This window comes from Dendrobates tinctorius, unplaced genomic scaffold, assembly GCF_039654945.1.
Source record: "Dendrobates tinctorius isolate UK_male_01 unplaced genomic scaffold, ASM3965494v1 ptg000071l, whole genome shotgun sequence".
Classification (NCBI taxonomy): Eukaryota; Metazoa; Chordata; class Amphibia; order Anura; family Dendrobatidae; genus Dendrobates; species Dendrobates tinctorius.
The window spans coordinates 559,434-691,568 of NW_027361739.1; the positions used below are offsets into that span (position 1 = coordinate 559,434).

The following is a 132,135-nucleotide window of genomic DNA, read 5'->3' on the forward strand; positions in this document are numbered from 1 at the left end:
CAGTATATTATCAGTTTTTATCATATGGAGAGAAAAAATAAAAACCTGATGAAGGTTTCATCAGCTTCTTCAAGCAAACTGCCAGTGAAAAAGGGGCAGCCCTAGGATGCCATCAGCGTGTGGTGGTGGATTTGCATTGATGAGTTTGATCCATGACTCAGAGCAAAATTGGACATGCCTGTCTGTAAAAAAAACAGCATATATGTGTGAAAAAAAGGAAATCTGAATGACACCTTATGCTCGGATACCAAATAGGGCATTTCTATTTTTTTTTTTTTTTTATTAATATGTTAAGTTAGTTTTCCTAAAACAGAAACCATAAAAATTAGGCCGAGGTCATACTTGCGAGAAACTCGCACGAGTCTCGCTACTGAATACCCGGCACTGCTGCCGGCACTCGGGACAGGAGCGCTCAGCTGCATAGAAACACACGCAGCCATACACTCCGGTCCCTTATATGCATCTTGGTACTGCAACTCCTTGCCACTCCTTCAAGAAGAATTAAAAAAAAAAGTTGCATCACCAGCTTTTTGTTTTAATTGCCTTCCACTACAGGGGTCTACAGAGACGTGGAAAGAAGCTTCTTTCATGGTTTGGGTACATAAATATGCTTAAAATGGATATATTACCCAGATTCTTGTATCTATCTCAGATTAGATCTACAGTATTTGTGCTCCAAGCATCGACTTCAAAACATTATAGAGAGCATATACTAAGATCATATGGAATAACAGCAAAGCCAGATTAGGTAAGGAGGTGCACACGTAGATTTTGGTCCTGCGGATTTGTAAAAATCCGCAGGTAAAATCTCAGGTCAAAAGACCTGTGGATTAGCCTGCGGTTTCACACCTCTATAATGGTGAAGGTGTGAAACCGCAGCGGAATCCACACAAAGAATTGACATGCTGCGGATCGTAACCCGCAGCATGTGCACAGCATTTTTGGTTTTACCATTGCAAACAATGGTACTGTACAACGCAGGCTGCGGCCCCGCAGGGACAGAAATGCTGCAGATCCGCACCGTGTGCACATAGCCTAAGTCTAAGAAAGTTGATGGGGCTGATGTACCTGATCTACAACTCTAACACAAAATTCCTGTCTGCCTTCTGGATTGTGACCCTAAGGCCAGGGTCACACCACAGATTTTCTCTCAGCCTAGAAAATTGTGCTGATTATACTAAATATACTCTGATTAGACTCTGATTAGAGTTTGATGATGATCAGAGTGTGATCTAATTTTCTCGGAGAACAAAAAAGATTAAAAAAAATTTTCCACCTTGTCTGTGAAAAATCGGATTGCGCTCGGACGTCATCTGAGTGCGGTCCGATGTTTTCCACGTACCTATAGACTTCAATGACTGAGTGCGATTCAAATATCTGTCCAAGGAAAATGAAAAACTGACATGCGCACGTCCTCTTTGAATAACATGGGAACAAGTGCCATGTGACAAAACGACAAATAGCACTCATCTGAATTTTATGGTCGTCTGCACGAGCCACATGGCGAATTTGGACGCTGCTACGTCGCAGCAACATGCAGGTGAATCGGGGTGCACTGTGCCTCCCTAAGATACCCCAACAATCAAGTTGCAAAAAAAAAAAAAAAAATGCAACTGGGTCTACTTTTTGTGCCCCAATTTGCATTATGCTGCAACGTAGCAGTGGCGCAACCCTGTGTCATGGCCAAAGTCACCGTGTAGCCCCAGCCTAAGGGTATGTGCATACGTTGCGGATTCTGCTGCGGATCCGCAGCGGATTTGGCACTGCAGATCCGCAGCAGTTTCTACTGCGTTGTACAGTACCCTTTTAGTCTATGCATAGTGAAAAACGCAATGCCCACAGTGAAGGATTTAAATCCGCAGCATGTCAATTCTTTGTGCGGATTCCGCAGCGGTTTGGCACCTGCTCGATGACAGGTGTCAAACCGCAGGGGAGAACCGCAGGTCTTTAGACCTGCGGTTTTCCCCTGCAGATTTATACAAATCTGCGCAGAAAATTCCGCAGCAGATTCCACAACGTGTGCACACACCCTAAGGCTGCTTTCACACTTTCGGCTTTTTTAATCCGGCACGATGCGGCGAAATTTGGAACAACCGGATCCGGCACTGGATCCGGTTTTCTCCCATAGAGTTGTATTGTCGCCACACCGTGCCGGATTGGTATGCGGCGCATCCGGTTTTTGCCGGATATGGCAGGAAGTAGCCGTCCGGCGTCTGCAAAAAACGTTCGCTACAACGTTTTTTGACAGCGCCGGACCGGTTTTTCTCACAGCGCATGCGCGAACACTGAGTCTTGCGCTGTTCTTTTAAATGTGGGCGCCACCGTATCCGGCCACACAGGTATCCGGTGTCTCCGGCACATGCCAGATCCGCCCCTACGGCTTTTTGCCGCACGGCGCCAGATTCAAAAAGCCGGATGTGTGAAAGCAGCTTTAGGCTACAGTCACATGTTCAGTATTTGGTCAGTATGTGTAAGCCAAAACCAGGAGAGGGTGATAAATACAGAAGTGGTGACATTTTTCTATTATACTTTTCCTCTGACCGTTCCACTCCCGGTTTTGGCTTACACATACGGAGGTAAAAAACTGACCAAATACTGAACATGTGACCATAGCCTAACTCCGGGAAACAGGTGCCAAACACATCACAGATTACATTACTCTATTTACTTCTGGGCTCAATGGCCTAGGTTAAGAAAGGCGTGTGGAGGCATTCCATTTTTACATTTATGGTGACAACGAGCCATGTCTGTGCTTCAGAACTAGGGTATCCCATAAATGATCGGGCTGCACGGCGACTTTGCGAAACTTGTTGCTTGATCCAAATTCGCTAGGTATCACTACTACATCTCAGCCCAATACAAGGGCATCACATTACAATCCTGAGGGGACTGCAGCAAGCAAGTCAGCAGAAGTCCTGCCAATTTGGATTTTTGTGACTTGCTTGTTACAGTCGCAATACCCTCCATGTCAGAACGTGACCCTTTCACTTGTATTGCGCAGCGATATAGTGAACTTTGGACATGTGACCGGTGTAATAGCCAAAATCATTGAGTAAAGTGCTGTGACATGTAGTCCTACTGCAAAAGGTAACTGAGGAATAGGATAGCCTGACATGAAGATGGTGTTGCAAAATAGGGGAGCACCTGCTAGCAGAATGGAATATGCTGGTTCAGGCTGCAGTGTCCGCATGAATACAATACAGCTGAGGTGTGCGTGACGATTGAATTGTAGGACTTGTGGACTGCATTACTGCCATGTAAGCTATACAGGTGAAATGGAGCTGCCAAGAACACAGTGTGATCAGATTCTTGCATCCTGTGACTTAATGCACAAAAATCAATCATTGGAACCTCAGAGCTCGTTCACACATCCGATTTTCACGGATAGCACTCGTACCTGTGGTGCCATTCACACGTATCTTAGCTTTTTTCCCCTTGGACAGAGAGGCCCACTTAAAAGAACACAGACATGTCTGATTTTTATCTGATCTGAGGGTGGGATCCAAATCAGGAAGGCAAGCCTTAGAAAATCTGCAGTGTATATAGACCGGCAAGATAGAATGTGAATGTATGCTGTGGATATCTTCACGGATACTCTGCAATTATTCCACAGCAGGTTTACGGCAAAGAGTCCTGTGTGCACACGCGCTTATAATTTACTAAAACCCTATGTTTCATTTTTGTTTATGCCTATGGTAGATTTTTTACAGTTACAACTCGCTTCTCTGTGTTCCTGAACTGAGAGAGGGAGGGGGATGTTTTGAGAGTGAGCAACTTTATGTCAAATAAATACATAAGTAAATAAATTGGTTACTCTGCTTCAAATAGAGTGAAGTGGAAAGGAAAACTAAATTAAGAAAATGAAACGGTAAAAATAATCTAAAATAGGTATAGGTATAGATGCCTAGATTAATTTGGCACATAGGGTTTTAGTATGCACCCTTATAAGTTCAGAGCACTCATGTGGTTAGCTATAGGATCAGACACAAAGTAACATTTTATCCATGAAAGGAGTGAATCATTGTATCTATCAGTGAGAGGCCATTATAGTTTCCCTACTAATACACGGATTAGAAGAAGCACTCCATGTCTGAGGGTTTTAGTCTTCATTAGAACAGAACTCCACAGCTATCTGTGCCATATGGTCAGGCACTCTCCTTCCACGGAACTCCTCCGTCAGTCGCCTGCATTGTGCTCACCTGTTACCATCTTTCCACCTATGCCAGGGTTGGCCCCATGCTGCCCCTCTTAACTCTCCTCTCTGTTTGCTTTCACTCACTGCCCATTTTGCTACTTCTTTTTCTTCCTTTCCAGCCCTCCCTCACTTCCTCCCCTTACCTCCCCCTCCTATTTCAATAGCTGCTGTCATACTATCCCACCCTCTCCTCTGTCTGCCCTCCCCTAGACCTCACCTTTCCACTCACTCGGTCTGCCTCTCCTTCCCTTTCCCCTCCCTGCATCCCTTACCTCTGAAGCCTCCCTTTTCTCCACCTCTCCCCTTTCTCCTCCTCTCACCTCTCCCACACACTCTTCCTGGTCTCTCTATGGATGGACAGGAGTTTGATCAGCAGCTTACACAGGGGAGACACAAAAGACTGCTTCCCCCTATTGGAAGTGACAGCAGCTGTCCAGAAGTGACCTCTCCTGAGACCCCTTACCTGCACTGATCCAGACATCATCCCTTCTTGCACCGAGACCTTTAATGAAGAAGACCCACATCTTGCACTGAGAAGACTTTTGAGGAGACATCCCACCTAGCTCTCTGTATTACTTGTGTGATCTCCCAAAACTTCCTTTCTCCAGAAATTCCTTAGAGAGCATTTTACTAGGGGATTTTTCTTCAGATTTCCAAGAAGCGTATAATCTCCTGAAGGAGACATCAGAGACATCTTCTACATCTCAGAGGCATTTTGCACTTGCGGATCACACACCTGGAATGACCCTACAATTTGGGTGTGACAGAGACAGCCTGTACTCCTGCAGGCAGGGTGCACCGGTGTCCTATATTGTGTAATTGTCTATTTGTGTTACTTTTGTATAGTTGTGCGCTGATTGTGTCACTTTTGGATATAGTTTTAAAACCTGCAATTGAATTGGGCAGAATTGCTTGTGGTGGCCCATCATGGCAGAACAAGAAGGCTTGCAGTATGGCAAAGCAGACTTTGTTCTAATGGACTCTGTCACGTTACCAGAATTTATGGACAATCTGAAACTCAGGTAAGTGCACCTGCATGCGCCCTTACTTCACATTCTGTGACCTGTCACTTTTAGTAATATGGGATTTAATATCGTATCAATCCCCTTATGGTCCCTTACCACCGTGGTTTACCAAGTCCAGTAGTGATGGGTCGTGTTGACCAAGACCACTGCAGCCAGTTCCTAACTTACCGGTGAATTTGGTGGTGCTGCTGCAAATCTTCAGAGACCAGAGGAGGACTAGGGAAGCATTATCATGGGCTTCTCAGGGGATGGAAGATAAGTATAAGGGATTGTTCACATGAGCGCATTAAATGTCCGTTTGCTGTCTGTATGCAAAACTGATATATGGACAACACACGGACTAGTGTAAATCAGTGTGGAAGTTCTCATGAACGTTCTAATGGATGGACCGATGGTCTACTTATAAAAAATTGCAACATGCACTACTTTGGTTCGTATTCCACATCAGAATCAACCATTATAAGTCAAAAAGTGCTCAAAAGACTAATCAACTACAGGTTGTCACTCATATGTCATGCGTTTTTCACGGATCCTTTAAGGTACGTTCCCATGATCCGGAACTAGCAGCGCTTTGTACACAGCGCATGTTCACTGCTTCCAAAGCGCTGCCTTCTATTGAACGCAGGTGAATCCGCATGTGATCACTGAACCGTGATACATTTCTATTGGTAAAATTTGTGTTATGGAGACTCGCATCTCCGCAAGAGAAATTGACAGGACCGCATGTCAGTGTCCGCGGGTGATCCGCAGGCGACTACGCACGCATAGTCACTATGCTGGCACGGCTGGCATAAGTAGGTAAAAAACAGACGTACGGAGAGCACACGGAGGTAAAAAACAGACATAGAAAGGCACACGGAGGTAAAAAAGTCATAGGATAGCACACAGAGGTACAAAACAGACATAAGATGTTACACAAATATAAAAACCGGACAAGCAAAACATAACATAGATGTAAAAATGTCACTTATTTCAGGACAAAAAATGGGTAATTTTACACACCCTTGTTTGAAACCGGCCTTACTTTTTTTTTCTACATCTCTTCAGCACTCGACGACCATCCAATATAAAATAAGGATGGCGTGCATCTGATAACATCACCTTGTTAATGGTTTCCAGATAGCAATTTTTCTTTATGCTACACAAAAAGAAAAATAAGGGATCACAATAAAAGTAGTAATAAAATTATAATGCACAGAGGATGATTGTTACTCTAGAGCCATCGCTAGGCACACCTATGTTTAGCAAACAAATCCACAACTATGCTACAGGTGCAATGCTATGCATCAATGACACCACCATAATGTAGATTTTTCACCTGTGTTGAGATAGCAGGCTCGGACTGGCCCACGGGGGAACAGGTGAATCTCTCGGTGGGCCCCGCACACACCTATATGAACACATGATTCACTATATACATATACAGGCAGCATCTAAACATTGAATTAACAGACTATCAAGTATATTATTGCCTAGAAGAATATTTGTGAATGAATGTAATGTAATATTTGCATGTAACCGAACAATGGGAACCCAGAGTCAATGTTACTGGTGGTCCTTTGGCATCCCAGTCTAAAGGGGGTTTTACACTAAGCGATATCGCTAGCAATATCGCTAAAACGTCACCGGTTTTGTGACGTTATAGCGATATTGCTAGCGATATTGCTATGTGTGATACTTACCAACGACCGGCTCCCCCGCTGTCCATCGCTGATCGCGCGAGAATGTCCGGCTCCATTTCTCGTCGTCAGCTTCCTGCTGGGGCTTCCTGCTGTGATGACGAGCGACGTGTGGAGGCGGGCGGGAGGACGCCAGGATCGCTGTGTGTGAAAGGTGAGTATCGTGCGCTGCGTCGCTGCTGCATCGCTGTGAGATCTTTCTGTGTGAAAGCTCACTAGCGATCATTTAGCGATGCACCAGCGATCCTGACCGGGTCGGATCGCTCGTCGGATCACTGGTGCATCGCTAAATGTAAAAGGGCCTTAAGGCTAGTTTCACATTAGCGTCTTTTTGCGCAGCGCATCGGGCGCATGAAAAACGCAAAACAGACGCGCGTTTTTTTAGCGTCATGCGTACGCTGATGCGTCAAAAAACGCAGCGTTGCTTGAGTTTTACATGCGTTTTTGCATGCGTTTGCGTTTTTTATGCACATGCGTTTTTAGGTGTGACATTTTTTCCATTGTCTAGAGAACATTCCAGACTTGTTTACCTCAAAAACGCATACACAAAAAAATGCAAGCGTGTGCAAGACCATGCGCACGCATGCGTTCCCATAGACTTCAATGTGTTTTTGCGCATTCCGTGTGCAAGCGTGCACATGCGCTTTTTTGACGAGCCAGGGCGGACCAAAAAATGCAGCATTTTGCGCCTGGCGCGAAAGACAAAAAAACGCATGCGCACGAAAACGCAAGTGTGCGCAAGACCATGCGCACGTCATGTTAAGCATAGGTGCGCATGCGCACTGCGCACCTATGTTTAACATGACGTGCGCACAAAAGCGCTAATGTGAAACCAGCCTAACACTGAGTAAGAGCATCACTGGACAGGCATCATCTTGGTAAATGTATAGATATTCTATTGAAATAACTATAAGTGATGATGTTTAGGCTGGGGCTACGTTGTGTGGGAGATTTATCAAAAGTTGTACAAAGTGGAGTAAGTGTCCATAGAAATCAATGGAAAATGGTAGATGGAAATAATTGCTGTGCCTACTTTTCCTTTGCGCAACTTTTGATAGATCTTCCTCCACCTCCTGTATCTTTGATGCTAGCCTCGATCCCAAGGCTTCAAAGCACCACTACTTCTGGAAAGAGACCACCATCCCCAACTATGCAGCTTCAGCCTTATCAATACTAATCAGGTTGGGCCAAAATCTGCGGCATAAATACACATTTACCATTTTTATTATGAGTGGCTTGGTCAAAATGTGGAGGTTGTGTATATATGGTTTGCTACTATATTCAGGGGCTCCTACTGACAGTCTGTTGTACAGATGTGACAGATGTTAGACAGTTGTTATTATGTAGAAGATATTTTTTTCCAGTGCATTGGATGTTGCCCAGGTTCAAATGGTTGATAACAGAGAGGAATTGCTTAAATAGTTGACATTTTTGCAACATAGTGAATTATTATTAACTCCCATCTTGACCTGATTGCTGCAGGATCTGCTGAGAGATGTTGTTTTGCTACAGTTGAAGAGCAGGCGAAAAATTGCCTACATTTTATATCAAGTTATGTTAACGTATTTTTTTTCAATAAATTCTGGATTTTTTTTATATTTCTATGTCATTAGCTGCTGTTTAGCCTTATCGTTGACTTGTCCTGTAGAAACCCCTCTTCAGTAGTCATCTTATTGTCACAGTATCTGCTTAGTAAAAATATAAACTGTATGTGATACATTTCCTTTGTGTGCTGTCATGCTGTCATCAGGCACCTCCCCGTTGCTCATCATGATACCACTTTTCCAGTTTTCCCTGCACATAGCTTAAGCCTGTTTTTGGCCTTTGTGAACTTTTCTAAAAATGTCCATTTGCCTTCAATAGCTTGTTCCTCCAGCAGCCATTCCGTCCGACCCACCCTGCCATACAAATGCATGCATGGGTTCTGAATGAGTATTGTAAGGCTGGCTGTGCACATGAAAGAGGTGTCAGATGAATATTCTTTTAGTAGACTAGATCTTCTGGTCCCCATGCACCTCAGCACTCGACTTGGCCAAACATTCGTGTGTGTTCAATGGGGAGAGAGGAGAAAGATGCCGTGAGCCACATCTAGCAGCTGATTCCCTCCACTGAGAGCAAAAGGATATGGCAGTGAAATTCCAATTCTCCAATCCTCTTTCCCACTATCTCCTTTTGGCCAGGGTCAGACATGCGAGAAACTCGGACGAGTCTGGCACGTCAATACTCGACACTGACTCAGGCACTCAGGACCGGAGCGTGCACGGCTGCGTAGAAATACATACAGCTGAACGCTCCGATCCGAGTGCCGATGGCAGTGCCGGGTATTGACGTGCGAGACTCGTCCGAGTTTCTCTCAAGTCTGACCCCGACCTTCGGGGGAAAATCGGGACGCCTCCATTTCATCAGATGATCGATCAATCCCACCAAAATTGATGAGTTCAGCCAATTTTCATCTAAAATGTATGGGGACATAAGTCTCTGCCAGGCAGCTACTTATCTTGCCTGAAATTCCCCCCTACCTATCCTTCTTTTCCTCAACATCATCTGTTGGGAAGAGTGTCAGAAGACCACCAGTACACGTAAGATAGTCAAATTTGGCTAACTTTTTTTTTTTTCCTTTAGGACTAGGTTCACACATATATGACCTCTCTACTGAGCGCTCATGGTCTGGCAAAGCTATTGTGCATGTCTGAAGAAGACGGACACTGTTGGGCTGGAGGCCAGGTGGGGTCCATAGTTAAAAGGATTTTCCTCTTTCAGATGATCTTGGTCTGTGGGTGCAGTTTGTCCCAGCGCTGGACCTGGAGATAGCTAGTAAAGCATGTTTGTGATGTGTAGGGGTTTTTTTTTAGACTTCACATGGTGACAACAATTATCTGAAAGGGGACAACTCCTTTTATGGTCAGGCTGCTATCGGGGTTTCCATTGGAATTCTGTTTGTCGGGGATTCAAATGCAAACTCCAAAGCAGCGCTCAATGGAGAGTGCTCGATATGTGCGATCCTAATGTGAAGGGGGTTCATAACCTGCAGCAGATTCTTAGGAGAGCACATATCATATGAGACGGACCTTAGATCAACCCACCCATGAAACTGGAATCTAATACAATGTATCTGCCCAATTAATTTTTTTTTTAATCCTTCTGCAAACACAAGCCGTGTCATATAAAGCTGCCCTTATCTGTTAGTCCTATGGTAACTTGGTAGGCAATGACCTTCTAAGGGGGGGGGGGGGTCTACTCAGTAGTCACATGTGAAGAGTGGCGGAGAAATTTTGGAAGATCGCGTGATCAACATATGCATCTATGTTACATCATGCACGCTATATACACTTCAAAAAAAAATCCAGAAAAATCACATTGTACGATTTTTACATAATTAATTTGCATTTTATTGCATGAAATGAGTATTTGATACAATAGAAAATCAGAACTTAATATTTGGTACAGAAACCTCTGCTTGCAATTACAGAGGTCAGATGTTTCCTGTAGTTCTTGACTAGGTTTGCACACAATGCAGCAGGGATTTTGGCCCACTCCTCCATACAGATCTTGTTCAAACCTTTCACATTTTGGGGCTGTCACTGGGCAACAGAGTTTCAGCTCCCTCCAAAGATTTTCTATTGGGTTCAGGTCTGGAGACTGGCTAGGCCACTGCAGGACCTTGAAATGCTTCTTACAGAGCCACTCCTTAGTTACCCTGGCTGTGTTTTTCATGTCATTGTTACAGTTAGGTCCATATATATTTGGACAGAGACAACATTTTTCTAATTTTGGTTCTAGACATTACCACAATGAATTTTAAACAAAACAATTCAGATGCAGTTGAAGTTCAGACTTTCAGCTTTCATTTGAGGGTATCCACATTAAAATTGGATGAAGGGTTTAGGAGTTTCAGCTCCTTAACATGTGCCACCCTGTTTTTAAAGGGACCAAAAGTAATTGGACAGATTAAATAATTGTAAATAAAATGTTCATTTCTAGTACTTGGTTGAAAACCCTTTGTTGGCAATGACTGCCTGAAGTCTTGAACTCATGGACATCACCAGACGCTGTGATTCCTCCTTTTTGATGCTCTGCCAGGCCTTCACTGCGGTGGTTTTCAGTTGCTGTTTGTGGGCCTTTCTGTCTGAAGTTTAGTCTTTAACAAGTGAAATGCATGCTCAATTGGGTTGAGATCAGGTGACTGACTTGGCCATTCAAGAATATTCCACTTCTTTGCTTTAATAAACTCCTGGGTTGCTTTGGCTTTATGTTTTGGGTCATTGTCCATCTGTAGTATGAAACGACGACCAATCAGTTTGGCTGGATCTTAGCACACAGTATGGCTCTGAATACCTCAGAATTCGGCTGCTTCTGTCCTGTGTCACATCATCAATAAACACTAGTGACCCAGTGCCACTGGCAGCCATGCATGCCCAAGCCATCACACTGCCTCCGCCGTGTTTTACAGATGATGTGGTATGCTTTGGATCATGAGCTGTACCACGCCTTTGCCATACTTTTCTCATTCCATCATTCTGGTAGAGGTTGATCTTGGTGTCCAAAGAATGTTCTTCCAGAACTGTGCTGGCTTTTCTAGATGTTTTTTTAGCAAAATCCAGTCTAGCCTTTTTATTCTTCATGCCCATGAGTGGCTTGCACCGTGCAGTGAACCCTCTGTATTTACTTTCATGCAGTCTTCTCTTTATGGTAGATTTGGATATTGATACGCCTACCTCCTGGAGAGTGTTGTTCACTTGGTTGGCTGTTGTGAAGGGGTTTCTCTTCACCATGGAGATTATTCTGCGATCATCCACCATTGTTGTCTTCCGTGGGCACCCAGGTCTTTTTGCATTGATGAGTTCACCAGTGCTTTCTTTCTTTCTCAGGATGTACCAAACTGTAGACTTTGCCACTCCTAATGTTGTAGCAATTTCTTGGATGGGTTTTTTCTGTTTTTGCAGCTTAAGGATGGCTTGTTTCACCTGCATGGACAGCTCCTTTGACCGCTTGTTTCCTTCACAGCAAAACCTTCCAAATGCAAGCACCACACCTCAAATCAACTCCAGGCCTTTTATCTGCTTAATTGAAAATTACATAACGAAGGGATTGCCCACACCTGTCCATGAAATAGCCTTGGAGTCAATTGTCCAATTACTTTTGGTCCCTTTAAAAACAGGGTGGCACATGTTAAGGAGCTGAAACTCCTAAACCCTTCATCCAATTTAAATGTGGATACCCTCAAATGAAAGCTGAAAGTCTGAACTTCAACTGAATCTGAATTGTTTTGTTTAAAATTCATTGTGGTAATGTCTAGAACCAAAATTAGAAAAATGTTGTCTCTGTCCAAATATATATGGACAGAGACAACATTTATATATGTATACATATATGTATTTTGGAAGACCCAGCAATGACCCATCTTCAATGCTGTTACTGAGGGAAGGAGGTTGCTGCTCAAAATCTTGCTATACATGACCCTATCCATCCTCCCTTCAACACGGTGCAGAAAAGCATCCACAAAGTATAATGTTTCCTCCACCATACTTAATGGTTGGGATGGTGTTCTTGTGGTTGTACTCATCTTTCTTCTTCCCCCAAACACAGCAACTGAAGTTGATCCCAAAAATTTCTATTTTGGTCTCATCTGACACATGACCTTCTCCCATGCTTCCTCTGGATCATCTGGATGGTCATTGGCGAACTTCAAACCGGCCAAGATATGTTCTGGTGTGAGCAGGGGGACCTTGTGTGCCCTGCAGTATTTTAATCCATGACGTTGTAGTGTAGTTACTAATAGTAATGTTTGAAACTGAATTCCCAGCACTCTTCAGGTCATTGACCTGGTCCTCCCGTGTAGTTCGAGGCTGATTCCTGAGCTTTCTCAGAATCATCCTTAACCCACGAGGCGAGATCTTGCATGGAGACCCGGACTAAAGAAGATTGACAGTCATCTTGTGCTTCTTCCATTGTCTAGTAATTGTGCCAACAGTTGTTGCCTTCTCACCAAGCTGTTGGTCTATTGTCCTGTAGCCCATCCCAGCCTTTGTTAGGCGTCGGGTTTCTGCCGCTGCACATCAGAAATCCCGAGCCTTGCACTCAGTGGTCTCCCATTCTCCTTCGGCAGCAGAGGAGCCAGCTCAGCAGACATGTCGTTCCCAGCGCTCTGCTCAGACCCTCACTGTGGGCATGCTTGCTGCTGCCACCTCTGGTCCACCTTTACCAATGCAGGCTGCCTAGCAGCGAGTCTCTCCAGGGACTAAGTCCTCTTTGCGGTCCACTGAGCATGCCTGTGGTGTGATCTCCCATTGGAGATCGAAGATCACGTGCTCTGGTCCTTCTCCAGCTAGGATTCGTCCATCCGAAAGGCCAGGAAGGTCCCGGAAGCACGCGGCTATAAAAGGTTCGCATGGCCGCTCGGCCATGCGCTAGTATAGACTGCATTAGCTGACTATCAAGAGTGTGTGTCGTATGCATGTATGAATGTCTCTGGTGAATGACTCATTAAGAACCCCTACCCTTGGTACGCATGTGTTGTGCAGCCAAGCCTGTTAAGCGCCCAGGCTTAGGTGTAGGTAGGTCAGAGTCAGTGACAGGCATTGGTCTCCATCAGTGGCTCGGCACGCCAAAGTGCACGTGCTCTACACACTGAAGTCAGCGTCCATACCGGCGTCCGCAGTTGCAATGCCGCACGCTCAGAAGGTCTAGAGGGACTCTGACCTCGTGTCCTTGGGGCAGGGTTCTGTGACCGCTTTCTGTGAGTTAAACAGGCTCCGGCATTTATGTTCAGCGGTAGTGCGGCTCTTTGAGTTAACAGAGTTGCTGCTGTTCACACTGGGTTACGTTAACCCACTTGTGACCTTCCCACACCGTTTAATACTTCCGCCTTTACTTAGCAGCAGTGTACCACCTCTGCACGGTGGACCCCGGGCTGCGAACGCACCTACTACTATTTTATAATTTGGTGCGTTCCGCCAGCCCTAACTGCCTTTGTGCAGGGGTACAACTTTGTCCCTGGTGTTCTTAGGCTGGTTTCACATTAGTGTATGGGGGCTCTGTGGAGGGCTGCGTACTTCCTCCCTGAAGCTCCGCCTACTTCCACACTTTTTCCGTTTAGGTCCGCCTACTTCTGCATGCATCTGGCGTACCTATCTTTAACATTAGGTACACAGGACATGAAGAAGTAGGCGGAGCTTCAGGGAGGAAGTACGCTGCCCTCCGCAGAGCCCCGGTACGCTAATGTGAACCTAGCCTTAGACAGCTCTTTGGTCTTGGCCATGGTAGAGAGGTTGGAGTGTGATTGATTATGTAGGCAGGTGTCTTTTATACAGGTTACGAGTTCAAACAGGTGCAAATAATACAGGTAATGAGTGCAGAGTAGGAGGGCTTCAAAAACTAACAGGTCTCTTAGAGACAGAATTCTTGCTGGTTGGTAGGTGATCAAATACGTATGACATGCAATAAAATGGAATTTAATAATTTAAAAATCATACAATGTGATTTTCTGGATTTTTTTTTTTTTTTTTTTTTTTAGATCCTGTCTCTCACAGTTGAAGTGTACCTACGATAAAAATGACAGACCTTTCCATTCTTTGTAGGTGGGAAAACTTGCAAAATCGGCCATGTATCAAATACTTATTTTCCCCACTGTATCAGAATTGGTGTGAGGCTGCTTTTCTTTTCTCCCTCGCTTCGTGTCACATGCTGTACTAATATGCCTCACACCTCGCTTTGACTCATGCAAATATCATTTTGTATTGCTGTTTGCTTTCCAATCCCACTATAATCCTTGTAAAGTGACTATTCTGCACATTTCACAGGAACTTTCCAAAGCAGATCCCAATATCTGAATGTTTGGTCTTGTTTTTAGTAATTATGTGCAGGACTCGGTCCTCCTCCTCCTCATTCAGCCAGTCCTCCCCTTCTGCCCCTACTTTCTCTTGGCACTGAGTCATAGGTGAACGCCAAGTGGCATTTTCTTGTGATTTAATGTCTGGGAGCTCAGGAACCGGATAGGAAATGACGATACCAGAACACAAACCTTATATTGTCACTGTGAAAACTTCACTTATTTTCTTTAACTTTTTGTTTATTCTTGCAAGTTTTAACAGAGTGAGCGGCTTTGAGAGCTGCAGAAACCTTTTTAATGGAAGCTGTAATGTTTACTTAAAGAGCGGTCCGCTTCTCTTCCTTTCTTTAAATATAGAATTGTGCAATATCCGTGAGATAATCGAACGACCTTCCCCTACAGTACAAAGGATATGGATGGCAGTGACACCCGTTGCATGTAGTCAGTACGGAGAACAAGGGGGCAGTGTTACCTATAGGCGCCATTTGAAGATCGTCCATGTTTCTTTACTGTTTTTGGATGCCGGATGACGTATTGTCCGAGTTTCATTTTCCGAAGACATAATGCAGACATAATACACTTTCCTTTGTGAAAGCAAAAGGCAGTTGTTAAGGATTAGAAAAAAAAAAGGGGTCTGTCGTATTTTTTTTCCCCAGAAACAGCCCTACTCCTGTCTGTACGGATACATCCCGCAGGTAAGGGTAGTGCTGTGGCTGTCAGGAAAAATCCCTTTACGGAGGCTGATCATAGTACAATGCTTGTTCATCAGCTGATGGCATCTTTTATGAGTCTAGACAATAATCATCACCATGTGTGAACATGCCTGGCTTCGACATTATGCAAACTGATCGAACGTCGCCATACAGTTTGCGTTCGCCCGTGTGAAAGGGCATTTAACTTAATCAGAAAATGTATGTAAACTGGGGACATGGGATTTCTTGAAATCCCGTCCACTATGCTGTAACATCTGGCCGCTGCGGGTTGGACACTGCATAAGTACGTGCAGCATCCACCCCGCAGCATTTACTGATTGTGGGCACATACGCTAACTCTTGTAGTTCTACTCACTATCGGTCAGAAGAAATCAAAATAATGGGGTCAGATCAGTGCCCCGGCTTGCCTATTTGTTTTCCATCCTCCTTTTCCTTGATTAACAGATCTGGGTTTTCAAGAACCAAGTAGGAAGGTGCACTGATACGTTTGGCCACACAAGGATACGTTGAGCACATTTTGCTTGGTTTGGAAGTCATTCTGTGCTAACAGGCTCCCTTTAAAGGGAATCTGTCACCCCATTTTTCGAGTATCAGCTGCCAGCACCGCCATCAGGGGATTATCTACAGCATTCTGTAATGCTGTAGATAAGCCCCCAATGTAACCTGAAAGATAAGAAAAATGAGTTATATTATACTCACCGGGGGGGGGTCCAGTCTTGGTCCAATGGGTGTCGTGGTCCGGTCCGGCACCTCCCACCTTCTAACCGTGATGTCCTCCTCTTTGCTGTCTGTTGTGGCTCCTGCGCAGGGGCACTGCTGTTGAGGGCAGAGCAGAATACTGCAGTGCCGCAGGCGCCAGACCATCGAACTAAGACGGGACCGCCCCCCCCGGTGAGTACAATCTAACTCATTTTTCTTATCTTTCAGGTTACATCGAGGGCTTATCTACAGCATTACAGAATGCTGTAGATAAGCCCCTGATGGTGGTGCTGGCAGCTGATTGTCCAAAAAAAGGGTGACAGATTCCCTTTAAGGTATGTTCCTCGAAAGCTGTTTCATGGAATTTGGTCTTCTAAGGGTAGAAACGTAGTTTGAAAAGTGGGCAGCAGAGGGGCTTGACCATCTTTTATTGTCCATTCACTGTAGAAATGTATGTGATTGATCTGAAATGAACTGCAATGTGATTGAACAGATAACGGGTATTACCTACATCAAGGACCATGACCAGCCCGTATTGGATCAAAATCTGAAATGCAAATCTAAGGGTCTGTGAAAAAATCAGAACTCACTCGGATGACATCCGAGTGCGGCCCAATTTACATGGACTCTCAGAAAGCAGAGAGTGGAGAAACAATGTATTTTTTGTTCTCCATGCGCGAGAAAAACTGGTAACAAATCGGATCAAAATGGTCGGTCAGTTTTTCTCTTTCGTGAAAAAAACACATGTCTGAATGAGGCCTTCGGAAATGTGTACACATTGAGTATTTTCACCATATTTTTCTGCATCCAAAAGAACTGTTATTAGAAAAACAAGGCTGCGTAAAAAAAACACTACGTTTTTGTGCGTTTTATGTGTTTTTTCCCATTCTTTAGGAAAGGTGAAATGTGATGCAAAAGGGACTGACACGCTGCAGATTTAAGAAAAAAAAAAAAAAATGAAAAATTCCATGGTTCAAATCAACAAGGGAAAAATAAGCTCCATGGTCATAAGGTTTCAGAAATCTCACTTTGCTAGCACTCTAAAACAGTTTTTACCCTTGAAAACTGTCCCTGGAAAAAATTGCAATGTGTGAACAAGCCCTTAGTGAATTTTCTCTCCCACAATTTTATTACATCCTTGTCACTTAGCTACATGTATACGACTTACGCAGCTCCTATGAGATCCAAAGGTTTTACTTATTGCCTCTTTTATCTCCTGCAAACAGCGGAGATGCTGAATTCCAAGCATTGCATCGTTTTATAAGCCCTGTAAAAGTTTATATTAAAACCTGTTGAGATCCGTATGTGTTATCTAAAGCTCCTCATATCCTAAACGCCCAGATAAACAATACTGAGCCATATGCGATTGCGTTACTCATTCCATCGATGACACGTTTTACCTTATGGGAGGTTGTTCCCGCCGTTGTTTATTTGACACGTCTTGTGTCATTGTCTTCTCTTCTAAATACCACTGTGTCCTTTCAGAAAAAAAGTCATCAAAATGATGAAATGCAAGTACTGGAATGCTGCGTTCATCTAATCTATATGTGACTTGCATAAGGGAGTGTCCATGACATGACAAAAGGTGACTTGTATTAGTCCGTGTGTGCAGTCATCTTTGAAGACTTCTACAACCGCTGGAAACATCAAAGGAGGTTTGGCTGCATAGTTTTACCCCTGAGATGGTTGCGGCACACCATGTGTGCTCAAGTTCTATTCCTAAATGTAACTGGTATTGACAATTTATTACTTTTTTATATTCACCAAAAAACTATTTGAGTCTTGTGTCCCTCTATGATGGGTAACGCATGTGTCACTGGTATACCGCGACAGAGAGGGGCCAGAAGACCAAAGCATCTGATATCACATATTCCTGCACTGGTTAGAAGCACTTCACCTTCATATTAAATTGTATGAGTCTTTCCTTACTAAAAGTGCAAGGGTTAATCTGTTCAGATGAGCTTCTGACGCTTCCCTGCTTTGATCTCATCTGTTTAGTGTTAGCCACTTCCCTCTGCTATATATGCTTGCCTCTGGCATTCAGGGATTGCCAGTGTTGGTTCATACTGCCTGGCTCTGGAGGTGGAGGAGTTGGTTGTTTGAGGAGGTGTTTTGGAGTGTTGTTCGGAAGACTGTTGATTGGAGTTTTGTCTGTGTGCACATCCTCATCCTCTCCTATTTTGTTTCTCCTTCCTTTACTCCCTGGTGTTCCATTCTCTTGTTTGTGAGTGCATATTTGTATGGTTGCTATTTTCATTTATCCCACTCCGCCTTCCCTTGTTTTTTGGGTTGGTGTATTCTTATACACTACTACTCCCCACTCCTCCGGATGGGGGAAGGGACAGATTAGGGCTGATAGAGGAGCACATGTACGTGGCCCCAGCATCTTCACCATCAGAAGTATTTCTGGGAGCAGGGATAGACAAGGGCATCCCCTAGCTTGAGGGATAGGGAAGGAGCTCCAGGATATCCTGCCACTGAGCCATGACAGCTGGACTCCCCAACCTTTCTTACCACAAAAGCCACATTCAGTTCTGAGAGCTGGACGGGAGCCACATTACAGTCAAAGAAATTGTAGTAGTTCCCTGTTTGCCCATTTGAGGGTTTTAATTATTAGTGTTCCCCCTAATAAAGTAATAACAGCCAACCTTAGTGCCCTCTTATAAAGAAATGATAGTCCAAGTGCCTGATTATAAAGTAATAATGCTGCAAGTGCCCCCTCTTGCCCCAAATGGGCTTTATCAAGTAATATTATCTTGCGTGACCTTTCTAAAATAATACTCACTTATTACCCTCCATAAGAAGTGATAAAGCCCACTGTCGCCACTGATACAGAGAGTAGCATTCGCCTGAGCATACAGCCGCGAACAACATATTAGCGACTCGCAAGCTGCGTGTGGCTCACGAGCCACTGCTTGGGGAATACCTGGAATAAGAGAGAGACCATTTCATGTTGGGTCCTGGTCTAACAATTCTCGCACATTCCACAGAATATGGAAGCAAGGCGAAACTTCAGAGGATCCCAAATGAAGGCATTTTCTCGCCCTCCTCTGAAGGCGTAGCGCTTCATATACAGAGCTGAACTGTCTGTACAGAGTTTTATTAGAGGCACAAATAGGGCAAAAAAAAATCATCTCTATATCCTTCCAATTGACAGTAGAACCATATAAATATGGTTACAATTGGTAAATTATGCTTTATGGAAACCCTGTGAGACTGTGTAGCTCCATACTCGGCAGCTGTACTACAGTACCTCTGTGGTGTGCTGTGCATCCTATATCGACACAGCTCTTCTGTATATATGAGTACTTGGGCTAAGGCTAGGTGACAGCATATGTTGTGCAGCTTGTCTTCAGGTTAAGGTCCCCACACACATTATACTAATGTCTGATGAACCCGTTGATATTGATGGGTTTGACCCAGGTACAGACTGGTACCAAAAGTCAGCCCTGACATTTAAAATCACACAGGCCCATGGTGTCACTGTCCCCAAGTACCAGATGGGATATATTACTAATATTAAACTGGATGAAAGAAAGCAAGATTTACTACAAAGACCAATATTTCTAATGATAGCCGTGGCCTCCTGGAGTAAGTGATGGAATCAGCGACTTTCTGCTTCATCACAACTCTTAACAGAATCCATGTGCTCAGGACACCTGTACTGTTAACAACGTACCGGACAAGGCAGGCTACGACCCTACAGGCCCTTCTGGCATTTGCCAGAATTGCCAGATGGCCAGTCCAGCCTTGGTTTGACCAACAGTCTTAACGTGTTTGGGAGTGCCAGCTGACTGTCGGGGGAGTTGTCGAGCTTGGCATGTCTGATTTCGGACTGCCAATCGTATTGTTTTCTCAGAGATAAGCTGACGGCATAGGGATCACAACCAAAGTGAGCGCTCCTGTGTGTCCTTTCCTCCTCCACCATCACGTGTAAGAGCATGACACTTATTAAGATGACACTAATATTTGCAATGCAAATGAACCCTAGCACCGCGCTGCACAGATCTAACATCGTTATATACTGTTTTTGTGTGACTGGCTCATTTGCTTATTTATTTTCAGTAGCTGCAGAGCAACTTAGATATTTTACATTATTGCTGTCTGAGAATAAAAATGAATTAGCATGTAATAGGGATTATTCGTCTATTATCTGTAAATCATCAATGTGGGGCCATCACAGAACTTTGGCAGCTTATTAATGGACAACCCGAATGTGCAAATACATAGATGATCTTCCAAATTGTATATTTTGTGGATCACTAGCCACAACTGATGTTCATATTATAAATACAGAGAATCACAGCATTGACACAAATTACTGTAGATATATTTTTTGCTTGCAAAAAAAAAAAAAAAGCAGGTTTATTTTCAGGTCCAGCATCAAGAATAAGGAACAGATGGCGTCCAACGTTTCGACCTGCGTGAGGTCTTTATCAGGGACATCTGTGGTATATAAACATAGAATTATCGATGAGTAAACGTGTCATCTGTACAGTGTCAACAATATATGTAGGATGAAAAGGACGGAGTTGATGCAACAGAAAATGAATCAGAAGAATAAAATTTAAATACTCAAAGGAATGTATGGAGGAAAAAATATATACAGGAATATGAAGGAAACATTGTTTTTACAAAAGAAAAAACAATTACTGTATGAAACTTCCGAAGAGAAAATCATTCTAACAAATTAGGATGATGCGAAACTAATAAGGGAGAAAGAGGGAGAGGATAAGGTAGGGATTTTTTAAGAGTAAAGGAGATAAGATGGTGTGGTAAAAACTGCAATGGGTACAAGGATAGAGCATGGGGGCAAGTAAAGAATAAAGTCCAGATACAAAAGGATGTACAGAATTAGGTCTAGGGTGGTTATGTGTGATGGGTCACTGTATGTGTAGTAGGAAGTATTATGTGAGGATAATGAAAGTGGCGTCATTGGTCCACTGGGAGTATGTAGTGTGTTCGATAAGTATGTACTGTGGTCATGGTATAGATGTTATTCACATTATAACATTTTATATTTTATTATTGTAGAATTGAAACCACAGGAAATGCTATTCTGAACCCAGACTATTCCTAAGGGGATCTGAAAGTTTTGTGCTTAAAGTAATATTAAAAGTTAGAAGTGAAAAACATGTTTGAAGGCGTGGGATGGAAAACCGTAAGCGGCTGTTGGGTTCTTAACTTGACTCAGTTTTGTTATCACAGAACATGTGGAATCTTCATGACGTCTTTTAGAAGTTTATCTGAGACATCTTTGCCAAACAAGGACTTGAGTCCACCAGAACAGGAGCCAATAGTGCAGAGTCGCTCTGAATTGTGGACCCTTGATGGGATTCTCGCCTCTGTGAAGTCCATATGCTGACCATTTAATGTGTATGTGGGCCTCCTTACTTTCATCATGTTAGGGAAAATAAGGATGACTTTGAAGTTTCAAATCCCTGATCCTTTTGTTCTGCAGGCAGATAAGACGCTAAAGGCCCTTTTACATTTAGCGATCGACCAGCGATCCGACCCGGTCAGGATCGCTGGTGCATCGCTAAATGATCGCTAGTGAGCTTTCACACAGAAAGATCTCACAGCGATGCAGCAGCGACGCAGCGGACGATACTCACCTTTCACACACAGCGATCCTGACGTCCTCCCGCCCGCCTCCACGCGTCGCTCGTCTCACACAGCAGGAAGCCCAGCAGGAAGCAGACGACGAGAAATGGAGCCGCCCGATCTCGCGTGATCAGCGATGGACAGCGGGGGAGCCGGTCAGAGGTAAGTATCACACATAGCGATATCGCTAGCAATATCGCTATAACGTCACAAAATCAGTGACGTTTTAGCGATATTGCTAGCGATATCGCTATGTGTAAAACCCCCTTAACTGTTGAGTCTGACATCGATTTAAAGGGAACCTGTCACCCCCCAGGGCATTTTTAAGTTAGAGCCACCTTCAGCAGCACTAAGGCTGCATTCTGTGAAGGTGGCTCTTCCGTTTCTGACCCCTAGTAACGCTGGAATATCGACTTTTACAAATAGCTCCTCATACCTGTAATGTGTCCCATAGGTATGGTGTGTCCCCCTGTATCAGCCGCCTACCATCCGTCCATCATGCCTTTGTCCTGTGTCTGGGCACCGCCCACCATCCGTCCATCATGATGCCCTTGTGCGTCGCTGCCTCCTCCTGTTTTGAATGCCGGCGCCTCCGCTGTGACAAGAGTTCTCTGGCATGCGCAGTGCGCGCTGCCCGAGAACCGACATCAGGCTATTGCGCCTGCGTGTTGCGGAGGCCCCAGATCCTGCCCCGCAGTGTGAATACATCATAACACACTGTGGGGCTGGGGCCTCTGCAACACGCAGGCGCAATAGCCTGATGTCGGTTCTCGGGCAGCGCGCACTGCGCATGCCCGAGGACTCTTGTCACAGCGGAGGCGCCGACATTCAAAACAGGAGGAGGCAGAGACGCACAGGGGCATCATGATGGACGGATGGTTGGCGGTGCCCAGACACAAGACAAGGGGCATGATGGACGGATGGTAGGCGGCGCCCAGACACTGGACAGAGGCATGATGGACGAATGGTAGGCAGCTGATACAGGGGGACACACCATACCTATGGGACACATTACAGGTATGAGGAGCTATTTATAAAAGTCGATATTTCAGCGTTACTAGGGGTCAGAAACAGAAGAGCCACCTTCACAGAATGCAGCCTAAGTGCTGCTGAAGGTGGCTCTTTAACTTTAAAAATGCCCTGGGGGGGTGACAGGTTTCTTTTAAAGGCCCGTCTCACATAGCGAGATCGCTAGCGAGGTCGCTGAAGCGTTACCGATTTTGTGACACAACAGAGATCTCGCTACATGTGACACATAGCGGCGACCGGCCCCCCTGCTGGATATCGCTGATCGTGCTTGAATGTGCTGGGCCATTTTTTCATCGTTGGTGTCCCGCTGGCCAGCGCGCATCGCTGTGTTTAACGCCGACGAGCGACCTCGTTGGCGACGCAGAACTCAGGGACGCAGCGTGAGTCGTCAGAAAGCTGCTGTGTGACAAGGCACCAACGACCGCCGAGGTCATTATACGGATCACCGTCGGATTGCTGCGTCGTTGAAGAGATATGGCTGTTTGGTAGCTTACTAGCGACCATGTAGCAACGCACCAGCGATCCTTACCAGGTCGTATCATTGTTGGGATCGCTGGTGCGTCGCTATGTGAAATGAGACCCTAAGGCTCCCATACAAGATAGACTAAAATTGGCAGAACCTGCCAATATCTACCAGCTCGGCCAACAGTCTGAGGTGTATAGGGCATCCAACAAATGATTTTTGGGGTAGATAATGATCTTGCATATCTAGTATTGAGCTGTGGATCCTTTTGTTCTTTTAAAGATTAGTTGCTGCCTGAAGAGTCTAGCAGCAGCTTTCGTAGAAGACAGACAAACATGTAGCCAGCTGAGCACTTCTGTGTATGAGAGAGGCTGGGTAAAATAATTGCAAGCTGAACGATGGGGAAAATTAACATTCAGCCACAAACTATCTAAACTGTATAGTGGGCTTTACTCTGCTCGAAGATACGGTGGAGGCGTGTTCTTTTTTTCCTTTTGATTGTTGCAGCCTGCTTATGATTGGTCAGCATCCTACAGGAAGAAGTACACACCCCCAGTGAAAACATTAAAACAAAATTAAATTAATTTTTATTTGTTGCCCAATGCATTTTATTGCTAATATCTCTGCAATGGAGAGGCGATATAAAAAAAACAAAACGTTTTATTACGTTCTGCAGCCATTATTACATCATGTGTCAGGGCGGCACGGTGGCTCAGTGGTTAGCATTGCAGTCTTGCAGGCTCCTGGGTTCAAATCCCACCGAGGACAACATCTGCAAGGATTTTGTATGTTCTCCCCGTGTTTGCATGGGCTTCCTCCGGGTTCTCCGGTTTCCGCCCACCTTCCAAAGACATACTGATAGGGAATTTAGTTTGTGAGCCCCATCGGGGACTGTGCCAATAATGTCTGTAAAGCGCTGTAAAATTAATGGCGCTATATACCGTTTAAATGATTAAAATAAATAACGTGTCCAGTTCAACATGAAAAATTTGGTGAAAGGTCCTCTTTAAATGATGATATTGCACAAATCATAATCCATTGAACTGGACTTTAATCAATATATTAGAGGTAGTGATGAGCGAGCGTGCTCAAATATTGCGTTATCCAAGCACGCTTGGGTGTTATCCGAGTGTCTCGGTCATTCTCGAATAATTTGTTAGAGTCCCCTTGGCAGCAATATTCATGGATCTTAGACAGCAGCAACACATGTGGGGATTACAGCTGCTGGAACTCTAACATATTACTCAATATTCGAGCATGCTCGCTCATAACGCAACATGTTGCATTCCCAAGCGGTCGGCAGGCACGTCAAAACGCCGCGTGCGGATTTCCCTGCGTACCCAATCTTGAAGATAGGTACGCAGGGAAACGCAGGACGCATGCGGAACTAGGCGGAGCATAAGGGAGCACGTACGCAGTCATATGCAGACCAGCCATACGCAAGTGTGAACTTAGCCTTACTAAGGGAATACATATGTTGGCAGTGGCATAACTGTGCAAGGTGCAGAGGTAACATAAATGTGTGGCAGTGGCATAGCTTTTGAAGGTACAGAGGCAACACAAATGTGTGGCATTGGAATAACTGGAAGGTGCAGCGGTAACACAAATGTGTGGCAGTGGCGTAGTTTTAGAAGGTTAAGAGGTAACAAATGTGTGGCAGTGGCATAGCAATGGAAGGTGCAGAGGTAACATAAATGTGTGGCAGTGGCATAGCTGTGGGAGGTGCAGAGATAACCCGAATGGGTGGCAGTTTTATCGCTATGGAGGAAGCAGAGATACACCTCTGAATTTTGGGGTGGTCATGTTTTAGACTGAAACTATCATACTTTCATTTACCATTAGAGAAAAAAGCATGTTGCCTTATGGTGTAAACCTCTTGTTGGTGAGCTTCACTCTGCATGTCTGCAGAACTCTTTGATCTGGCTAAAAAAATGTTTGCTGCTGCGTCCATTTGTTAAGTCATTGAAAACAAAGTGAAGAAATCAGTTGTAAAGTGTATAAAGCATTTTGATGAGTTTGAAATTGATCCAATGGTTTGTTTACTGGATTTGTTTCATACGGATGATTCCTGAACAGGTGAACTCATCCTATTTTTTTTTTTGTCTCTAAATAGACAATTTCCTTACCCAAATTGTCATTAAAAAAAGCAGGTATTTCTATCTTCAATAAGTTACTAGACAGTAACTGATTTATCTTCAGGACGTATTTTTACCATTTAGTCCATTGTAAATGAGGCTTTTTATCTTGTCTTCTGAAGCGGTCCTAAGCTTTGCAGATTTATTGCCAGAAGGTATTTGTGCCGCAGTTGATCATTATCGTAGACTCCAATGTACTTGTTGGGTTCTTGTAAGTGATGGAAGTGTTGCCAAACACCTGTACTCACTTTTATTTTCTAAGAAAATAAGATTTGCAGATCTGTGTCGTGTTTTATACAGCTGTTTAGAGCACAAAGGAGAAATTTTACAAACATGATCTCTTCTGTTCTGGATAAAAACTCTTCCTTCACGCATCCCCAGGGGTGGTGATAGACCCCTGGGGCACTATGGGGCACAGGTGGAGAAGGTGAATGCAGATGTATACCGTAACTGAATATGGAGGAAGTTGAGGCCAAGATCACTGAACAAAAGCCCTAGGTTACATTCTCTTCACTAGAGAAATCACCTACCTTAAACGGCTATTATTAAGATTTGAACATTGATGTCCAATTATTAGGATAGGTGATCATTATCAAAATGGTAATACTATAACTCCATCCATGCCGGTATCATCTGATTTACGGGGATGCAACACTAAAAAGAGCACTGTACTCCTCTTGTTTATCAGACATGGCCCCATATATTTTGCACTGATTATATATGTAAAAACTCAGGCGTGCACTACTGAATAAGATATGCGGATCAACCAGCAGTCAGTATAAACACAAACTATGAGAAAATGAAGAAAAAGCTACTGACCAAAATGCAGGGATCACTGCAAAATTACAAATTTTATTGGTAACAAAAAGACAACATCCATGTAAAAACATTTAAAAAGTCATACAATGACATGAAACTATCACAAAGGCTTATAATAAAGCCCAAAGAGCTCCCTCCAGTAAGTGGACATACAGAAAAAAAAGGCTCTAGAATATATCACATACAATAGCATACCTGCAATGAAGAAATGTTCAGAGGTGTAATACTAAACATAATGATCCATTGAATAATCCATCCAAGTAGATTATAGTACAATAATGAATGCAAGTAATAACAAATGTAAGCAACTGAGCCATGAAAATAAACACCATAGGGTACTACGCATAGATGTAAAGTATAGCAATCAAGGTGTAGCCAAGAGGCTAAAATGACCAAGATTAAATCCTGCCTGCATAATCCCTATATAATGCCACTTACAAAGGGGGAGCTTGTGAAGTGCCCTACGCGTGTTGCACACCAAAAGGTGGCTTCATCAGCCCCTTTTTCATGCTCAGTTGCTTACATTTGTTATTATTTGCATTCATTATTGTACTATAGTCTACTTGGATGGATTATTCAATGGATCATTATGTTTAGTATTACATCTCTGAACATTTCTTCATTGCAGGTATGCTATTGTATGTGATATATTCTACAGTAGAGCCTTTTTTATGTATGTCCACTTACTGGAGGGAGCTCTTTGGGCTTTATTATAAGCCTTTGTGATAGTTTCATGTCATTGTATGACTTTTTAAATGTTTTTACATGGATGTTGTCTTTTTCCACATTCAGTTGAGACAGAAATTAATTGTGAATTGTGATGCTTGAAATACGTACATGTAGGACCGTGATGAACGTGACTATTGCACACATATACCGTATATTTATTAAAATCTGTACTCATTCACATTAGGGAACGGAAAATGTACATATCTAATTAACCTATAGTTCACTGGTTATAAAATCTGGTCAATAGAAATTTGTGCAGAATTGTTTTTTTTTTTTTCATGTTTTAAGAGCCAAAGTCCAGATTCTGGTGTCATTCATCTGGAGAGCACCTTCTCTGCATGACTTCTTTATTGCTATAATAAAAGCATTGCAGCATTATTCCTTTGCAGAATTAACCCTTTATAGCATATGAAATAAGGCATAAGTGTAAAGTCCTCTGTGCTATGTGTTAGCGGGATGATATCCATTCGCCCATACTTCACCACCTGGTTCTCCTAGGCGTGTTCGCTGACTGTGGTGTGTACACAGCTTTATCGCTCTCCATACATGATACAATGGAAGAATGTGAAGCTTTTGTGGGGCTCTTAAATCTTTTGTGATAATTTACATTTGCTACTCTGTACCATTGTCCCTCGGTGTACACATTGGTAGTGGCCTGACCCAGTTTTTCTTTTCAAGGAAACAGTATCACATTAGACCTATTATTATATGCTGCCACTATATCACTCAAGTAGTTGCTATATTAGGGAATCTCTGAAGCATGAGACAAAAAAAATTGAAGTATAATTTTCACATGATCTGTAAAACGGGTAAATTTATAGGCAAAATAGGATTGCAGTTGCGCTTTGTGCCTTAGGGCGCTTTTGTAATATTCTAAATGTACAATGCGAAGTAAAGTTCAGGTCTAGGTCGGGGTCTGTGGAGGCTTCTTGGCTTGGAGGAAGTGGGACTTGACTTTTTTTTTTGGAAAGGTTGAAATATTATCATAAAACGCCAAATTATTTCAGCCAGGATTAGTGTCTTGTGAAGAGCTGGCCTTGTTCTAAAGACTATTGGACCAATGCACGTAGAGCTGAATCCATGGCTCTTAACAATACAGGCTTTTTACAGCACAGAGCACCGGTTACGTCAATCTTATTGTTGTGTTTTATTAGAGATTTGTTTGCTCGTCAGTTCAACCTCATAGATTCGTAGAATCATAGAATGGTGGAGTTGGAAGGGACCTCCGAGCAGGATCCACTAAATCATCCCAGACAGATGTCTGATCAGCCTCTGTTTGAAGACTTCTGTTGAAGGAGAACTCACCACCTCTCATGGCAGCCTGCTCCACTCATTGATCACCCTGTCAAAAAGTTTTTTTCTAATATCTAATCTGTGTCTCCTCCCATTCAGTTTCATCCCATTGCTTCTAGTCTTTCCTTGTGCAAATGAGAATAAAGATGATCCTTCTACAATGTGACAGCCCTTGAGATATTTGTAGACAGCTATTAAGTCTCCTCTCAGTCTTTAGCAAGCTAAACATCGCCAGATCTTGAAACCGTTCCTCATAGGACATGGTTTGCAGACCGGTCACCATTCTGGTCGCTCTTCTCTGAACTTGCTCCAGTTTGTTGATGTCTTTTTTAAAATGTGGTGCCCAAAACTGGACACAGTATTCCAGATGAGGTCTGACCAAAGACAAGTAGAGGGCAATAATGATTTCACGTGATCTAGACTGTATGCTTCTGTTAATACATACTAGAATTATATTTGCTTTTTTTGCTGCTGCATCACACTGTTGACTGTTATGAGCTCATTTTCTGCTCCACCAGTTGAGAGTTCCCCTCTGGTGGTGACGGGAGGTGGTGAGGTTGGTTTGAGTGGTAGTGATCTGCCACCTGGTGAGGAAGATAGTGATTGGATCTCTGGAGTATCAGACTGGATATAAGACAGCCGACGCCCTATCCTGTTGCTGGTGATTCAGTCTGTTTCTCAGGTCTAGGACTCAGCTCTGTTCCAGTCTTCTAAAGATAAGTTTGTTTTTTTGCTAATGTTCACACTTGCTCTTGTTGGTCTTTTCAGTTTTTTGTGTGGTCAGCCAGCCCGGCTGGGCTGTGCTGAATTTACACTCTTATTTGCCAAATTGCCTTTAGTTTTTTGTGTCAGTTAAAATCCGCCAAAATGGCGGAAAGCGGATCTGTTGGTAACTGATGTGAACGGTGGCATCCACTATATCAGCACTCTGAAATATTCTGAGACAGAGCAAAAAGAGGCCAATCTAATAAGGCACAAAAAAAAAGGCAATATAGTGGGAGAAGTCTAGTGACTTCAGGGTTAATTTTGCTATCAGTTGTGTTGGACATTTTGTAGGGTTTTTTGGAAGACTGCAGACAGTGTCTTTCCTTTCCTGTCCTTTCTAGTTAGTCTGGCCCCATCGTTTGCTCAGCCTATTTTCCTGCCGTTTTTTTGACGGATCCGTTGAATGAAGAATTTTAAAGGAACCGCAGCCCGGGGAGGGGAGAGAGAGAGAGAGAGAATTTTTTCCGTCCGCCAGAAAGGCTGACTTCCTTCCTCCGGGCATGCGCAATGTAAAATGCGGATCCTGCAGCAAAAAAAACGTTGCATGGTCCGTCCAGGCATGCCGGCGGACGGAAAAAATTTGGCAGATCCGCAAAAAAACGGATTCAACGGATGGCCATCCGTCAAGATCCGCCGGCAATGCAACTCAATGGGGAAAAAAACGGATCCGCCCAAAAAAATGGCGGATCCGTTTCTTTAAAAAAAATGGCGGATTTTGACTGATGGTCAAAAATGGAAGTGTGAAACAGGCCTTGGTATAAAAAAATAGTTGCATCGTTTACCAGCCTAGGTGATTATTACAACCGACAACCTCAGATCTTCACATGTCAAAATAAGGACAAGTGCATCTTATGTCTGGACATCATGTCGGGCTTACATCCATAAAAGAATACTTCTGCTAGTGGCCATAATATCGACTACACAATATCTTGCAGTGGTCCTTTATCTAGCAAATTGGAGATAAATTAACGATGTGCAGACACATACTGGCCAGAAAGTGACTTTTTTTTGTCCTCTGGCAAATGGAGGCTTCTAAAAACGATCATTTGCATGCCAGAACCTGTTTGCTAGCCTATACATTGAACTCAATGAGCACTAAAGTTAGTCTCCATACACACCAGATGGCATTTGGCCCAAAAAATGCTTTGACTAATCATTTGGTCGACAGTCATCTCAGCTGACACTCCCATGCACAGGAGCGCTGGTTAAGCCGAGCTCTCCTGTGTTCGCTATGAGACAACCAGTGACTGACAAGCCGTCGGCCAACATATCTCAGGGATGATAATGCGAGCTGCAGTCCAAAGTCAGGCGTGTGTGATTGACATCTCTTTGGTCCATCAATTTGCCGGCTCCTCTATACACTCTAATCCGTCAGACAAATACGTCGATGTAGGCCGACAATAGTCCAATGTGAATAGGGCCTTTAGCTTATTACCTGTGTAGGAGGAGAGGCCTTTGCCGAGTACCCGGGCCAGAACCGAGGGGACCGTCTTCTAGGTTCCTGGGGTATCTGTTTCCAGGGAGCAGAGCTAGGGGATGGACCGCTGAGACTGACAGGGCAGTTGGGGGAGGAGTCCAGAGAAGAGGGGCGGAGAGGGCCAGACTGTGTGAGTCAGCAGAACGAGGGAGAAGGAGGTGGAGACTTGGTGAGGGCCAGAGAGCGAGATCCACGAGCAGCTACCAGAGAGGAGGACAGCGACAGGAGGGAGACTCTCGTTGGACCACAGGGAGACGGCGCCGAGCTTACCGACAAACAATATGTGTGAGCTTACCGACAAAAGAAGACCGCTGCCTCACTCCAGCTCTCGGCTGCGGCCTACCCGCAGCCGTCCGCGGCCGACGCCGCCCCACTCCAGCTCGCGGCTGCGGCCTCCTCACTGCTGCCTGCAGCCACCGCCGCCTCACTCCCGACCACGGCGGTGACTCCTCCTTTGCTGCCCGCAGCTGCCACCGCCCCACTCCAGTCCACGGTAGAGACTGGGCTTGTGCCCACTGCGGAACCTCCAGTGCTGCCTCAGACTGCGTCTGTGGCCTATCAACCGCCACTTATCACCGCCGCTGCCAGTCCCTGTCAGGGAGTTGTGACCTCCAATCTCCCACTCCCAGGCGGTATCCCGCTGCTTCCGCTGGGGGACATCCCACCAAAGAACTCTCCGCGGGCCTGTTGTGCCCCTGCTCCTCCTAGGCGTCAGAACGCCCGAAGACTACGCCAGATCTTCAGTGGCTGGGCCCCGTGGCTGCGACGCAGACACACCATGGAACAGAACGCCGAGGGACGTCAGGACGGATAAGTGATACATAGTGACTAAGGACCCGTAGTCGGCCATTCCGTGGCCCTATAGTGACCGGTCTTTGCCGGATTAGTCATGTTCTCCCAATCCTTGTTTATGTGTATTGGCTCCCTGCGAGGACAACTACTGTTATTCTGTTGGTTGCGTAACAATAGCCCTAACGGCATTTATCTATAAAAGTTAACGTTTAAAGTCATTCTGTCTCGCATCTCGTCACTGCATCCTGTGTACCTGCTATTACCACACCCGGACCTCTGAGTTAACAATGATCAGAGTTGGACAATCGCAGTGTGGATTGGATGGTGCAGACTCAATAGTAATTATCTGGCTGGATCTCATATTGTGATAAATCTGCTGATGAAGTGTCAAGCTTCACCTCCGGCTTTCAGAGCTAGCTTTAAAATTATGGCTATAATAAAATGACGTCAGATTATATTTACAGCATAGAATCGCCAGCTGTTCCTGACGCTAGTCACATAACAAAGGCAGTGGCTGGGAACTAGCAATACAGCACGAAGGCTTTGGACTGGTATCTTCTACTTCAAAGCCAAGTGCCAGCTCCTTCTGCATCCTCAATGTTTGAAGCGCCTTGTCTAGCGTTGTGACCGCACACTACTCTGCAATTAGCCAAATCTTAAAATAGAAAGGGGTGTCTGCTCTCCAGGATGGGTGTGCCCGAATAACTGTTTCTTCTCCAGACTGGAAAACAACACACACGGCAGGTCTCCACCGAGGTTCATCTGGTCCAGCAATTACAGTCGGAAGCACATCAACATGGAAACTGGCACAAATGGCAGAAGTTCCCAAATCCTCCTCCGTTATCGTGTTCCAGATAATTTCCTGTGACATTCCCCCCTGACACCGGCCCGGTACCGGGTACCCCGCTGCCCTTGGTGTGAGGGCGACCCACATACAGTAGTTACTATTTAGTGGGGACCTGTCACCATGTCCAAAGTGACCTATTTTTGCTCTCATTTTATTCCCATTGCTTCTCTGAATATCCAGTTTTTATGTTTCTTTTAAGTCCGTTATACGGTTCCAGAAATATGAGCCTTTATTATTTAGTGCTGTTATTTATAGTCTTTACTAAGGGGGTGTGGCTTACAGGGTAATTATGCAGAATATCCTAAAGACATGCCCTACAGATAGTTCAGTAAGCCAAACCCTCTTGGAAAGACCATAAAAATTAGAACTAAAGAAAAAATGACCCACATCTCTGGAACCATATGGCGGATTTAAAAAAAGATAAAAAGAAGAATATTCAGGGGAGCAGCTAAAGTAAAATAAGAGCAAAAACTGTCCACTTTCAACCTGGTAACAGGTAATCCTTAAATCATAGGGTTGCCTGTGTAATGTAAGACAAGACCATTCCTTTGGAGGATGACTTTATAACCACTCTCTACATTAACACCAGATGAAGACCTGAACAAAGTACTCCTTCTGTAATGGGGTGTATGAAAATGGTATTTTCAAAACTTTAGGAAATATCCTCTTTGTGAGGATGAAGGCTCTGGTCTGTCTGACAAATTGAGCCTATGGATCAGTAATTATTTGGTCACTTGTCCTAAATCTTTTGGCAATTGAAGCCGTTGTTTCATTGTAGCATGTCTCTGTCCAGTAGTTGTGATTGACTGCTGGATAGTCCTTAAAAAGATGAAAAGTTGGGGATCGGCCTCCAGAATGACAAAATCAACCTGGTCAGAGTTAATGTGACCGAAAATGATTGGTGTCAGACAGCTACTTCCTGTCCCGGAAACTGAAGGCTGGAGAGGTCTGGTGTAAAAAATATAAAACATAAAAAAGTCATCATGCATGAGGATTTAGGATCACAGTCAAGTTTTTATTTTGGCCAGAGACGTGCTTAAATTTAGGTCAGAGCAATCCGTGTGCTATGGTGAAGACTGCATGGTGTTCACTTGCTAAAGACATTTTTAAAGATTTCTTTAATTGCATTTTTTAGAATATATAGTTTGTGGGCGGCAAAATATTATACTTTGTAGGGGGTAGTATTATTTTCCATATTTTTGTATAGTCAGATACACGTTGGGCCTTCCCCCCCCACCAATCCCTAGTGGTATTATTTATACCAAAATGCACTGCTGGCTGAGAAAAATGTAATGGCAGAACTTTTTTTTTTATCCATAGCAAGGGCTATTCTGGTGAATAAAAATTATTGCTTTAAATCCACAGACCAGTTTAAAAAAAAAAATAATAATAATCCCTTCTCCGCCCCTCTATTGGTTCAGTCCTGCTGTTTACCCAGTCCATGCTGGTCTCTGCTTCCTGTTCCTGTTCTGCCAATTACTAGCCAATTTGGGTTAACCATTCTTCGTTTTATATGGTTTTCCTTAAAGAGGTCAGCCACTTTCTCTTGTTAAAGCTGTTTTCCTCACAAACTGACCAATACTTCTGTCCATACAATGGCTGCTGGTGGAGAACTTAGAACAGGATATGACCAGATCTGTCCACCAGACTCTTCCACTACAAAGGAAGCATTTGCATGTGTTTTACAGTTGGAGGGTTCTGACTGACTGGTTTGTCACATGTTTAACCATCTTATGGACATAAGTTCTGGTTAGTTTATGAGGAAAACTGCACCAACAAGAGAAAGTGGCCATCCTCTTCAATATAGTTATTTAAAGCACCACTCAGCATTTTTTTTTATTTTATCAGTGTCACTAATGTAAGTTCCCCGCCCCTGGTATCATACTCACTAGCCACCGTCTTCATCTGTGTGGGACTGCTCTGGTCAGTGTTCTGCAGGTTATGACCTGCTGGATCACTTCAGTGTTTGTTGGGTGAGCTTGAAGTCAAATCTTGATGTAAGTCTATGGGATCTAGAACGAGACCCTCATAGACTTGCATTCAGAGCTTGTGATCATAAGCCCTGACTTCCGGTCAGCCAGAAGTTGTGTGACAAGATGGCGGTGCGGGTCCGGAGCGGCACCAGAATGAGCAGAAGACTATTGCTGGTGAGAATAAGACTAAGGGCAGGGAACTTAGATAAAGTAGCACCACTCCAGCATTGCAATAAAATGGAACGCTGGAGTGGAGCTTTAAGTTCATACTTTTCTGCTGATTTTCTCTGGATCCTCTGCGAATCCACATCCAAAATCCATATTTTCAGAAAGTTGTGGGAAGCAGCGTGTGTTGCAGTCCGCGCTGCCGAGATTAACAAATCACCTGGGATGCAAGATGTTGTAGCAGTGTACTCCTTTATTTCCTCCTACGCGTTTCGGCGCCCTTCCTGGCACCTTCCTCAGGGCGCCGAAACGCGTAGGAGGAAATAAAGGAGTACACTGCTACAACATCTTGCATCCCAGGTGATTTGTTAATCTCGGCAGCGCGGACTGCAACACACCCTGCTTCCCACAACTTTCTGAAGGTTTTTCCACGTGCGAGTGGTTGGTGGAGGTCCTGCAGCAGCTGATTCTGTGATATGCTCTCAAGCCAGTTGTGGGTTACACAACTGGAATAGGTGAGTGGAACTGTATTATACCGCTCATACTTCTAGTGTCACTAGTGATAGGGCACTATTGCGCCTCTTGTTCCCCCCACCATTTTTTGTATTGATACAGAAAATCCATATTTGGATGAAGATTTATACTCATTGCAAATGGTGAAATTTTCTAGTAAAAATCCACGTGATAATGTAGTTTTCACATTTCTGTGAAATATGCATTGTTTCGCATCGGAAGATCCAACCCAACTGGTGGGTTTCCCAGCCTGAATTAACTGCTTCTCGTAGGCATATATGAAGCAGTTAGCTCAGGTCAAGACACCGGTGAGTCAGGCCAGGGCTTCCGATCCAACCACAGTCCGTATGAAACCAATGTAATTTGACATACAGCAGATGGTAAATTCACAGTGCTGGTCAACTTCAGCTCCAGAATTTATTCCCACAGAAAGTAGATGAAATTTGGTAAATTACACAGATATGTATGGAATATCCCCAGCTTATCTGCCATATGTAAATGTACCCTAAAGGAGCTGCCAATTTTTTATTATTTTTTTTCTAGCAAAGTAACTTCATGAAATGTTTTTTTTTTCTTTCAAACTGCTTTGCTGGTGGCTTTGACATTGTATTTTGCGATGGTTCCTCCTCCAGTGTCTGTCCTCTATACTCTCCATAATGGTGGCGAGAGGCTTCCTAACAGAGGAATGTACTGTTGCTTATTTTATCCTCTAGCAGGTTTCTAATGTAAATCATTAAGGCTATGTACCCACGTTGCAGAAATGCCGCAGAAATTTCCATAACATTTCCGCACTCCCGCCGAGGGTAAAACGCATGCGAATTCGCAAGCATGCAAGCATTTTTCACTTGCGGAATGCTTGCGCATTTCAAGCGATTGGAAATAGGATGTTAAAATAAATTAAAAATATTATTCTCACCTTCCAATGGCCCTCGATTTACTCTGCAGCGCTCCCGGCATCTTCCGGTCCCAGTAATGCTTTGCGCGAAGGACCCGAGATGACGTCATGCTCGCGAGAGCGCGACGTCATCAGCCGTCATTCGTCCAAAGCATTACTGGGACCGGAAGATGCCGGGAGCGTGGTGAGAGGCAGGAAGGACTCCGGGGGCCGCCGGAGGGTGAGTATATCACTATTTTTTTATTTTTATTCTATTTTTTACAGGATTATGGTACCCAGGGCCTGGAGGAGAGTCTCCTCTCCTCCAGGCCCTGGGTACCATCCGCACATGAGACGCTCACTTTACGCATGGTGGGCATAGCCACATGCGTAATGTGAGCGTTTCACTGCAATCCTATGGGTGCGGAATCGCCGTGATTCTGCAAAAAGAATGGGCATGCTGTGGATTTTTCCACTATGCGATTCCGCATCGGAAAAATCCGCAGCATTAGCACAGCATTGCGGAATCCCATAGGATTGCATGGGGTGCGTTTTTTTTTGCGTTTTTGCGGAAATTCCGCAACGGAAAAACACCGCAAAAATGCAAAAAAGTGTGCGCACAATCTAAACATTTAAAAGAAGTACCAAAAGTCTGAACATGTGTACAGTGGCATGTAAAAATTTGGGCACCCCTGGTCAAAATTACTGTTATTTGAACAGTTAAGCAAGTTGAATATGAAATGATCTCTAAATGGACTAAAGTTAAATATGTAACATTTCCTTTGTATTTTAGGCAAAAAAAAATATATTTCATTTTTTACATTTTAAAAATTAAAAAAAGGAAAATGGGCCTATGCAAAAGTTTGGGCACCCTTGAAGATTCGTGTGCTCAGGTAACTTTGACCATGGTTTCAGACCTTAATTACCCTGTTAGGGTTATGACATGTTCACTATCATCGTTAGGAAAGGCCAGGTGATGCACATTTCCCAGATTTTTAAAAATCTAGCCTCCTCTAACTTTGTGCCAAAAACTGCAGCCATGGGTTCTTTTAAGCAGCTACTGTGTACAGTTCTGGTCTCCCGTGTATAAGAAAGACATAGCTGAACTGGAGCGGGTGCAGAGAAGAGCGACCAAGGTTATTAGGGAACTAGGGGGTCTGCAATACCAAGACAGGTTATTACACTTGGGGTTATTTAGTTTGGAGAATCGAAGGCTTAGGGGTGATCTTATTACAATGTATAAATATATGCGGGGACAATACCAAGACCTTTCTAATGATCTTTTTACTCTTAGACCTGTGACGGGGACAAGGGGGTATCCTCTACGTCTGGAGGAAAGAAGGTTTAAGCATACTCACAGACGCGGATTCTTTACTGTAAGAGCAGTGAGACTATGGAACTCTCTGCCATATGATGTTGTAATGGGTGATTCCCTACTAAAATTTAAGAAGGGACTGGATGCCTTTCTTGAAAAGTATAATATTACAGGGTACGGTATATACACTAGTTTCCTTAATATTGCGTTGATCCAGGGAGCTAGTCTGATTGCCGTATGTGGAGTCAGGAAGGAATTTTTTTCCCCAATGTGAAGCTTACTGTTTGCCACATGGGTTTTTTTGCCTTCCTCTGGATCAACATGTTAGGGCAAGTTAGGATAGGATATGGGTTGAACTAGATGGACTTAAAGTCTCCCTTCAACCTTAATAACTATGTTACTATGTTACATACCACTCTGAAAATGGAAATGGGGGAGGCCCACAAAACCGGAGAAGGCTATAAGAAAATGACAAACAGTTTTCAAATTGCTCTTTCCTCAGTTTGAAATGTAATTAAAAAATGGCAGTTAACAGGACCAGTGGAGGTCAAGATAAGGTCTAGAAGAGCAAGCAAGATTGCTAAAGAGGCAAATCGGAACTCCCTCTTGACTGCAAAATACCTTCAGAAAGATTTAACAGACTCTGGAGTTGTGGTACATTGTTGTACTGTTCAGAGAGACCTGCACAAATATGGGTTTCATGTAAGTGTTATAAGAAGAAAACCTCTCCTGCATCCTCACCATAAAATTCAGCATCAGAAGTATGGAAAAGAACATCTAAAGAAGCCTGATGCATTTTGGAAACAAGTCATGTGGACCAATGGGGTTAAAATAGAACTGTTTGGCCACAATGATAAAAGGTATGTTGTGGAGAAAAAGGGTACAAAATTTTAGGAAAGGAACATCTCACCAACCATTAAGATAGGGGTGGATCAATCATGCTTTCGGGTTGTGTTGCAGTCAATGGCATGGGGATCAATTCACAGGTAGAGGGAAGAATGGATTCAAAGAAATTGTAACAAATTATTGATGCAAACATAACACCATCTGTAAAAAAGCTGAAGTTGAAAAGAGGATGGCTTCTACAAATGGATAATGATCCTAAACACACGTCAAAATCCACATTAGACAAAATGAGCAAGCTGAAGGTTTTACAGTGGCCCTCACAGTCCCCTGATCTGAACATCATTGAAAATCTGTTGCTAGACCTCAAAATAGCAGTGCATGCAAGACGACCTAAGAATCTCACAGAACGGGAAGAATTTTCCAAGGAAGAATGGATGAAAATCCCTCAAACAAGAATTGAAAGACTTTTGTCTGGCTGCAAAAAGCGTTTACAAGGTGTGATACTTTCAAAAGGGGGTGCTACTAGTTACTAAGCATAGAGAGTTCCCAAACTTTTTCATGGCCCATTTTCTTTTTTGCTTAACTTGGTTAAATGTTCACAATAACCGTAATTTTGACCAGGGGTGCCCATACTTTTACATGCCACTGTATGAATCCGCCTGAAAAAGACGTTATGTGCACACACTTTTAAAAGGGTTATCTGATACTTTTATATTGATGGCCTATCCTTAGCATAGGTGATCCATACCAAATCGATATCTGGCAACCCCACAGATTAGCTGTTCCTAATGCCGGCGGCAACCAATATGGTTAGTTGCGGAGCGTAACACCACAGCTCTGTCAGCTGCATAGTGGCCAAAGTGGGGTACTGCAGATCCAACCATATTTATTTACTTATTGCACATTCAAGTTTTTAGGTGCACACAAAAAAAATGAAATCCCATACAAATCATCCATATTGTATTCAATTTTTGCAGATTCATTGCAGTTCTTAATATCAGAAATTGTATTTGCTCAGGTACATTTTAAACTGTTCATGCATAAAATATGGATGTCATGCGGATGTCACATATGGACACGCGGATGTCACATAGATGACAATATGGGTGAAAATCGTCCCAAGTTTTTTGGATGAAAATCGGACACTTTTTCATACCCTTTTGTCTGGCTCCGATCTTACTTGGACAATTAACCCTGCGTGAGTGAAGGAGTGAGAATGAGTTAATCATGCTGCCAAAGGTCTGTGCAGGAATTCAAGTCTCTAATGTTTTTTTCCCCTGTGGAATAAGCCAACCGTACCACAAAAATGTCCTTTCTAACTAAAAACACATTGCAGGATCAGAGCGACCGGGTGGAGCTGTGCACGTGGATCCATGTAAATAGATTTACACATATATAGAAGGGGTTCATGTGCTTATTATCTGAACCTCCTGGAAAACTGCAGACTGAAGAAGTGCAATGTGCTGCAGGTCGTGATAGTCTGCCAAGTGTCTGCACCCCATTGTTATGGGGACATCCAACCATTTGACTGCTGACATAATGCTTGATACTGTGCCTTATACGCTAAGAGCATTGTGAGTATTGTGTTCCTAAAGGGTAATCCAATTTGTTGTTCGTACAAGCTCCATGTGGTTTGTAAGAACTACAATTATCAGCATGCACTGAAGCATTGTGGATCTGTCAAGACAGATAGGCTTATATTAGAAACCTAGAAAACTATATGTAATCATGTACATTGTAAGAAAACAGATCACACGGACGTCTAAAATGGACACACGGATGGCCTGCAGTTGAAAATCTGAAGAAAATTAGAAAAAAAAAGTTTTCTGCATTCACTCTAAAGGTATTGTCCAGGTTTGGGATGAAAGTCTGCAGTTATCTTATGTGATTGCAGACTTTTGTATCTTTACAGTGTGTGCACCGCATACTGTCAGGATTTTCCAGTGCCAGCGGCAAGAGTGGGCAGTCATGTGACCCCAAGTGTGCGATTTGCATATATGCAGTCACATGCCAACTATACATATGTGGCACATGTCTACTTGGAATGTGGCCAGCATTGGAGAATCCTGACAGTGTGCAGTGCACACGCTGTTAGGATTCAGAAGTTTGCCTTGACATAGAGTGACTGCAGACCTTCATCTCAAATCTGGACAACCTCTTTAAGGAGGCCAGCAGTGTATGGAGTCTTATTGGCAATGCTCCATGAGAAAATGGTATGTAAACAGAGCAAACGTACAGAATTAATATCCAAAACCAATTATGGATCTGTTGCAAAACTGATACAAATGAAAGCAGAGAGGCCGACTGATAGTTATGGGGTCAGTCTGCGTTCTGTTATATGTCCATTTTTAGAACAGAAGAGAAAGAACATCATGCGGAAAGAAGTTGGGTGTTTTTTTCCAGTTCTATAACCGGACACATAATAGAACCCAGACAGTTACCATAATAACCAATGGGGTCTCTCTGCTTCTGTTTGCATCAGTTACGCAACCGATCTGTTTTGGACATTAGTTCCATTTGTCTGTTCCTTAAAGCAGAATGGCCAAACGTGATGTATGAAAACAGATGTGATCATAGCCTATGAGTTTCTGTGCATCCTGATATTGATCTATAACAATCTAGGGGTTGTGTTTTTGGCCTCTGCACCTGTAACTCTTGTAACAGAAGGTGATGGGATCGTTTTGTCTCCCCCTAAATGCAGAGCAGGGAAGGAGGCTTCTGCAGCAGTAGGCAGCCCCCAAGCAAAAGGACAGTTCAAGCTTGGGTGCTTTTCCCAGTGCAATGGGAAAGGTAAGGGGGTCCAGTTTATACCTCCAGGGGAACCTATAGAGGATATTATTTTTTCTGTTGCAATATAGAACAATACATGATGAATCAGTAAGATGAAATAATGGCAGATGTTGGAATATCTCTACCTGATTTAGAAACATCCCTGCCCTCTTTTGCAATTCCCCAGGCCTTAGGAAATAAAGAGTAGTTTATGGGTTAATTGGGGTAATTTCTAGTATGGGTAATAAAGGTTTATTGTGGACTTTAGAAGACCAATTTGAGAAGTTAACAATAGTGCTGTACAACCAGGGAGTGGTTACATTAGCAGGCGCGCGAGTGTCTATGTCATGTTCATATTGCCTATAAAGTCAGAAAAAGTCTATCTACATAGCACAAAGGGGAAGAATCCTTTCCTCATCTCCTCGACAGCACATCGTCCTCTGTAAACAGGTGATGTGCTGCCGATAACTTGATATTCCCGTTGCACAGAAAAATGGCATTAACACCAGTTGACTTGTGTATAGCGAATCTGCACTGGCCACGGACAGACCATAAAGCCCAGCTTAAGTTTCTTACAGCTAACATGATAATATTGTCATTTGTTTCCAATGAGAATTAGCAGAACTGTGAATGCAGCTCTGGACTAAATTGTGATGTTCAGACATAGCAGATTTGTTGTCTGCTATTGAAAATTTGTTCCATACATATGAATAGAGTTGTTTTCTTCAGCACGGATTTTTAGAAACCCCATTCAAAAATGTATGCAGCATAGCTGACACGTGTGAGCACACCCTGATATGGGCTGTTTCTCAGGATGAGTACAAGACAAGTAATTAATGGAACTATTAAATTACCGGTAATCAACTGTAGTAAATTGCACAATCCTGATCAAAATGTTACCTTGGAGAAATCACCGGCTTCTTCTAAATAGGGTTGTGTGTTCTTGACGTGTGGAAGCCTGACCATGCATGTAATGCTTTATTATTATCACATGGCTGAGGGTTTTATACAAAACGCCTGTACAGAACCGCTGAAAAGTTTGATCGCAACGTGTTGTACCTATAGTGTAAAAATTAAGATCTCGCTTCTGAAATTCCTATATTCCAATAACCAAGAAATTCTAGAATTCTGTTAAATATTCTTTATGTCCATTTCCTGGTTATATCTGTTTCTATAAAAACTGGCAAATAACCAATAGAATCATTATTACAGTTGCCACTTGGTTTATCTCCCAGCTTTCACCGACTCCAGAATGATGAACGTTAAATAATAATAATAATCTTTATTTTTATATAGCGCTAACATATTCCGCAGCACTTTACAGTTTGCACACATTATCATCACTGTCCCCGATGGGGCTCACAATCTAAATCCCCTATCAGTATGTCTTTGGAATGTGGGAGGAAACCAGAGTGCCTGGAGGAAACCCACGCAAACACGGGGAGAACATACAAACTCCTTGCAGATGTTGTTCTTGGTGGGATTCAAACCCAGGACTCCAGCGCTGCAATGCTAACCACTGAGCCACTGTGCTGCCCTGTTCTTAGTTTGTTGTGATTCAACCCCCATAATTACAGTGACATGTAAAAGTTTGGTCACCCTTGGTCACAATGACTGTCATTGTGAAGCAAGTTGAAGATGAAATGATCTTTAAAAGGCCTAAGGTTAAAGATGACACATTTCCTTTGTGTTTTAGGGAAAAAAATATATATTTTCATGTTTTTACATTTTAAAATTAGCTAAAAGGAAAATGGACAGATGCAAAAGATTTGCCACGTTGCAGGGTTAGTAGCTAGTAGCACCCCCTTTTGCAAGTATCACAGCTAATATTCGCCTTTTGTAGCCATACAAGAGTCTTTCAATTCTTGTTTGAGGGATTTTCATCCATTCTTCCATGGAAAATTCTTCCAGTTCTGTGACATTCCTGGATTGTTTTGCATCCACTGCTATTTTGAGGTCTAGCCACAGATTTTCAACGATGTTCAGATCAGGGGACTGTGAGGGTCATTGTAAAACCTTCAGCTTGCACCTTTTGAGCTCCTCTATTGTGCATTTTCACATGTGTTTAGGATCATTATCCATTTGTAAAAGCCATCCTCTTTTTAACTTGAGCTTTTTTACAGATGGTGTTATGTTTGCATCAAGAATTTGTTGAAATTTCTACCCTTGAAATGTTCCCCGTGCCATTGGCTGCAACCAACCCCAAAGCATGATTGATCCACCCACATGCTTAATAGTTGGTGAGATGTTATTTTCCTGAAATTTTTCTCCACACGTAACTTTGAGAGTTGTGGCCAAACAGTTCAATTTTAGCCTCGGTCATCAGAGTGCTAGGCAGCCATTTAGGAGAACCCATGGCTGCTGTTTTTTGGCACAAGCTGGGAAATTTCCATCACCTGGCCTTTCCCAACAATGATAGTGAACAAGCCATAACCCTAATAGGCTAATTAAGGTCTGAAACCTTGGTCAAAGCTACCTGAGCACACAAATCTCCAAGGGTGCCCAAAATTTTGAATCGGGCGATTTTCCTTTTTGCAATTTTTAAAATGTAAAAAAAGAAAAAAATTATTTTTTCCTAAAATACAAAGGAAATGTGTCATCTTTAACTTTATACCTTTTAGAGATAATTTCATCTTCAACTTGCTTGATCTTGAGTAAAGCATACACATTAGTTTAATCATTCGACCTGTAGATATCTCTGCTGTCTCTACCATGCACAGTAGCATCTTCTCTGCTAAGTGCTCCTGTGTTCTCTTTGACAGCACCTTTCTCTACTTCTCTGGTGGCGGCTTAACTCAAGGAGCACAAACATATCTTAAATGTATGTGGATCCTTAAAAGGAACCTTTTTTATGTCAAAAAAGCTCTAGTAATCTGCAGGTTAATGGTGTCCTAAAGCTGTGTGGCCACTGCACTGAAAACTCGGCTGCAGGGAGGAAATAAGTTTTACTCCTCCTGACAGCCTCTGGCTTTCAGTCATTGATGTGCGACTGGGACGGCTTCAGTCACTGCTCAGAAACACAGTTCATTTCCTCGCAGCAACTGAGCTTTCAGTCATGGATGTTCTGCAGATGCAGCTTCAGTCACCACTCAGTACATAGCTCAGCTTCTGGGAGGAAATGAACTTTCAGTCGTGGATATGCTGCCAGCGCAGCTTCAGTCACCACTCAGTATAAAGTGAACGGTGGCTGTAAGCACATTCCGACACTGACTAATAGCCGGCTCTAGCTAGGGTGTGGCTACAGCTGCCACGCACTATGTACTGAGCGGTGACTGAATAGCGTTTTTTGGCATGGCAAGTTCAATTTGACTCCCCCCGACAATCCATTGTCCGGAACGCCCACACACATTAGATTGACAACCAATCTCACTGATACCGACATTAGTCTAATGTATATGGGCGCTTTACTTTTCAGTCTCCATTAGTTCAGAGTTGCAGTCAACATGTTGCTGGTTTCTACTGGAAATACTCAACCACCATGTGAACGGATCCCTGAATTCCTGTAACAAGTGCTGCAATGGTGACTGTCTGTTACCTGATTCCACCACCATTCTCCTTATATACCCATACGTCATGTAAATGCCCAGTCAATTAGATCACACCCTGGCACAGCCAGAGCCCACTCTGCTCATTCATTCCTTTTCTAGGGAGGGGAAGATAATCAAGAAGTATTTTGTAATCTAGAAGGAACGACTTCTCCTGCAGCCGCACCCCAGAACAGGATGGGAGAGTCTCCGAACATTTATTTCACAAGACGTTACTTCTACCTGGACATTATAGTCTTGAATTAAAGTTTTTTGGTCAATATCATCAGCTAGATTGACTATTAAATGTTACCAATGTAAGTTACTATTTAAGGTGGATTTTCAGCTAAAAATGTCCTTCAATTATTAAGTTCTGCAGCTTTCCCGTATATCTCATGCTTCATTCTTTATCTATAGTAGTGGTGGGCAACCTATGGTACGCATTACATGCATACAAGGATAGAGATGAGGAGCCATGCATGCAAGGATAGTGATAATTAGCCATGCATACCAGGATGGGGATAAGGAGCCATGCAGACAAGGATAGGGGATAAGGAGCCATGCAGACAAGGATAGGGGATAAGGAGCCATGCAGACAAGGATAAGGATAAGGAGCCACACATACAAGGATAGGGATGAGGAGCGATCTATACCAGGATAGGGATGAGAGGAGCCATGCAGACAAGGATGGGAATAAGGAGCCATGCAGACAAGGATGAGGATAAGGAGCCATGCATACAAGTTGTGATAAAACACTCCGGGATCGCCTTTGCTGGGGTCAAAGGTCACGTGCGTTCAGCATGAAACTCAGGCGCAGAGCTGGGATTCGGGTATAACTGACACTGGGTCAGGTTTATTAACGGTGAAAGCAATGCATAAAGAAATAAAACATAAAACAAATCCTTGCCTGTCCGGCACTAACTAAACAATGGACAACCTAACTACCAACTGGCGGGCTTCTCCCGTCCAGCCAAACCACAGTTGCAGTGGGCACTGCTTCCACTCACGTGTGTCTCTCACACAGACAGGCTCTCTGTGTTCCCAGGCTGAGACACTCACACAACCACCTTGCACCCTTTTATATCCACCTCCCATTATCCATTAGTAATCAGGTGCGATACTGACCAGACTAGGCCACATAGGAAAGGAATCTGGGCGAGATATACCTGCCCTCATCCACTATTCCCACATGATTCTCACAAAGTATAAGGATGCAGAGCCATGCATACAAGGATAGGGGATAAGGAACCATGCAGACAAGGATAGGGTATAAGGAGCCATGCAGACAAGGATAGGGATGAGGAGCTATCCATACCAGGATAGGGATAATTAGCCATGCAGACAAGGATGGGGATAAGGAGCCATGCAGACAAGGATGGCGAAAAGGAGCCATGCATGCAAGGCTAGGGATAAGAAGCCATTCATACAAGGATAGGGATGAGGAGCCAGCATACCAGGATAGGGATGAGGAACCATGCATACAAAGATAGGGATGAGGAGCCATGCAGACAAGGATGGGGATAAGGAGCCATGCATACAAGGATAGGGGATAAGGAGCCATTCATACAAGGGTAGGGATGAGGAGCCATGCAGACAAGGATAGGGATAAGGAGCCATGCATACAAGGATAGGGGATAAGGAGCCATGCATACAAAGGAGGGGATGAGGAGCCATGCATACAAGGGTAGGGATGAGGAGCCATGCATACAAGGATAAGGAGCCATGCATACAAAGATTGGGATGATGAGGAGTATCCATACCAGGATAGGGATAAGGAGCCATGCAGACAAGGATGAGGATAAGGAGCCATGCATACAAGTATAAGGTTGAGGAGCCATGCATACAAGGATAGGGGATAAGGAACCATGCAGACAAGGATGAGGAGCCATGTCTACAAGGATAGGGATGATGAGCCATGTCTACAAGGATAGGGATGAGGAGCTATCCATACCAGGATAGTGATAATTAGCCATGCAGACAATGATGGGGATAATTAGCCATGCAGACAAGGATGGGGATAAGGAGCCATGCAGACAAGGATGGGGATAAGGAGCCATGCATGCAAGGCTAGGGATAAGAAGCCATTCATACAAGGATAAGGATGAGGAGCCAACATACCAGGATAGGGATGAGGACCCATGCATACAAAGATAGGGATGAGGAGCCATGCAGACAAGGATGGGGATAAGGAGCCATGCATACAAGGATGGGGATAAGGAGCCATGCATACAAGGATGGGGATAAGGAGCCATGCATACAAGGATGGGGATAAGGAGCCATGCATACAAGGATGGGGATAAGGAGTCATGCATACATGGATGGGGATAAGGAGCCATGCATACAAGGATGGGGATAAGGAGCCATGCATACAAGGTTAGGGATGAGGAGCCATGTAGACAAGGATGGGGATAAAGGAGTCATGCAGACAAGGATGGGGATGAAGAATAGCAAAGCCACTAAAGAAGACTCAAGGTCTTCAAAAATTCATCTGTACCTAGAAGGAATATAGAGCGCACATAGGGTCTTATCCGAGATAAAAGGAATATTCGTGAGGGATAATCAAATTCACTCGCCTATTATGGTTGTGTGAGACACAACCACTGCACTTAGCATTGGCAGCTGCTGCAAGCCCCGATGTGATGATCCTTTGCTAGGTGAAGAGAATGGAGTATCAGACTGCGCTACTGGCCTGTCACGATGATGTACCAGAGGAGTCCAAGTGGATGTAATAGAAAATAGACTTTCATTCTACGCGTTTCGTGGTGATCACACCACTTCCTCAGGAGAGTCTATCACTGTCCTGAGGAAAGTCTATTTTCTATTACATCCACTTGGACTCCTCTGGTACATCATCGTGACAGGCGAGCATCGCAGTCTGATGCCCCATTCTCGTCACCTAGCAAAACATAAATTCATCTGGGCAGGTAAGTGTTGCTGCCTATTTGTCTGCTGTTTAAAAAGGATGGGTATGAGGAGCCATGCATACCAGATTAGGGGACAATGCATACCCGGCTTGTACTCATGTCAATTCGTTTTCCCAGTTTTTCGTGTCAAAATTAGGTGTCACAGCTTATACTATGGTCAGCTTATACACGAGTATATACAGAATTTTTTTTTTAATGTGAGGCCATTTTACTCTATGGAGCACTATGTGGGCACATTATACAGTATGAAACACTATGTGGGCACCTTATACAGTATGGAGCACTATGTGAGCACATTATACACTTTACAGAAAAAATTGATAATATCCGTCAGGAAATCTGCTGCCAACCACCAAGTGCTGTGACTCCCATCCCTTCCTGCATCTCCCCTGGCTCACTTTCCACATTTGATCCCATCACAGAAGAAGTCTCCAGACTCCTCTCTTCTTCTCGTCCGACTACATGCACTACCGACCCCATTCCCTCACATCTCCTCCAGTCGTCACAACCCACCTAACTACAATCTTTAGTCTCTCCCTATCCTCGGGCATTTTCCCATCCTCCTTCAAACACGCCATTGTTACTCCATTACTAAAGAAACCCGCTCTCGACCCATCCTGCACAAACAACAACAGACCAGTCTCCAAACTCCCCTTCATCTCTAAACTTTTGGAACGCCTAGTTTACTCCCACCTTACCCGTTACCTCTCCACTCACTCCCTTCTAGACCCTTCACAGTCCATCTTCCGCGCCCTACATTCGACTGAAACTGCACTCAAAGTGACCAATGACCTTCTGACAGCAAAACATAATGGTCACCACTCTCTGCTCATTCTTCTTGACCTATCTGCAGCTTTCGATACTGTTGACCACCATCTCCTACTCTCTAGGCTCCAGTCACTAGGTATTAAGGACACTGCTCTCTCCTGGTTCTCTTCCTATCTCTCTGACCGCTCCTTCAGTGTTTTGTTCTCTGGCTCCACGTCATCTCCTCTTCCTCTTGTTGTAGGGGTACCTCAGGGCTCAGTCCTTGGCCCTCTTCTCTTCTCTCTCTACATGGCCTCAATTGGACAGACCATCAGCAGATTTGGCTTTCAGTACCATCTTTATGCCGATGACACACAACTATATACGTCTTCCCCCGACCTTACCCCCGCTGTACTACAGAACGCCAGTGACTGTCTGTCCGCAGTCTCCAATATCATGTCCAGTCTATCTGAAACTCATCCTCTCCAAAACTGAACTTCTTCTCCTTCCGCCATCTACTAACCTCCCTAAATCTGACATTTCCCTCTCCGTGGGTGGTACCACAATAACACCCCGGCAGCAGGCGCGCTGTCTTGGTGTTATGTTTGACACCAATCTCTCCATCTCTCCATATAATATCTCCTGCCCGCTCTTGCGGCTTACACCTAAAGAACATCTCTAGACTCCGCCCTTTTCTCACCATGGAAACAACAAAAACACTCACTGTAGCATTGATCCACTCCTGCCTGGATTACTGCAACGCTCTATTAAATGGCCTCCCCGTCACTCGACTATCCCCTCTCCAGTCCATACTTAATGCAGCGGCCAGGGTCGTCCATCTGGCCAATCCGTACTCGGACGTGTCCGCTCTTCGTCAGTCATTACACTGGCTGCCCATTCATTATAGGATCCAATTCAAAGTACTTGTTCTCACCCACAAAGCTCTCCACAGTGCAGCACCCCCCTACATCTCCTCCCTCATTTCTGTTTATCGGCCTAGCCGATCGCTGCGCTCTGCAAACGACTTTCGACTAACTTCTGCACTAATCCGTACCTCCCACTCCCGACTCCAAGACTTCTCCCGTGCTGCTCCTATCCTCTGGAATGCTCTACCCACTAACCACAATTTGCATAGTTTTAGACGCTCCCTCAAAACACATTTGTTCAGAGCGGCCTATCACGTTCACTAATCAAAGTCATTCTATGTGTAAGTGTGTGTGTGTTGCCCATTCACTATCTCCATCCATCCTTCACTCCCTCAAGATGGCTGGACCTTCGTTGTAAATACACCATTGTAAATACACACCTGTACTTTGTATCTCCCTCACCTCATTGTAGATTGTAAGCTCTCACGAGCAGGGTCGTCTTATTTCGTCTTATTTTGCTTTAATTATTGTATTATTAACGTTGTTACTTATGACTTGTGTTTTGAAACTGTTAAACTGTAAAGCGCTGCAGAATATGTTGGCATTATATAAATAAAGATTATTATTATTATTATACAGTATGAAACACTATGTAGGGCCATTATACAGTATGGAGCATCACATGGAGCCATAATACAGTATGGAGCACTACGTGGGGTCATTTTATTGTATGGAGCATCATGTGAGGCCATTATACTGCATGGAGCACTATATGAGGCCTATTATACTGTATGGAGCACTATGTGTGGCCCATTACACTTTATTCAGGACTATGTGGTGCCCATTACACTGTATGGAGGACTGTGTAGAGCCATTGTATTGTATGGAGGACTTTTTGTGGCCATTATACTGTATGGAGAGCTGTGTGGTTATTACAGTTGGAGAATTGGGTCGCCCTCCCAGGGCAGTGGGGTACTCGGTACCGGGCCGGTGTCAGCGGGATGTGTCACAGCAACGGTGACCCGGTCCATGGCCCTGGTCGCCCAATTAATGGGGGGGAAGTTGAATGGTGGAATGTAGTGGATTAAATGAATAGTTTGTGAAGCCACCTGTGGTGTTCGGCAATTGAGATGTTAAGCCGACGCTGCATGCAGATCTTCTGGGACTGGTGGTGTGGTGCAGCCAAGATGGTGAAGCTCCCCACAGGCGGAGCTGCAGTCCTAGGGCAGTGTAGATGTAGGGGTAGAGGAGAGGCACAGGCGGTGTAGAAGCTGATACCCCGATGTAGTGGTACAGGGTGTGTTAGCGCAGGAATAATTGTAGGACACCAGGGCATGTAGTTCCAAAGCTTTACTCACAGTCTGGAGTACACACAGGTGCCCGCCTCCGTGCCGTGTCCTCCGGGTCAGGGACTCAGTCAACCTCCAGGCCAGATGGAATGCTCCCTTCCAACACTCCGCCAACATGTGCCTTTCTGAACGTCTCCTCCTATAGCGCCTTTGGTGTGAAGTACTCCTAGTACTGAGTTACACTGGAGTTCCTCCTGACAGATGTTCCCAAGAACTATACTTGTACGGCAGACAGCTGTAGCCTGCTTCGGGGACTCCTTACTCCTGAGTCCCGGCTCACTATCCAAGTTGCTGTTGTGCCCCAAGTCTTAGATGGGAGTAGTGCAGTTACAGCTCACTACTCCACCGGTGTCTGCTGTAGGACCATTAGTATCCATACAACCTCGGGGACCGGGCCCCAGCCTTGCGCTTAGAACTTCTAGGCAGGGTTCTCTCCTAACCCACGTCCTCTGTTCCCTTTACTCCTACTGTTATGAATGAGTCACCGTAGGAGGCAAAAGCAGAAATACAAGCTAAGTCCAGAAAACCAGAGAAGTTGGCAGCTATCAGATTGCAGACCCCTGAACCTATCAACACAACTAGCAGTAGCCGTGGGGGGTTCCTACGATGCCCTAGACCCCTCGATCACAGCCGGAGAAATACATAGGCCTAAAGAAAGAAAGGGGAAATCTAAACTGCCCCAGAGCAAAGGATTTTGGGGATATGTCAAAAGTAAAAGAAAAGTCAAAGATGCTATAGGATTTTTACAGGATGAAAATGATGAAATGGTAAGACAGGATGTTGAGAAGGCTGAACTTTTAAATTCCTATTTTGCATCTGTTTTCTCTCAGAAAGGAAATGTAACATCAACTGTTATTCACTGTCCTATTAAGGGAATAGAAGAATCCAGGATATCTATAAACAGAAAGATAGTGAGGAAACACTTAGCTAACCTAAATGAATTCAAGTCTCCAGGTCCAGATGAATTACACCCCAGAGTACTGAAGGAGATAGCAGAAGAAATTTTTGAACCCCTCTCCATAATCTTTGAAAATTCTTGGAGAACAGGAGAAGTGCCAGAAGACTGGAGAAGAGCAAATGTTGTTCCTATCTTCAAAAAGGGGAAGAAGGTGGACCCAGGCAACTATAGGCCGGTGAGTCTGACTTCTATACCAGGAAAGATCTTTGAACAAATTATTAAACAACATGTATGTCAATACCTGGATAAGAATGAAGTGATTAAACAGAGTCAGCATGGGTTTGTAACTAATAAGTCATGTCAGACTAACTTAATTTCCTTCTATGACGGTATCACTGATTGGGTGGATCAAGGAAATGCTGTAGATATAGTATATCTTGACTTCAGCAAAGCATTTGACAAAGTCTCTCATACAATCCTCATTGAAAAAATGATTAAGTATGGAATGGACAAGGCAACTGTTAGGTGGATTCATAACTGGCTTAGTGATCGGACCCAAAGAGTGGTCGTAAATGGCTGCACATCCAGTTGGAAGAATGTCTCAAGTGGGGTACCACAGGGCTCTGTCCTGGGCCCTGTATTGTTCAACATCTTTATCAACTATTTAGATGAAGGAATTGAGGGTAAACTGATTAAATTTGCTGATGACACAAAGCTAGGAGGGATAGCTAATACTAGAGAAGAGAGAGAGAGGATTCAAAAAGATTTAAATAAACTGGTGAAGTGGGCAGCAACTAACAGAATGGTTTTTAACAGGGAGAAATGCAAAGTACTACATCTGGGCAATAAAAATGAAAAAAGCATATATAGAATGGGAGGAATAGGGCTATGTGACAGCACATGTGAAAAAGACTTGGGTATACTAATAGATCACAGACTGAATATGAGTCAACAGTGTGATGCAGCAGCAAAAAAGGCTAATGCAATTCTAGGATGTATTAACAGAAGCATACAGTCTAGATCACGTGAAGTCATTATTTCCCTCTACTCCTCTTTGGTCAGACCTCATCTGGAATATTGTGTCCAGTTTTGGGCACCACATTTAAAAAAAGACATCAACAAACTGGAGCAAGTTCAGAAAAGAGCGACCAGAATGGTGACCGGTCTGCAAACCCTGTCTTATGAGGAAAGGTTGCAGGATTTGGGAATGTTTAGTTTGCAAAAGAGAAGACTGAGAGGAGACTTAATAGCTGTCTACAAATATCTAAAGGGCTGTCACATTGTAGAAGGATCAACTTTATTCTCATTTGCACAAGGAAAGACTAGAAGCAATGGGATGAAACTGAATGGGAGGAGACACAAATTAGATATTAGAAAAAACTTTTTGACAGAGTGATCAATGAGTGGAACAGGCTGCCACGAGAAGTGGTGAGTTCTCCTTCAATGGAAGTCTTCAAACAGAGGCTGGACAGACATCTGACTGGGATGATTTAGTGAATCCTGCTTTGAGCAGGGGGTTGGACCAGATGGCCCAGGAGGTCCCTTCCAACTCTACGATTCTATGATTCTAAGAGCAGACCCCAAAGCAATAGGCAGCCCCCAACATATAATGACGGTGAAGCAAGATGAAAATACTAACACAGACAGAAAGATAGACTGAGCAAAGACGGGGCCCCAAAACTACCTAGATAGGAAAGGACAGGAAGGCTGCTGTCTGCAATCTGCCAAAACCCTATCAAAGACATAAGCCAACCAGCTGATATGAAAAAGGCCCTGAAGCAGCTAGGCTTCAAAAACTGAATCAGCACTCAGGTATTTTCAGAAGACAGAGCCAGAGCTAAAAGAATTCAGCACACCCCAGCAGGGAATGGCAGAAATCCAGAAAAACAAAGTCCAAGCACAAAAGCAAAAGGCTGAGCAGCAAACTTAGCTTTGGAGGAGCAGGAATTCAGACTGGTCTCCAAGGATCCCACAGAGAAATCACCCGCAGGGCAGAAGGGCGTCGGCAGCATTATATCCAGTCCATAACTCCTCTCAGCCAGTCACAATCATCAGCCTCAGGTGTTTGACAATCAGGCTCACTACCTTTCTTTACCAGAAGAGGGAGTTCCTCGGGCCTCAGTAATGAAGGGGAAAATGAACTCACAACAGTACCTCCCCCTTGAGGAGGGGTCACCGAACCCTCAACTATGCCACCAGGGCGATCAGGGTGAGCCCGATGAAAGGCACGCACCAATCGTTTGGCATGAATATCAGAGGCGGAGACCCAGGAATTATCCTCCTGACCATAACCCTTCCTCTTAACCAAATACTGGAGTCTCCGTCTAGCCAGACGGGAATCCAGTACTTTCTCTACCTCATATTCCATGTTACCTTCAACCAATACAGGGTCTGGAGGTGCCACCCCCGGAACAACAGGTTCAACAAACCTCTTCAACAAAGATTTATGGAACACATTATGGATTTTAAATGTGACAGGAAGAGCCAAACGAAAAGAGACTGGATTAATAATCTCCACAATCTTGTAAGGTCCAATAAATCTAGGCTTAAACTTAGGAGAAGCCACCTTCATAGCAATATTTTTTGATGATAACCACACCATATCACCAACCTTAAACTGGGGACCAATGGTCCTATGTCGGTTGGAAAACCACTGGGCCTTATCCTGGGAGAGAGAGAACTTATCCACCACTTGGTCCCAGATCTGGTGCGTTCTCTCCACCACAGTGTCAACACCTGGGCAGGCAGAGGGCTCCACCTGCCCTGAAGAAAATCGAGGATGAAACCCAAAGTTACAAAAAAAAGGTGACATCAAAGTGGCAGAACTAGCTCTATTATTCAAAGCAAATTCGGCCAAGGGCAAAAATGAAACCCAATCATCCTGATCAGCAGAAATAAAACATCTCAAATATGACTCCAAGGTCTGGTTTGTTCTCTCTGTCTGCCCATTGGTCTGAGGGTGAAAAGCAGAGGAGAAGGACAACTGAATTCCCAGCCTGGAACAGAAAGTTCTCCAAAATCTAGACACAAACTGCACTCCTCTGTCAGATACAATGTTCTCAGGAATCCCGTGCAAACAAACCACCTGTTGTAAAAACAGGGGCACCAAGTCAGAGGAAGACGGCAACTTAGGGAGTGGTACAAGGTGAACCATCTTAGAGAACCTATCACAAATCACCCAAATAACAGTCATCCTCTGAGAGACAGGCATATCAGAGATGAAATCCATTGAAATATGGGTCCATGGCCTCTTGGGGACAGGCAAAGGCATCAACAACCCACTAGAGCGAGAACACGATTTAGACCGGGAGCACGTCCCACAGGACTGCACAAAATTCCTGACATCACGAGACAAGGAGGGCCACCAAAAAAACCGACTCACCAGATCTCTAGTACCAAAAATACCTGGATGACCAGCCAAAGCAGAGCAATGAACTTCAGACATCACTCTCTTCTTCCACTGGTCAGGAACATACAACTTTCCACTGGGACAACGCTCAGGTTTGTCCTCCTGGAACTCTTCCACAGCACGTCTCAAATCGGGCGAGATGGCAGAAAGAACTACCCCTTCGCCTAAGATGGTAGCAGGCTTGGTCACCACAGGAGAATCAGCAAGGAAGCTCCTAGAGAGGGCGTCTGCCTTGACATTCTTTGTTCCAGGAAGAAAAGAAACCACAAAATCAAAACGTGTAAAAAAACAAGGCCCACCTAGCCTGTCTAGGGTTCAAGCGCTTAGCCGACTCTAGGTAAATCAAATTCTTGTGGTCAGTGAGGACCACGACTTGATGCTTAGCTCCCTCCAACCAATGTCTCCACTCCTCAAATGCCCATTTCATGGCCAACAGTTCCCTATTCCCCACATCATAGTTACGTTCAGATGGAGAGAACTTTCGGGAAAAGAAAGCACAGGGATTCATTTTAGATGTTACAGGATCCTTTTGGGACAAAACAGCTCCTGCACCAATCTCAGAAGCATCCACCTCTACCTGGAATGGAAGTGAGACATCAGGTTGCCGCAAAACTGGGGCGGAGGTGAATCTTCGCTTCAACTCCTGAAACGAAGAAACAGCCTCCGGAGACCAATTTAACACATCAGCACCCTTTTTAGTCAAATCAGTCAATGGCTTGGCAATACTAGAAAATTTTGCTATAAATTTCCGATAAAAATTAGCAAAACCCAAAAACTTCTGGAGGGCCTTCAAAGAAGTGGGCTGAACCCAATCGTGAATGGCCTGTACCTTGGCCGGGTCCATTTCAATAGTTGACGGGGACAAAATAAATCCCAAAAAAGAAATCCTCTGTACTCCAAAAAGGCATTTAGATCCCTTGACATACAGGGAACTCTCCCTCAAGATCCGGAACACAGTCCGAATATGTTCCACATGAGAATCCCAATCCTTGGAGAAGATCAAAATATCATCCAGATAGATAATCAAAAATTTATCGACAAAATCTCGGAAAATATCGTTCATGAAGCACTGGAAGACAGAAGGGGCATTAGTGAGCCCAAAAGGCGTCTCCAGGTACTCAAAATGTCCCTCCGGAGTATTAAACGCCGTCTTCCATTCATCCCCATGCTTAATGCGAACAAGATTATACGCCCCCCTGAGGTCAAGCTTGGTAAACCAGCAAGCACCTTTAACTCTGGAGAATAGATCAGAAATCAGGGGTAACGGATACTGATATTTAACAGTAATTTTGTTGAGGGCACGATAATCAATACAAGGTCTTAATGATCCATCCGTTTTGGCTACAAAAAAAAAAAAACGGCACCCAAGGGTGACGAGGATGGTCTAATATGACCCTTCTCCAACGCCTCCTTAATATAGGATCGCATAGCCTCGTGCTCGGGTACAGATAAATTGAAGAGCTGACCCTTGGGAAATTTACACCCCGGGCTCAGTTCAATTGCACAGTCATAACTCCTATGAGGAGGCAGAGACGCAGACTCATTCTCACTAAATACATCATAAAAGTCCGCCAAATAATCCGGAACATCATGCGACTGAGGAGAGGTGGAAAACACCGGAGCCTCACTAAAGGCACACCGACAACCCCAACTCACCACAGACACAGATTTCCAATCCAAAACTGGATTATGTATCTGTAAACAGGGAAACCCCAGAACAACAGTATCATGCAGATTATGCAACACCAGAAATCTGCAATTTTCTTGATGGTCTGGGGCGACCCGCATTACCACCTGGGTCCAAAACTGGGGTTTATTTTTAGCCAAAGGAGTAGCATCAATTCCCCTCAAAGGGATAGGCGTCTGCAGAGGTGTCATCGGAAATCCACAACGTTTAGCAAAATCCAAGTCCATTAGGTTTAGGGCTGCTCCCGAATCCACAAACGCCTTGGCGGAAAATGTGGACAGGGAGCAGATCAGAGTAATAGCCAGAAGAAACTTAGGTTGAACACCCCCAACAGAAAACGTGTGTGCAAAGCGTTTCTCTCGTTTGGGACAGACAGAAATAATATGCGAGGCATCTCCACAGAAAAAACACAACTTATTACGCCTTCTGAACTCCTGACGCTGCTCTCTGGAAAAAACTCTATCACATTGCATAGGTTCAGACATTTGTTCAACAGGTGGCAACACCTCTCGTGCAGCTTTGCGTTCGCGCAAACGCCGATCAACCTGAATGGCTAATGACATAGAATCGTCAAGACCAGAGGGAACAGGAAATCCCACCATAGTATCTTTTACGGCTTCTGACAACCCCTTCCGAAAGAGAGCAGCCAAGGCATTATCATTCCAGGTAGGAAGTACTGCCCACTTTCGGAATTTTTGACAGTACAATTCTGCAGAATCACGACCCTGGTTCAATGCCAGCAGGGTCTTTTCATCAATGGCATTAGGTTCGTCATACAACAACCCCAAAGCTTGAAAGAATGCGTTCACATTAGTCAGAATAGGATCATCTGGTTTCAAAGAAAATGCCCAATCCTGGGGATCGCCACGCAGCAAAGAGATAACAATTTTAACCTGCTGCGCGGAGCTCCCTGACGAGTTAGGCTTCAAGGCAAAAAATAATTTACAATTATTTTTGAAATTCAAAAATTTAGACCGATCCCCAAAAAATACATCAGGTGTAGGAATCTTTGGTTCAGCAGCATGTGAATGAGCAAGGTAGGCGGAAATTCCCCGCACTTCCGCAGCGAGCTGCTCCACACGATCAGACAATTGCTTTATCTCCATTGAGAGAAAAAAAAATTCCCCCTACGGCCTCAGAGATATAGAGGAAAAAATATACACACTTTTTTCTTTTTTTTTTTAATACAATTCTTTCCTGCTATTGAGTACCCTAGAATCTGCGGTATGGCGGGTGATTCTATTATGAACGAGTCACTATAGGAGGCAAAAGCAGAAATACAAGCTAAGTCCAGAAAACCAGAGAAGTTGGCAACTATCAGATTGCAGACCCCTGAACCTATCAACACAGCTAGCAGTTGCCGTGGGGGGTTCCTACGATGCCCTAGACCCCTCGATCACAGCCGGAGAAATACCTAGGCCTAAAGAAAGAAAGGGGAAATCTAAACTGCCCCAGAGCAGACCCGAAAGCAATAGGCAGCCCCCAACATATAATGACGGTGAAGCAAGATGAAAATACTAACACAGACAGAAAGATAGACTGAGCAAAGACGGGGCCCCAAAACTACCTAGATAGGAAAGGACAGGAAGGCTGCTGTCTGCAATCTGCCAAAACCCTATCAAAGACATAAGCCAACCAGCTGATATGAAAAAGGCCCTGAAGCAGCTAGGCTTCAAAAACTGAATCAGCACTCAGGTATTTTCAGAAGACAGAGCTAAATGAATTCAGCACACCCCAGCAGGGAATGGCAGAAATCCAGAAAAACAAAGCAAAAACAAAGTCCAAGCACAAAAGCAAAAGGCCGAGCAGCAAACTTAGCTTTGGAGGAGCAGGAATTCAGACTGGTCTCCAAGGATCCCACAGAGAAATCACCCGCAGGGCAGAAGGGCGTCGGTAGCATTATATCCAGTCCGTAACTCCACTCAGCCAGTCACAATCATCAGCCTCAGGTGTTTGACAATCAGGCTCACTACCTTTCTTTACCAGAAGAGGGAGTTCCTCGGGCCTCAGTAATGAAGGGGAATATGAACTCACAACATCCTACGTTCCGTACTAGTCTTTCCTTCTTATGGAAGATCAGGTTTCTGTTCAATGTCTTTCTCCTTCTTTCCTTTCCCGTGCCAGCAGACCCAGGTCACTGAGATCTGCTGCAGCACCTACTTCCTCCATCCCTCTCCCAGGGATCTTCACTCCTCACTCTCCTAAACTGAACTGCACTGAACTGACTCAAATCCTAAACCTTCCCACTCTTTTATGTATTCTAACTCCACCCGCCTCCCAGCACGTTTCGTGTTCAAAGCAGGGAGCCACCAAAGGTGCTCTGCTACACTCCAAGCAGGGAGCCGCAATGTGGTTTTGCTGAACTACTGTGTTGTGTGGGATGCAAGTGTTGGAGCGTGGTGAGGAGCCTCCAACCTGCCTGGATGGTGGGGTACCACACCTCAGGAGGAGGTGCAGTACCTCTGTGGCAACTGAATCCTCAGGGGCGCCACAGAATCATACTGTGATGAGGTCACCATTCTTTGTCGGGGGATTGAGGGAGGTGGTACAGTACAGTCGTCATACTGTGCACGTGGAGGAGTTCACTGTGGGGGTATTAATAATCTTTTTTTTTTTTTATATAGCGCTAACCTATTTTACAGCGCTTTACAGTTTGCACACATTATCCTCGCTGTCCCTGATGGGGCTCACAATCTAAATTCCCTATCAGTATGTCTTTGGAGTGTGGGAGGAAACCAGAGAACCCAGAGGAAACCCACGCAAACTACTTGCAGATGTTGCCCTTGGTGGGATTTGAACCCGGGACCCCAGCGTTGCAAGGCTGCAGTGCTGTATCATGCTGTGTTTGGGGGGACTTTTGTTTGCATCATACTTTATCTGTTTTATTCAAGGTTTTTTTATTCTTTGTTATTACATATTTAAAATAGGCCATTGGGCCATATTCTTTTTACTGCTCTTACATTACAAATTATATTATTCCGCTGTAATTCCAGAAGTTAATCGTTTTATTTGATAAGGAAAAACTTCATCAATTGTAGACATTTTTTTAATATATATCAAGGTTGACCAGTGACTTTGTGCAAGCTTTTAACTTGCCCTCTGTGTATTTGAGTTTGATATCCCTGGTTTGTTCTCATCATGATAAAGGGCTACAATTGCAAATAGGCTGTAAAAACAAACAACTTTGCAATTTTACTTTCGATTTAAAAATCCTCTCCATTCTCAAGAACAGACCTTCACTACAATCGGTGGCTAGTATCTTAGGCTTGGAGTGCAGCGCTTACAAGCTCTCTCATATTTACTGTATAGCACGCTAATGTCTTTCTAATCAAAAAAACTCAATATTCAGGGCACTTTGCGTAAAATAAGTGGGTTTTGGATTGCAGTTCTCTAAAAGGTTTGCCATCACTGGTATATAGCCTTCAATTGCTAGTCCCGTCAGTTTGTCTTCTAGATTGTGTCCGATACAGGACAGTATTTCCGGATCAGAATATGACCAGAGCTATATGAGAAGGGGGCTGGCTGACTAATTGCTAAACCAGACCCCATTCTCTGTCTATATCTTAGACGTGATAGAAAATGAGGTTGAATCATTGATTTTTTTGAGTAGCTAAGAAACAATGAAGGGTCTGGCTTCAAACACAGCAGTAATGATGCGTCACCACAGAAAACACTGTGTGAGATACAAATCGGAGGATCCACTACTGAAAAACCCCTCCATAATAGTGAAAGTGCCCCACGCAAAATAAAAAATCTCCGAGACCATTGTCATTTCTGATGTTGGCTCTGTGTATCCCGCTATGACTGAATAGTAAAGGCTGCAGCAGTCAAGTGACATCACAATATCGCGTGACTGCTGGTAGGCACAGCGTCAACATCACAGGAACAGCGTTGGTCCAAGAAATGTTTTTTTTTCTTTTATGTAGGAACTTTAGCTGTTAAGAAGTGGTTGACAGTAGTGATAACCCCTTTAATCAATCGATAAACACATTTAGCTGATGTTGATGGCATTTTACATTCTCCAGTATTCTGAGATATAGAGAGTGGTTGGACAGTATGATTTTGCGGGGGTATTTCAGCCAGGGCAGGTGATGACTTATGCCACTGGGACTATAATGAAGGTAGCACAGTACTCTGTGGAGGAATTGTGGTTCCTTCTGACTTGTACCTCACATAGTGTCATGGGCGGCCTAATACTGTAGCATCACAGTCTAGCCGCAGATGGTGACAGGGAACTCAGGATTAGACAGGGTGGTCTTGTTGCTAACAGACGACTTGACCCTCTGTACTAAATCTGTCAAGCATCAAATTTTGCCTCAACATTCCTGACAATTGTCGGTAGGATATTGGTATATTTAACTTGTACGCTCCTAATTTTTGTATTTTCGAGAAAACACAAACTCTACAATCACTGCTGTAAAGTGTTTCAGTGTATATAACCCTCAGCATTGTGATTTCTATCATGTTTTTGGATGTACGGATGTCTAGTCAGAGCTTTGTGTGTTGTAGTTATGATGACTCCGGAGGTGTTAGGCTGACCCTTTAACCCATACTGTTCTACTAGTTGACTTTGCTGCTTGCTTCCACCCTTGCCGCTGGCTCTGGGCCCCTCTTTCTTCGCGCCGTGCTTTTGCTGACATTGAGGTATAAAGAGGCATTATATAAAATTTGGGAGAGGAAACTCAGCCTATTTATAGTCTGTATTCCGAATCCATTTAGAGCTTTCCCCTGCTTAACCCCAGAGTCGCCTCAAGGTTTAGAATTATTCTTCACTGTCTGCGAGAAAAGGCAATGGTCAGTTTTAGACATTTTTTTTTTGGTTTGTGACTGGTTTAGAAGAGATGATGTCTCTGTCTGGATATCGTTAGTCAAGCAAAGTAAAGTCTGTTTTCTGTTTGGAAGGGTAATAGATTAAATTATACTGAATCATGGCATTATTATGGGTTGTCATTTTGGACTGTACGTGTGGTGTTTTTTCATACTGGTCCGTCTTGTGTTTGGTCCTCAGGCCTCTTGCGCTAAGGCCCCTTTCACGCATCAGTTTTTTGCCATCAGTCGCAATCCAGCAGTTTTTGAAAAAAATGGATCTGGCAAAGGATGCCACCGGATTCATTTTTTTCTCATAGACTTGTATTAGCAACGGCTTGTGACGGATGGCCTCACGTTTCACCCATCGTTCACCGGATCCGTTGGAAGTTTTGTGTCCGGCGGCCGGAGACGACGGACAAAGTAACGTTTTTTTGTCTCCGTCGCTGTCCGTCAAATGAAGGAATCCAACGATGGATTCCGTTTTTTTTAACTGAGCATGCTCCAATTATTATTGCCTGTCGGGCAATCGGATCCGGCGAAAAAACGGATCCGTCGCATCAGTTTTTCACAATCTGCGACAAATCCGTCGATCCGACGGATTGTGACTGACACCAAAAAACTGATATGTGAAAGGGGCCTAAGACTCTTTGACAATATTCTTCCCAGTCCATTCTGGCCAGGGTGATTCGCGCAGCCTCCATTTGCATTGGCTGTGCCTCTCCGATACAAGGGCATTGAAAAATGGTATGCTAGGTAGCCCCAGAAGCTCAGCTTTTACTCTGTTTCAGGCCTTCAGCGTATAAGCTATACTACACAACCAAACCCCCGGTGGAAATGACGCTGTTAGTAATCCTGCCAAAAATAAAGGCGTATGACCTTGCTACCTTTGCGTCCTCAAACTGACTGTGAGAGCGAAGGGCACAGCACCATCCATGACTCAGGGCTGTGTCTCCCTTTTTGCTGCGTTGGTCAAAATGTCACCACAATAAACATTGGGAAAAGGCCCACCACATACATTAGATGAAAGTTGGTAGAACTTGCTGACCATCTGTGGAGTCCTCCCATCTCTTCCTTGACAGATGATGTCATCCTTTTGTTTTCAGCGGAGATAAGGCGCTGCCAGAGCTGTTTGGCGGTGACTTTGCTCCTCGTACTCCAATGAAAATTATAAATTAGAAGAGGGTAGTTTGGCCCTACTAGTATTTGTGATCAAATTAATGGAGTAACATCGTTTTTAAGTCCTGAGTCAGTTATAACATAGCCAACAGGCAATATCTAAAAGAGGAACTGAGAATAAACTGTGGCACTCACCCCGTGGATAAAAAATTATTCCTTTATTACATACCGGGCGGAGGATACAGACTGAAAGAAAAAAAAAAGTAACGGCCTTTTCACTCTGCCAAGGGCTTCATCCAGGCTCTCAAATGACGATGGATGAAGCATTTGGCGGTGTGAATCAGCCGACGCTCTTTTATTCCATCTGTCAGTAAGAAAGTATAACCATACTAAACATCAGGTTAGTGTCTGCATTCCTGCTTCTTGTCTTGGTCCGTCTTCTTTTCCTTCTATTCTTGGATCTCATATTGTGTAGGTTCCATCTGGTCATTTGGGCGTCAAGTAGAAGGATAGATGTGATTTCATAACGCCAATTTTGAATGGCATCACTTTACTGTTCAGGTCTCACGTCAATAAAGAATCCGTGAAGACACTATAACTTGGAAACCTCATATATATTACAAAATATTCCAAAACAATAAATCGTCTCCACCAACCGCCCACACTCCACTTTATTATCGTGAAGGATAAAAAAAAATCTTGGAAATTTATGCATATGATTTTTTTTTTTTCCTGACTTAATATAATTTTTAAATCATCAGGGTGCCCGTTAATGATTACTATGGTGAGAAAATACAACGGGCCACCTGTTGCAGGTAGATGCAGCTGTGGCTCTTTCTGCAGTGAATGGAAAGAAAACCATTTACGGTATGTGATTGTCTCCCTGGGGAACAGATGAAAGACACATACATGTAAATCTACAGAATAACATGCACAACTTGAATAATTTTCCCTATATTACATGAAGTCTATCACTCCCCAAAACTGAAATTGAACTAGGCCTTCATGTAGGAGACTGGGCCCCTATAAAAATCCTACTGTAGAATTTAGTTATTTTGTCTCCTATTAAAAGCAAACCTTTTGTTATATAAACCATTTTATATAAAAAATATAATTATTAGATATGTAAATTAGGGCACTTCAGTGCACTGTTCCATCCTCCCAATTGCTATCCTCTGCCCCGTCCCTCATGGTGATTGACAGCTGTATTTTTACAGTGCTGCCTGATCTAACTCCCCAGCCCTACATACACTGATGTATGTAGTGTCAGTGTGTGCCGGTGCATTCTCATCCCTCTCCTGCACGTAACGTCTGCTTGCTGCACGTGGCATTACACATCAGGAGATGGCCGACCGATAGTGACATGAGAGGGAGATGAGTGCGCACAGTGTCAGTGTGCGTGCAATCTAATCTCCCATTGCTGTGTGATTCTGTGTGCAGCAAGTGGCCGCTACACACAGTGTGTGCATGTGTGTTCTCACCCCTCTCCTCTCCTGTGTGTAGTGACTGCTTGATGCACACAGGATTACACATCAGGAGACAGCCAACTGATAGTGACATGAGAGGGAGATGAGGGCGCACAGTGTCAGTGTGCGTGCATTCTAATCTCCCATTGCTGTGTGATTCTGTGTGCAGCAAGCGGCCGCTACACACAGTGTGTGCATGTATGTTCTCACCCCTCTCTTCTCCTGTATGTATCGTCTGCTTGATGCACACAGGATTACACATCAGGAGACAGCCAACCGACAGTGACATGAGAGGGAGATGAGTGCGCACAGTGTCAGTGTGTGTGCACTCTAATCTCCCATTGCTGTGTGATTCTGTGTGCAGCAAGTGGCCGCTACTGTTATGATTGAGTCACCGTAGGAGGCAAAAACAGAAATGCTAGCTAAGTCCTGAAAACCAGAGAAGTTGGCAACTATCAGATTGCAGACCCCTGAACCTATCAACACAACTAGCAGTAGCCGTGGGGGGTTCCTACGATGACCTAGACCCCTTGATCACAGCCGGAGAGATACATAGGCCTAAAGAAGGAAAGGGGAAATCTAACTGCCCCAGAGCAGACCCCAAAGCAATAGGCAGCCCCCCACATATAATGACGGTGAAGCAAGATGAAAACACTTACACAGACAGAAAGACAGGCTGAGCAAAGATGGGGCCCAAAAACTACCTAGATAGGAACGGATAGGAAGGCTGCTGTCTGCAATCTGTCAAAACCCTATCAGAGACAAAAGCCAACAAGCTGATATAAAAATGGCCCTGAAGCAACTAAGCTTCAAAAACTAAATCAGCACTCAGGTACTTTCAAAAGACAGAGCTCACGGAGCACTGCACACTCCAGCAGGGAGTGGCAGAATCCAAAAAGCAAGAAAAACAAAAACAAATCTTAGATGCAAAAAGGCAAAACAGAAAACTTAGCTTTAGGAGAGCAGGAATCAGACTGGTGTCCAAGAGTCCACAGAGAAATCACCCGCAGGGCAGAAAGAGCGTAGGCTGCCTTAAATCCAGTCAGTGACTCCACTCAGCCAATCGTCTTCATTAGTCCCAGGTGCCTGATAATCAGGCTCACTACCTTCCTTCACTAGAATAGGGAGTTCACCAGGCCTCAGTGACGGAGGGGAAAATGAACTCACAACACGCTACACACAGTGTGTGCATGTGTGTTCTCACCCCTCTCTTCTCCTGTATGTATCGTCTGCTTGATGCACACAGGATTACACATCAGGAGACAGCCAACCGATAGTGACATGATAGGGAGATGAGTGCGCACAGTGTCAGTGTGTGTGCACTCTAATCTCCCATTGCTGTGTGATTCTGTGTGCAGCAAGCGGCCGCTACACACTGTGACCTAGTGCGATCTTCTCCCTCTCCTGACACTGAGAGGGGGCAAATCGTACAAAGAGCCATTGGCCACACAAAATGTGCGTTACATTTCAGTTTTGGGGTAGACTGACTCCCTTTGAAAACTGGAATGGGACTCATTAGTTATGCTGATTCCTGGCAGGTATCGTTTCAGGAAATTGGAAAATACAAATCTACAGCCTATCTTCATTTTTTCTCTGCCCCTTCTATGTTCTACTACAATCCTTAGCCTCTCCTTACTTTATCTCTCTCATCTATAAAATATATATATATATATATATATATATATATATATATATATATATATATATATACTGTATGTATGTGTGTATATATATATATATATATATATACTGTATATATAATATTTGGGAAAAGGGCAAGAATAATTTATATATCATTTGAATGTTTGTGTGGGATTGCATTGTGGATTATAAGCATGATTTGATTATAGTCAATGGTTACATTCTGTTGAGCAGTAGATAGTACACTGTACAATGTTGCAACCTTGGAGTTTGTGATTTTTGTGATACATTTTCAAGTATAAATTGTAGAATAGCGCCCCCTTGTGGTGATATAACTAAAATGGCAGCTTACTGGCTGCATAAATTGCCATGGATGTAATCGAGCCCGCATTCTCTTTTTCTTTTTGTCCTTTTTGATACAGGTTTGAGAAAGGACGTATCTACACCTTTATCGGGGAGGTGGTGGTTTCTGTGAACCCCTACAAGAATCTTCCAATCTATGGGAAGGATACAATAGAACAGTATAAAGGAAGGGAGTTGTATGAAAGACCTCCACATCTCTTCTCCATCGCAGACGCAGCTTATAAGGCCATGAAGAGACGCTGTAAAGACACTTGTATAGTAATATCAGGTATTGTTTCTATAATCATTCTTCATCTTGCTTCAGAACATAGCATAATTGTCAATCACCGATTAGGACCGCCCACTGGACTCCTAAGCATAAATAGAATTTCAATTTATTAAATACAAGCTATACTGTTTTTTTTAACACAAACTTATATCAATCTGATCAGCTCCTGCTGCCCTATCATATTCTGCTTGCAGATCACATTTGCTCAATGTGAGAGGTGCCCTTTAATCAGCACAGAATGATGAACCTTAATATGGTGTAGTGTAAAAATAATGTAGATATTTAGTCAATACCTTGTCTTTTCACTGTTTTGTTCCAGTTTTTCTTACCCCCTGTAGGTATCTTCAGTGTATATTACATTTTTCTACAGTTATAGAAACAATTAATTTTTTGCTTGCAGGAGAAAGTGGCGCTGGGAAGACTGAAGCCAGTAAATATATAATGCAGTACATAGCCGCCATTACTAATCCAAGCCAGCGAGCCGAGGTTGAGAGGTAGATATATATTTTTTTCTCCATATTTTAAACATTATTAATCCTGGAGGGCTTTGCTGAAATCTGTGAGTTGGTCAGTTGTTTTTTTGGCACCATGTAGATCCACCATCTTCTATACCATCTGACAGGGTGAAGAATATGTTGCTGAAATCTAATTGTGTGCTGGAAGCTTTTGGCAATGCTAAAACTACCCGCAATGACAACTCCAGTCGATTTGGAAAATACATGGACATTAACTTTGACTTCAAAGGAGATCCTATTGGGGGACACATCAGTAACTACCTGTTGGAGAAAGTAAGTACCACACTCAAGACTTTTCTGCAATAATAATGTCAAATTTATGAGTGGTATTGCTCGAAAATCGAGTGGATACTCTGTTACTTAGAATTCTCCACCAAATGAAAGAGACTGGTATTATAGCCCTTGGTAGATGGGAGCCATTGCCATAGAATTCCGGATATGCGTAATCATATTGACCACATGATTTGTTATTCAAGAGCAGAGAGCCCTAATCTTCCATACTCCATATATAATACCTCTCTCCTCATGAAGCAGAGGAGTCTTTGGACTCCAAGGCCCAGATACGAATCTGAGACTGGGACCTCTGTATCGCAATTAGTTACACCATGTTGCTAATGTGAAATATTTAAGTGCAATTAATTACATGTGCTTTCTTTCAGTCTCGGGTGATTGTTCAGCAGCTGGGAGAGAGGAATTTTCACTCTTTTTATCAGGTTGGATTTTCCTGTATATACCTGTTTTATTTGATGTGGCAGTTATGTCTTGTTTGTCATCTTAATTCCTTCTACATTGCACTTTCTATTCTGACTCCTGTCAAAGGACCGCAAGATTAGACCAGTTTCCACTATCCTCTAACCAAACCCTGCAGAGTCTCTTTCTATTGTATGCAAGGCAGCTTTAGCCTTACTCCACTGCCTCCTGCTTGTGATAGGGTTCTCCCTGTCAACTCTTACAAGCAGGAGGCAAGGAGGATAGGTTGCAGCTGTATCTCATACCACAAGCTGGAGAATCTGTACTTGCAGGTAGTGTGAATCAGGGGAGATTTATAAATCTGCAGCTAATCCTTGTATGGACCCACCTATTAAATCACTGCTCTCATAGAAAGGGCAGAAATTATATCTTCAGAAGCATTCTATGCATGGTCAAAGAGAGGAACCAATGAGGTGGGCTTGAGAGTGGAAAGGAAGTGTTTGAGTGCTGCAAGGAAGGATTTAATAGATGATTATGTCATCTAGTTGGTTCATAAGAAGTCAGAAACTGACTGACCTGACTGCACGGGTGAGCATGTACTGGTTCAGACTGGTGTTCACATGACACAGTTATCATAAAAATGTATGATTGTAATTGAGCTGGGATGATACAAATTATGCAACTAGTATATTGTTGGTGAGCTTGTATTATATGTGGAAAATGTTTTGCTGGAGTTGCTGGAATTTGTGGCTGTACTGGAGAGTGTTAGTAAAAAAAAAAAGAGATATCAGAATTGCTGCTTTTTGTCACCACATTTCCCATCAAAAAATGCAAGAGAAAGCAATCAGAACAATATATGTATGTTAAAATACTAGCAATGAAAATGGCAGCTTCCTATGCAAAAATCAATCCTCACACAGCCAGATCCATCAAAATCTAAAAAAGTTTCAAGTCTCAGCAACACAAATTCTACAAGCGAAGAAGGAAAAGGACAGGATAAAGATTTGTTTATTTGTCTTGCTAGTTGATCTTGGGGGCACCTGAGCAGACCCTACGTTCCCTCCATCTCCAGAAGGATATCTCCTCTTACACGTACACCAAATCCATGGTCCAGATGAAGGTGAGAACAGGTTCTGAAAATGCCACGTGATAAACACATGAACCCAAAGTTAATCCCAGTTCCCAATATTTTGCCGATAAGTTTGAGAGTTATATTACTACTATAATAAATGTTATAAATAATAGCATATATATAATTTGTAACTAATAGAGATGAGTGAAGCGAATCAAATTTGTGTTTGAATTTTAAGAAATTTGCACAATTTCCGAATTCAATCCATGCGAATCACTAAAATCATGCCATTTTGCACAAAGCAGAACATTGTATGAGCCAGAGAAGGCCAACACGACTCCAGGCATGGCCGAGTAGATTTTCCCATAATACCTGGCAGCTATCATATCACATGGTATAGTGCAGCCAATTAGCAGGGGCTATCGTAGTCCATATAAAACCAGAAGCAGGGAATGCAGCTTCCACAATGTGGTAAATCAGGATGAGAGGAGGTCAGAGGAGAAACACTAAATAAACATTACAGCTAGTGTGTGATACCACAGCAGTGATAAACAGCTACCATCCGTTTACCCATAGCCACATATGTTGAGGTCATTTTGACATTATTAAGGCTGTGTATATGTTATAGAACTCGAAAAGTGTTCCGATCTGATAGATTGACTCGTCTTTAGTAACTAATGCTGTTTACATAATTTTTTGTCTAGTCATCCATTAACGATGCTGGAGATTTCAAAGAAGTGTCGGAGGCTATGAGAGTGATTGGATTTAAACCAGAAGAGATCCAGACTGTCTACAAAGTCTTGGCCACTATTCTACATCTGGTGAGTAGGTGCGAGCATACGGTGGAGAACCGCGAAGAACGTGTCAGCGCTGTGTGGCAAACCAGCTGCTACTGCTGATCCTCCAGGAGAAGAAGACTATGAAAATTGGCAGAAGTCCTCTACAGCTGTGTAAATATACATATCTCGTGCAGCAGTAACACGTATCCGCCATACTACAGCCAAGACACTTACACACACCGGTTTACAAGACCCAACAAGCACTTTGCAGGACTGTACCAGCTTCCTGTTTTCACAGGCAAAATTCAGACAGTTAGATTGGTCTCTCTCTAACTCACCTCTTCAAAGGAATCTGCCATCAAGGTTTTTACTACCCCGTCTAAGAGCAGCATGATGTAGGGGCAGAGAAGCTGATTCCAACGATTTGTCACTTACTGGGCTGCGTGCTGTTTTTTATAGAATCTAAAAAAAGTTCTGCTGCAGATCTACCAAATCTCTGAATGCTGAGCACCGCTCATTGGCAGCTTTGTGTATGGGTCGCCCTCCCAGGGCTGTGGGGTACTCGGCACCAGGCCGACCTCTCAGATGGGAATATCACAGCAGCAGTGACCCGGTCCGTGGCCCTGGGAGCGGGAAGAGTTTAGGATAGTAGTCAGTTGTTCAGTTGCTCAGTCAGTAAGCAGTGAGAGAAGAAGATCCCCAGAGAGAGGGATAGATGGATGGAAGTGCTGCAGCAGATCCCAGTGACCTGGGTCTGCTGGCACAGGAAAGGAAGAGAGAGAGAGCGACATAGACTGAAAGCCTGATTTTCCATAGAAAGAAAGATTAGTACGAAACGTGAGGAGTAAAAGAGAACAGAGGACGTGGGTTAGAAGAGAACCCTTCCTAGAAGTTCTAAGCGCAAGGCCGGGGCCCAGTCCCCGAGGTTGTATGGATACTAATGGTCCTGCAGCAGACACCGGAGGAATAGAAGTAGTTTAGTGGTTTAAACACTCTATGAACACTTTTTAATTTTGAAAGTGAATAATGCTTAAAGATTAGTGATGAGCGAGCGTGCTAGAATAAGGTGTTATCTGAGCATGCTCGTGTGCTAATAGAGTATCTTCGGCCTGCTCGAATACTATGTTCGAGCCACCATGTCTCACGGCTGTTCGACAGCCGCAACACTTGCAGGGTTTGCCTGGTTGCTAAACTAATGTCGGCCGCACAAGTCTATATTGACAAGTGCGACCAACACCTTTACTTGTATGGGGGTGCCGGCCAAATGGTGGTTGGGTGATATACTGTATCTATTGCATATGTCTATTGGATATGTTTGATTTCGGACGGCCAACCACTTGGCAAGGGCTTTCTCATAGAGAACACAGGAACACTCAGCCGAACGAGCCCTACTGTGAATAGGAGAGTCGTTTGACATGGCTGTTGGTCAAATGATTAGCCAAAACATTGTTTGACTGACAGCCATCTAATGTGTAGACATGAGGTTCAGTGGGTGCTCTCTTCTGTTAGCCCGGCTGTCTTTAGAAAGACCGCATGGACAAGGGCTCATCCCACTGAACTCAAGCACTCCTTTCCTGTGGGCAGAATACTACTCAGACAACACAGAGTGAGGGGAAAACAGTGTGGCAATTCTCTATTGAACCACCAACAGACAATAACATATAGAACAGTCCCAGCTAATACACAAGATGGTGCAAAAGACCTAGCCTCACCCTCCCCCTGGCTCGCTGGGATTAGAGCAATGGAGACTTTGGGGCATCCAGGGCCTACTACCCCAACCAGTAGCACCTCACTTTTGGTGGTCACCCACAGAAAAGCGGTAGCAGCAATGATAGGAAGCTGACTGAGTGCCGTGAGGTATGTGACCAGGTGTCCTGATTGTCCCAACCTGGATTCGCCAAACGTCTTTGAGAGTTTAGTGATGGTCAATGGAGCAGATCTGTATTACTCCAGCTAGGGCCGTGGTCTGTTAAGCTGGCATCCTGTAGAATTTCTCTGGGAACAAAGGAAGATCCCGCTTTTATAGTTCACAGCTGTCCTTGAGGCCATCATCCACAGGTCAGGGGGAAGGTGGGATGAGGTCATCTCTCATTGTTTGAGTATTCAATCAATTGCATAGTTTATCCTTAAATGTTTTCAGGTCATCAAGCTGCATGGACTGGTACAATGGGTAATTAACATATTAGCAAACATCAATTATTCAATGACCTTGCGTCCTTGTCCTCCAAGGATAGCGACACAATAAGCTGCAACAAACATCAATTCAAGAGTTAACATTCAGGCTCATATGGACAATGGCCTATGTCTCTTGACCCAGGGAAGAAAATCATGTCTGGCCTAATCAAGAACAAATGCTGTGTCGTCATAGGGGCCTTAAAGGTGTTGTGCAGCTTTGTGATTAATCCTCAGAGTGCATTAGGATTCTCCAGTGCCATTGAAGAGCGTGGGTGGTCATGTGATCACAGTTATGCAAAATGCATACTTCTGGACACATTCTGACTAGACGTGCGTGCACAGCTTCTCTCGTCGCGGTCACTGGAGAATCCCGACAGTGGTGCATTTGCTGTGAGGATTACTCACAAACCTGGACAGCCCCTTAAGTCCTAAATTGCATTCTGTGTTTGTCAATACCCACCCAGAGAATGATGTGTTTTTTTTATTATGATTAATATTGTTTTTGTAATCTGGCCTCCATGATAGTATCTAAAATAATAATGCATTCTGTCACTGCCTAATTTCATAATTTTTCATCTTTTTACAGGGGAACCTCAAGTTTATTTTGGATGGAGATACCCCCCTGATTGAGAATAATAAAGTTGTGTCCATAGTGGCTGACCTACTTGGCTCCAAATATGAACTTCTGGAGAAGGCTCTTCTGTTCCGGACTGTGGCCACGGGCAGAGACATTATCGACAAGCAGCATACTGAGAAAGAAGCTAGCTACGGCAGAGATGCCTTTGCCAAGGTACAAGCGGGCTGTCAGCGAGGGTGATAATTGCATATATTGCTTGACATGTGGAGGTGACTGATAAATACTATATACTGTATGTATATATCTACAGGCCATCTATGAACGCCTATTCTGCTGGATTGTGAGTCGTATTAATGACGTCATTGATGTAAAAAAACAGGACGCAGCTCTCCATGGCAAAAACACTGTTATTGGCGTGCTGGATATTTATGGATTTGAGATCTTCGACAATAACAGGTATGGTGACTACCAGCCAAAGTGCAAAAACTAGTCATATTAGAAGGCTGGATGTTATAGTAGCTGAAAAAGATTGGTAGTTTGGTTATTATTTACACAGATATTTGGCATTTTTCTGTTTTTATACAATAGCCAAAAATTGACAAAAATGCACATGCAAAACTTTCTGCTCCTTTAATAACAATTTAGCCCCATAAATCGACATACAAAAGACAGACAACACATAAAGACAACAATGTCTCTAGATTACCCTTATATTTTTTTTATTTTTATCTTAATGTAGATATATTTTTAAAAAACCTAGTGAAAAAGACTATAACACCAGGAACAATACAGTGAATCTAACAAAAAAAATTATATTTATTAATCAATTATGTGATAGCTTGCAGATCGGTGTGGGTCACCCTCCCAGGGCTGTGGGGTACTCGGTACCGGGCCGGTATCGGTGGGATGTGTCACAGCAGCGGTGACCCGAACCGTGGCCCTGGGCGCCCAAGTAATAGGGGAAGTTGTGAATGGTAGAATGTAGTTAGATGAATAGTTCGTGACTAGTGTTGAGCATTCCGATACCGCAAGTATCGGAATTCCGATACCGACTTCCGATATTTTTTCAATATCGGAAGTCGGCATCGGAATCGGAAGTTCAAAGTTGATTGACAGCCTGACGTCATCATGATGCGCGGTGTGTGCGCATCATGATGCGCCGTCATTTCGGGCCTTCCGGGGGTCTGTGCCGGCCTGCCGGGGGGCTGTGCCGGCCTGCCGGGGGGCTGTGCCGGCCTGCCGGGGGGGCTGTGTGGACTGCCCGGGGTCTGTACCGGCCTGCCGGGGGGCTGTGCCGGCCTGCCGGTGGTCTGTGCACCCTGTGGGGGTCTGTACCGGCCTGCCGGGGGGCTGTGCCGGCCTGCCGGTGGTCTGTGCACCCTGTGGGGGTCTGTGCCGGCCTGCCGGTGGTCTGTGCACCCTGTGGGGGTCTGTGCCGGCCTGCCGGGGGGCTGTGCCGGCCTGCCGGGGGGCTGTGCTGATGTCCGGGGGTCTGTGCAAGCATCGTCCAATGGGACTACAAGTCCCATCAGGCGATGCCTGCTACCATGACAGTGATTGACACATTAGCCAATGATGGGACAGTAGTAGTCCCATCATCTGGCTAATGTGTTAAATGTTAAAAAAAAAAATAAAAAAAAAAATACTACATACATACTACATGCATGCTACATACATACTACATACATACTACATACATACTACATACATACCACATATATACTACATACATACTACATACATACTACATACATACCACATATATACTACATACATACTACATACATACTACATACATACTACATGCATGCTACATACATACTACATGCTACATACATACTACATATATACTACATGCATGCTACATACATACTACATGCTACATACATACTACATATATACTACATACATACTACATACATACATACTACATGCTACATACATACTACATATATACTACATGCATGCTACATACATACTACATGCTACATACATACTACATATATACTACATACATACTACATACATACTACATACATACTACATGCATGCTACATACTACATGCTACATACATACTACATATATACTACATGCATGCTACATACATGCTACATACATACTACATATATACTACATACATACTACATACATACTACATGCATGCTACATACATACTACATGCTACATACATACTACATATATACTACATGCATGCTACATACATACTACATGCTACATACATACTACATATATACTACATACATACTACATATATGCTACATACATACTACATATATACTACATGCATGCTACATACATACTGCATGCTACATGCATGCTACATACATACTACATACATACTACATGCTACATACATACCACATATATACTACATACATACTACATACAATACATTCATACAATACATACATAGACATACAGTACATATAACATAGAGTAACATACTTACCAATACTTGTCACATTGTTCCCCGAAGCCATTGTCTTTTACGGAATAAATATTAACATAACAAACCACAAAAATACTCACCCACGATCCGAAGCAGTCCACGAGTGTGTCCCACGACGATCTTGGGTAGAGAACTGCAGCATCAGCTGTTGCTGCCGTTCTCTACGGGCTGCAGGAATCCAATGACGGAAGGTAGGTATCCTTCCGCACTGTATTCCTCCGCCACTTTAAAAAAAAAAAGTCCCTAGTCTCACTTTATGCCATTGCTGTGTGGGAAATTCCCACGCAGCAATGGCATAAAGTGAGACTAGGGACTTTTTTTTTTTAAAGTGGCGGAGGAATACAGTGCGGAAGGATACCTACCTTCCGTCATTGGATTCCTGCAGCCCGTAGAGAACGGCAGCAACAGCTGATGCTGCAGTTCTCTACCCAAGATCGTCGTGGGACACACTCGTGGACTGCTTCGGATCGTGGGTGAGTATTTTTGTGGTTTGTTATGTTAATATTTATTCCGTAAAAGACAATGGCTTCGGGGAACAATGTGACAAGTATTGGTAAGTATGTTACTCTATGTTATATGTACTGTATGTCTATGTATGTATTGTATGAATGTATTGTATGTAGTATGTATGTAGTATATATGTGGTATGTATGTAGCATGTAGTATGTATGTAGTATGTATGTAGCATGCATGTAGCATGCAGTATGTATGTAGCATGCATGTAGTATGTATGTAGTATGTATGTAGTATGTATGTAGTATGTATGTGGTATGTATGTAGCATGTAGCATGCATGTAGTATGTATGTAGTATATATGTGGTATGTATGTAGCATGTAGTATGTATGTAGCATGCAGTATGTATGTAGCATGCATGTAGTATATATGTAGTATGTATGTAGCATATATGTAGTATGTATGTAGCATGTAGTATGTATGTAGCATGCAGTATGTATGTAGCATGCATGTAGTATATATGTAGTATGTATGTAGTAGGTATGTAGCATGCATGTAGTATATATGTAGTATGTATGTAGCATATATGTAGTATGTATGTAGCATGTAGTATATATGTAGTATGCATGTTGCATGCATGTAGTATATATGTAGTATGTATGTTGCATGTAGTATATATGTAGTATGTTGCATGTAGTATATATGTAGTATGAATGTAGCATGTATGTAGTATGTAGTATGAATGTAGCATGTATGTAGTATGCATGTTGTATGTATGTAGCATGTAATTTTTTTTTTTTTTTTTCATTCAACACATTAGCCGGATGATGGGACTACTACTGTCCCATCATTGGCTAATGTGTCAATCACTGTCATGGTAGCAGGCATCGCCCGATGGGACTTGTAGTCCCATCGGACGATGCCTGCACAGACCCCCGAAGCCGGCACAGCCCCCCGGAGCCTGCACAGCCCCCCGGCAGGCCGGCACAGCCCCCCGGCAGGCCGGCACAGCCCACCGGAGCCTGCACAGCCCCCCTGGCAGGCCGGCACAGCCCCCCGGCAGGCCGGCACAGACCACCGGAGCCTGCACAGACCCCCTGGCAGGCCGGCACAGCCCCCCGAAAGGCCCGTACAGACCCCAGAGAGGCTGTACAAGGGAAAAACAGGATTTTTCTTATTCCGATACCGGAAGTCCCATAGACTTGAATGGGACTTCCGGTATCGGAATCGGCGATACCGATACTTTTTTTTAAGATCGGCCGATCCATTCCGATCCGATACTTTGAAGTATCGGACGGTATCGCTCAACTCTATTCGTGACGCCACCTGTGGTGTTTGGCAAGGGAGGTGTTAAGCCGACGCTGCAGACAGATCCTCCAGGACAGATGGTGTGGTGCAGCAATGATGTTATAGCCCTCCACGGGCAGGGCTGTTGTCCCAGGGCAGTGTAGATGTGGAGACACTTAGATGGTGTAGTGTTTTGCGCAAGGGATGTAGCAGTGCCAGGCGGACGGACGCAGGAAGGAATGGAGGACACCAGGGCATGTAGTTCCAAAGCTTTACTCACAGTCTGTAGTGCCCGCTTCTGTGCCGTGTCCTCCGGGTCAGGAACTCAGTCAACCCCAGGCAAGATGGAAGGCTCCCTTCCACGCTCCGCCAACTTATGTGCCTTTTCTGAACGTCTCCTCTATATCGCCTTTAAGTGTGAAGATCTCCTAGTACTGACAGATGTTCCCAAGAACTCTACTTGTACGGCAGACAGCTGTAGCCTACTTCGGGGACTCTATACTCCTAAGTCCTGGCTCTCTATCCGTGTTGCTGCTGTTGTGCCCTCAAGTCTTAGATGGGAGTAGTGCATTTACAGCCCACTACTCCACCAGTGTCTGCTGCAGAACCATTAGTGTCCATACAACCTCAGGGACCGGGCCCCGGCCTTGCGCTTAGAACTTCTAGGCAGGGTTCTTCCTGTAACCCACGTCCTCTGTGTTCCCTTATACTCCTACGTTCCGTACTTGTCTTTCTCTCCTATGGAAGCTCAGGCTTCAGTTCAATGTCTTTCTCAATCTTTCCTTTCCCGTGCCAGCTGGCTCAGGTCACTGAGGCAGCTGCAGCACTCCTTCCTCCATCCCTCTTCCAGGGATCCCCACTCCTCTCCGAGTGGCTTCCTCTCTCAGTCTCACTCACCGACTGACCTGTAATCCTAAACCATCCCACTCTTTTATGTATTCTCAACTCCACCCACCTCCCAGCACGTCTAGTATTCCAAGCAGGGAACCACCAAAGGTGCTCTGCTTCTCTCTAAGCAAGGAGCCGCAATGTGGTTTTGCTGAACTACTCTATTGTGTGGGGTGCGAGTGTTGGAGCGTGGTCAGGAGCCCCCAACTTACCTGGACCTGGATGGTGGGGCACCACACCTTAGGAAAAGGTGCAGTACCTCTGTGGCGACCGAGTCTCAGGGGCGCCACAGGTGTATGTCCAATTGTTGAGAACGGAGCTCTGAAATGACTCGTCAGAATGGGGCCGCCATAGATAGTTGAGTAGAGCACCTGGCTTTTTCCATCAGTGCCCTTGAGCACGCACGGAGTGATAGCATTGTTTTTATGCCAGAAAACAGATATACATGGGTTGATAAATTGTCCTAGATGTCCCTAGAAATGGTTTGCTGGAGCCCAAATGTTTTGTATATGCTCACACAACAGATGTATTGTAAAAACGTCTGCAACTGCCACCAGGGAATGAAGATGTCCATGCATGTGCTTCAAGAAAAAAACATTCAAATTAATTTTATGCAGAAATTCCTTTCACTTAATCCATATAGTTAATCTGTAAAGAGATGGACATACGGCTCATTTCCGCCCTTGAAGAACAAGTATAATGTTATGTAGTGTAATGTAAATTATGATGTATGCTAAAGGTGATGGGATAGCAGGAGTTAATGGTTGGCACTAGCCCAGAGTAGTTGGGGCTAAGCAGAAAGGAAAGAGACAGTTTCCTGTAGTATCAAAAGTTGTGGTGAATTAGTGAGGAATAGTGTAGACAGAGAACCAAGTAAATAGAGAGAAGAGAAAGGGATTGAATTTGTGTGAGGAAAACATTACCCATTATCAAGGAAACATTTGAGATGCTATGTACCCGCTATCTACTGTATATAACATTCCCTAAGGTAATCTTGGGGTTCTCCCTCCTTGAAATGTCAAACATCTGGTCCTGGCCAACCAGCCACATTGGTTACATGCGGCCTGCACAGTCGTACCGCCCTCACAGCACAAGTCCACACACCCAGCCAAGACTCCCACCTTCATGTAACGTGTCTGGTCGCAAGAGATGAGTACCTCACCCACGGCTACCGCCCGAGCCACGATACACATCCCTGACATAGCTGAAATCTCAATAGAGCTGAACAGATGGGATCTATTAAAAGGAAGTAATACATTTTTGTCTTGCCTTTGGAAAATCACTTTTTTTCAATATGTGACCCCAGGTTGAGTTGTTTTTGGTGACCTCTCTTATAGTTGTGTTGTTTCCACTGTCTGATGACTTCTCCTTCTCCTTTCAGCTTTGAACAGTTCTGCATTAATTATTGTAATGAGAAACTGCAGCAGCTCTTTATCCAGCTCGTCCTGACCCAGGAGCAAGAGGAATACAAGAGGGAAGGGATTCCCTGGAAGCATGTAAGTGGTCACATCATTCACTATGGAGGACATGTCTCATCCTGAGCCGTTTCCTTACTACGGTTCGTAGTGGCGATGATCTGTTGGCTTCTCATATGTTCCCTTTTTTTCATCTCGCAGATAGATTATTTTAACAACCAAATCATTGTGGATTTAGTGGAGCAGCAGCATCGTGGAATCATATCGCTGCTGGATGACGCCTGCATGAATGTGGGCAAAGTGACGGACCCCATGTTCCTGGATGCACTAAACAAGCAGCTCGGCAAACATGCCCACTACTCCAGCAGGAAGGTAAGGATAGTCAACTGAAGGAAGGCTGATGGGTAAAGACAACGTCTATATTATTTCTTATCAGATGAAGTAGACTTCATAGTGGGGTTCTGTATAGGGTGGTGTTACTACTGAAACATCTGGTTGCTGCCACCTCTAGTGATCAGCTGTTCTTGCCAATAGAAGCCATTAGCACCATTCTGCATGGACGTTCACCATTACATTTGTAACATGTTCATGCCAAATTCTCAAAAGCAAAAGGCCTAATTACAGCACGAGACCCCCTCTAATACCCCAGTGTCAAATATATAGTCTGACGTTCAAGGCAGCATCAGCATGGATTCTTTTTATGTTGTTCATGGTTTCTCCTGATACTTTGGGTTTTCCATCTAAAAAAAAAAAAAAGTTCAAGTATGTTAACAATCTAGGAAACTAGCTCCAGTTTGTAAGAGAGGTAAACTCTATTATGAGCCCCCAAAAGCCCATTGTAATCTAATGGGTGTACAAGACTGTAGAAACTGCTAGGACCATAACAATGAGGGGACATAAACAGTATCACTATTTATTTTTATTTATGTAAGCAGTTGAATAGCTGTGTAGGTGAATGCCCTGCCAAAAAATGCTACCTTTTTTTTTTTTTGTAGAGACCCAATGTTCCAGTTATGAGAAATCTAATATGGAAGCCATATGTAAATCAAGCAGGAAGTGCACTGGGGGAGTGTCGGAGCACTTAAAAGAAGCAGGTGACACACCCAATGCACTTCTAGCCTAATTTGCCAGCCACTTGTACTTTAGATTTCTCATGACCTGCACATCAGATCTCTACAGAAAATCATTATCATAGGAGAATTGGCGCCTAGATAGCTATACCATTACTTCCGCCGTATGTACAAACATTCAAAAGGGTTCACTTAAAAAAGAAGTTTTCTGAATTTATGATAAAATAGCCAACGGCAGGAAATGGGTTAAATTAAAAGAATTACAACAAAAAATGTATTCACCATATTAATCCCCGCTGTCACAACAGTCCTCATTAGGCATTGCTTACTTATAGCGATCACATGCAATCATCATTGAGGTCAGTGGTCACTGCATGAAGTTAGCAAAGACCAGCCGGGATCACTGCAGTGGTAGCTTAATGAATAGGTGAGCAGAGTTGTTTTTAACCTTTTTCCTGCTCTTTGCTGAATTTTTATAAAGCATGTTATGTCCAATTTATACATAATGGGAAGTCAGTAAACTCTTTATTTCTCCAGACAAGCAAGATTTCAGGTTCAGTACCTAGCCACTAAAGGGAGCCGCTTGTATGAAAGTTAACATTGCTTTAAGTTCAGTACCGGCTTACTGGAGGCACTAGTCTAAAGGGTCTGATGAGTAAAATAAATAGCTGATAGAGGTGGATCCAGTGCACATATACCTAATACCCAAATAAATGGAAACCACTTCATATTGCTTGTATCAGTGCCATTTATCAGTAACTACACAATGATGTCTGCACTTATGTTTTCCTCCTGGAACAATGTGCTAGTATACATAGCATTTGCATCTACGTATTAATACTCCAGTGTTTTTTCCTCTGACATGCTATTTAAAGACTATTGACATGGAAAAAATGACTTTTATGCATGTTAGGGGTTACCATTGGTTAATTAAATTGCACTAAATATCAGTCTGCAATATTCATTCCATCATTCATTTTCAGAATCCCTGAAATGCATTTTTGTAGCTTGATCTCCATTTTCTTGTGGGAGTGTCTCTCCCAGGAATATAGGCTGGATATGAGATTTATGCATATTGAGGGTGCTGCTGTCTTCTTTACCTAATATATCAGCAAAGTTACTATCAGGCGTTTATTTACTCTTCATGTGCTTTCCTCCTTTTCTGTTGCCTGTTTTCTCTGCCCTCCCCAAGACTGTAAATACTTTCACACCTGTCCTTGGCATTGAGATTTGTATACATCCCCTTCCCTACCTGCTGTTATTTCTAACACTAAAAGTAGGAAGGAGGAGGGCAGAGAGAGATATTCCAAAACCAGGAGCTCAGACAAATTTTGTAACATTTTGGCAGAGCACTAGTTAGAAGACTTTGGCTCTGTTCACATATCTGTTTATGTTTTCTGTTTAATTTAGAACAGACAAGTGGAACAGATAAATAGAATTGTCATCTTGTGATGTCCTGTTTTACTAAAACAGAGGGTACCTGTTGATTTATATGGGGTGCTATACTTTCCATTTGTTGCTCATTTTTAGTAAAAAAAAAAAGTACTGCAGTTCATTCTAAAAATAATTAGATTCTCAAGTAATAAGCAATCCCTATAAATTGTAGTGTAATATGGTGGAACTATACAGATACAAGGAAATAAACTAATTATATATAGTGTGCAGTTACTCAGAGGGTGATGCCTCCATAACAAGAAGAATTGTATCCAAATACATTATAATAATGGAAGAAAAAGAAAATCCTGATGTTCTTCCACAAATTGTCTCTCCAGAGAGCAAGAGGACTAGAACTCTCTAGTGCCACCTATAGGAAGTAGCGATCCTACAAGTCACTATGACTCTCTAACGAGCCTTGTCACATGACTTAGGATTGAAGACAAAACCAAAAAGATGATGTTCCTAAACGTTCCAGCAGAGGGCGCCTGGATCCCTGCTGATTGACTTGCTGGGGTTGTGCAGGGATCAATCTGTGAGAGATGATGTCATGTCTAGCCAATGGACATTGTGCACTGCTGTCGCCTGATTTACAGGCCTATTGGTATTCCAGACTTTGAAGCGTCCGGCTCTAACACTTTACTGTGGAATTTTGGGATTTTTTTTGTGTGTTAAATGTCAACAAAACAGAGAATGGGTCTAAGTATTTTCTATAAAGAGGCTATTTTCCTTCAGAATTTCCCAACTGTTTGATATTATCCACCACACTGAGCAATTGCTAGTCAGTTCTTGCCATTCAAGAACTTCTTCAGTCATTGGAGGCACAAACGTTGCAAGATTTTAGTGTATATGTGCAGATCTGATTGATTACAACATCATAACCAGGGTTGAGGGGTTGCATTGGCAGGGCATCTAACAAATGCATTATAGACCCATGAACTGACCGTTGGGCATCTTGGCTTGACGCTTGGCTTATGTAAAGCCAGAGGTGGAACAACCACAGGTCGTTAGCTATAGGTGGTGCAGAAGGTTTAGTTGCACCAGGACATGACTGCCTCGAGGCTTGCGTTATGCCAAGTGTCAGGCCAAGATTGCAAAAGGTCGGTTCACAGGTCCAGAATACATAGGTGAAATGCCCAAGTGTTTCGAGCCCTCAACTCGAGTTATGAAGGTTATTATTAATTGGGTTTCAGGAACGAAATTGCAACACCAAGAAAGAAAAGTTGTGGAATTATGGAAATTACGGGATGAGTAGACTGTGCAAATGAAGTCTAGAGTATTTTGTATTATTGGTTCTATGTTAAATCTTTGTCTTTTAAGGTATGTGCAACAGATAAAGCTTTGGAATTCGACAGAGATTTCCGAGTTCGACACTATGCCGGAGATGTTGTGTGAGTATTGGGGAGCCACAGTAGCATCAAGTGAGCTCAACATCTGTCCAAACATTTGGTTGTGGAGATGTTTACGTGGATGTTTTGTGATGTTCTTGTATTTTCATTCCAGTTACTCTGTGGTGGGATTCATTGATAAGAACAAGGACACGTTATTTCAGGACTTCAAGAGACTCATGTACAACAGGTGAGAAGAAGCTATGGTGTCTTTGTGTGCGGACTATAAAGAAGCCCATTGTGGTCATCATACAGTAGAACAGATGGTCCTGTTACATGTTACTGTTACCTATCAATGCTCCTGATTATCTCAGATAAGTGATTTCTGATATGGCAGCTCACACCATTATTGATGGATAAGGACAGGGGTGGACATGCCATAGGTGCAACCTGTGCAGCCACTCCAGAGATAAAGGAGCCAACTGCGATCTTCAAAGCAGGTGGAATTGTGCATTATGATGAGCTGTTGGACTGCAAAGGGCCCATATATCTGTCTGTACCCACTCCTGGATCAGGATATACAGTCATGTCCAAAAGCGTTGACACCGTTGCAATTGTTCCAGAAAATGAAATATTTCTACCCGAGAGTTATTGCAATTACACGTGTTTTTTATATACCAGTTTATTTCCTTTCTGTTTATTGGAACAACACAAAAAACAGAGGAAAAAAAAGGCAAATTGGACATAATTTAAAAAACAAAACAAAAGTGGACCGGATAGAATTGTTTGCACCCTCCACGTAATATTTGGTTGCACATCCTTTGGAATAAATAACTGCAATTAATCACTTTCCATAACCATCAACATACTTCTTACACCCAAAACATCTTTGAACCGCCACCACATTTGACTGTAGGTACTGTGTTCTTTCTTTGTAGGCCTCATTCCATTTTTGGTAAACAGTAGAATGATGTGCTTTACCATAAAGCTTTATCTTGGAGTCAACTGTCCACAAGACGCTTTCCTGGATTTTGGCTTACTCACATACATTTTGGCACACTGCAGTCTAGCTTTTTAATGCCCGTGTTAACAATGGGTTCCTCCTTGGTCTGCTACCATACCGTTTCATTTCATTGACATTTTCGACAGATAGTTCACTCTGATGCACCCTGAGCCTTCAGGACACTTGAATTTTATTTTCTGGAACAATTTCAAGGTTGCCAACACTTTCAACCATGACTATATACATTGGCCTCACTTGATTCATCAGTTCTACAGAAATGCACAACAAACTGTGTGTCATGTTTGTGAGACCCCTAGATAAACTTTATTATTTGATGTTGTGTTTGCTTTGTATTCCATTTTTAGTGCTAATCCTGTGCTGAAGAATATGTGGCCAGAAGGGAAGCTGAGCATCACCGAGGTCACAAAGCGTCCACTGACTGCAGCTACATTATTCAAAAACTCCATGATCGCCCTGGTGGACAACTTGGCATCAAAGGTATAAAAAAGACGAATGCCATGTTTTACTGCCATGTGACCTCTGTGTACAGGAGTAATGCCTAGACTTCAATGTTTGACTCTAACCCTAAAAAAGTTGAACTCCAATGTATGAACTTTGTTATTTTATACCTTCTATCAAAGTGTTCCTATCAGTTTTTTTTATTTCGGTGTTAGTTTTGTAACTATATTGGATTACTTTACTTGTTGTGATCTTCACTTACAAAGTGTATTATAGTCCAGAGCGGCACTCACATTTTTTTTTAGTCTTCAGTCCTGTAATCTCAAATCAAACTCAATGCCTATATTGCATTTAGTATGGTGATTTACATTATGGATTATGTAGAATTTATACCATGGATTGATTGTATCATCATTTAATATAGGAAAGGCATTTGTAATGTAAAAAAAAAATCTATTCTTCCCTACCTGACCCTGTATCCTCTCATGATGTCTCAGGAGCCATATTATGTCAGATGCATTAAACCAAATGACAAAAAGTCTCCATCTCTATTTGATGAGGAGCGATGCAAACACCAAGTGGGGTATTTGGGCTTACTGGAGAATGTCCGCGTCCGACGAGCTGGTTTTGCATATCGTCAGGTGTATGAGAGGTTTCTTCACAGGTAAGTGTAATTCTTTTTACTTTCCTTCTACATACATTATGACTTAACAGGTTTCTATCACATGGAATGGGAGGGTTGGGTGATATTTGGTGAGGACATGTCCAATATGTCCTTGAGGTCTTTACATTCTGTACCATTCATCATCTATCTTTTATGTCCACCTCTCCAGGTACAAGATGATTTCCCAGTTGACTTGGCCGAACCACGACTTGCCTTCAGACCAAATTGCTGTACAAAAACTCTTGACGGAGTTCGGCTTCCACCAGGATGCGGCCTACGGAAGAACCAAAGTGTTTATTCGCACCCCACGTACCTTGTTTTCCCTGGAAGAGAAACGGAGCGAGATGTTGATAAGAATCATCCTCTTCCTGCAGAAGGTATGATGGAGTCTACCTGAAGCATTGATGATTTCTTTGGTATACATGCTATATTTGGAATCTAAGTTCATTCTTGTTATTCCTGCAGATATGGAGAGGAACACTGGCCCGCTGGAAATATAAGAGAATGAAGGCCGCCCACACAATAATGCGCTACTATAGACGCTACAAAGTGAAGTCCTACATTCTTGAGGTGGTCCGGAGGTTCAGCGGGGTACGGAACAGCAGAGATTACGGGAGGAATGTAAAATGGCCAACACCTCCAAAGGTTCTCCGACGATTCCAGGAATGTATGCAGATCATCTTCAACAGGTACTTGGGATGTCTCATTGAATTTAGCAAATTGTCAGTATGTTGTCACCAAATTAGCAGATCGTGCAATCTCTTTATTTCAGATGGAGAGCATATCAGATAATAAAGGGCATACCTCCTGCTGACATACCAAAAATCAAGGCTAAAGTTGCCGCTTTTGAAAATCTTAAGGGGCATAGAGCCGATATGGGTCTTCAGAGGAGCTGGGAAGGGAACTATTTGTCGTTGGTAAGTGCTAGTGAAGAACACACGTCTGTCTATGAACATCACTTTCCAGTAACTTATTTAAAGGGTTTTTCCATCTTCCTTTTTTCAAGAGTGCGCAGCTTCACATCCTACCAACTTCCTGATTGCTGGAAGGTCGTGGAGTCCTACTGTTCAGACCAGCCGCATTGTCACGCTGCTGGCCAAAAGTGTGTGCTCCCAATGGTGTTATAGGTGTTAGCTCTGCATCATCAGAAGTGCAGTGCAAATGTAGGTGGCTGAGATCCAAGGCTAGCAGTTCCTGCCAATGATCACAAGCCATCCTCGGTGCAGCACTTACAAGCTCATTATGAAACAGCTTGTAATCACTGCGCAAGTTCAGCCACCATTGATGTTCATTAATGGTGGCCAATCCCTTGCCAGTGAGCAGAAAATAATAAAATATAAGTAAAGATTTAGGGAGAAAGGGGACAAAACGTTAATAACTGCTAAATTACAAAGCTGCCTCTGTCTAAGGGCTCATTCAAACATCATTTTTTGTAACATACAAAAACAGACCGATTATTTTGATAAGCCTCTGATCAGAGTTTGATAAAAGTGTAGTCTGAATGTCATCGTTTTTTCTCGTAGGTCATAAATCAAAAAGAATAGTTTCTCCACCTTTTCCTTTTTGATAGTCTGTGAAAATCGGACTGCACTTGTATGTCATCTGAGTGTGATCCGATTTTTTTTTTTCATGGAGCCATTGACTTGCATTGCTGATGTTGATCCAACACATGGATAAAAATTGGAAAATTTGAATGGTTTCATAAACCATCACAATTACGAGTGAAAAACATGGATAGCACTCGCACTTGAAAATCCTATGTCTGAATGAACACTCAGAGGATGAGAATAACCATTTAGTACCTTATTTATTCTATGCCATTCCCTAGATACTGCTCATATTCCACTCCAAAGCTGCACTTACAATTCATCAGGCTACAGAGCTGTATTCTCTCAGCATTTATTCAGGGTCAAAAAGTCATATTTCCTTTCTGTTACAGAAACAAGAAAACAGTCAAGATTCTGGGTTCTTTGTATCTCGGGCAAGTGAGCTACAGAGGAAAGACAAGTTCATGCAACCTCTCTTCTCCTGTAATGTGCGCAAGGTATATACATACATCTGGATAGCTGTGGGATAAAGAATTTGGGAAGCTGATCAGGTGCCTAAGGGGTAACGGTTCTTATTGTGGAGAGTGACAAGCCAAGCCTGGCATGTCTGTGTGAGGAGACTTATAAGCCATGCATGCTTCTCTGGAAAATTAAATGTGCAAATTGTCTCTTCAGTGAGGAAGAGGACTAGAACTCTGGCGCCACCTATTGGAAGCAGCAATCCTAAAAGTCAATATCGACTCAACGAGCCTTCCAGTTAGCACTCACGAAGTTTCATTTACATGGCACAATGCAGAACTATAGCTAGGATTTCCTTCATTCAGGGCAAAAGGTTCAATATACTGCTCCCAAGCACTAAGGCCCCAGCAAAATGGCTTGTTGGCGATGTCACTTGATGTTTTCCTTTTGATTACAGTCCCTTGATTAACCTTTAGGACATGTGCACACAGAGCTTTTTTAGGAGTTCAAAAGCCAAGTTTTTCTTCAACCAACTCCTCTGTTTATTTTTCCTGGCGCGGTTTTCCAAGAGGTTTTGGAGAGCTCTTTATTTTCTTGAAGCATTCTTTTCAGCATTGTGAAAGGACAGTGTCTAAATTAGAGAGGTTACCTTTAGGATCTTTTACAAAGAAGTCACAGGCACTTTCTTTTTTTTTTCTTCACCAGGCATTTTTTTTCGAAACCTCTTCAATAAACAAAGAAAAGCACAAACACTCTTCATATAACAAACCGAGTAAATTTCCCAGAGAAATGAATTGTATTTTCACACTGAGTCTTTTTGGAGCAGAAACTGAGCGGATACTCTCTAAATCTTTCTCAAAGACACAAAAGTCCTCAAAAACTTTGAGTTTTTGCATTAAAAAATGCCACAAAAAGACTCTGTGTTCACAAACCCTAAAAGTTTTTCAAGCGGGTTTTCTTGAGCATTTTGGAGATGATTCTCTTGGAAAAAAAATCCTCAAAAACCTCTGCGTGAACATGTAGGAGCTATAACAGGGAAATACTTGCTATGTATTTTTCGTAGAGATCACTTAATCAAGAAACATTGTAGAACTTTTTATGCCGTGCCTTTGCAGGGTTGTAATCCAGTGTTTTAGAGGGTCGTTTTGTCAGTAGTGATGGCAAAGTAAATGGAAAAGAATGAGTATCCATGTTCTCAATAGCATGGGATGACTGTGTGCAGCGGATAGGAATGAGGGACTAAGACTAAAGCCCCCGCTAGCGAGATCGCTGCTGAGTCAGAAGTTTTGTGACGCAACAGTGATCTCACCAGCGAGATCGCTGTGTGTGACACTGACCAGCGACCGGCCCCCCTGCCGGGTATCGCTGATCGTCCTGGAATGGCCAGGACATTTTTTTGATTGCTGGTCTCCCGGTTGCCAGCACGCATCGCTGCGTGTGGCAGGCGGGAGACCAGCGAGCTGGTAACTAAGGTACACATCGGGTTTCTAAGCGGTGCGTCGCTGGTGCGTCGCTATGTGTGATGGGGCCCTAAGTTCTCTTATCTGATTGTCTCCTTTTCTTTGCACAGGTCAACAGATTTAATAAAGTAGAAGATCGGGCTATCTTTATAACTGATAGACACCTGTATAAACTGGATCCCAAAAAGCAGTATAAAGTCATGAGCAGCACTCCTCTTTATAATGTAAGTGATTAATGCTGCCAAGTGGGGAAAGTTACTTGTTTATTTTGCATTGGTTATCCAACAGCTTAAAGGGCTTGTTCAGGACCGGACAAAATTGGGACCATGGCTGTTGATAATTAAAGATAAGAAAATAGGCACTACTTATCTGTTGAATCCCCTATCGGTGCAGCAGATCCTCTCTTCAGCCCCACACCAGTATTATTTATAAGGTTGCAGCAGTTAATGTCCCATCTACAATACGTAACCACTGCAGTCAATCACTGACCATAGTAATGATGCTGATGTGCGGGGAAAAATAGCAAAGATACCCGCACCATATATCAAAAATCCACCTCTATGTCCTGTGCCTTATGGATGTATTGTTCCACCATACAGTAGGGATCTCTGGTACAACGCCACAGTCGTCAATCCAAAAATGTGCAAAAAAGAAAAGTGGCACTCACAATCCTTTTGAAAGATCCTTTATTCAGCAAAAATGAAAATATGTATGCAGGAGAGTAATGACCACATAAAGGACGACAACTGTTTCACACCTTCCTGTGCTTCAACGGGTCCTAGAATGGGGGAGAAGTGACGAGGAGCCATCTTAAATCCTAGCTCCTCCCCAACTATTGCTGCATTTGTAATTAGTTTTTGATCTTGACCTGCTCAACCAATTTTTAGGTTTCACCTTTAGTCGGTTATGGACCAGCTTGACCTTGAGGTCAGTGCTTCTCCTAAATGAGACCAAAGGTTTACATGCTACCACCTCAGCAATGTCACTATCTTTTTCTAGGCTGTGCCAATGCTAATGGCTGCATGAATCTGCCTGTCCATTGTGCTATATTTAAACGTGTATATTAATCTCTGTATTCTCTTACGTTCCAGCGATTGATTACCTTTTAGTAGATCATTTTGGGTGAAAGAACAGATTCTGTCCAGAGCCGTATTCAGAAGTGTCTCCAGATAGCCCCTCTTAATGAACCTATTTTTTAGGTCTGCTATTCTTATTAATTTTTCTGAGTCTTACGAATTGGCTGAACTGAAGAGATCTTTAAGTATGGATAGAGTGGGCACTTCTGTGCTACAACAGAGATTTCTTGGAAGAGGATTTTCTATGGGTATCTGTTATTACAGCCCCCTCACAGACCTGAACCTTCACATCCAAAAATTCTAAAACTGATCTTCCAAAATTGGAAGTAAATTTCATATTCATTGTGTTTGCCCAGTTCAGATAGATCACAAAATTGTCTAATTGGTCCTGAGTACCAGACGACACAATAAATATGTCACCGACATAGCTAAGAAATATTCGGATGTATTTAATGAATGGATTTTCTACTGAGAACATGTATCTGTCCTCCAAAGTGGCCAAGAAAAAATGTGGAAAGGCACACGCTGCTGAGGTCCCCATTGCGGTACCAGTACACTGCAAGTACCATCTGTCCAGAAATGTAAAGGCATTATGTTTTAAGATAAAACTTAAAGTCCCATATACAAAATCCACAAATTCACAACTTCATGATGCTGAGGTAGACAACACAAAAGTACGAGGAGGGCCTGGATGCCTTGCTTGAGAAACATAATTTTAGGTTATGAGTGTTGCGACATTGATCCAGGCATCTAGTCTCAATGCTGTATTGGAGTTGGGAAGGCATTTTCCCCTAATATGGGGAAAATAGCATTTGCCCCACCGGGTTTTTGCCTTCCTCTGGATCAACATGTTAGGTTTTAGATTGAACTTGATGGACTTAGGTCTACCTTCAGCCTAAAAAACTATGAAACAGAAAGCCAGTGATTGACTTCAGTGGTCACACATAGTCAACAGGACAGCCCTATAAGCCAAGTCCAGAGAGGAGCAGCGGCTGAGAGGCAGGGGGCTTCAACAGGTAATGCTTGTTTTGTTATTTTAGATCATTACCATCGTTGGCCCCAATTTTGTCTTAAACTGCACAACCCCATTAAATCAATCTATAAGTGTGTCTCTTATGAAAAGAGACTAGGAGGAGGAATTTGGCCTGAGGGGGCAGTGTGCTCGTGACTGACTCTTTTGTCCATCAGCATCATTGCTCCACATACAGAGGTAGCTTTGCTTCTACTTCATCGGAGGAGCACAGGGACACTGAAGCTGTCCAGATCCAGCAGTCGGCTAACTTCACAGCGGCGCTTACAAACTCCTTGCCTAGGATACCTGGCCACCTCTGACACACTGCACAGGTGGCCAATAACCTAAGCAAAAAAAACCTACATAGTCTGACTTCTTTATTAATAATTCATAGAAAAACTATATTGTTTCGGTGACAAGATTTGCTTTAGCTTTCCAACTTTCATGTAGAAGAATCATAAATTCTCCTGGTGAACTGATGGTCGCGGTTTCTGTGCATATGTGCTGATCTTATGGTAATAATAAGATCCATGCGAAATCTTAGCAATAAGACTCATACATTTTGTTACTTGAATTTCCAGACTTAACCCAACAGCGCCCCTTGTGGCTATATTGACGATATCATTTTACAATGAGTCCAAACCGAACAGTATGTTTTATATGATAAGTGCCCATAATTACAGTCAGCAACATTTTATAATTAGCACTTTCTACTTATATACAGCGGTTTGTTATTTACTGTTTACTTCACACATATATTTGATGGCTATATACGTTATACATGCTATGGATAGATTTTTCATCTTTTTACATTAAAACTGCAATCAGTGAAATATGAGAAGATAACCAAAATTATACTTCTATGGAAAAAGTAGCGACTTATTGAAATTGACTGGGAGTTAGTACCGTTTTGGATTGGCCTTAAAAGTAATCTGTCAGTAGGCTCAAATTTCCTAATCCATCTATATGGGTATGTAGGTCATAAGAAGCTGAATAATATATATCTTATATCTGTGATCTATTGTCTTATTCCAGAGAAATACACGTTTTTCTTAATATGTAGATGAGCTGTTAAGATCTATTGGCTGGACATAGATCTCCATGAGAGTCTGCCTCCAGAGATTATTTTAAATGAAACGGGGTGTTGCCAGTGTGAGACATGTAGATCAGGAGAGAACACTGACAGTCATTACATGTCTCACACTGGCCATGCTCCCTTTCATTTAAAATAAGCCGTGGAGGCAGATTCTCAAGGAGATCTTTGTCCGGCCCAGAGATCCTAGCAACTCATTTACATATCAAGAAATATGTAGATTTCTCAGGAATGAGACATCGGATCACAGATATCAAGGTATCATTTTATATAATTTTATCTACATGCCTATATATAGTCGGCTCAGGAGGGTTGATCCTACTGACATATTCAACCCCTTACGGCCATAGGACATTATAGTACGTCCAATGGCAGTACCCCCGCTTTGATGAGGGCTCCGGCGGTGAGCCCGCATCAAAGCCGGGACATTTTTTTCATAGTACTTTTACGATGGATCTTTATTGGGGTCCTTTTCAATTGATGGTTTAATACAGGTTGAGCACTTAGTATGCATATAATGTGTTATTTCAGCCTGTTTGTGTTTGAGTATTTCTTTTGAAAGCCGGGACATGTCAGCTGTTTTGTGCCCGCAATAGGCGCGGGTGGAATCGCGATCCACTCGCGCCTATTAACTAGTCAAACGCTGACAGCGGCATTTAACGCGCGCTTCCAGCCATCGGCTGGAAATACACGCACCGCTGACCCCCGTCATGTGATCGGGGGTCATCGGTGCGTCAGCATAACAACCAGAGGTCTCCTTGAGATCTATATGGTTGTTGATGCTGGATTGCTATGAGCGCCACCCTGTGGTTATAGCAATGCTGTAATTTTGCTACATAGAGGCGATCTGTGCATCGCCTCTATGTAGCAGAGGCGATCAAGCTATGGCAGCTTCTAGTCTCCCATGGAGACTATTGAAGCATGCCAAAAGCAAAAAAAAAATGTTTTTAAAAATATGAAAAAAATAAAACTTAAAAATTCAAGTCACCCCCCCTTTTGCCCCATTCAAAATAAAACAATTAAAAAACCACACATACACATATTAGGTATCGCCGCGTTCAGAATCGCACGATCTATCAATAAAAAAAGGATTAACCTGGTTGCTAAACGGCGTAGCAAGAAAAAATCGAAACACCAGAATTAAGGTACTGTCACACTTAGCGATGTACCAGCGATCCCGACCAGCGATATGACGCGGTCAGGATCGCTGGTACATCGCTAAGTGGTCGCTAGTGAGCTGCCACACAGGCAGATCTCACCAGCGACATCGCAGGGGACGGGGGTCGCTACTTACCTGTCACACCAGGCGATCCTGCGTCCTCCCGCCCGGCTCCACGCTTCGCTCGTCCTCACAGCAGGAAGCGCCACAGGAAGCTGACGACGAGAAACAGTCCAGCCTGTTCTCGCGCGATCAGCGATAACCAGCGGGGGAGCCGGTCGTAGGTAAGTATCAGACACAGAGATATCGCTAGCAATATCGCTATAACGTCACTAGTTATAGCGATATTGCTAGCGATATCTCTTAGTGTGACATGCCCTTTACGTTTTTTTTTTTTGTCGCCGCGGCATTGCATTAAAATGCAATAACGGGTGTTCCAAAGAACGTATCTACACAAAAGTGGTATCATTAAAAACATCAGCTCAGCACGCAAACAATAAGCCCTCACCCGAGCTGACAACACGAAAAATGACGCTACGAGTCTCGGAAAATGGCGCAATTTTTTTTTTTTTTTTTTTTTTCTTTTTAGCAAATGTTGGAATTTTTTTTCACCACTCAGATAAAAAAGAACCTAGACATGTTTGGTGTCTATGAACTTGTAATGACCTGGAGAATCAGATTAGCATTTAGTGAACCTAGCAAAAAAGCCAAACAAAAACAAGTGTGGGATTTCAATTTTTTTTTGCAATTTCACCGCACTTGGAATTTTTTCCCATTTTCATGTACACGACATGGTAAAACCAATCTTGTCGTTCAAAAGTACAACTCGTTCCGCGAAAAATAAGCCCTCACATGGCCATATTGATGGAAAAATAGAAGAGTTATGGCTCTGGGAAGAAGGGGAGCGAAAAACAAAAGCACAAAACCGGAAAAAGCTCCGGTCATTAAGGGGTTAATATCGCTTGCAGGGGTTGAATAAGGTTAGGAAAAGGGTCTGTGAATTTGTTTTTATAAACCTAGAAACAGTGCCACTCTTGTCCATAGGCTGTGTCCGGTATTGCAGCTTAGCCCTAACTTACAGACTAAAGTCAAAATTGGCCGTGTTGATGGCATAGAAAGCAGGTTCTATATGATACAAGTCTTTTAAGGCAACATTTCCATCTCTCCCTGTATAGAATATCTCCCCTGCCATCAGAATTACCTTAATGACAGCTGAAAGCTTTGTCCCAGCTGTCGGGGGTCCGCGACCACAAGTCCAATCATGTCTACAGTGAAAGTTGATATCAGATGACAGTCCTCTGTGGCCTGCATAATAATATGTACTGTCCTAAGCCAAGGCTTTAGTATTGTTATCTACAATTTCTCAGAATTAATTCTGATTCATTCACACAAATCTAAATTTCTATTTCACATGTAAAGTGCCGTGGAATAATTAGTGCTATAGTAATAAATAATAATAATATTTTGGCACAAGGTTTTCATTATTTGCACTTGTAGACATTGACCATGTATTGTATGGATTACTATTACTGATGGTCAATGTACTGTGTTATGATCACAGTGCCATGTACTTATGCTAAAAGCTGTCAGCTTCCTCCTTCATAAAGATTGGGCTATAAATTACATAGTGCACATGCCATGAATTATTAATTGATGGGTGTAAACTAAAGGATACTCTTTTTTTGTAATTACTGTACATGCAATATTCAAATGTAGAAGTTTAGGGTCTCTTATGAATGGGCTGCGTCCTCACATACTTGACCCTGACCCTGACCAATCCGTACTGACATTGTCTGACTATTTAGGGAAACACCAATGGATAACGGAATGGTAATGTCCAGCTGTCTGTTTATTCATATGACTAGATGGAAGCCCGACGCTATTGCATCGGGATGTCGGTAATGTCATGATGGGGGCAGGCTTTTCAGCGTTGAGAATCTCTCCCCCCCCCCCATGTGCTCACCCACCTATCCACTCTCTCTTTCCCCATGTGCTGACTTCTCCCATCTGTGCTCTCTTCTTTGACCTGTCTACCCCATGTGCTTTCCCCCTTGTCTGCTGTCTCTCTCCTTCCTGTGCTGTGTTCTCCCCTCATGTGCTGTCCTGTTTGAGCTATCTCCCCCGTGTGCTCTGCCTCTCTTACCCCTGTGCGCTTTCTCTCTCCCCCATGATAACACAGGCCTCATCTCACATACATAAGAAAAAAGGGCACAGGACACAGAGTTCTAAGTTTGGCATAAAATGGCCGTGGCGTTTATTTTGAGTTACTCAACAACCAATTTTATTTCATCATAACCATTAAAATCATTAAATATCTCCATCACTGAATAAAATTATTACTCTCATGACCCAATCCTCCCTAAAGGCTCATTCACACGTCAGTATTTGGTCAGTATTTTGCATCAGTCTTTGTATGCCAAAGCCAGGAATGGAAATTACCAGGAAAAAAATATAATTGAAAGACTGATGTCTGTTCTTTGTTTTGGAGACACTCCTGGTTTTGGCATACAAATACTGATCAAAAACACTGATGTGTGAAAGAGGCCTAAAACAAGGAGATTATCTCACAAATAAACGACCCGACAATACAATGAAATACTTTTTAACAGGGCGGGAGGAAGGGATCTTGAAATCTTCTTGAGGTAAACTGAGGTAACTGTCACAAACAGCTGATTATATACCACAAATTCTTCCCGCTCTTACTCTGTCAGCCAATCAAACAGGTTCAAAAAAAGAGCAGGAAGCCAATCTGCCTAACAACAGGAACCTGCTCGTGAAATATCACAGCTTACTGAAACTTTGTAAACCAGAGCTTAAAAAAAACAACAACTGAACACCATCAAATTAATAGTTATGGGAGCCGCGTTATTATGCGACCCCCCCCTTGTATTCACTAAGGGGAGGGCGTTCATCTGCTGTCTTCTCCTCTCATGTCATCTCTTCTTTGACCTGTGTACATCATGTGCTCTCCCCCTTGTCTGCTTTCTCTCTCCACCACTGTGCTGCCTTCTTCCCTCATGTGTTCTCTCGTTTGAGTTGTCTCCACACAGCTCCTGGGCAGGGGAGGAAGCAAAAGACAATACTGACATTACTGCAGGAGATCGCAGAGGATACATTTTGGGAGGTAAAATATTGTTTAAAAACAGTCAGTGAAATATTTTACCTCACAAAATGAATCCTCTGTGATTCCCTGCTGTAATATCAGTATTGTCTTTTGCTTCCTCCCTTGCCCAGGAGATGTGGTATGATCCGTACACGGTCAGACACAGACAATATTTAAAATATTTAAAATTTTGTTCGTGGGAAAACCCCTTTAATGTGACCAGCTTCCTCTGCCTGTAGACACGTCGCGCATCTGCCGCCGGGAGCAGCCGAATGTTTCACTGCGCCTGCACTGAGTTCGCTCAGGCGCAGTAAATCAGAATACTGCCATCTTTGTGCAGGTTTACCTCTTTCGGCACCTGCGCACTGCAGTACTCTGCTCTGCCCTCAACAGGGCAGAGCAGTACACCTGCGCCGGAGCCATGACGGGAAGCAAAGAAGAGGACATCATCGCTAAAAGATGGGAGGCGACGCACCGGACCACGACACCCTCCGGACCCGGACCACCCCTGGGTGAGTATAATATAACTCGTTTTTCTTATCTTTCAGGTTACATCGGGGGCTTATCTACAGAATTACAGAATGCTGTAGATAAGCCCCTGATGGCGGTGGCCGCATCTTATAGTCGAAAAAATAGGGGACAGATTCCCTTTAAAAAGGACTAGTGTTGAGCGATACCATCCGATACCGTGAAGGATCGGATCGGATTGGATCGGACCGATACCCAAAAAGTATCGGGTATCGCAGATTCCGATACCGGAAACCCCATTCAAGTCAATGGGACAGAAATATCGGAATTAAAAAAACTCCTTTCTTTACTTGTACATCTAGTTCGGAAGGGGGGAAGAGTGTGGGCGGTGCGTGGGCGGACACTGTGCGTGTCTGTGTGTGCGGGCGAGGTCTGTACGGGCCTCTCGGGGGTCTGTGCGGGCCTGCCGGGGGTCTGTGCGGGCCTGCCGGGGGTCTGTGCGGGCCTGCCGGGGGTCTGTACGGGCCTGCCGAGGGTCTGTACGGGCCTGCCGGGGGTCTGTGCGGGCCTGCCGAGGGTTGTGTGTGTGTGCAGGCATCGTCCGATGGGACTACAAGTCCCATCGGGCGATGCCTGCTACAATGACAGTGATTGACACATTAGCCAATGATGGGAAAGTAGTAATCCCATCATCCGGCTAATGTGTTGAATGTAAATAAAAAAACAAAAAAACATACATGCTACATACATACTACATATATACTACATTCATACAATATACATACATACTACATACATACTTCATATATACTACATTCATGCAACATACATACATACTGCATACTACATACATACTTCATATATACTACATTCATACTACATACATACATACATACATACATACATACTACATACCACATACATACTTCATATATACTACATTCATACAACATACATACTACATACATACTACTTTCAAACAACATACATACATACTACATGCTACATACATACTACATATATACTACATTCATGCAACATACATACTACATATATACTACATTCATACAACATAAATACATAGTACATACTACATACATACGACATACATACAACATACTGTACATACAACATGCTACAGACATACAACATACATACTACATACAATACATTCATATAATACATACATATAGACATACAGTACATATAACATAGAGTACATACTCACCATCACTTGTCACTTTGATCCCCGAAGCCAGTGTCATCTTTAAAAAATATTAAAATAACAAACAACCGATATACTCCCTGATCCGCAGAAATCCACGAGTGTCCCACGACGATATCCCGTGGAGAACAGCAGCATCAGCTGATGCCACCGCTCTCTAGGGGCCCCAGGAATACAATGACGGGAGGTAGGTATCCTTCCGCACTGTATTCCTCCGCCGCTGTAAAAAATAGTCCCTAGTCTCACTTTTTTGGTGAACTATAGTAACCTCTCAGTGATGCACTGCAGGAGATCATCGTGGGACACTCGTGGATTTCTGCGGATCAGGGAGTATATCGCTTGTTTGTTATTTTAATAATTTTTAAAGATGACACTGGCTTCGGGGATCAAAGTGACAAATGATGGTGAGTATGTACTCTATGTTATATGTACTGTATGTCTATATGTATGTATGAATGTATTGTATGTAGTATGTATGTAGTATGTATGTATGTTGTATGAATGTAGTATATATGTAGTATGAATGTATGTTGTATGAATGTAGTATGTATGTTGTATGTATGTTGTATGAATGTAGTATGTATGTATGTTGTATGAATGTAGTATATATGTAGTATGTATGTATGTAGTATGTATGTTTTGTTTTTTTTACATTCAACACATTAGCCGGATGATGGGACTACTACTGTCCCATCATTGGCTAATGTGTCAATCACTGTCATTGTAGCAGGCATAGCCCGATGGAACTTATAGTCCCATCGGACGATGCCTGCACACACACACAACCCCCGGCAGGCCCGCACTGACCCCCGGCAGCCAGCACAGACGCCCGGCAGCTCGCACAGACCCCCGGCAGCCCGCACAGACCCTCGGCAGGCCCGCACAGACCCCCGGCAGGCCCGCACAGACCCCCGGCAGGCCCGCACAGACCGCGCATCATGATGCGCACAGACCGCGCATCATGATGACATCATTTCAGCAGCCAATCATAGCCACAACACTGGCTCATTGCATTATGGGAACTTCCGATTCCGGTATCCGATATTGTAAAAATATCGGTACTCAGTATCGGAATTCCGATACAGCGAATATCGGCCGATACCTGATATTTGCAGTATCGGAATGCTCAACACTAAAAAGGACTTGTCATTTGCCATAAGTATGTTATTATTTTATTCTATGTAAACGCTGCTATATTCCAGAATCTGGTGTTTTCCTTTTGTTCCTGTACCTCTCTGTTTCTGAAAATATTGCCTACTCTTTCATGCACAGTATATAAATTTAGCCTTTTGGCCAAGTAGGCATGGTCTGCAACTTTATATAAAGAAGAACAAAAGAGATGGCACTCACCGGTCTGAGGACCCGTTGAAGCGCAGTTGGCGTGAAACGGTCGTTGTCCACAGTTCAGACATCTCTCCCGAGCCTATGCTTTTTATCCTACAATAAATTCATCACTTCAGAACGGTGAGTGCCATCCCTTTTGTTCTTCTTTATATAACGTGGCTATGCATGTTTTACTTTGGATTGAGCACCCGTTCTAAGGGTAGTTGGCGTGCAGCCCCGATGTGTGAAATTGTACCGAACTATAGTGCATATGAAGGTGGCAGCAGCAGTGCCGAATTGTTTTCTTGTTTTTTGGACATGGTCTGCAACTTTTCTTTATAGGAGTCTTCTTGGGTGCAATGCCCAGTTGGATGTTAAAAAAAGAACATTACAAGAAAGGGCTATAACTCAGGATTGAAGCAGCTCAGAAATATAAACAAATCAATGCCAGATTCAGGCGAAGAGCAGCATTTGTACCAAGTAAAAACAAAAAATATATGGCACTTGACAAGTCCTCTTTAATTATGACAAGTTGTGATGGTAATTTGCTGTGTGTATATAATAAATAAATATATGTCATAAATGAGGGAAGAAAAATCTTTATTATTTGAAAAATATTTGTCCCTTATTGAATTCAACCATGCGTGTATTTTTTTAAACAAGTAGCTGCTTAGCTATTACACTTGCAAATTGTATCTCCAGAGAGGAAGAGGACTTGAACTCTAGTGCCACCTATTGGAAGTAGGTTTTAGGACTGCTATCAGCAATTTGAGGTTCTGATTTGTTTTTTTTCTTAAGTCATGTGGCAAGGCTTGTTAGGGGCAGTAGATTTCAAATCCTCTTCCTCTCTGAAGAGGCTATTTGCATATTTATTTTCCCAGAGTCCATGAGTCTCCTTACACTGGCATGTCACGCTCCACAAGAAGAAAAGTTGCTCCTTAAACTTCATTCAGAGGCCTATCATACCGGAAAATCAGATGTCATGCTTTGCACTGCGGAGGAGCAACACCCCGAAACACTGTGTCTGCAAAATTAAGATTCTGCTTTGGCTTTTATTGTAAGTCACAGGGCAAGTCTTGTGAAAGGGTCGCGATTGACTTTTAGGATGGTTACCTCTAAGGCTACTTTGTGCGCAATAGAAACGCATGCAAAAAACGCATCATGCATTTTGCATACGTTTGCATTTTTTAGGTGCAAGCATTTTAACCAGTTTCAAGCCATTTAACTCTTAAAACGCATGCGTTTTTTAATGCAGGCGTTCCCATAGACTGTAATGCGTTATTTTGTCGCATTCCATGCTCAAGTGTGCGCATGCATTTTTTTTTACGCCGTTGGACGGACCCAAAAATGCAACAGATTGCATCTGGCGCGCCTAGGCGCACATCTTAAAAAACGCATGCGCACGAAAACGCATACGAACGCGTGCAAACGCTAGACCATGCGCACGCCATGTTAAACATAGGTGCGCATGGACGTGCACGATGCGCTGCGCAAAAAAAAGCGCTAATATGAAACCAGCCTAATAGGTGACACTAGAGTTCAGACTAGGCAATCTAATTTCCAACGGGAGCACTGCATGGCCTATAAGGCTCCTTACACTGGGATGTCCCTCTCCACAAGAAGAAACGTTTTCCCTTAGGCCGGGATCACACACAGCGAGATACGGCCGAGTCGCGCAGGTTAAAACCAAGCTCTGGCGCCGGCACTCCGGAGCGGAGCGTGCAGCCGCACAGCAATACATGGAGCTGCACGCTCCGCTCCGGAGTGCCGGTGCCAGAGCTTGGTTTTAACCTGCGAGACTCGGCCGTATCTCGCTGTAGTGTGACTCCAGCCTTAGACTCTAACTATTACACAGAACTATAGATTTGTCAATACATTAAATTCAGCTATTGCTATGTCATCCCTCATGTCATACACTGCAATGAATAATTCTGAGTCTGTACATTGTTTGCCGTAAGAGCCAAACATAATGCATATTCATCATGGAGGGCTGAGCAGAATGGCATTGTATCATTATCCCTTATGGTAGTCCTCATTCAGACGGTCACACTGCAGGATTGTTTCGGCCTCTGTGTTATTTCCGCAGGTCTAATGCTGACCCAATCTAATAGGATTGTAGATCCCAAAATACTGTGAGTTCAGGTCATAAAACCTATGGTTGGTTCGAGGCATGTAGCCGAATGTGGTCGGTAAAATGTGCCTGCACTACGGCCTGAGTGTATGGATTAGATTGGTATAAACTAATGGGCACAATAGTACCCATCCTCAAAAAGACAAAAGATGTGAGAGGAGACATGGTGGTTTCTACAGGGAGAAGGAGAATAAAGGAGCTTATGGGAATACACCACAAAGCAGGAGAGAGTGGCTGCCAGCATCCACATTGGAACATGCAAGGAAACCTGCATCCAGAAGCATCCAGTACTGGGGGATGGGGTTACCATGGAGATCTCCATGGAGATTGGCACAGCCGATGTCTGGTCCAGTGCTGCCTTCATTCATCCCGGCCTGCAGAGCTGTTTCTCCTACTACTTGGTATTATTTTCTTGGTAAATTTCCTCTTGTCTGATTTTTTTTTTTTTTAATATATTTCACACTTCTCTATAGAACTTCAATTTGTCTAAAAAAAAAAAAAAATACAGACAAATCGTACAGACGTCTGATGTAAATCGCTGTCTGATATCTATAGGGGCATTGTCGCAAACGTCTTGCGTCCTATAGCCAAAAATTCAGTCCATTTTTGTTTTCTTTTTTTGCAACCTCATTGACCTTCATTAAATGCAATGTCACATGTGACATCTTGATCTCATGTCGCACAAATTGCCGCTAAGGCTACTTTCACACTTGCGTTAGGAGGCGCAGCGCATGCTCGACGTGAAGCTCTGCCCCCTGCCGCGCCTACTCCGGTCAGCTCCGCCTATGGGCGCATGACGTTGCATGCGACCTGCGTACCCTATCTTTAGAATTGGGTATACAGGCCATGCGCAGGTATGTTTTTGCCGGTGCATGCGTCCTTTTGACGGTGCACCGGCCGCACCAAAATGCAGCACATTGCGTTTGGCGCAGGTCGGCACACCGTCAAAAGGGACGCATGCGCCGGCAAAAGCATACCTGCGCACAGCCTGCGTACCCAATGCTAAAGTTAGGGTACGCAGGTCGCATGCAGCGTCGTGCGCCCATAGGCGAAGCTGACAGGAGGAGGCGCCGCAGGGGGCGGAGCTTCACAACGAACGTATGTTGTGCCTCCTAACGCAAGTGTGAAAGTAGCTTTAGCCCTAACGTATTGTTCATTCATTGCTCCCACAAACTGGAGTGAAAATTTTTTTTTTTAATTCTGATAATACTCTGGGATCTTATCATTGTATTAAATATACACTACCTATTTCTTTTCCTAAAAATGTATATTTTTTTTACACTGACACTTTTTATTGAGGGGGGTCTTACGGGCCTGGTTAATCATTTAAAAAATTTTTTGTTAAATCACTTTTCTTTTTCTTGTATAAATTTATATTTATTTTGTGCCAAATTCTTCAAAAATGCATACGGCTCATTGACTTTGCGCAAAATACAATTGCTAACTCTTCATTTTGGTTTTGTTTTTTTTACCTTTTTGGCAAGTTCTGCTAAATGTCACAAGATTCCCACCCAAAAAATCAGACGTGCATAAAATCATTACAGGGGAAAACACTAGTACATTTGCTCAAAAATGTTGTGATGATTTTTTTTTTATTTTTTTTTTTTTTTTTTTAAGAAGTCATAATTCATGAATAAGCTGAAAACACCTGGAAACTCCAAACCTCACTCACAATGAGGAACATAAAAAAACAAACAAGCAATCACATAAAAGCACCGAAATCGAAACAAAGAGCCAATATATTAATGAATTGGATCTTCAATCTTTAGGAACTGGAATATGTCTCATCTCACAAAAAGCAGCGAATGTGCTAGATGACCTTCTGATGAGTCTCCAGTATACATTGTAAACGGAATCTGTCCCCAGGTTTTTGCTACCTCATGTGAAGGCAACCTGATGTAGGAAAAGAGACCCAGATTCCAACGCTGTGTCACTTAGTTTATTGGGTACAGCAGTTGTGACACAATCAGAGTTCTTAGATGTAGGAAGCAGCAGAGCTGAGAAAGCTAACCCCGCCCACGCCACAACTCTCTATATACATTGTCTATAGACAGCAAGCTGCTTATCAAAGGAGGGGGCGTGGCCAGATGACTTGACACGAGACAGCTAGTACCACCAGTGATAATCTCCTGGTGATATAACCTTCATTGTAAGTAAACAATAGCCTAATAATTGACACATCATTGAACTCAGTGATTTAACCCCTACCTCATGCTGTCCTCAGATTACATAGCAAAAAAAAACTGCTGACCGATTCCCTTTAAAAACAGAACCAGAACCTGCAGCCAGCACTCACTTGCAATTGTACGATCCCACCCTAAATGTTAGTCCTGTTTCATTCCTATGTGTTTTGTGAATTGGAAATTTTGGCTTATCATATTTATGAGATATTTATGAGGCTAAAGGGTTGGGGCATGGTAATAGCCGTTCTATTTGTGTTTTTATTGATGGCTGACTCAGAAAATAATTAGTACAGATGAGCATGGCTGACACTAATTATTCCAAAGCAATAATAGATATGGCAGACCTGTGTAAAAAAATAAATAAATCAAGGGATTCTCCAGGTTGCACTTGAGATTAGATGGTGTAATTATTCACAAGTCCATGTTTCTCAGATCGAACTACCAAGCTAACAGCTTACAGACTTATTTACGCCTATGCGCATGTCAGTAGACCCCCGGATGGTCCGAGCATTGAGGACAGTCTACAGATTGTGAAACATGGATGGCTGAATTCAGACTTGGCTATAGTTTGCCTTGCTATTTTGTTTGGTAAAAGGATGGACACCATGATGGAAACCTGACAGATCTTATTATAGTTAATTGGGTTTAAAGGGAATCATCAGTGTCCATCGTGTAACGGGTCCTGCAGTTCCCAGGAAATGAATGGAAATCTATATAACCCTTTTATAACTGGCTGTAGGATATTAGAAAAGCAAAATGGTGGCACTCTTCTCTATGGTCTGGTATTGACTATTTATTCGAGTTGAATTGCAATAACCGACACAGCTCATGGACTAAAGTTGTGCTTTTTCAGAAAAAAAACAAACAAAACCTTTTTCTCCATCTTTAAGAGATTGTCCACCTTTAGGGACATTGTTTTTATTTAAATACATGTATTTGGGGCTGTAAATAATTTTTGCAATTAGGTTTCATTAAAACGTTTGCATTTTTTGCCTTCTATAGCCTGTGTGCTGCACTGTCTATTGTTGGCTGCAGAGTGAGTTAACTGAGAATCCATCAGCCAGCTCGCTATGTCTGACCTGTAGTTTTTTGCGCCTCCTTTAGGGTACACTCACACGAGCATCGATTCTGTGTTTCGAGAGGATCTAGTCGATTACGCTAATGGCACTCAGATCAAACCCTTTCAGAGTTTGATCTGAGTGTCCTCTGAATGTGCTCCAATTCTCTCGCATGAGAGAATGGCAGAATAGGTGCGGAGAAGACTGAGAACTTAATTTCTCCGTCTTCTCCATTTTCTGTGTCCGTGGTAATCGCGCTGCGCTGGATTGACATCTAAGTGCAGTCCGATGTTTCGCATCCACCCACAGTCTTGTATGGGTGCGCGTGATCTGATTATTGGAGCCACTCGCAGCATGCTGAGGTTGTTTTCTCATACCAAATCATCGTGAGAAAATAATCGCTGACCTGAGCTGCCCCATAGTATAACATTGGGCCGAGTGCTATCCTATAAAACATCGCCAAGTTATGCGCTAGTGTGAGCGAGCCCTTACCCATCTTTTTCTGAGCTCCTCTCAACTGATTTATGACCACAGACTACATCATAATTGAATGTGCAGGGGAAAAAAAGCCAAACAACATAAAAAATTTTAACGAAAATCATTTGAAAAATTTTTTTTTAGAAAAAGAATAAAAATTGTGTCCAGAGGTGATCAGTCCCTTGAAATTCCTTCAGAAGCCGCCATGCAGCTGGCTCACATTGTACAGTGCATTGTGAAAGTATTTGGCTCCAGGACCATTCTTGAAGAAAACCTGTTGGAGTCTGCAAAAGACCTGAGACTGGGACGGAGATTTGTCTTCCAACAAGACAATTATCCCAAACATAAAGCAAAATCTACAGTGGAATGGTTCACAAATAAACGTATCCAGGTGTTAGAATGGCCAAGTCCAAGTCCAGACCTGAATCCAATCGAGAATCTGTGGAAAGAGCTGAAAACTGCTGTTCACAAACGATCTCCATCCAACCTCACTGAGCTCGAGCTGTTTGCCAAGGAAGAATGGGCAAGAATTTCAGTCGCTCAATGTACAAAACTGATAGAGACATACCCCAAGCGACTTTCAGCTGTAATCGCAGCAAAAGGTGGCGCAACAGAGTATTAAGTTAGAGGGGCCGAATAACATTGCACGCCCCACTTTTCAGTTTATGAATTTCCACAAAAATTTAAAATAACCAATAAATTTCGTTCAACTTCTCAATTGTGTCCCACTTGTTGATTCTTCACCAAAAATTTACATTTGGTATCTTTATGTTTGAAGCATGATATGTGGGAAAAGGGTGAAAAGTTTCAGGGAGCCGAATACTTTTGCAAGGCGCTGTAGTGGCAACAGGTGGCCATATCGAAGATGCCAGGCTCGCTCTGTATCCCGCTTCTCCTCAGCTTAGTTCCGCTGCTATTTTCGTGGACTTATCTAACTGATGTCTGCCCATTGTAAACCACAGATCGATCTCTCCTTCCTTCCATTAGGTATCTGGTATCAGTGTAACCGACGGAAAGGACCAGCTGGTGGTTTTCCACACGACGGACCGCAAAGACCTTATTGTATGTCTACGTTTTGCTGGACAATCCCCTCAAGACAGTCGTGTGGGGGAAGTTGTCGGAGTCCTGGCCAACCACTTTAAGAAGTAAGTGTGCTGCAGTACAAACTCGTAATATATAGAAAATGCCTATTCTTTATACAAGATTTCTCTTCTTCCAGAAATATCTCTCAGACATTCTGAATATCCTTTTGATTATTGGTAAATTGCTTTTGATCTCCGTAGTATGACTATTCACATCCTAATAGTCTGGCCAGCTTTAGAAGGTTGGCCGTACACATTAGATGGCTGTTGGCCGAAAGATGCTTCAGCCATCTCATCCGGCTCTCTCACACACAGGAGCGCTCGTGGTGTTCTCCATGAGAATGCCGCAGGCTCATTCGTCAGCTGGCGACTCATCTCAAGGGGAACAGTCCAAAATCGGACACGCGAGACCTACATCAATCGGTTGGTGCCTCCATACACATTAGACCGTTGGCCAAAGCCGTCGCTATCGTCAAGTTCAGTTGACTCTAGTCTAATGTGTATGGAGGCCCTTAGATGGAAATTTTTTGCGTTCTCTCAATATTCGGGAGCCTGTACATTTACTATGACCTTGGAGGAGATATGGAGAAAAAAAAAAAACCGCCAATTTGTGCACTGGAGCATTACTCACAATTACATCCCATAAATTCACTGGGAATATCAATGGTCAGCGTTGAGTGCTCAAATGTATTGATTTGGCCTGCAAATGTCCTTCTCATGTGTTCACCATAGATCGCCTTTCGCTTCAGTGATATCGGTGGCTTTTAATGGATTAATAGACCCTGATGTGCTGAGGTCCCAGATGTCAATATCCGGAAGGGCCCAAGCGTAGCTATAGGCAATGCGCACATTTTAGTATTTGTGGCCGATATTTCTGCTGCAATTTGCAGATTGTTAGCAGGAGAAACGGTGCATGAAATAAGTGCGTTTTTGTGTATTTGGATTTTTTTTTTCCATTTCTCTGAATGGGTGAAAAATGTTGAATGAATCGACACACTGCAGGTTTGGGGGGAAAAATAACAAAACGCTTTGAAGGTTAAAAAAAAAGAAAAATTTATCATGAGTGTGAGATTTCAGAAATCTCATTCATTTTGCTGGTACTGTAAGTTGCTACATTTTTTTCATGTGAACAAGCCCATATGGATGAATCAATGTAATTTTGTCCCAACAGATTTTATAGGTAGACACCCAAGAAAAGATTTACCTTTTGTTACATAGTAAATTACATTTGTTTGACACTGTTGTCTTCCATCAACGTTGAAGCATTCCTATACCTACGTTAGGGTCACCCTTTATATAATCTGGGACCCCAACCCGACCAGATATACAACCATGGAGATGCCCTGATTAGAAGAGCGTAGAAGTGAAATGTCTGTATTTCTAGGTTCTCGCCTCACTCCTATCTTCCATCGCCCGCCTCAGTATTATTGAGAGTGACACATACAGCTGGGGGGGTCCATGGCTGTTCCTGTCACTTCCATGCATCCATGCTTTGCTTTCAGCTGTCCCCATTACCTTTTGTATCACCCTCGCACTTCCTCTCTACCTTCCTTACAAAGCTCCTCTTCTCCATCTTCATTCCCCTCCCGTCCTCTCTTGAGGCTTCTGTTACAACATATCACTGAAAACGTGTGCTATGGTGTTGCGTGACCCCTTCCTTTATTTGATTTTTGACCTTCCTTTTTTTAACCTTTAGGAAGAGGGGCGATTCTTAGGAGAAGGGTCTGATTGTTTCCATGGCAGCTGCATCAGTCTCTGAATAGATCTATGGAGAGGATGGAGAGCTTAATGAGCTCCACTAAAAAACCCTGGTCAGCACCAGGCAGCCATCCAAGCTCTTTGTAGCCATCAGCTTCCCTGCCCCATTTAGTCTCTTGTGCACCCCCTCCTCTCCTCGTCCTTTCATCCTGGGCCTCCTCCCTTCTCCTCTCACTTTCCTTCTTCCTCTCTTATGAGACTGCTGCAGCGAGGACACATGAGGCGCTCAGGAAAGGATTTCCCAGAATCACTCCGGCAATTATAGATTTTCTCTTAATATGCCAGTCTCTGAGGTCCAGACATGGCTCTTACTTACAGCAGAATATCTTCTGGTAAAGCACATTACATATTTTCGTCTTGTAGTAATATATTTCCATTTACTCCTGTGTTAGAAGATCAAACAAAAGCAAAATGAACGCCTATCCTGTCCATCCATAAGTGACCAGCTAGATCCTGGCCTATATTATTAGCAGCGTGATTACATGGTATTAATCACTCTTACGCTTACCTGTCCTCATGATCAGTGTCGGACTTGGGTGCCAAGGGCCCACCAGTAACCAACTTCAGGACCCCGCCTTTCAGCTACATGCAAATGTCACATTATCCTCAATCACAAATTTATATAACAATGAACTGGGTAGATTGGTAAATGTATAAGATGCTGTCTTTCTCTGTACATATTGAATCAAGTATATAGTACCAAGTACTTCTCATATAAGAAGGTGGTGGCCCACCGGAGGATTCCCCTGTTCTCCTGTGGGCCAGTCCAAGTCTGTAACCGTCCTTGGGTGATGGTACATGCTGGCCTGGCCCAAATGCTTTATCTTAGGCGTCTCACAAGAAAATAATTTAGCATACCCCCAGTTGTTGGAGAACACACACTTAAGTAAAGCAGGTGGTAATGACTTGTCAGTACATGCCACCGTCACCTCAGCCTTCACAGGAATTTGGATATACTAGCACATCACCTGAAAAACAACAAATGCCATTTTACTACGGTTTCCAAGTTTTTGTACTGGCTGTATCTATAAAATAAACATTTTTTTTTTAGTTTGTAAAAATGAGGCAAATTTGCAAAGAAATAATCTTGTCTAAAAATTTGCAAATGCGGAAATACTCAGTGTGGGGAATTTATCATGAATTTTGGAAGCCTGTTTTGCTCATGGCATTGTCGTTATTTGTGCCAAAATTACCAGTGTTCCATGTTTGATGACTTTGGGATATCTTTAAATACCACAATGCTGTCTAGAGTTTTTTTTCAGGTTTTTATGCCACCAACTCTCATTACTATAGTGAGAATTGAATGTGATTGTGACTATTTTTTTGTAAAGTTGCAATTCATAAATCTCTGGCTTTTTGTCAAATTAAATATACACACTTTTGAAAGAAGCATGAGATTCCAAAAAGGTTGCACAAAAAACATGCATGACAACCTGATGTAAAAGCCTTGAATAATTGTTCCTATAGTCTGGACTCCTGCCTAACAATATGCACTTTCAGATAAAAGTGACTAAGACGGTGTTCAAACATGCGTATTTCTCTGCCCGTGTAGGGACTGTAATGTCCGTACTGGTTGCTTGTCTCCTGACCTGAACGTTTATCCTCGGACACCACAAATGAGGATGAAAGGGATCGCTCTCACGTCCGATTTTCTCGTAAGAGTATTATTATTCGTGGTTTTCACCGATAGTACGCATATTTTATGGGGCAGTGCACATTTCCAATGTTTTTTCCTCAGACCAAGTGGTCAACGGAAGACATCAAAGGCATGCGATTTTGATCCAAAATCGGCAGTGTAAGTCTATGGGTGAAAAATTGGACCACACTCTGATGTCATCCAGGTCCCGCCCAATTTTCACGGACTGTCAGAAAGGGGAAGGTTAAGCAATCTTTCTTTTTCTCCTCGTATTAGAAAAACAGATGTAACTTAGACCACACTCCAATCAAAGTCTGATCAGAATAATCACTTAGTTCTTCTCATACATTGAAAATACTGACATCTAAATGAGCCCTAAGTTTGGGTCGGGAGACCGGCGGTCAGTCTGGACATTCCGGTCCATATACAGACCATGAAATACACCCATCTGAACCCAGCTTAAATATAATCTTTTAATTCCTGTGGAAACCGGAGAAGTTACTAACCAGTTTGTAGAAATGCTCCAGGAATGAGTAATAACTGTAAACTTGATTTAGCCATGCCTCTTGTCCTGGGGTGTTTGGATTTTTATGCTAGTGAAAAAGAAAAAAAATACTTCTGCTGAGGATGGTTTCTTCATGTATTGCCCTAGTCGTACAGTCACAGGGTTGGGTTGTTACACAAGTTGCTGAAGTTGCTGACAATGGTCATTTTGCAAACTCCGATATAGTGCATCTTTGTGGCAGATGTGATCTGTTCCCGTATGGCTCTGCGCCTGCACTGATGTAAGAGGATGTTGGGACACCTAGGCAAGATGTCCGGGGTGTCATACCGGTGCATGTCGTTTGTAGGTCATAGACGTGATACAATCCAGTAATTGCATTCAGTGGTATTGAAAATATTGTGAATCACTTGTTCCCCTAATTACTCATGTTTAAGGATCAAGCGGTACAGGTAAATCATATATAGGACATTAACGTGAAAGGAAACCATTTTCTGTTCGTTGAAAGTTTGAGGAGTCCACATTGGGTGAATAAGGGTAACATCTCGTAGCCTGTCTGATCTAAACCTGGAGCTGATAAACCAAACTGAATAGTGAGACTATCATATGAGAATGCTTTTAGAGGGGTTAAGAAAGCAAGTTATCACTTATCCATAGGGTGGGAGATAACTTGTTGATTTGGGGTGGTCCGACCGCTGGGACCTGCACTGATCATCAGACCACACTTTTATCCCCATGAGAATGGAGCATCAGTGTACTCCGTTCATTCTCTATGGTGCTGCCTGCTTTTTTCCAGCAGGCCCATAGAGAGTGAATGGAGTGTTTTTCGGACATCGGACTTTCCATGCCATGACGTAACAAGGAGAAAAGTTCCTCAGTCAGGGAAAAATTCCCTCATCTGCTGATAAGTGCAGTTCTCAGTGGTGGGACACTAACTGATCAGCAATTATCACCTATCCTCCTTAGGCACTAACTTGTGCTCCCTGGACAACTCCTTTAAGGAGTCATAATGCTGTGATTTTTAGGTGGAAACCGTTTTCGAAATCTATTTCCACTCCAGAAACTTCATATAGATAAAGATACTAACGAGACTGCAGCCGCTATTGTATATTCCGTGGAGTGTGTTGCCTTACAACCACTTGACTGTCTTTGTGAATTCCATTACTTTAAATGTAGCCGCATGTACAACAGAGGTGACCCATCAGCTTGTATTCTGTGCATTTGTTACCCAGATAGCAGAATCCACCACCTTGTCATTCCCTACAACATTCACCATGGTCCTTCACCTCAGTGGGGCCGTCTCAATGTCTGGGCCCCACGGCAGCTGCTATGTCTGCTATAGTTACAGTGATGGTTGTAGATTAAAATCAGGAAAAACAAGAGGGGAATGTTAAGGAAGACTATAGGTCTTGTGCTGAAAACCGAACCTGTGGGGAGAGGTATCAATAAAGAATTTATTTTCTGTTTTAACCAGGCTAATAATCAGCTGTGCCCACTGGAGGCGGTGCAGGCCAGCCATAAGCAAAGGCCGCTGCAGGGGCATTACAATATCACAAACCAGACATTCAAATAAATGGCTGCCATGTTATAGCTGGAAGGGCTGGTCGGTTTGATTAGCTCTTAAGGTGCCCATATTCCTTGGATGGCCCACTACCATCTGGATCCACTCAATGATGTAAGGGGAGAAAGCCACTATTAGGCACCTCTAAAGGCCTTTATTCATATTAGATAATGTCAGCAGAATCCGCCTGTTTTATCCGGATTGGCAGACCATCTAATGAGTATGGGGCCTTCCAACTGTCCTCACACAATGAACAGAAGGATGGGGTGGTTGACATTCGATTATCCGATTCTTCAGCAGAGAAATAAGGCACTGTCAGCCTTGCGCTCCTGTGTATGGTGGAGTCGAGACAGATAACTGTCGGACTGAAAACTTTTCAGCCAACAACCAATGGGTATGAAGGACTTTACTGTGAATTATGGTGGTTCCAACGTTCCTCTGTGTAGGTTTATGTTGGTGGTCTCAACTTTTCTCTAATGTGTATGGAGATCTTTTACTATGAATTATGGTGGTGGTCTCAACTTTTTACTAATGTATATGGGGACCTTTCGATGGGAAGAAGTTGAGCTCACCACCATAATCCAATGTACTGTATATGGGAGTCTTTAGTCTCTATTATGGGTGTGGTCCCAATGGGAAACCCTCTTCTATAGCATGTGACCTACTGTAGTATACGAGTAAGTACATTTTGGCACAACCAGCTACAATACTACATTCAATAGTCTCCAATACAGAACTTACATTACACCAGTCATCTCTGGGGTGTAAACCAGATTACGTATGACAAGCATTTATTTTTGAGTAGAGAACAATGTGAGGAGATGTATTCCTGAATATCTCATTAAGTGTCTGTCATTCTTCTATCCCGGCAGTGAGAAGAGGCGTCTCCAGGTCACAGTGTCGCACCCAGTCCAGTGTAGCCAGCGCGGCAAGTCCTGCTCCATAACTGTGGAAACCAAGATAAACCAAGCACAACCTCACTTCAACAAGAGCCGCTCCGGCTTCACTTTAAGTGTGCCTGCCAATTAAGTGATGTGCGCCTTCACCATATTGTGATACCAAGTATCTCTGCTCTGTGCCTTAAATAGCCAACCACCCAGGTATACAACGGGGTTGGGGGACTGGTTCCCCCATTTAACTCAATTGCGCCATTTTAACCCAGGTTCTTCAGCCTGGAGCTGTATCTTTTTAGAATTATCTATATAATTATGTGCTGACCAGATAATATTAATAATAAATTTGTTAGGTTTCTAAAATTCTGGTAATTTGTCTTGATGGTCAGTGTATATGTAATTTCTTAGACTTGCGCTGGTCCATGGTTTCCAAAGCCAAGTGACTTCTATAGACTGGCATTAAATCTCTGAATATCACAGCCCAAATAGATAGAAGGTTGCTCCACACACCATGGCAGTGTCGTCCTTTGTGGTAGAAGCAGTTGTATTGTTGAAGGTCCATGTTGCAGGCTAGCGGTTGTCCTTCTATAAAACGGCAGTAATAATTTTGGAACCAGCGGGTATCTATTTTTCCACATCGAGTCATGACTCAGAACCAATATTGTGGCCTTTATCAATGGCTTTGGCTGGATTCATCTGCTTGTCAATGTATTAAACCTTCCGTTATCTTCATGTAATTTTATTTTTTTTTAAATAAGGTACTAATGTTTATCAATGCAAAAAGAAATGACGTACAATGCTGTCAGGATGGCATCTCTCTAATAAATGTAAATTATTTAAGAATGTATGAATCTCTGTGATAAATAATTAATATCCTGCAAAAAAAAAAAAAAAAAGTCTAGTATAATAAATTATTGATACCATCATCTTGTGTTTGTAGACAGAACTCTCATATGTTCAGCATGTGACGGAGGGGTATTTCCTTCAGGAAAACTGCTTTCCATAGGCCACTTAAAAGCATATGAACATGAAAGGCAGCTCTCACTTGCAGCCCCATCTATGAGTCAGAACTGTGAGCAACGTTTGACAAACATTGCAGTAAATGATGCTAATGTGGTTGTATTGTAGCACATGACAGAATGACAATTGGATTGTTAGTCTTAAGGGCCTATCACACTAAGAGATATCGCTAGCAATATCGCTATAACTTGTGACGTTATAGCGATATTGCTAGCGATATCTCTGTGTCTGATACTTACCTACGACCGGCTCCCCCGCTGGTTATCGCTGATCGCGCGAGAACGTTCAGGACTGTTTCTCGTCGTCGGCTTCCTGCGGCGCTTCCTGCTGTGACGACGAGCGGAGCCGGGCGGGAGGACGCAGGATCACCTGGTGTGACAGGTAAGTAGGGACCCCCGTCCCCTGCGATGTCGCTGGTGAGATCTGCCTGTGTGGCAGCTCACTAGCGACCACTTAGCGATGTACCAGTGATCCTGACCGCGTCATATCGCTGGTACATCGCTAAGTGTGACAGTACCTTTAGGCCAGGATCACACTACCGTGTGTGATGCGAAAAACTCGCATGAGTCTCTCGCATCAACATCCGGCGCTGCTGCCAGCACTCAGGACCGGAGCTGCGGCTGCATGTATTTCTATGCAGTCGCAGCTCCGATCCTGAGTGCCGGCAGCAGCGCCGGGTGTTGATGCGAGAGACTCATGCGAGTTTTTCGCATCACACACGGTAGTGTGATCCCGGCCTTAAAGTTAATCTATCACCAGGTTTTTGCTACCTCATCTATGAGCAGCATAATGTAGGAAAAAAGCCCCTGATTCCAGCGATGTATCACTTAGATTACTGGATGCAGCAGTTGTGATACAGAGTTCTTAGATGTAGTATGAAGCAGAGCTCAGATGCTGCCCACACCTCAGATTTCTTTGTATATCGTCTATTAACAGTGAGCAGCTTATCAGGAGGAGGCGTGGTCAGACCAGTGCTCACACTAGCTGTATAGCTGTAGTCCAGGCAGTGATAATCTTCTGGTGATAAAGCCTTAATTGTGTGTAAACAGCACACAGCCTAATGAATGACACATTGCTTAATTCAGTGTTTAACCCCTACATTATGTGATCCTTTTTCACTATAGACCACCATGTACCATGTACTTTGCAGATTTTTCTTTTTTAGTAAAGTTGCAACTAGTTGTGTGGCAATAAATCACAAAAAAATTGTACTAAATTATTGGTAGTTCAACCAGTCACCGTGGCCCTTGTTTGTTCCTCTATTACACATGGGTAAGTATCCTGTACTATTACATTTCACTTGCAGCAGCTACTGCAGGCGTAATGTACCATTGATTGGCTTGAATTGATATAACCCCTTTCAGAATTTTCTTGAAAAGATGTCAGAAAACTATCCGTAAACTGGGACTGTGAGGATGACCACTTATAGCATCCAACGCAAATGGTTATTATTACTGATGCGCGAATGTGCTGGGATAAGGTGTTATCTGGGCATGCTCATGTGCTAACCAAGTGACTTCCCCATGCTCAAAAAATATGTTTGAGTCCCCGTGGCTACATGACTAGCAACTGTTTGACAGCTGCAACACATGCAGGGATAGTCTGTTAGACAGTTGCAACACATACATGGATTACCTAACAGCCGCGAGACATGCAGCCGCGGGGACTCGAACATAAGATTCGAGCACGCCAACGTCACATGGATAGCACTTGAGCATGCTCAGATAACACCATCTGAGCATGCTCGCTCATCACTAGTTAAGAATACTCGTAAAAATATTGAATTACCTAATTAGAATTTTTAGAAAAATATTCAGCTGTCGCTGGTGAGAAATTTCCAGACTATCCGGTTAATTAAGCCGATACCTGGATATTTACCAAGACAGGTGCAGACATGAGAGGAACACGAGGCAAATCTTGTGGATTAGAAGGACACGGTAGGAACCTCAAAGTGACGGGGCATTGAAAATCACACCTCTGCAGACCATGGATCTGTTCCTGCCCAATGCTTTCAGAACAGAGGTGAAACTCCAGATAATACAGTAGTTCCTGGTGCGACTCCTCCATCATCATAGACCAAAAAGGGTGGAGCACTGAAAGCTGGTCAATAGCCGTAAAACAACACGGTATGACACTTGTACAATCCATTCTGAACCTTTGTCGTTCTCCGATGGCATTTCCAGCTGTCACCAACAAACTTTCCCCTTAAAGGGAATCTGTCACCCCTTTTTTGAGATATCCTATAATGATATGATTCAATTGTGTGTCACATAAGGATTCTCTTAGTACTTTTGCTTCCCCCTGACCCCGCACCTTTCATGCATAAATACCTTTTTTATATCGGTTCAGATGTATGCAAACTGCCACGGTCCGGTCTGCTGGGCGGGGCTTATTCACCTGCTCTCCCCCTCCCTGTCTTGCTCTATGCATTTCTTCTTGTGTAGAGCAAGACAGGAAGGGGGGATCAGGTGAATAAGTCCCGCCCAGCGGACCGGACAGCGGCAGTTTACATACATCTGAACCGATATAAAAAAGGTATTTATGCATGAAAGGTGCGGGGTCAGGGGGAAGCAAAAGTACTAAGAGAATCCTTATGTGACATACAATTGAATTATATCATTATATGATATCTCAAAAAAGGGGTGACAAATTCCCTTTAAGCAATAATGTGTGCATGGCTATAGAGACAGATGAGGCTGCCATTCTCATCTCTAAACTTACCATCACGCCGACCGGTTAAGACGGCAAACGGTCCACGCTCAGCAATGTGATGCATCCCTGAACTCCTGAGTTTAGAGACCTAGAAAAGCAGGACTCCTAGATGCATCACTCAGGTGTTTAGAGCACAGGTTGCTTCCTGCAGAGAGTAGAGAGCGATTCCGACGATAACAATTACATCCTTAACCTGGGTCCTTTCAGCAATTCACACACTGCAGTAATTCAGGGCCATTTTTTAATTTTTTTTTATACAGATGATTCTTGCTCTGACTCATCTAATGTCTTCCATTTGTTGCCCTGCCCTTCCCCATTTGCCTCGTGTCACGAGGTGGACAAGCATGATAACAAAACAGCAGGACAGTAAGCCTGAAGTCACAGAGGTGGAGCAGGGTGTGGAATAGAGCTGGAGTGACAGAGGATTCACCTATACATTAGCTCTTGAGCCTCATTTGCATATCAATCCAAATGCTGATTTCTTAGTACCAGGAACAGACTAGCCATGGAAAGGTATTCCTGGACTTTTTTTTTTTTAAAGTTACATGCCTATATAAATAAACTGGGGTGTGAAATAATGCTTACAAGATTTTCTGTAAGAGGGGTTGTCCTACAGTATTAAAAAAAAAAAATATATATATATATATATATGTGAAAGAGGTTAAGTGACTAGAAGACTGGGTCATCAACTGTTTCTTTGATGGCGCACTATTCTAGCCACCTGACCGCTGCAGCAGTGTTGTGACTTTCCATCTGCTGGCAGAGGCAACACAGACATATGGAGGAGCCTTCCCTGGAAGGCAAGTTTGTCTCTTTAAAATTTACTAAATTCATAAATAAAATTTTATGGTTACACAATTAACACTTTTCTTCATTTCTGCAGCCACTACTGAGGGGTGGGGGTTGATCTTCAAACACGTTTAATGATTGAGACCAATGCACTTTCTAGTGGTGGCTGCAGTTAGCCAAAATGTTATTTGGAGCCAAATATTTATTTATAAAAATAAAAAAATACCCTGCTAGCTATAAAGAAATGGCAGGAGAAGAAAAAAGGATATGCAATAGAAATTTAGGGAGAAAACAAAGTTTAGCTTTTGAATTTCATTTTAGTTATTGAGCAAATGGTGAATTCCTTAAAACTCTGCCAGACTAGACTTGAGCTCTACACGGAGAGTTTCCTTAGTGAGGATGTATAGAAGCATCCAGTATACCGATACACTATACATATTGCTAATACTCTGCTTTTACTGCGGAGTGTCCCGTAAGTGACGGTTGCACCATCGCTCCAGAAATGATCACACATACGACACAGATTGTGAGTCTTTATTTCATCCTCACTGTACAAAAATAAATAAAAACACAAGTTAGACAAGAGGCGGAAGTTGTCACCTCCACACCTATCATTAGTGTCATTCATACACAAACCACAGAACAACTTCATGTAAACCGCGAGATGCTACAAGTGAGATCATCCCACACGTGTACTCTGCCATGTTCATGCCTAAACTCCCGTACAGGAAACATGCGTACCCTGCGTACACGTGTGGGGTGGGATCGGCCGTCATGCACTCAAGTCACACAAACCGTACATATTTATATACATATACTTATATAATACAGGCCGATGTTGGGTAACATGCCATTTCACGCTGCCCACCTAAGCCAAATATACCCATCAGAGGACACCATGTTACAGACACTTAGAAGCAGTAATTCAGATTGTGACCACATGAGGTACAGCAATCAAGCAGTGGGGATGAGCTGACCTCCGTAGGTCAGTGATATCAGAAATTGTTAGAAATGACATCCATGAAGTGCCATCATTCACTGTATACATGATGGCTATTGGTGGGCTCTAGTATGGTCAAGTATTATTATTAAGTACTCAATACCATTACATATAGGTGCCAAATCTATTAGCATAACTTGGCCACAACAGAGAGAATTATTTTGAAGGTCTTGGTAAATCCCAAGGGACTTATGTTGGCCCACTTAGTTCTGTATAATCATGTTTCATGCTGGTTAGGCCAGTGTCACTGCTGCCGGCACTCAGGACAGGAGCGTTCAGCTGCATAGAAATACATGCAGCCGCACACTCCGGTCCCGAGTGCCGGGTATTGATGTGCGAGTTTCTCGCAAGTGTGACACCAGCCTCAATGGGAGACTGTCAGCATGAAATGGCTGTTCAAACCAGGCACAGGAACTCGGTGTAAACTTGGGGTAGCCAAACAGCTCAGTGCACCTTCCCTACTTGATTTGTATCGATCTCTGGCTTCATCTTCCTCAACTGACAGCTCTGGCTCTTAAGGAACCAGGAGATAGTTGGAAAACATGTAGGTGGAAAGGTACACTTAACTGTTTGGCCACAGCAAGGGTGCAACAAGTGCCTGTGTTTTGGTTTGAGCAGTCATTTTGTGCTCACACACTCTCTAAGCCAGGGGTGAAGTAGGCAGAAGGCCAACTGTGACTTGGTTGACCACGCAACCAGAAAGTGGGCACTACAGAGGGTCCACTCTTTGGGAAACATGCAATTATTTTACATTTCCAATAAGAAAGTAACCTGCACTACTGCCAACTTTAAAGGGTCCCCTGCTGAATATTATGAGTGTGGTTATGGCCTCTAATGGTTTTGAGCTGGCAGTTTTGGCAGCATGCATTCACATATAGTAAAATCAACCACATTTATGAATCAGTACTACTGACCGACATCTGGCCTCACATTGCTGACAATAAGGGCTGTATACATGGATCCATCTCCCAACACTTATTCATAAGTGTTAATATGAGCTGGTCACCATTGACCAGTCAATGCATTACTCAGGCAGATACAGTTTGCATGTGTCCCATATGACTACAGTGGAGCTGTACGACCCCAGTGGATGTACCAGGATCAGGAACCTGAAATCCTAACACCAAAGAAAAATACATGAAAATACAAGTGAGCACAACTTTTCTCTAACACTGTACTAGTAACATTAACTGGGAAATCCACCCCATTTTCTCAAACGAGGAGATAATGGCACATTTCTGAAGTAGAGATCAATTTTTCAACACGATCAAGCCGTGATGCACTTTACAAAAAAAGCATTATTTTTCACATCATGCGGGATCTAGGCAAGTTTATGGAAAGTTACCGCAATTAAAGGTGTTGTACAAGACAAAAAGAACCATCCAGGTATCTGATATTCAACTGAATGGGGTCCAACTGCAATACCAGACACAGCCTGGGGCCTCGAGTGGCACTGTTTATGGAAATTGTTTAGTACAATTCCTTTAATGGTTAACCTCCCTCAGTGCAGATACAAATCTGGTTGACTGTTCCTCTGCATGATACCAACCTTATCCTCCTTTTAAAACAAGAGGGTCCATCTTTTAAAGCTTCCCAGTGAATACGAAGGTGGAGCAAACCTTCAACAGATTACTGATAAAGACATTTGTCAAGTATACAAGTTATTGTGGGCTTAGCAATTTCCCACCAACCTGATCCTATTAGTTTGGTCCTGGCCTCTGCTTAAAAGTAATGAGCTACACATTTTAGGCTTCACTCAAGTAGTTACACAAGTCAAGATAGGCAAGGTCATACCTGCACGTAGTCGAGGCAGTGTTTACGCCAAGTCATAGGCTACCTCTTGAAAAGATGGCCTAGGAACGTTTCTCTACTACCCAACCCAGGCCATTTCACGGTAATAAAATTCTATTTTAGCATCTTAAAATTAGGTCAGTTCACATTCCTGGGATATAGAGCGTTTTAGCGAGACTATTATATTTAGAACCGGTCACTCAAGCCTAGTGACGGCATATTATCCCACCCAAACTCTTTCCACAACATCCAAGGCTATATTGTTCTACTATCTATCTCATGCATGCACCAAACAAAAGCAGCCATCTTATGAGCTCAACAGATTAAGAAACCCCTTTAAAAATTGACAAGGCAATAGTGAGATCACAAAATGCCTATTGCATCACCAGTGTCCACGTTTCTCCAGTTGAATATTGGTTCAATCAAAGTCATAGTGGTCAAATACGTCACTAGAGTTAGTTTAACTACTATTTAAGTTAGTATCAACTAGTGATTTCCAATCTGTGGTTTCTGAGTGGTTGCAAAAGTAAAACTTCCAGCATGGAGTTTGGAAACCATAGATAGGAGACTAACCCAGGGATAAATGCAGGCCAAGAAACCTCATGTAATCAGTAAACCAGTCTTTCGCATTTATCACATTCATTTATGACCATGAACTGCACTTATATCACCTAAACAAGTCAAATTTCTCCTACGTTTTATAGAAGGTCCTGATATGTGCCAGCCCAGCTCATTAGTTCTAGGTCAAAATTGGGCACCTCCATTTTCCCGATTTACTATACTGGCTTATCATAGCATATGGATGTACCTACAGGATTTGATGTTGAGTTCCTATGCATCTGTCTGTAGGTTTGGGGGTCGGAGTAGAAAAGTGCTAAGCTGTTTTACTCTTGTGAGTGCAACCATTTACAGTTCCATATGTGACCTAAATAACTCCAGAGTTCATGCTAATCCAGGCCTGCACTGCAAATTAACTGGTCTGGAGTTTTCACGCCAGTGAATAAGACTTGAGGTTCATTAAAAGGTGATATCTTAATCAAAAAGCAACCTGAAGCAAACCTAGTGGATTACAAGGTCACAGACGCAATGAATATCTGTGACAAGACTTGTTATACATCTAATCTACCAGCAGTGCTTATACAGGTTTCTCGTTGGAGACCTGCAAGAGCGTTGCGACATTGCAATGAGTAGACCTATTCCTGCTTGAGACCTGTCAAGCGATAATACAATACAAGAGACTAACCAGTAGGGACCACAAAAAAATAAAATCAAAACCTTTCAACCTTGCACCATCATCCACATGGCAATGCCCTTTTCTGTCTCTCCTTTGAAATATAAAACTAAGCTAATTGGCCTCTTTTGAATATGACCCCAACACTGTCTGTTCTCCCACTCCACCAGTCCTTGGTTCACCGATCCAGTCCAATGAACAGTCGGTTCTTTTCTTCTTGTCCACCTTCCGCTTTTAGATCAGCAAAGATCTGAGTGAAATACTGAGGGTCAGCGTTGATGCGCAGCATCTTCGGACTCATTAGTCCAATAACAGAAAGGCAACGGTCCCAAAAGGCTTCCTTTGAGCTTTCCACAAGGAAAGGCTTGAGTGGGTAGGAAATCTCATTGCCCATGTAGGAATATGATAGATATACACAAGTTAACAAAGATGCTTGAAGTTCTTGCTCACTGTTAAGCTCAGAAGATATGATGTCTCGACAGAGCATGTAAAGGAAGACTACATTGGCCGGGGTGATGAAGCCTTGATCCTGCCACCCTTGGAGGAGAAGAGATCTGTCAACACTTCTTAGCCACAGTACAGGTTCTGTAGGAGAAAGATGCTTGAGTTTGTAACACCTTCGACATAGGAACGCCCCTAAACATCTTAGCAGCTCACTGGTGGATGCCTGCACCACCACCCGTTTTGGAGAAGAGTGTACTTGCTGCTGAACAGACTTGTTAACAGACAAAACAGAGTCTTTAATAGTGGAATCTTTAGAGTCTTGAGTGAAACTTGATAGATTTGAAGGAGACAAAGACTTCTTTAAATTTTCACTGTTGAGATTAGTAACATTATTCTGGTAACTGCCATTGGTTTGGCCCTTCTTCGGCTGTCTCTTCTTTGACGAAACAGCCACCAGTCTTTTCCACGGCAAGACAGAGATGAAGGAATGTCTCTTCAGAGATTTTCCATTCTTGCTGTTTTGGACGGCAGTATAATGGGCCACACTTGAGGAGCTCCCTTCAAAGAGTCCTGCCTTGCGGTAGCTTGGGGATACAGAGAGGACAGTCCCCATGATTGCTCACACTTAGTGGTTTTGTTCTTATTATAGATGATACGACTGGATATTCAGAAATCTTCAGATATCATTTCATCACTGTTCTCATGAAATTAAGACGCCTGGAAAAGAAGACAAAAACATTTAATTCTGAGTGACCTAAAAATACACAGGAAACTTAGAACTTCTAGAGTTAGTAATTTATCTATCTACTCCAGCAGTTGGGGATGCCCTGTAGGGTTGGATGAAAGATCACATCATAACCAACACATGACACTCCCCATTCTGAGGCTTGAGATAGGGTCAACAGCCCTTAGGGACACAAATTATGTTCGGCTCAAAGAGTGAGCATACGTTTATTAATTGAATCGTACTGTCCTAGTGACTTAACACAAAAAGAAAAGCTTATATCAGGTCACAAAACAAAAAACTAGTATGCATAATGTGCAGGCTAAAAATCCAATTATCCATTACCAGATGATACAGAAGCCCTTGGAATATCAATGGGAACTGTATATTAATTTCTCGTTGCTGACATAGCACCAAAATATTCCATACTGGTATACTAAAATTGTCCCCCTTGGGGCCAATGTCTAATTTTCCAATCTTTTTCACCTGATAAAACCAATTTTATAATAATTATCCTAGTGCTATGTGTTTGGAGTGTGGAAAAATAACACAAGAAATCAGAATAAATTCACAAACATTAAGACAAGTAGACGTTGCCCTTGGTTGAACTTGTAAGGCACGGTGCTAGCCACTGAGCCAGCTTGCTGTATATACTATATAATATAAAAAGTCTACAAACCTAAATATAAACTTTGTAGAGCATTAGTATCTATGCCGAGAGATGTCTGCATTCCTATGTGTGTGTGCATCAATGACTTGCTCCGGGCTTGTAAGTGAAAACAACAATGAGTCATTTGCAAATTGCTGTTGTCTACATTGTCCCATCCACCAGTTTTTAGGCCAACTGCATCTGATCTGGGTGCAGCAGATGACTTTATAGCTGCCAAAAGTTGGATGGACAATGCATATTATCCGTCATATAAATAATAATTGGTTATTGGCAAGCAGGGAAAACCCTGCTCCTAACAATACAGTTGTGGCCAAAAGTATTGACACCCCTGCAATTCTGTCAGATAATACTCAGTTTCTTCCTGAAAATGATTGCAAACACAAATTCTTTGGTATTATTATCTTCATTTAATTTGTCTTAAATGAAAAAACACAAAAGAGAATGAAGCAAAAAGCAAAACATTGATCATTTCACACAAAACTCCAAAAATGGGCCAGACAAAAGTATTAGCACCCTCAGCCTAATACTTGGTTGCACAACCTTTAGCCAAAATAACTGCGACCAACTGCTTCTGGTAACCATCAATGAGTTTCTTACAATGCTCTGCTGGAATTTTAAACCATTCTTCTTTGGCAAACTGCCCCAGGTCCCTGATATTTGAAGGGTGCCTTCTCCAAACTGCCATTTTTAGATCTCTCCACAGGTGTTCTATGGGATTCAGGTCTGGACTCATTGCTGGCCACCTTAGAAGTCTCCAGTGCTTTCTCTCAAACCATTTTCTAGTTCTTTTTGAAGAGTGTCTTGGGTCATTGTCCTGCTGGAAGACCCATGACCTCTGAGGGAGACCCAGCTTTCTCACACTGGGCCCTACATTATGCTGCAAAATTTGTTGGTAGTCTTCAGACTTCATAATGCCATGCACACGGTCAAGCAGTCCAGAGGCAGCAAAGCAACCCCAAAACATCAGGGAACCTCCACCATGTTTGACTGTAGGGACCGTGTTCTTTTCTTTGAATGCCTCTTTTTTTCTCCTGTAAACTTTATGTTGATGCCTTTGCCCAAAAAGCTCTACTTTTGTCTCATCTGACCAGAGAATATTCTTCCAAAACATTTTAGGCTTCTTCAGGTAAGTTTTGGCAAACTCCAGCCTGGCTTTTTTATGTCTCGGGGTAAGAAGTGGGGTCTTCCTGGGTCTCCTACCATACAGTCCCTTTTCATTCAGACGCCGACGGATAGAACGGGTTGACACTGTTGTACCCTCAGACTGCAGGGCAGCTTGAACTTGTTTGGATGTTAGTCGAGGTTCTTTATCCAACATCCGCACAATCTTGCGTTGAAATCTCTTGTCAATTTTTCTTTTCCGTCCACATCTAGTGAGGTAAGCCACAGTGCCATGGGCTTTAAACTTCTTGATGACACTGCGCACGGTAGACACAGGAACATTCAGGTCTTTGGAGATGGACTTGTAGCCTTGAGATTGCTCATGCTTCCTCACAATTTAGTTTCTAAAGTCCTCAGACAGTTCTTTGGTCTTCTTTCTTTTCTCCATGCTCAATGTGGTACACACAAGGACACAGGACAGAGGTTGAGTCAACTTTAATCCATGTCAACTGGCTGCAAATGTGATTTACTTATTGCCAACACCTGTTAGGTGCCACAGGTAAGTTACAGGTGCTGTTAATTACACAAATTAGAGAAGCATCACATGATTTTTCGAACAGTGCCAATACTTTTGTCCACCCTCTTTTTTATGTTTGGTGTGGAATTATATCCAATTTGACTTTAGGACAAATCTTTTTGTGTTTTTTTTCATTTAAGACAAATTAAATGAAGATAATAATACCAAAGAATTTGTGTTTGCAATCATTTTCAGGAAGAAACTGAGTAATATCTGACAGAATTGCAGGGGTGTCAATACTTTTGGCCGCAACTGTACACAGCTATGTGAGCACACTGATCTTAATATAGGGAAATTGCTACCGAGGCAATTAAAGTTATAATTTAATAATTAAGTTTATAAATTTGCATAAAGTTTCATGCACTGTGAGGTTACACCCAACGGTGGAAAGTAAATCACAATTGTTGGAGACACAACGTTAAATATTATAAAATGTGGTCAACAGAAGGGATAACAGTAATAATGGGGGCGATCTCCTTAGACTGAATTTACACATGTGTTTCGCGGTTAGAGTATGGACCATGATGCATGGGCTAGACATGGGTCTCCTGACCCAAACTGGAAAGCCTTTTAGGCATATATACGGCTGTCAAGTTCAGGTTAGGAGACCCACATCCGGCCCGTGCATTGTGGTCTGTGCTCGGGACTATGAAACACCAATGTGTCAATCCAGCCTTACTCTGAGCTTCTCAAAGTGGGTGGTAGTCATTTGCAAAATAAAATTCAATATCAGTGTGCCCAAGAAGCAACTCAAGGTCAGGACACAAATTATTTTGCAACATGGAAAATCCAATCCAATCCACCTGAGATCATATTTGTGAAGACAGATTTAGGACCACAATGGATTTCCAGAAATTGCTCCATAAAACCATCAAAACCCTTTGCAAGTGTTCTTATACTGTAACTTTGCTAAAATTTGAAATACCGTAACTAAAATTACAGATATTGTCCAGAACTAGAAGAGCGTGACTATTTTTTGGACAGATTTGGTGTTCTTTTGGTAACAACGTGTGGAATACATTCTACAATGGATCACCACCTGGACTTTTTCATGACGTCTACATGTTGTTGACTTGCTGTCCTAAATATAACAAAGCACAATCTGTGGTGGGGGGGTGGGGGGAAGGTGGTTTTGTCCTGGTGAGTAGTCACTGGTGTTTTTCTCCACTTCCTTGTAAATTCAACCAATATTAGCTTTTCAAACCAGTTTATCTTCTCAGCGTTAGCTGTCACGTGAGGGACAGGAGAACATGTTGCTCTTCCTCCCTCCCCCCTGCAACCTTTTCCATCAATCACTAAACCAAATGACCTTTTTCTTCTATTATATGTGGAAACTTCAGGTGTCAATTTGTGTTGCTTATGACAACATATAGTCCGGTATGCAGGTCACCCCACTATTATTGGACCGAGGACCCTTGGGCCCACCAGAGGATATGACTGAGGACCCTCCTCCCTCTATATAGGGACATGCACAACTAGTTATACACACATTAAATAATCTAGTAAACCTTATAGATATTTGTGAATAAAATAAATTGACTGGGTCCAAATAGGGTTGTCTTCTGATTGACCTTTGGGTCATTTATTGCATTAGAACCTTATTCCCCCCGAAGGGTCCGTCCAAAACAGTTAACAGCAGTACCTATCACACTTGGGGCTCACAACCTAATCCCCACCACCACATATATACCTGCACAATTTTATAATAAATTATTGGTTTGTCGGAAGAATTTCCATCTGATGCAGGCATGCCCTTCTCAGAATCAAATCCATGGGCTCCATTGAACAGTTCTAACTAGGGTGATATTATAAGCACCTTCTAGGTAATCAGCTCCACCAGTCTAATTGTTCCAAGAACTCTCCTGCAATAGTGCTGGCGTTTCACAGATTAATTACCTGGCACAAATCACAACATATAGTAATCATGGATGGCTAAGTATTATGGTATTGTAATTATGGTAGAGTGCATAAAAATATCCTGAAACTGGAGGGTTAACCAGAAGGGTCATCAACAGACAGGGCAGTTTTTTTCCTCCCAGAAACAGCGCCTCATCTCTTCACAGGTTGTGTCTAGTGCTGCAGCTCAGTCCCATCCACTTTTAAAGACGCTAAATTGAATTGCCAGACACAACCAATGGACAGGTATGGCACGGTTTCTAGAAGAAATCTTGTACAATCCCTTTGAAGACAAAGAATAAATAAGAATCACTGTGTGCTGTGCATAAGCTGGGATGTATTGTCTCCATATTGCATTTTACGGGAAGGGTGATGCCCCAGTCACCTGACTAAAGACTGTGATAAATTACAAAGCAGCCGGTTGATGGTTGAATGAACGAACGTTAGGTCAGTGGTGCCATACATATCTTTATCCATACGGAGTAAAGAAAAACATTCAACCTTGCCGTAAATGTTGTGAGGAAGGTTTTTTAAGAAATGATTGTGCAAAAGCCGACTGACCATAATACGGGTGATCAGAGCCTGGTAGAGCCTGGCATTCTGGGCTCCTCTTGATCTTCCTAGGCCCTGCGCAGTCATGACATACATTACAGGCCTAGTAAATGCATAAGGCGCTAAGGATGGCAGCCGCAGGAGTGAAGACTGCCGGGTCTGGCTGCCACCGACGACCAGACTGGATAGCAAGACTTTTTTTTTTGCTCTATACTACTACTGCTATTGGGTAAAAATGTTACACTAAAGCGACTTCCTTCCAGACATGACAGGTTTCACCCAACGAATTATCATTTTGGTTGAAATTTTACATCTTGATAAACTTTAGACTAAAGGTACTGTCACACTTAGCGATGCACCAGTGATCCCGACCAGCGATATGACGCGGTCAGGATTGCTGGTGCATCGCTAAGTGGTCGCTAGTGAGCTGCCACACAGGCAGAACTCAGCAGCGACATCGCTGGGGTCGGGGGTCGCTACTTACCTGTCACACTAGGCGATCCTGCGTCCTCCCGCTCGTCGTCACAGCAGGAAGCGCCGCAGGAAGCTGGCGACGAGAAACAGTCCTGGACGTTCTCGTGCGATCAGCGATAACCATCGGGGGAGCCGGTCGTAGGTAAGTATCAAACACAGCGATATCACTAGCAATATCGCTGTAACGTCACTAGTTATAGCGATATTGCTAGCGATATCGCTTAGTGTGACAGTACCTTTAGGCTATGTTCACACTGCGTTTGAGCCACATGTCAGCGGCTCCTTCAGGGCTTCTGTCTAAAGCCCTAGAACAAAAGGTGAAAACCATTCACTTTAATAAGGTAAACAGAGTCACTATGTGCTCTGTTTAGCATCGATAGTGTTCACCTTTTTAAGGCGGCAACAAAAGCATGATGCCAGGCTCAAAAATCTGACACTGCCAAAATGGACGCCAGAAACAGCACAAAGTGACTATTCGCCTCATTAAAGTGAATGTCGGTTGGGGTTTCCATCGGAATCTCGTTTTTTAGGGCTTCAGTCGGACGCACTGACACGTGGCCCAAACACAGTGTGAACATAGTGTCATGTGTAGCCTTGTATCCCAGATAGGCCTTGGTTACATTATGTGGACTATCTGGTGGTGCATCCATGAAAGGATCCAAACAATGGGCATCGAGGGAGCCACCATTACATTGCTCAGTACTACAGGTATAAAAGATGCCGATGAGATGCACTCAATATAGATGGTAGATGTGGACTTCATGCACGCACCTTTAACTCTGGAGAATAGATCAGAAATCAGGGGTAACGGATACTGATATTTAACAGTAATTTTGTTGAGGGCACGATAATCAATACAAGGTCTTAATGATCCATCCGTTTTGGCTACAAAAAAAAAAAACGGCACCTAAGGGTGACGAGGATGGTCTAATATGGCCCTTCTCCAACGCCTCCTTAATATAGGATCGCATAGCCTCGTGCTCGGGTACAGATGCGCGGAGACCTGCAAGTGAGGGACACCAGCTGCCATGAGAGGTCCCTGGCAGGAGAACATCACAGAATGACGAATATTATGGTGTGGGGGATGGAAAGTTGCAGATAGCAGTATAAAAGGAGAAAATATTGTGGTTTGCCGAGCACCCAGATGAGGAGATGTCAGGACAAATATACTGATGATCTGTAAGTGAGGAGGGGGCTGGGGGTGCCACGGCATGTAATAGGATATGGATTATGTAGATGGTCACTGTTGTGATAGGGGACGCAATCAATGGACACCTCAATAATCCGTAAACAGCTATAACAAACCAATTTCCAAGCAATTCTATGACACAAAGAGGTTAATATAAAGGAAGCCATACATAAGACACAAGGCGATAATCGGAGCACCTACAGAGGAAAAGTGTTTCTCTCCATGCAATATTTAGGGATTTTCTAATCGAGGCAACGGGAACATTAAATCATGGAAAAGTGGGTCTTCATCCTCTGGACATCTGCTCATTCGCGATTATGTATAGAAATGTATAGAAATCCGCCCGTTGTCTATGGACCTTAATCCTCGTAGACTTGTCCTCGGTCCCGTCGATTGTCCTATAAACACGTGAAGGCTTTATCCCTCCCTACGTGGAGCTCTTACCTTACTGACGGCCATTGTTCAGCACACGTAAAGCCATAGCAAGCAGCAAGAACAGAGGAACCTCATTATTATGGGATCTCCATTGTTCCTCCCTCCCATTTGCAGCGGTTCTATGGCAGGTTACAGTTAATTATATAGAGAGGGGGGATGGGGACTCCTGTAAAAAGCCCCCCAGGGAATCACAACAGCTTTCTGGGCAACCACAATGAATTACAGACACCTACCTGAGGCCCCTGGGTCTATCAAAGGTGCTGCAGGTGTGAGGGATCCACCAGATTACCCGTATTCAGATCTTCTTTTCTATGGATGGGATCTTGGAGAATAGTCGGTTCTGCTCCATACAAATTCTGATTCTTGATGACCCTTTTAAAACCTGAATCTGTAGATTTCTGCAGCTTGTCATGTGCCTCAGCTGAGACCTCAGGCTCTATCCAGTGTCCCAGATCTCCAGCAGTTGTGAGCAGCCTTGATTACTGGAACGATTCCTTGTTGATCTGCCCTGTGCATGCCCTGGCGCAGAGGCCCAGTGCCCATGTTATTGCATGGTGGTGAATGGCACTGAGAGTAATGTTTTCAGGCTGAGCTCTCCTCAGCAGGTCTGAATGCAGCCAGCATCTGTGAGTGACTGACAGATTCAGCACAGGCTTCTGCTCCTCCCAGGAAACAGCTGCACTTCCCAGCACAGCCCAATGCAAGCTCACATCTCATTCATCCCTTTCGAAATCGTGCACATAGGGTAATGTGGGAAGCGGAACCTAGGTTTTAGGGAATTGGCAGCACTAGTAACAATGTGTAATCTAATCATATACTTAATAACGTTAAAGGCAATCACCTACACATTGGACTAATGTCGTCCGAGCTCGACGTCATCGACAGGTTTGGCCAGATGACTGATGGTCGGGGAAGATGTCGATTGTGCATGTCCGATTTCAGACAGCTGATCATATTGTTCTCCCAGAGATAAAGCGCCAGCTAAACTTGTCAAGTTGGTGACGTTTTCACAGAAACCAAAGGCGCACTTGGCCAAGATGGCCGTCATACAAATAATTGTCGGACAGCCATCTAATGTGTATGGCCGGCTTAATACAATATGAAAAGTAAGACCGAGACACAAGGTAAACCGGTCTTATTTAGCGTGTAGCAGTAATAATTAAAAAAAGTAATAACTATTCGTGACATTGATCTGGGTCTCAGATCAAAATCGGACAGGTCACCCTGATTTGGTGCAGACCACTCAGTCGACAAAATGGAAACAAGTGACCAGCTCCATAAAGTATAACTGTATGAGTTCTATCTATGAAAAACATCTGGAGGAGCCCTAACATGCACACTACTAATGCATTGCAAGTCACCACAAGGACTAAGCTTTGGTGAAACAAGACCATCGATCCCTGACCTTTGGCAAATGTTCTAACTCGAGTTGGAATTTTGTGATGGGCCTCCACCTTTGTGCTCATTCAGACATCAGTGCCGATTGATCCGAGCGCAGACTGCTAATGCGCGGATTGGCCGAGGCACTCTCGACCCAAGTGTGACAGCTTCATGTATTTCTCAGGAAACTCGCAGCCAATCCATATAGTGTGGTCTGATACCAGACCGAAACCCACAACCGTCTCCACGGGCCCTTATGGAGAGGGTTAGCAATAGAAAAATCTTCCTCACACTGTGACGCTGGCCTCACCAGCTATGTCCTGGCTAGGTGCTGCATAGACCTTTTTATGAGTGTGGCAATATCAAAGAAGTACTCCCAAACCTATCAAGTACTGTACGTGCAAGAAAAGTCTTTCCCAGTATGTGGCGCCGCTCTGGTCCTCTTCTAACTCAGGTGACTTTAGTTTTTGAGTCGCCAGCTTATGCTGAGGTTAAGTGTGAAATGGAAATTGCTTTTTACAATAGCATCACAATGAGGCACGTGAACGATCGAGTTGCTATTTTTGTCACGTGAGAAGTGGACCAGAGGCGTAGAAAACCGGGGCAGATGTCATCCCAAGTGTTTTGTTTCGCTACATTACATATACATTTAGCAAATACAAAATTCTTGGTAGTGTTTAAAGAGGTATTCCCATCTCCAAGATCCTATCCCAATATGTAGTAGGTGTAATAATAATATTAGCAAATACCGCCACTTAGAAACGTAGGATAGTTTTTCTGATTCGCTGTCTCGTTCCTCATGTGAAAGTATTGCAGGACCTTAGGTATCCATGGTTACGACCACCAATATAGTGACAGCTAGTGGTCGTAACCATGGATACTTAAGGTCTTGCAATGCCTCCACATGATGAAAGAGACATAGAGAATCAGAAAAACTATACTACATTTCTAATTGCAGGTGTTTGAAATTATCATTATTACACCTACTACATATTGGGATAGGATCTTGGAGATACTCCCTTAGGTTTTGCCAATGTGATCATTTTAAAATACTTTATAGGGTCAAGGAAATAATAAAAAGGCCTTGGTCTGTGTGTGAAGCCCTACAATAGACAGCATTTAAAAGGTCTAATGATGTTGATGACCTATTCTTGGGATCCAACATCCGCCCCCCTCCATCCATCCAGAAAAGAAAATTGTGACATCCCAAAATAAAGCAAGTGCCTCTATTCTCTTGCCATGGGGCATTTTACACAGGATTTGCATACAGATTGCCCACATGGAAGTCTATATATGCCATATAATAGGGTATAAATACTTGTCAATTTAGTGACCTTCGTTTTGGCAAACTCCTCAAAGGTTGGTCAGAACTGTAACATACACAAATTTCCCAAGACTCTTTCACAGATGTATTACGGGCCGATAATGTCATCTACAGGCCCCATGCCGTTCCGCCAGTTTGATCTGTTCAGATTTGCATTGCAGCTACAGTTTCAGACTCCTTACGGTAATGTGGCCATCTAAATTCCCGTGAAGGGCAGGGGCACTTGCATTCCTTGGATCTTCAATAAAGCTGCCCAAATAGTGCCTGGGAATCAATGGATCAATGACCCAGAAAGACGGCGCTGTGATTTATCACACGCTTTTGGGCAATATGCAAATACATTAACATCACTATAAAATGATGAGCCAAAATTCCAGTGAGATTTGATCCTTTAGACGGTTCCAGAAAATTTCCCCAAAGGGCAGATTCCATATCAGGTGTCATCCATTAACAGGAAGAAAACAGAATTCCTGTAAAAGTGATTTACAAAACAGACAATGAGATAGTAGCGGGATTTGTGTACTAAGAATAGCATGTGTGCGGCGCAGCCTGTATAGCATGAAGCGGCCCGAGGCAACACGACAAGGAAGCAAGAAACAGCAAATTTCCCTAGAAAGTGCAGGAAAACAGGGTTACTCATAACTGGCCGGACCAGATTCTCTTTCAGAAGACACCACATTGGCTCATGAACTTCAGACACAAACACCACACGGGACAAAACAAAAACAATCCCCTCTTACACCATTCTGGAAAAAACACCTTGATCGCCTGTGAGTGACATCACTTCCATAACACACACTTCATTTTGCCAACCACAATATGGCTGCCCATCCTGGTCCAACCATTGCTCTTATGCCCAGACCTCCTAACACCCTATGCATCTAGAATGCTGCTCGCTCAGGGCATTAGACCCACTGTCAGGTGGCCAGATTACAAAAGTGAGAATGTGGCCAGAATACCGCCACCTCCAAACCCACCACCGTGTGCCTGCAGTGGACCAAGCTCGCTGGTGGGGAATAGTCAGAGGACGCCTTGTTTTTCCATCCACGTTTCTAGGAGACAGTTTCAAGAACTTGTTCTTTCTTTTGCCCCCATTGAAAGGGACTGTCAGGACCGAATGACTGTTCAAACCAAGTACAGGCGCTCGGTGCATCATGGCGGGGTCAAACATTTATATACATCTCACTGCTTATTTTCCATCTATGTCCTCCCTTCTCTGGCCCTATGAAGCCAGAGCTGTCAATCAAATAAGGTGGAGACTGAGGGACAAGTAGGTGGGGAGGTGTATAATAATGATTGCCCCCCCTGTGAAGCATCGAACAGTAGTGCTTGGTTTGGACAGTCATAAAGCCCATAGAGTGGGATGGCACTGCCCAAGAAATGGCATAGCTAGATGGTAATGGCAAACACATTGTGCTTGCTTCATCATTTTGTTTAGTTACTTCTCTTTTGTATTATGGCAAGTTGTACCTTAGTCTCTTCCTGCGCCAAAATAAAAAAAAAAATGGGCAGCATGAATCAGAGGTTGGCTGTATGACCTCAGCCAGGTACATTGGACTCTGAAATGCTGCAAAGCTTCAGAAAAAAATGTATTTTAAAAGAATCATTGGGGATCAAGTCATGCTGGAGACTAGTCAGCCAGGTGGGTGCCCGGAGCTTTCTCTTCACCCAGTGCCCTTGAGTGACAGGTTTTTGCCCATATCAGTGTTTCCCCAACTCACGGCC

At 43.3% G+C, this 132,135-nt stretch overlaps 2 protein-coding genes across 3 annotated transcripts; one reads left to right on the plus strand and one right to left on the minus strand.

Annotated features, from left to right (window-relative positions):
* The first annotated feature begins 4,322 nt into the window (after nucleotides 1–4,322).
* MYO1D (myosin ID) lies at nucleotides 4,323–111,946 on the plus strand. The gene is made up of 22 exons (XM_073582309.1): nucleotides 4,323–5,217; nucleotides 65,406–65,614; nucleotides 66,015–66,108; nucleotides 66,237–66,402; nucleotides 66,789–66,842; nucleotides 67,844–67,939; nucleotides 68,596–68,712; nucleotides 71,432–71,635; nucleotides 71,733–71,878; nucleotides 77,904–78,018; nucleotides 78,139–78,309; nucleotides 81,762–81,832; nucleotides 81,945–82,019; nucleotides 83,138–83,270; nucleotides 83,729–83,895; nucleotides 84,065–84,272; nucleotides 84,361–84,584; nucleotides 84,668–84,812; nucleotides 85,835–85,939; nucleotides 87,472–87,585; nucleotides 104,657–104,814; nucleotides 111,081–111,946. The coding sequence occupies exons 1-22, from the start codon at nucleotides 5,123–5,125 to the stop codon at nucleotides 111,235–111,237; spliced, it is 3,024 nt and encodes a 1,007-aa protein (XP_073438410.1). The 5' UTR covers nucleotides 4,323–5,122; the 3' UTR covers nucleotides 111,238–111,946.
* A 4,196-nt stretch (nucleotides 111,947–116,142) lies between these two features.
* Nucleotides 116,143–128,460, minus strand: LOC141095990 (cyclin-dependent kinase 5 activator 1-like). 2 transcript variants are annotated; one of them, XM_073582310.1, is made up of 2 exons: nucleotides 127,940–128,460; nucleotides 116,143–120,805 (listed from the first exon to the last, which is right to left on the minus strand). In XM_073582310.1, the coding sequence occupies exon 2, from the start codon at nucleotides 120,699–120,701 to the stop codon at nucleotides 119,823–119,825; it is 879 nt and encodes a 292-aa protein (XP_073438411.1). In that variant the 5' UTR covers nucleotides 120,702–120,805; nucleotides 127,940–128,460; the 3' UTR covers nucleotides 116,143–119,822. The 2 variants fall into 2 exon arrangements, with proteins under 2 accessions (XP_073438411.1, XP_073438412.1); XM_073582311.1 differs by lacking the exon at nucleotides 127,940–128,460 and adding an exon at nucleotides 127,716–127,845.
* Between the last annotated feature and the right edge of the window lie 3,675 nt (nucleotides 128,461–132,135).

Coding starts and splice junctions, on each gene's coding strand:
- MYO1D (XM_073582309.1), top strand. CDS start 5,123: ATGGCAGAACAAGAAGGCTTGCAGTATGGCAAAGCAGACTTTGTTCTA. Junction 83,896..84,064: donor TATGAGAGGTTTCTTCACAG/GTAAGTGTAATT, acceptor CCACCTCTCCAG/GTACAAGATGATTTCCCAGT. Junction 84,273..84,360: donor TCATCCTCTTCCTGCAGAAG/GTATGATGGAGT, acceptor TTATTCCTGCAG/ATATGGAGAGGAACACTGGC.
- LOC141095990 (XM_073582310.1), bottom strand. CDS start 120,701: ATGGGGACTGTCCTCTCTGTATCCCCAAGCTACCGCAAGGCAGGACTC.